Source organism: Leptosomus discolor, chromosome 4 (assembly GCF_034619465.1).
Source record: "Leptosomus discolor isolate bLepDis1 chromosome 4, bLepDis1.hap2, whole genome shotgun sequence".
NCBI classification, from domain to species: domain Eukaryota; kingdom Metazoa; phylum Chordata; class Aves; order Leptosomiformes; family Leptosomidae; genus Leptosomus; species Leptosomus discolor.
Genome location: NC_141394.1, coordinates 50,085,892 through 50,230,070, shown reverse-complemented (window position 1 = coordinate 50,230,070; position 144,179 = coordinate 50,085,892). Strand labels below are relative to the sequence as shown.

Below are 144,179 nucleotides of genomic sequence, written 5' to 3'. Positions count from 1 at the left end.
CTGGGTACTTGAAATAGCAGTATCCTTAAAAGATGTACACTGGAGTACATGATGGAGGTGTCTTGCCTATTGTCAACAGCTGTGCTCTGCACTAAGTAATATAAAAAAAATGTTACTCCATTCTCTTCTGGAAATGTCAGACAAATAATTTGATCAAGTTGTTTAAAGTCTGACTGCTGAATTCAAGAGCCTAAGTTCTCTTCTTTTTTCTTTTTTCTTTTTTTTTTTTCCTGAGCTTGGGTAATATAAACACTTTCAATGCATAAAGATTTACTGCTAAAATTGTAGAAGACTGAAAATTATAGCAGTGAAATCCTGATTGTAGTTTCAGCTCTTAACCATACAAAAATATTTGGGTGCATTGGACGAATTATCACCTTTACATTTAGTTTCTTTATGGTGAATGGCAGTGGCAATTGTAAACCCAAACTTTTTCATACATTAAAATTGTTTCCTTCTATCTTTGAAGGTTACAGAAAACAGATCAGACCTTGAAGATTTACACCTTTATGCAACTCCTCGGGAGCAACGGTTTCGTAGATTTGCAAGTTTAGAATTTGAAGGACAGCTATATATGACTCCATATGACTTCATTCAGGCTGTCACGAGTGATGAACCCAAATGTAAGCATGAGTTTTATATTGATAAAATTGCTAGGGAAAATGGCAGTGATGCATGTTATTTTTCGATTTGCTTTTGATTACTACTTCTGTTTCTGATTGTGGTGAAAAGGTACTACATTTTCCAGAATTTTATTTTTAATGGTATGTAAGTGCGTACAATCAGTATCCTGATTGTTATTACATTGTAAACATCTGTGTACTAGTTATTCTTGTCTTCGAGGTCACAGACAGCTCAACAGGCATGAAAGACACGAAGTTCATTTGTACTGTTTGCATTGACACAGATACAGTTATGGTTTCTTTCTGAGCAGGCCAATATTGCTGTAAAACTCCCCTTCCTCCTCTGTATACTTTCTGTGTAAATAGGCAGGCAAGATATGAGTTCTCTAAATAATTAAGGATAACATTGTTTTGCAGTTTTTGCCATCTTAAATTGTCATTTGCTATCATGTTGGGTTTTTTATGCCCTACAGAGATTTTATGACCATATCACAGTTTTCTAAATAACATGCTTTGAGCAGGAGTTTCAGTCCCCCAGGGGATGCACTTTCTACACTTAAAAGTTGCCAGAGTTAGCAGTTTGTGTTAATTAAATTAATGAAAAATAAACTATCAACTTTAGTTCACTTACTGTAAAATTTTTACTCTTAAGTATCAAAGAGTTATTAAATAGTAAGATGATCTATTTCTCATCTAGTTTGGTTTCCTGGCCCTCAGGCTTGCAGTGCATTGGTAGCAGCACACAACTTCTAGAGAAAGTGAGTATCTTTGCTCAGGTGTGACATGTATAATAACTCACCTTAGCTCTTTCTTCCTAGAGTCTACACCACAAAGCTAGTGTGAAGAACAGTCAAAAGAAGCTACAACAGGCAGAGGAGAGCTTAAAGCTCAGTGCAGATGTTAGATTTTCCTCCTTTGTTCTCTTAACAGTAGTGAAACAAGAGGAAAGAATTCACCCATAGCACATCAGTGATCAAAACTTCTGTATCTTTTGAATAAAGATATAATCTCATTGTAACAGTGAAGACAGAAGATAGAGCTTAGATGGTGAAAACTTGCAAAACTTTGAAACTCTTACCAGAAAGTAAATATTCATTCTCTTTTTTTTTTTTTTTTGCTCTGCAGTTAAAAGAGAGGAAGCAGATCCCTTATCACAGAACTTAATACAAACACACATCAGCACTTTATGTCTACTTCCTCTGCCCAGATCTCCAAGTCATCCTTTTTTTTGTTACTGTGGAATTGGGTTTCATCATGTATGGTCATGAAGTGTATGTGCCATATACTGGACATCAGTTAAACATTTTGTTTTAATTCCATTTTATGACGGTTTGACTACACTGTATGTATGGTTTGCTATTATGATTTTTCCATGCTAATGAAATTTATGCTTCCTCCTCTCTCACAGCAAGTATTCAGATTTTAAAAACCAAACCAAAAAAGCATTAAGCTCACAAGGATGTTCTGTTCATCTCAAAGGAGAAGAGATCTGGAGTTGAACAGTCGGGCACCCTTCTGCGTTCAGTGTAGCAAACCTTGTTTGTATCAAAATCCTTCCTGTGCATCCAGTTCATCTCTAAGACTGAAAGCAAAACTAACTTGGATGTCCTTTGGTTTTATGGAGTAGTATCAGAGATTACATGACTGAGATAATTATTTTAAGGGATACTGTAAGAGGCTGTAACTAAGTAGAATTGGATGACTTCATTATAGTGGAAGTCATAATATCTAGGACACTTGGACAGAAGGCTGACAAGAATGAGGTAGATGACCTGCAGATTACCACTTGCAGCTTCTGATCTCTGAGTATGTAAATCTTGTACTGCAGCTTTGTCAAATACCGCTTTGTTTGAGCGCGTCTTAATTTTTCTGTCTTGCTCTATTGAAGGTAGTAAGTTTAAGTAAAGTATTTTTTGGAATAATGTAATACATTCTAAACACCTTATTTTGTATTTTTGGATCATTTTGTAGATAAGTTATAAGTCGTAAATAGTTGAGTCCTTTCAGGCTGACATACTAGAGCATCTGTATTTTGCAGAAAAAACCAAAACCAAACCTATTTTTTTATGGATGAAGACTAGAAAGGTCTTGAGTTTTGTCAAAAAGCAAAAATGCCCTTTGAAAAGTAATAATAGTAGCTCTTTGTCTGCTTTGTAGAAAAGCTAATAATACTAGACCTCAATGAGATTTGTGATGGAGTGAATGCGTCTATTGTGATTGATTTACTTTGCAAGTCTTGTAAACCCTACAAAAGTCAAGAGGGTGTTCACTTCCTTTTTGATTAAACACTAACTAATATGGTAAGAGTGTATTTTCTTTTATAAAATGTAACTTTGACTCCGGGCAGTTATTATAAAAAATATAAAATAAATGCTATAATTAGTTTGCTACTGCTGCCTTTATGGTGCAGGCTTTCATTTGGGAAAAGAAAATATTTTTAACAGCCGTGCTTGATACATTTTTATCATCTGAATATATGTTTATATACTTAGCCAATTAAGAGAAGACGAAATATGTTTTGTTCCCTTTTACTATAGTAATTTTAGCCCAATACCGAGCTGTAAGAAGTATGTATATACACAAAATCTTCACTTGCTTGTCTAGAAAGAAAATCTAGATATACTGTATGAGACTGGGAAATTATCTGATTGGAAAGTTAGAGATATTTATTCCCCAATTTTTTTATGGTAGGCATAAACGTATATGAATTTGTATGGCAAATGAGATTGGTTTGGGGGTACAATATTATTGTACTTAGTATTTACAATGCTTTAATTGACATTAAAAAATTAAACTGAAAACTATATGCAAATCTGTTAGCTTATGGTATGAAGTTGCTTGATATAACTCCACCATAGTTAAGAGTGGGATTTGCTGACAATCTCGGTGCTACCTTTTAACCAAGATGTAAACCCAAAATTTCAGTGAGTTTCTAACCGTGAACTAGTGAAAGACCATACTGAGGAGCTTCTGTATCATGATAATTAGTTAACAGAACATGGAGTTCTTCATGAGGAAGGGATTTCTAATACCACAGAATGTTTTGCTCTATAAAAATGAGCCTTTACCAACCAAAAAGTCACAGATTTGACTATATACTATGCTGCTACTTCTATCTTTGTGAATTCTGGTATTCACAGTGCTTTATCTTAACATTGAATCTGTGCCGATATTTGTCTTGAGAGGGTGGTGATGAACGTCAAATTCATCTTGATTGGTTCTTGGATGGACAACTATTGTCAAATGCAAAGATCTCTCTCTGTTCCTGGAGTCTGTCATATAAGGCGTTAGGAAGAAAGTATCTGCTCAGTCTTGCTTACCAGTTTTCAGTGTGAACGAGCAGTTCCAGTTCTGAGCTGGAGGCCCTCCTCAGCTCCTTGGTTAAAACGACGTACAAAAAAATTGAGCCTGATACAGGCTGTAAAAGGAAGCATGAATCTGAGTTACTATGAATGGCTGAAGGGAGGCTTAGCACCTGGTGTAGTTTCAAGGATATTTTTTCTGTATTTACTTTAAAAGGTGTGAGTAGTCCCTGAAGCAAGGGTCAGAATCCATGTCTCCCTACAATCTACACTGTAATACTACTGCTACTAAATAATCATTTTGGTATCATATTGATAACTACAGATTAATGTGAATGCCCTCTGGTTTTTTTCGATGTTTTAATGGTGTATTTTGGAGGTAGAAAGCCGTTTCACTCACTGAAGCAGTGTTGGATTAAAAACTATACATCTGAATTGGTTCTTTAAAGTTAGGAGTTTAGGCTTGTATTAAGCCAATTATTTTTTTTATAACATAAAGAGAATTTTTTGGAACCAGGTTGAAGATTAGCCTCATAAAGTAGGGACAATACCTTTTATTTGGCTAGAAAACACAGTATAGATGCAGTTTAATTTTTATGACTAACTTCTGTGCATTCATAACTTTGTCTTTTGTTGCAGGTGCTAAAAAGTGGCGATCTCTTTCAAAGCAGGTGGGCAATAGTTTCTGTGCTGTCTTATAGCCATAGATTTTGATACAGTTACTTTCTTTCATTAAGTCAACTTAGAATCACAGGAGAAATCAGGGAGGTTTTTAATCTTTATTTTTAAAAAAAAAAAGATACTTTAATTTCTTCATTTTTGTCACTTCAGACTCAGCTGAGTCCAGAATTTCAAAGATACTTGAGCAGCTGTGCCTGTTACGCTGGATTTACTGACTTTTCCAAGCCTTTGTCAGTTCCTTCCTCAGCCTGTGTCTGACTGTATTTCTTTAGTGTAACAGGTGTATCCAAAGCTGCCTGAAATACTTACCTTCATCATACCTTTTGTGATGTTTAAGTGCCTCTTACTTTTTTTTTTTTTTGACATTCGTACAATTGCAAAAAGACTCTTGTCTGTATCCCTGTATTTTAAGGGAAGTACATTCATATTCATGGGTGAAGTTTGCCTTAGTTCAGGTTGAGTGTTTTAAAATAACAGTTTATTGGAGCTTGTATGAAAACCTTTCTGAAATCCAGGGGGACCTATCCTTGGCTTCAGTGAATATGAGCAGTGGTAATTTCAGCAACAAATATGTTACATGTCTCTCTCCAACTCTGCAAACAGTATTCTCGCAGATGAGCAATTCATAGAATAATCATGCGTGCAAAATGTATATATGTGCTTGAGTACTTCGAAAGTCATTGTGGTAAACTGAAGTTAAATTAACTGTTAGATTTGCATGCAGATCTTTGTCTTTTATATTGATTTCCTAGCGTTTATTCACAATCTGTTAACTACTTCTTTAAATATTTAAATACATACTTTTTTAAAATACTACTTTTTAGGAACTGAATCAGATCCTTATGGAGACACCACCAGTTTGGAAAGGATCATCCAAACTTTTCCGAAATCTTAATGAGAAAGGTGAGAAATAAAAATCTATTTTCCTGAATGAAATTATCACTTGTGTTAATTCATTGTGGCTAAAGTGATGTCATACTTTACTCTGAGTCACATGTTCAAAAAGATAAAAAGTGTTTGTTGCTTTCTACATTTTACAGCATGGAAAAGTTCCCTTTAATCTCTACAGTGTTTTAATCATGACATCTTACAGCTAGCCATAGATAGAATATTCTAATAAAGACACAATATCGCTTTAATTTTTTTAATATAGTCAATGATGTGATTATTTTTAAAGACAGTAGAGACAGTTTCAGAAATGCTATATATCCCTTTAAATTCTTCAGTTGAGGGCTTTGATAGCTTTTAAAACTTACACAGTTGGTAAAGGAAGAGCCAAGAGCCACTCCTGGTCTCCTTTTTTTTTTTTTTTTCCCCATTCTTAATAAGCTCTATCACTTCAAAACCAGAAAAAAAACACAGGGGAAAAAAAATCATGATGGCTTGCATACAGACATTTAAAAGCTATTTATGATAAATAATTCATGCATACTTTTGCTTATATTAAGAATGGTGAAGATCTGGTGGAATGTTCTAAAAATTTTTATAAGCAGCTGCAAGTACGTGCTATAAAATAAAGACACTTTATGAATGTTTAAAATAAGCATACCAGCAACAAAATTCCAATCAAATGTATGCATTTAAATGATTAATCTAATTCAAATGCAGCTCAAATTTATTAAAGGAGTAAGTATGCACCTACTTTCAGAGGAGAGTCCTGGGCTCAAATCTCTGGTGCATGGAGACACTCACTTTTTTCCCTGAGTCTGCAGCAGAAGTCCAGAGAGGCAGAAACTGGCATGTCTTTGCGCTGTATTTCCTTGTATTTCCTTGCTCTAGGCTGCTCTCTGTATAGTCAGAACAGCTGACTTTCGAAATATTAATTACATAAAAATTCAGCTTCAGAATCTGTTAAATGAATACATTGTCAGTTTAAAAACACATACCTGGATGTTGCTTATTAAGTCTGTAATAGAGTGTCTGCAACGTGTGCAGGCTTGATTCAACAGTATCTTACTCCAATTTTCTGCTAGTGAAATTCTGCAGAAGTTGATGGAGCTAAGAGGTTTCAAACCTGGCATAATGAGCTGGTAAAGTTAGTAATAAACCATAGCACTTACGTAGCTTTTCATCATGCTTTATGAAAAAGTGAGTTCTGTTATCCCATTCTGTCAATAATACAGGAAAAGGTGATGGGTCTTATGACTGGTAGGGTCATTCAGTAAGACAGTGAAAGGAACGGGAATAGAATTCAGGTCTCCTTAATTCTAATTGAATGTTTATTTAGTACATGACATGAAAACTCCAAGATTAATTTAATAATTTTCTTTAAAACATGCACATTTTAATATGAAGCAGGTCGCAAAAGCCTATGTCCATTTATTTTGCCATAGATTCATTTAAATCAGATGAGCCACATAGATTTATGCCAGTTGTCCTTAAGTTTTGTTTTTATGTTTTACCCTTGAGTGACCTCCCTCTCTTCTCTCTGGTCTTAGTGTGAGCTTTTCTTTCCATTCAGTCATCATTTCAGAGTCTCTCTCCCGTGACACTCAGAGCAATCAAGTAGAACCATCTGTCTACGGCTACAATATACCAGTACAAACAAAAGGAGAGAGTGCTTTCATGGCCTTTTATATTGCTCTCTTCATACCTGTGATCGACTACTTGACAATTGCACTTTCTTCCTCTGTTTTACAATAAAGAAGGTGTCATCAAACAAACAAAAATACATATTTACATTTATTGACTGGCTATTAAAGAACGTTTTACGTCACTGAATGAGAACCTTTGAGGTATCTAATTTCTTGATAGCTGCTTGTCCGAACAGATTCAAGCAAGCTTTTGAAAACTAATTTCTGCAAGCTGCTGTATAAAATCAAGAAGATAAAGCATAGAGCATGCATTACTTAAATGCCTGCATTTAATCTTTGCTAATCTTCAGTGTGGAGCTATGTGTAAATTGAGGAAAAGAGTAGATGGTATTAAAAATACTTAATAGCCTTCCTAACTAGATCTACTAGCAGTAGTAAAATCTTGGTTCTGAAGACTTCAATTTGCTCTTGAATCAAAAGGTGGGAAATTCCTTTTTTTCTATGAATGGAATGAAATTTGTGAGGGCAGTGTTTCAGCTGGTAAACATTGAGGGGTTTAGAGATTCCTTCTAGTATGTGTTTTGGTTCCAAAGACAATTTAGTTAACTGTCTTTTGTATTGCCTTTATAGTCCAGTCTCTCTGATATCTGTGGAGATCTCTGTGACTGGTTATTTTTCCTTTTATGTTTGAGGATAGGAGGCCTGATTCTCTTGAAGGTCTCCACTTTCAGGACAATTGGCTTTTAAGGAGGAGTATTGTATGATTGAAGGTTTGAGGAGGCATTTGGACAGATCCAAGAGAAATATAGCTGAGATTTTTGTATCTCACCTGTTCAAGAGGACAGAAAGTCCCTCCTGAGTATTAGTTCAGGACAGAATTAATTTAGAATTTTTTGTATTGCAAATATTAGAAGAAAATGCCCAAATTTCTTACTTTGGCAGTGTTGGAAGTGCTGATGTTAAATGTGTTCAGTAGTTGTAAAATCCACATGAATGATACAGTGTTTTGAGTTTTAATTGTACAGGTTTTTCGGTGAAAAAAGTCAGATGACTGTTTACATAGTTTGTTGCATACTCAGTTAAGTGATATTTTAAAAGATACTTGAATATCCAAAGATGTGGCTGTTTTTCTAAAAACTTTTGCACCTGACTTGGATTGAAATCAAGGAGACAACCAGCAACTTTTGAAAATCCCAGCTGATAGACATCTTTACTCTCAGGCATCTTTTTTTTTTTTTTAGTTCTTTTGAAATAGTCTAATATTGTGGACTGACTTAACACTTTGGTTTTGGAGGACAGACAAAATCAGTTGGTTAGAAATCAGGAAACAGTTTTTCTAGTTCAGCCTCGAAGATTATTAGAGCCAAAGGGTTTTGGGAGAGCTGCAAGTCATTGTTTTCAGTTCTTACTGAACTGTGAAGTGCTTCTTTTCGTTGATACCATGAGCATTCTGCAAGTTTTTTTCTCTATATGCGAGCTAGAAAAGCAGAAGTACAGCTTGTGGTACCAGACATGCTATTTGGACATTGGCTTCAGCTCTAATTTAAATTTTCGCGTAGCCACTTCTGAAAAGAAAAGGAAGTGCCATTCCATACTGTGATTGTCTTTTGACATCTAATCAAAGATTAAAAGCTTAGAATGTATTCCTTACAGATCTTCTGAATGTGGAAGAAGAGATAGTACAAATATTTCTAACAGGCTTTAAAAATGTTTTAAAAAATTACACACTCATTTAGTAAGAGTTTTAATATAAATTTCAGGTGATGATTATGAAAATGTGTGTATAAAGACAACTCAAAAGCCTAAATCTGTGCTTTCATCAGTAACATAAGGCTAAGTTTTCAATTAATGTAGGACATATACTTACAAAGTACATATTAAAGTCAAGAACAGTATTCAAATGGTACTTATCAGGAGGGAGCACTATTAATGTTCTCAGAGTAAATGTTCTTATATGTTAGAGAGTTTTGTCATGAATTATTGGTGGAGTTTTCAGAAAGAAAATCAAATAAATTGTTCATATTAGCTTCTAAAAATCTAGCCACCTTCTGTTTAATAAGCCGTTGTCCACTGACTGTAGTTGTTTATTTGCCGTATTTAATGTATTCGTCCCCTAAAATACTCAAAAACAAACCCAGACAAAAAAAACCCCACCCCATAGATCAATATTTTAGACAAATAGCTCATTGACGATGTTGAATACAGTGACATGCACACAAGTATGAATATGCATATGCACATGTACAAAAATTCTCCTTCTGATACATAGATTTAATATTTTCAAGTTTAGGATGTGCAGACAAGGTGAAACTAATATGGCATAACTTTTTTTTTTATCTTCAGGTGTGATATCTTACACAGAATATTTATTCCTCTTATGTATTTTAACAAGTAAGTATGTTTGGAGGAAAAAAACGCCAAAACTTCCTTACAAATGTCTAAACTCTGAATGTATTGCTGTAAGTTAAAATACTTCCCCCCCCCGCATATCCCAATATGGGAGAAAACCTCTTGTTGTTATGTTTTATTTAAGTGCTTTATTATATAGAACAACCTTTTACTGCCTGTGGAGAAAGTTAAGCCATACACTTCAGCTAAACCTCAGTTAAGAGGTTAAATTTGTTTTCTTGTCTGGAATTTATACAAAATTTCTAGCTGACTTTACTGAAGTTCATAAAGGACACTGAATATAGGGAGAAGAGAAGAATATATATTATTACTGGTTTGTTTCACCTGTTAGTGCATAAGGGGTGACACCAATGGATAGTGACAAAATATAAAATACAAAATCTGTCAAATTAAAGTAAATATTTATTTATGTTAGAAAACACGAACAAAATTGAATACTGACTCTTCTACCGCCCATAAAAACAAAGTAGAATAACTTAGAGTAAACTAATCCTGATACAGACTTTCTTCTGATATTTTAAGAGGTGTTATTTGGGAAGGAGAGAAGTGTTTTACTTGTCTTTTGTATGTAATTAAAACATTTCTATTGGATTCATTAGGCTTTTTTCCAGAGATAATCTAGTTTCTTATTATGAATCAGAGCAGGAACTTGAGCCTGAACTCTTACAATCCATAACTGGTGGATCAATGGATATTCTTCCATCATTTCTTTGTTTTCTGGACTGATATTTGACCATAATTCATCCATATTGCAAATCACTGAGTATCACCACAATGTTGCCTAAAGACTTCATTTACAATTACCTCCAAAGTCCCCATGTTTCAGAAATAATTTAAAATTCTAACCTGATTTCAAATTTAAATTAATCTGAGCATGTAAACAAGAAAATTATGCATCTCTTTCAACACATAACTTGTTTTGACCAGAAGTTGCATCCTGTACTTTTTTTGCAAAACTTTAAAATGTCTTTTAGAACACCTTTAGAACAATTTATTTTCTAGAAATTTGTGTTTTGTAACATAGAATGGACTCTAGGTATGAACTACTAACAACCTTAACTACCCAACCAGCCATTACTGTGATATATTTTTCTTGGATATTTCATGCTGTATTTCTACTGTCTGTTTCCCCTAATCTATGAATTTGTGAGCATGCCTTCTGTTTTCATAACATGGATAATAACTGTTTTACAGATGTTATGATTTACATTTACTATGTGCACAAGTGTACTAATTTAAATTAGTCGAGGCTACGGCTTTTACAAACAGACATCAAATAACAGAGTTTTATGTTTGCTTTTTTTCCAAGCAAATAAATAATTGAATGGGGTTTTTTTGGCAGAGCCACATGCAGGTTTTAGAATCGCTTTCAACATGTTTGATACTGATGGCAATGAGATGGTGGACAAAAAGGAGTTCTTAGTGGTATGTATATTTTCAGTCTTTGAATATTTTGATTTAATCTTGAAATTCATTTTTTTGTCTGGATTGAGACTCATAAGGATGTCAATAATCACGAGAACACAAGCTGTTCTTCACTGAATGTAATTTTTTGTTTGCCTTATTTAATGTAAAAAGTAAATGTAGTGTAAATAGTAGCTCCATATTACAGTGTAAGGGTGTGTTGTATATAATGATTTTATAAGCTTAATTCCAGTTTTTATTCTGACTCTTTTTAATTGCTACTACATTCACAGATAATTAGGCTATTAAAGTAATATTGCTATATCAATGGGCAGCAGAATTATTTAATTGCCATAATGATGGAGGGACTTGCAAAAGAATCTTTTCCTGGGATACCGCTTCACCTTGTCATTCATTCTGCTTGCATCCAAGGTTTTGTTACATTAAAAATCTGCATTACAGTGTTTTTCAAACTAAAGCTGTACTCAGTTTATTGCTTGGAAGAAGCAGTTCTTACTAGTTATTTAAGCAGAGACTTTATTTTTCTCCTGGTTAGAAATTTAAACAGTTCTAAAAGGTCCAGACTTTGAAAGAATAATTAGCTTATTTCATATGAAATTGAGATTTGTGCTTTAAGAATAGTTTGGCACTTGAGAAAAAATCTTCAAAAAATCTTAAATCATGCACTGTATTTTGCTTTTGATCATGATAAATTGATAATAGCATCTTAAAATTTGAATATTTTGTAACTTTTCAGTTGGTAGGATCCAGTAAGTATAGGAGAATGATGTTTGCATTGACAAGTGTAAAATTAAGAAGCCTTGGAACAAGAGGGCTATTTCAGATTGATGTGCATTTCATTTATTTTCTGATTTTATAAGAAATTGGAGGAATAATTAGTGCTATTCTAAGTGAATGTCAGTGATGAAGTAAAAAATTGATTTTTTTTTTAAAAAATCATGAAATACAGAAGATTTCCCACTCTTAGGGCTTCTGATTTTACAATGACTACATGGCTTTACATTAACAAGCTGCACAATACAGTATAAATCAGAGTTCTCTAAATCGGTAATGTCCATACGCAGCAGATGTCTGGGATTACACTGAAACACTTGGTTATGGCAAACATAGTTTTTGACATTTCTTTAGAAACTAATGTTTACAATTTTGTGTTTAGTGGTTTAGACAAGCTTTCTGAAGACTGCACAAGGCCTTTATTTTCTACTGAACAAGAACAGGCAATTAATAGAATAAAAATATTTGTAAGAATTGAATCATGTTTGCAAAAAAAGGTATTTGTAGAAGACATCAATTCTTAACTTCATATGTTTTTTGTGTAGTTGAGTTTATAAAAAATACAGTAAATATGTATGAGAAAAATCCCACTGCCTTACTGAAGAAGATGGAACAAAATAAAAAGAATGAAACAGACACATTGAATAGATTTAAGTGTCAGACCATGATTTATTTAAAACTAAGACACCCTAATTTCCTGTGTGCTGTTTCTTAATTGTTTTCAAGTCAAGTTACAAGGCTTGATTCAGATAAACTGTGCTAAACTAAAGAAAACAGAAATGTGAAAGAAACTGTCCTCAATACACTGAACTTCCCTCAATTCTCCTTTTCAAGGAAGTGAGATCTGACATCTAGGGGCTTGTTTTCTGGTGGCATAGCTTAAGCAGAACAGGTCTTATTTATTTTGGAAGCTGTCACCACATGTAAATTGTGGCTTGCTAATAATTTTTTGTATTCTAATATTAAATGTACCCATCCTTATATTTGCTAATTCCTAATAACCATCTCCTCCAGTCTGGGGAAAAAGACAGCAAACATTGGATTAATTTGCCAAAGGCAAAATAGAGGAAGAAGAAGAAAAATAAAACAGTGTGGTGGAATAGATTGACAACTTTCTTTTTTAAAAAAAAAGGTTTCTATTACAACAGCTATGTGGGAGGAAATTGAAGCAGGAGGCTTTGTCTTTCAGAAAGTGATGCTGAAAATGAAATCAGTATATAAGCCAGGAAGCAAGGACGACATTGAACCATGGATATTGCATCTTTCTTTGTAACTTACTTTTATAGTTCTTTTCATATCCTGCTTTTTATTTGTTCTCTGTCATGGTCCCTGATAAAAATTTCTCCTTCTTACTCTTTTTCTGTAACCAGACATGGTGGACAGAAGAAATAAAGGGAGAATTTTCAAGCGTTAGATATACTGTTCTCCACCTATTATTGTAGTTAACAAATTTGACCCTAACTCTGCTTGGTTACCATGTCAGTGACCCTTCAAAAATTAGATCAAAACTGTAAGTCAGAATGTTAGATCTGAAGTGAGAAAGACTAAAATAGATAGATAGGTAGATAGATAATGTCTGTGTAAATAAAAGTAAATATGAAAATAAAAGTTGAATCAGTGATGCTGCAGTTGTCATAGACCTTGCCCCAGAACATACATTTGACATCTGTACTCACCTTGCTTGGGTATGCATCACCTCCTGTGTGCCTGGATGCAGGAGATTGTAAGTGTTTCCATTTGAACTATATCCACCATTTGCACGGTACTTCTCCATTGATTACAGTCAGCTATCATAAAACTGGAAGTATAGTTAATATTATTCAATTTTGCAAATAAAGAGACTTTGAAGAGATTGGTGTAGGGATCACATGTTATGTGATTCTTTGAAGAGTGTGGTGAAGAGCTGAAAAATACTTAATTATTCTGATAATAGCTTTAGTGGTTTTGTAAACTAATTCCATGGTGTTTGTGCTTTCCTCTTGGCTTATGTCATAGGGCTGAGGTCAGGGAACAGAAGGATTGTGTTGCCTTGTTACAGGAGATCTTGTTTTTGCTGCTTTCAGCAGTCAAATCTCATTATGCTGTTTCAAACAATGTTCCTATGAAAGTACTAGATCCTTTTTGCATTCACTTTTCTACTTGCTGGTATCCTATAGCACTCCTTCTGAACAAAAGATCCATTTCCAGAAGTTTAGTAAGTGGTTTAATGATGAATGCAACAGAATCCTGTTCCCTTTGCCTCTGTGGCAGGGGAAATACATACAAGGGTGCATTGCTTTTTTACTGATCTTTTTTGGTTTTTCAATTACTGCCACTTTTCTCTCCTACTTGATGACTTGTCACTTCACAAGTTATTTTCTTTCTACTTCTCTCTCTTCATTTACCTTTCTTCTTTCCACAGTTTTGGGCTGCAAACTGTGTAATACTCTAGGCCATCCAGCTAAATCTCCTATCGTGACTCTTCACTTGTCAGCGTAGGTTACAGTAATTTGTGCCTCTAGGTTTGCAAAAGATGAGAAAAAACATACCAAGGTCTGTAAATTGATCCCATACTCAAAAATAGATACAGTGACACGCACAATATTCTGGTCTGTATTTGTTTGCTTTATAGGCAATTCCAGAACACCGTATCAATTTTGGAAATTCATAACACGTTATTTATAAATGTGTTTGCTATTTAATCACTAAACACTGTATTCATTTATTTCAGTGTTGTCATGGCCCTGCAGTAGAGCTTGCTGATCCCTTTGTCTTAGCCATCTGCCTTCTCTGAAACGTGGTATTCTGAAATTAAATTTGGAAAATGTGTTTGCAAAATTTATCACACACACTTTGTCTTTCACATTCTGATCCCTGAGGAGCTCTGTGTGCGTGTCGTTGGAGTATCAGGTTTTTATCATACTTCTTGTAGGTAGAATCAGGTCTTTGAAACAACTGCCACAGTTGTGTCTGTATGCCATGATGTTTGGTTCTGAAAATACCATATTCTAGATAAGACAAATTTGTCAGCCACAGCGTTTTTTCTTTTTCAGCCCACTTTGAGATTAGCAAATGCTGCAAGTGGCAGTATAATATTTTCACATGCAGTTTTTGAAAAGCTGAAGTTTACTGGTAGAGATATAGATGGCATCATAGTTAATACTGTTCTTTCTTTCTGTGAAGAGTAAACACCGTGACACGCTTTTCTAATGATTTGGGAATATTAATAAATATTACTATGAATAAAAATATTTAAATAAAACAGATACTTACAAAGAAAGATAAGTACAGACCAATCCTTACTCTGAAGACTTTGTAATTTTGAAAAATAAATATGCTGAAGAATCTATATGTTTTAAATCTTGTATTTGAGGTTTTCTCAGAAGTCATGTTTAAAGCTCTTAATGTAGAGAAAGTTGTGAAAAGGGTATTTTACAAGACCTGAAGGTATTCTTTGAACAGACTTGAAAAAAAAAGGGTACTTGATAAATTACTCTTGAGTAGTAGTTTGTTGCTGCTGAAGGGGAAAGTTTCACCCCCACCAGGTGTTTCCACCCCTCCCTTGTGCCAGCGGGAGTAAGAACTGATCTGGTTGGAAACTAGCAATATGAAAAAAAGATTATTCAGCTGACTACATAGCCACACAGATACTAATTATTACCCGACCAAAAAGGATGTGCCTAGAGGTGGTGAAAAAGGCTGGAACTCCCCCTTTTTGTGTAGGTTGGATTGGCTAAAATGTAAAGCTAAATAGGATGTTCTTAGTATTGTGATCCCAAATAGAATTATTAGCCTTACTTTGTGGAAGAATACTTCCTTTTTTTCTCTCTGTGTGATGGTTAAAGTCACAGAAGGAACATGAAGGCATGAATATGAACAATAAAGTGTCATTGAAACACTGATATTTTAGTAAAGCACTATATTTTAATACTGTCTGCAGTGTTTCTCATGATGAATGATTGTCATGCATGTGAAATAGCCTGAAAACTAAGTAAGAACAAAATGGTTTGTTTTTTAGCTACAAGAGATTTTCAGGAAAAAAAACGAGAAGAGAGAAAGAAAAGGAGATGAAGAAAAACGTGCAATGCTGGTAAGTAAAATTAGAAGTTGCAGCTGGTAAGTTGGATTGTTTTCTTCAATGTAGGACAAAATTGTGTGTGTATGTATTTCACTAATCACTTTCCATTTTTTTTAAAATAAATTCATATCATAAAAAGGATATGCATAACTTTATATATAGAATAAAGCATATTTAGCCTAAACTGCAGTTATTGAAAAAAGAAATTTAAGTGATCTATAGAAAAGAAAAATTAGTGTTTAAATACTGCATTACATGTTATGACAGTAGCATTGATTCCATTTGGAGCTATAAACTAGGAAAAAGTGACTGTGTCATTACACAGTCTTATTGTCTGTAAGAGTGAGAGATCTCAGTGGCAAGACCAAACTATTCTCCTGCTCTCATAACTAACTGAAGCTGTTCATGTTGACATACTGATTCTGAAGCTTGTTACTAATAGTCATTTTAAAATAGCTGATGAAATGTTACAGGTGAACTTAGATTTTTATATTCAGATTTAATTTTTGTATTAAATATTGCTTATGACCAATGCAAAATGGTTTTAGTTGTTTATACTATCTGAACAGATTTTCTTGGAATATATATATAATTCTTATATAATGTCAATTTTGCATTTCTTATGTGCATGAGAAAGGTACGTCAGAAATAGACAAGTCTGTGGTGGTTTGTCTGGAGGATGGCAGCAGTAGCAGGAACTTATTCTACTGTTGGACGAGTGAAAATCTGGGACAAGTTTCTGCCAAGCCCACAAAAGAAAAAAACATGTTCATTTGCGATTTGCATATTTATGGCAAAAATTCCTTATTATCAGAAAGGTTTTGACATATATGCAAAGCTTCTTATAGTGCCCATTATCCTTTTGGGACCATAGGTGCTTGATCTCAGATATTTGTCCCTGAAACCACAGAAAGTTTGAATTTCAAGAACTAATACTTCTTAAACCTTCCCTCAGCATAAAAAGGGATCTTTTCTTCCCACCCAGAGAGACCTAACCTCCTCAACTTTTCAAAGCTGTAGGTCAATTGTTGAATCTCTTACATGCTGTTTATTCTGAACAAAGGAAACTTATACCCAAAGGAAGAGCTTTTGGGAAAAGTAAAGATTGCAAAATGAAACATTTTTCCTGAGAGTAGTCACTACAACTCTATACTTCTCTCTTGAAAAATTTAAAGAATGAGGTTGAAGTTAAGCCTATTTTCTTCACTGTCATTTTAAAAGCAAAGAAATAAAAAAATTTCTAATATTATGGAAAATAAAGATTTGCTTATCCTAACCTATTCTGTTGTCTTTTTTCCCTCCCCTTCTTTTGGCTTCATTCTGACATGTGATACTTGGCTTGGCCCGTTTTTACTGTGTGTCAGCGTCTTCAACTTTATGGATATCATACTTCTACTAACAGTGTATGTACTCTAATTATTTTTAATTTACGCAGTCTTCACCAGTGAGGTGAAATAATATGCTATAAGAAAATTTGTTCTATTTATCTTTTTCATCAAGGAAATTGCTTCTGCTAATCAGTAAAAATGTGATGTATCTTTACTTGCATAAAAGATTGTGCATGTTCGTTGCACTCATTCTGAAATAGGCAACCCTACCAGGAGGAATGATTGCGCTTTCTATTTCTATAAAATGAAGGAAACAATATTTTTAAGAGAAAGGACAAATAAATCTTAAGAAATTATAGACTTCGTTTTAATTAATATATGTAATTTAAGTCCTATGCATGAGTCATTTGATCCAGGTCTGTCTTGCCTTCTTGTGTATAATGTGCAGTAATAATTAGTCAAATGAATCCTTCACCTCTTTGTTTCCCCCCACCCCCAAATAAAAGAAACCAGAAGAGAGCTTTTCTATTTTTATGCTTCACTTACAAAACAAATAAATAAGAACTTCTAGTGCTGAACTAGAATAGGATTTTGCAGAAAATAGTCCCTGTGTTATGTAGGTGACAGTAAACTTATTTGCAGTCATTTTTGAGGAGTGGGAGAGAGAGTTAGTAAGAGAGAGATGATCTGGTTTTTTTAATGTCTTCATCATGACAGAATTAATTTTTGGATCACAGCAGAAGTTAAACTGTTGTAAAAAAGAAGAGATAGACTTGATGTTAAAATAGAATTAAACTTGTTTTGGTATGATTCTTGTCATATTGTCTCTTCAAAGTGAGAGGAGGGAACCTACAAGAATTAGATGACTAGTGAAATTCCAGTTTTAAAGTCTGTTTCTTTATATAATCATTCACAGGAATGCACAGATTTATTTCCTGTGAAGTTAGCACAAACGATTTGGGCAATATGCAGGAAAGAGGTCTGTTGAACGAAAAGGTGTAGTAACATGATGTAGATGCTGCAATGTTGTGAGAATAATGTAGTAAGAAACGTGATTCAACAGATTTTAGATCAGGCTTTACTGCAGTGAAGGATGTGGTGGTTGCCATATTGCTGTGCTGCCTCCTATTTTAAACCGAAACCAAACTAGGCTTTCCTACTCATATAGCAATTTTCCGCTTTAGTTAAAAGAATCTCCTTCCAGCTGCTTCCAAACTCTTTATCAAGATGATGCCCAGGTGTGCACCATCCTTTTCTGCCCTGCTGCTACCTGAATGAAGATCTCCATGCAAAGGAGGCTCACATGTATAGGCATTCATAGAATCTGACGAATTTCCTCACCTGAGGAAATAGATATTTTGGGTTTCTATTTATCCTACTGAAACAAGAAGGGTAGCAGCCTTTTCAGTTTCCCTTGATGTCCTGGGGAGTTGAAGATACTCAGGACCAAGGAGATGCAGCCCTAGAATGTCTGGGATAGTCCAGAGTGCTGTATTGGGCCTTTCTCCTCAATTCATCCTTCAAAACAGTTATAATTTTTTGACAAATGTCGAGGTCTATAAGCCATAGAGTGCGTACAGTGACGTTTTACACGGGTTATGTATTTTTGTATTTTCATTTGCGTAGGTTAATTCTTTCAAGTCATGTTCTGGTGCATACTGCAGTTGTGTGTTATGGCTACTACAGCATGTATTGCATGAGTGCTCTTACTAGCCAAATGCCAACTGGAACATGATAATTACGATGAGATGCATGTAAGGAAAATAAAAAGTGCATGCCCAGAAGTACTAATTCCATTGGCTAAAATAAATCTCCAGTAGGAGATAATTACAGAATTGTATGCATGAAATAACGAGGTGTTGTTCATTCGTATGACCCAGTAAACATCAAAGGGATAGATAAGTGTAAGAGAGAAACTGCTAAGGACCTAATCCTGTACACACGGAAGTAAATAAATTCGTTTGAGTTTAGCAATTTAAGACCGAATGGAGTTGTATATGAGAATGCTGTGGCCATGACACAGGAGTAACAGGAACTGTTACTCCGTAGTAAGAGAAAGATAAAACCAGATTTTTTCAAAAAGGAAACAAAAGTACAATATATGTTAAGCAAGGGTATAATTCTTGATAGTTTGTTATTTTTCTTTGATGACAATTTACAGAAGGAGCTGAGTTGAACTGGTTAGTGGAGGAAGTACGTAATAGAACTTGTAGAAGCAGTGTTGACATATTGTAGAATACGTAGAGACAATAAACCTTCAAATAGGTACAGAATTCTTTATGATAACAATGTGGCTTTACACATCACACAGCAGCATAAATCTTCTAAGAGAACAGTATGTGCTGAGTCAAAAAAAATGGTTTTAATTTGTAGTTAGAAGTTTAAACTCATTCTGTCTTTGTCTTGCCTGTCCAGATGGACACAAGTGGGGAGCCTTGAAAGCAGGAGACCTAGTTTAGATTAACTTATGGAGAGAAAGGGGAAAATTTGTTCAGTTGCAATAAGCCTAACAAAGTTCAAATAGCCTTCTGCCGTCTTTAGGATCACCTGCCCTAGATGCTTTGGGGAGAAAAAAAAAAAAGTACATGCATAGATCTTCCAAGACTAACTGCAAGATAAAGGAAGGCCTGTTTTAATAAGGGAGGACTTTTCAGGCTTCCAAAAATAAAACATTTCAGAGCAAAAAGGTAAACGTATTTTCCTGGGAGAGATTAAACACTTATTTTCAGTTTAAACAAGGTAAGTTTGATCATCAGATGTGCATAGTGCTTTCTTGATAAGTATGTTACAGTTGAAGTTGGACTTAGGCTTGGGTTTTGGATTTCCTTATTGTTGCAAGTTTCTCATCCTGATTATTGAATGAAATTAATTTTATGTAACTAGTTATATGGTGATATTTATATTTTGACTAATGGAAAACAAGTTTCATAAGTATATAAATTACTATTTTTTTGGCAAAACAGATTTGTTAGAAAAAACAGCAAAATACTGAGTTTAGATGGACTTGTTCACATATACTTGTAATAAATATTTTCACTTTACACTTTCTCTAATTTATTTTGTCTGGGAAAGTGGAGTCTGGTGATACTTTTGGCATGGCCAAGGTATGAGTAATAAGGAAATAGCTGTCATAGACCAGTGTTCCTTTTGTTTACATGTACTGGGTAGAAATTTCTCTGTATAGAAGCAAAAGAATCAAACCATGCTTTTGAAGATCAGTTGGAAAAGATTTTAAAGTCTGTAAGCGGTTGTTTATTGTTCTTTGCTTCTCAAACAATTCTGCTTCTTGAAACTTCTGCAGGTTCTTAAAACAGAAGGAGAGGACCTTGTCCCCAGAAGCTATTGGGATACTTTGAGACGTAGCACAAGCCAAGCACTCTTTTCGGACCTTGCGGAGGTATAAGACAACCTCTGTCTCTGGTCCATAAACAGATTGCTATTTTATTTATTTCAGTACTGGTTACTTTCCTATTTTATGTACTTTGTTTGTACTCTCTTCCTTTTAATTACTTTTTTTTTAAAAAAACCTGAAATTTCTCAGATTAAATGGATTTGGTTCTATGCAGTGCAATAATTGAAAGTTGTCATTTCCAAGTAAAAACAAGGTTACCTTTTGAAAGAGTTGGAATATCAAGTCCTCTTCAGTCCTTACTATAAGAAACATTTTCTAACACTAATGTTGACAATATTTCACAGTTAAGAGAAGTATTTCAGGGAACCTTTGTCATTTAGGCTTGGTCCAGTGATATTACAGCTTTAATGAGAGTTGCAGCTCTTTAAGCTTTTAAACTTTACGTCCTTAATGTGGTTTTTATGTATGTTATTAGAGCTTTCTTCTCAAAAACAGTATCATGCAAAGATTGCATTAGTTATGGATTAAACCAGGAATGTGTTAGGGTAACCAAAACATTAGTCAATCTTTTTTAGTCTTACACGATCACTATGGAGGACTAGCAATATCACTGAGCTGTCAAATTAATTTCCATAGTGCTTTAAATTCTAACAAGATTCTTGTTTCATGATCTGCTTTCAGATAATTAAGACATTTATTTGTATTGATCATTTAAGAGGATCAGAAAACTAGATCATTTAGGCTTTTCTGTGCCCCATACAGTAAGGGTGATTGTTCTGCTGTTGAGGCATTAAAGGACATACAGCAACTCCACACTGACGCTGGTCTCAAGTCCCATGCTTCATAAGCAGAATCATAATGAGAAAAGAGCATGGAACTGAAATGGACCTCTGGGACAAAACAGTCTTTTTCTTTGCTTCATAAGCAATGTGTGCTCTATATTAAAAATAATTAGTGTTTTGTCCCTGCTGGTCCTCTGCAGAAGTTATTGAATTACCTGAGTACTTGGATGGACTTTTTCTAATGTCAAGGCTAAATTTACTCATAGTCCCTTTGTACCAGTCTGTTGTCCCTTAACTTTCATAGGGCTTTTTCTTCTTTAGTATTAATCTTCTTACTCTTGGTTGTGTTTATAAACTCAGTCATAGCCCTTAGTTTTAATTATCATAGGCTAAACATGACAAGGTCTTTCATTTTCCTCTGAAGGTAGAACCTACATTTCCCAAGTATCAAATAGGCCTTCTCTGTACCTCTCTCAGCTTGAGTTCATTTGCCGTTGAAAAAACCAAGATGTAGTGTTAGAGAATTGAGTTTTATACCAAACCAATATTTATAGCAATATTCATAGTAATAATACATTCATAGTAATCTTGCAATAAAGCAGTACACCCAGCTTTTCTTTCCTTTCTTTTAAATTTATGAGCTCTTGAATTATTAGTCCAGTTATTAGTCGTCCTTTATTGCACCAAATTTTAAACCTTGTCTAGTCAGCTAAGAGAGACACAGAGGCAAGAGAGGGTTGCTCTTTTCATTGGCTATTTAAGGAGCTTGGGGCAAAGAGTTTTCTGAATTAACTTGTCTTCTTAGTCTACAGTTAGCTGACATGAATTCAGTCTGAAGTATAGATGGACACACGTTTGGTAATCTCTCCACACCTTTAATTTGAAGAAAGGTTTTTTATGTCTGAATCCTCAGACTAATATCTGTAACTACAGTGTAATTGAAGCTTAACAGCAGCTATACTAAACATCGATTTACTTTGTCTGTAAAATGTATAAAAAGTCTCTCTGCTCACTTGTAAATTATTTTATGAAGAAAAATCGTGTCCTGCATTTGCTCCACTGACAAATTCCCACTTCTTACTGTAATCATTTTTATCTTGCTTGGATTAAGTTTGAGATGGCTGGCTTTCATCCATATTCTTATCTCTCCCAGGTACTCTCACATCTGAATAATAATATAGCCAACTGTACTAAGAAAGTGGTACAAAGCTAGGTGACACTGAAGTCTGTGTTGTTTCATAGCCTTTTGAGAAGGCCTTGTGTAAGTTGAAAAGGAGAGTAAATAAGGTTTGTTGTTGTGGGAATCAACTTACAAGGTCTCTCTGGGGGAAAAAGAAGTTATTCATTCACATCCAGTTTCTTTCTAGGACAATTTACAGTACTGTTTCTGCTATTCCTAATTTAGCAACTGCACCATCCTGTTGGAATATGCCAGTTATCACTGAATTCAGATTGTGGGTTTATTCTTAAATTACTAAATGAATGGAAATCAGTAGATTTATTATCACTATTGAAAAATCAAGGACTTGCAGTAAGAAAGCTCTTATTAATTCAAAGCATACTATGCATACTTCATTCTCAGAATATGTTGCTACAAGTGGACCATCGCTTATAAGTGTAACTTACTTTGTCAATACTCTCAAATCAAAAGCTTGAAATTAATTTTGCAGAATATTAAAAAAAATAGATTTACTGCTCTTCAGGGTAGGAAATTGAGAAGAAAAGATGTTGCCATTATGCAGCAAGCCAGTAACGTGACTGAAACACTTGTCTCTCTTGTTTCTCTCTTTACTTGTATTTGTATTACAGTTAGTGTAAAGGTGAAGAGAAACGAGGCAGGGGTTTATTCTCATTTAAATATATCAGATCACAATAGAGGCTGTATATTTGTATATATGGAAACAGGTGTTGTCATTTCATTTTCACTGATCTAAAATACAAAATTCTTTTTATTATGAATGGTTTTAAATTATTAAGGCTTTTGTTTTTATCCTTACCCCTTGAGAGAATTTATTTAATGCTATGAATGCAGAGGGAGCAGGAATAGTTTTCAGTTGCCTGCAATTCTGCAGAGAAGCATACTGGGTTGAGTTTCTGGGGTGGGGTTTTTTGTTTGAGGTTTTTTCATTTAGTGAGGCTGACCAAATGGGAATTGTGAAAAGACTTACAGGTTGTATTTTTTTTAAATGGTTCTTTAGATATGGGTGGATGCAACCTAAGCCTGAGGTTTTGAAATGATTTTGCAAGATGAAAGGCTGTAATTTAACATTTGATATCTTTTCAGTGTACTTGAGGGAAATTGTTTGAATGTGCTTAGGGATTTAATTGCTTAAAAGACATAAGAAATAAGGGTATCTGCGTTTCAGTATATTGTGTCCTATAGTGGAGGGTAACACTGTTAAAACACAAATAGTGATTACTTTTCTGAATTAGTTTGCTCTCTTGAAGAGCAGAGCTGTCTTAATTGAAGGACATGAAATATCTCTCTACCTATATATACACTATGTCGTCTTATTTTTCCCTGGAGAAGAATATGAGAATAAAGAGGAAGCTGGAGTACATGAAATAGAATCTTGAGAATCCTAAACTGATTATACTAAAGCACAGAAAAGTCTGTCTCATTACTTTACTTCTTGGATGTTGAAAGGAAAGGATTCATGGTGTTAGTGCCTCATGTTTTTCCTTGTTGATGGTACACAAATACTCTTAATGGATATCACATTTTACATTTTTTACAAATCAGTATGTAAATTTGAAATTACATTTCAGAGAATGTAGATATGAAATTATTTTTCATGGTACATGATGTTGAACTACTGCATGCTGTTCAAAATTTCTTCCAAGTTTTTTCATGTAGAGTTTCTCCGTCTGTTATAAATTTATAGCCTCTTCAGTTAGGAAATAAAGTCAGACTTAAAGGACTCTGAGTGCAGCTTGCAGCTTTGTATACGCAGATCTTTATAGATCTGTATAAACAGCTTTCTATGCTTACAGTAAATCCTGTAGGTTTAGGAGGGCTACCAAAATGGTCAGAGTGTTGGAACACCTCTCCTATGAGGACAGGCTGAGAGAGTCAGGCTTGTGCAGCCTGGAAAAGAGAAGGCTCCGGGGAGACCTTATAGCGACCTTCCAGAACCCAAAGGGGGCCTACAAGAAGGCTGGGGAGAGACTTTTTACAAGGGTATGTAGTGATACGATGAGGGGTAATGGTTGGAAGCTGGGAGAGGGCAGGTTTAGACAAGATATAAGGAGGAAGTTCTTCAGCCTGAGGGTGGTGAGACACTGGAACAGGTTGCCTGAGGAAGTTGTGGAAGCTCAATTCCTGGAAGTGTCCAGGGCCAGGTTGGATGGGACTTTGAGCAACCTGTTCTAGTGGGAGGTGTCTCTGCCCATGGCAGCAGGGTTGGAACTAGATGATCTTTGAGGTCCCTTCCAACCCAAACCATTCTATGATTCTATGATTATGGTGATAAATTAGTAGTTACATCTCCCAAATGTTTTATAGGTTTCTGTACTGTGTATTCTGTTATGTACTTTAACAGTAGAGTCGGCAAGCACACTTCCACAAAAATATGGTGTTGCTAATGAGTGGCAGCTTGTCTAGGAAAAGCAGAGACTACTGGCTCCCACTCTTTTCATAAAATCTTGTCTTTGTAAGAAAAATGAGAGCTTGGACAGGCGGTTCTCCCTAGGCAGGTGCAGCAAGGTGACTAAATATATTACTTTTTGAATTTCAAATGTTGTTATATGCACATTAATGCCAGAAGGACATTGCAATGGTGGTTGGAGGGTGGACTTTGACCTTTTCAGGGGCCTGCTTGGTAGAGTAGCGTGGGATACAGCCCTAGAAGGAACAGGGGCCCAAGAAAGCTGGTTAAAATTCAAGGATCACCTCTTGCAAGCTCAGGATGCTTCTCGACAAAGAAGGCTGGCCAGAATGCCAGGATGCCTGCATGGATGAACAAGGAGCTCCTGGACAAACTCAAACACAAAAAGGAAGCCTACAGAGGGTGGAAGTAAGGACACGTAGTCTGGGAGGAATACAGCGAAATTGTCCAAGCAGCCAGGGATCAGGTTAGGAAAGCCAAAGCCCTGATAGAGTTAAATCTGGCCAGGGACTTCAAGGGCAACAAGAAAAACTTCTGTAGGTACGTTGGTGATAAAAGGAGCATTGGGAAAAATGTGGGCCATCTCCAGAAGGTTACAAGGATGTGAAGAAGGCTGAGATACTGAACAACTTTTTCATCTCAGTGTTCACCAGCAAGTGCTCCAGCCACACCACCCAAGTCACAGAAGGCAAAGGCAGGGATTGGCAGAATTAAAAACTGGCACTGTAAGAGAAGATCAGGTAAGAGAAGATCAGGTTTGAGATCATCTAAGGAACCTGAAGGTGCACAAGTCTGTGGGACCTGGTAAGATGCATCTGCGGGTCCTGAGGGAACTGGCGGATGAAGTGGCTAAGCCACTATCCATCATATTTGAGAAGCTGTGGCAGTCCAGTAAAGTTCCTGCTGACTGGAAATGGGGAAACATAAACCCCATTTTTAAAAAAGGAGAAAAGTAAGACCTGGAGATCCACAGGCCAGTCAGTGTCACCTTTATGTCCAGAAAGATCATGGAGCAAGTTCTCCTGGAAAACATGCTAGGGCACATGGAAAGTAGGAGTTGATTGGTGACAGCCAACATGGCTTCACTAAGGGCAAATTGTGCCTGGCAAACTTGGTGGCCTTCTACAATGGGGTAACAGTGTTGGTGGATAAGAGAAGAGCAACTGATGTTTATTTACCTGGACTTGTGCAAAGCATTTGACACTATCACACGACACCCTGGTCTCTAAACTGGAGAGACATGGATTTGATGGATGAACCACTTGGTGGATAAGGAATTGGCTGGATGGTTGCACTCAAAGTCACGATCAATGGCTCAATGTCCAAGTGGAGACCAGTGACAAGTGGCATTCCTCAGGGTCGGTATTGGGACCGGTGCTGTTTAATATCTTTGTTGGTGACACGGACAGTGAGATCGAGTTGCCCCCTCAGCGAGTTTGCTGACAACAGCGTGTGATCAACATGCTGCAGGGAAGGGAGGCCATCCAGAGGGACCCTGACAGGCTGGAGAGGTGGGCCCATCCAAACCTCACAAAGTTCAGCAAGGCCAAGTGCAAGGTCCTGCACCTGGGTTGGGGCAATCCCCAGCACAGATACAGGCTGGATGATGAGTGGATCAGGAGCAGCCCTGTGGAGAAGGACTTGGGGTTACAGGTGGACGAAAAACTGAAATGAGCCAGCAATGTGCACTAAGACCCCACCTGCAGTGCTGCATTCAGTTCTGGGGCCCCCAGCATGAGAAAGACATGGACCTGCTAGAGCAGGTCCGGGAAGATGATCAGAGGGCTGGAGCATGTCCCCTATGAGGACAGGCTGAGAGAGTTGGGGTTGTTCAGCCTGGAGAAGAGAAGGCTCTGGGGAGACCTTCTAGCAGCCTTCCAGTGCTCCAAGGGGGCCTGCAGGAAAGGTGGGGAGGGACTCTTTACCGGGGAGGGTAGTGATAGGCTGAAGGGTAACAGTTTCACACTGAAAGAGAGTAGTTTTAGATTAGATATCAGGAAGAAGTTCTTCACTCTGAGGATGATGAGACATGGGAACTAGTTGCCCAGAGAAGCTGTGGCTGCCCCCTCCCTGGCAGAGATCAAGGCCAGTTGGATGGGGCTTTGAGCAGCCTGGTATAGTGGAAGGTGACCCTGGCCGTGGCAGGAGGGTTGGATCTAGATGATCTTTAAGGTCCCTTCCAACCTAAACCATTCTATGATTCTAATACCATGGCTTATTTAAAAGCCTTATATTACTCAACTATTTTTCTTGCTGTCCAGTATATTGAGTTTCTTTGTAAAAGATGTACATGCATGATAGTTAAGGGTAGTGAATATGTAGTAAAAAAGTGGAATGTTGCACAATCACTATATGCACATTATAGTTATTTCTGTTTATATGCATGTCTTCCTGTTTACAACTCTTGCTGTTACATATAGTAAAAATTAGTTTATTTTACTATTCTAATTCTGTGCCTTCAAAGTTGATAGTTATTTATAAAAGCAAAAGTATTAGTACATGTTCAAAGATTCCTGTCTCATGCAGGGACCACACACTCAGTAGATGAGGAACATTCTTAAGAGAATGAGTCAAAATATTACTTCATGATTTCAAAATTTCTTACAATTCTGTTGTTTTAAATATATTTGGGCAATAAAACTTAAGCTGTAGTCATCTGCTGCTTATAGAAAAGTATCATATAAAGTACACGTGACTGATGCGAGTGGTTTTGGAATACAATCCCATACTTAATAATTTTGAAATATAAGAGTATATGAAGTAACATCCTTTAATTTCTTTGTAGTTGCATAGTAGAAGGGAAAGGAGATTGTGTACAAAGGGAGTTATTTTTATGGTTTACCTCAACTGTCTAGAACATTTTTTTTTCCTCAAGAGTTTCTGGTTTTGTTTTTCATGCTTTTTCCCCCTTCATTGTAGCTTCGATTATACTATATTGTTGTTTTAAGTGTTTTCTGCTAAATACAATTAACAGCCTAATGCTATTTTGTGTGAAAATTGCATGACTAAATTAATTTAATGGATTTTAATACTAAACTCTTTTAAGACTATGAAGATAAAACACAAACTCTTTTAATAGAGAGGTCTATTGTGATGATAGGCATTCTCAGATTGTACTTCTGTAACAGATCCAGTCATGGCCTTTAATTTTTTTTATTCTAATATTTAAGCGAGCTGATGATATTTCAAGTTCACTGTCAGATACTACACTGCTTGTACACTTCTTCGGCAAGAAAGGAAAAGCTGAACTAAACTTTGAAGATTTTTATAGGTGAGTCTCAACTTTATTAATTCCTTGTAAAAAAATACTTGCATCCTTGTTCTAATTAGTATGTATTACATTACTATACAGATAGTTTATGCAGACATGTATATAAAGTTTATATTCCTTTTGTGTGTATTATATATACAAAGAGCAAAATAAAACGATAAGTGAGCTAACAATAAAATGTCCTGTACTAATGCTGCTGCATATGCACTTGTGTGCGTAGTTGTTGTGGGGTGGAGAGGTTATACCACAACCCTGTCCTTATTGGTATGTTGGAATGTTTTTCTTGGTTTTGAATTATTTTTATTTTTTCCCCCTGTTTTTCAGTGCTTTAAAAAAACTTTGTGTACATCTCTGCTCTTAGGGACTTTTAAATGTAAAGAATTTTCTGCAGATATCATGTAGGCAACTTAGAACAATCTTCTTCAGGAAAAAGTGAAAACACAGTGGAAGCTATTGGCTTAATTGTTACACCAGTTTAAATAGAATTTAAAAATATAGGGAGAGTGCCATAAAAACAGAGCCATAAAACTGTATGTTTCTATGTGATTGACAGAGATACAATGTTTATTTATTGTTTCCTCAGTAAATACTCCCAATACCTGTTATCTTTATAGTTATCACTTAACTGTGCATTCTAATCAATCAGATTGCAGTATTTTGCCTTAATATTATGTGTGTCATGGAAAGTATTCAGTATTTCACATAGTATAAAAACTGTGTTGTCAAGCGAAATCATGATGTGAGTACAAAACAAGAACCAGAAAAGAAGATACTTTTTCAAAAAACATCTAGTTAAAATCTATTGCTGCAAGATGTTGTGAACACTAAAGAAGTCAAAATCTAGTAGATGTATTAATGAAAGAAGGATGCATCAAGTTCTATTCAACACTACTTTAGCAGCTCAAACCCCCATAAAACTATGGACTATTATATATTAGAAAGAAGTGTTGCAGACAATGTCTACAGGATGCAAACTCTTGGGAACCTGTAACAGGGAAGTGTTACAGGTTGCGGTTGACAATCAGACAAACATGTGCCCCCAGTGCAATACTGTGACCAGAGACCTAATTTCATCCTTGCTTGAATAACTTAGGACATCAAGCAGAATCAGGGAAATTATATTTCCTTTTTTTAATGTATAGCTGGTTTTATACTTTATTCAGTTTTGGTGTCAAGAATATACAAAATGTTGTTAAGTTGGAAAGAATTTATAGAAATGGCTGGGTGATGAGTGAATAAAGTGCAGCCCTATGGAGAAGGTCTTGGCGGTGCTGGTGGATGAAAAACTGAACATGAGCCTGTAATGTGCAATTGCAGCCCAGAAGGCCAACTGTATCGTGGGCTGCATCAAGAGAAGTGTTGCCAGCAGGTCGAGGGAGATTATTCTACCCCTCTATTCTGCTCTCGTGAGACCCCGCCTGCAGTACTGCGTTCAGTTCTGGGGCCCCCATCATAAGAATGACATGGACCTGCTAGAGCAGGTCCAGAGGAAGTCCAGGAAGATGATCAGAGGGCTGGAGCATGTCCCCTATGAGGACAGGCTGAGAGAGTTGGGGTTGTTCAGCCTGGAGAAGAGAAGGCTCTGGGGAGACCTTCTAGCGGCCTTCCAGTACTCCCAAGGGGGCCTGCAGGAAAGGTGGGGAGACTCTTTACCAGGGAGGGCAGTGATAGGATGAGGGGTAACGGTTCCATACTGAAAGAGGGTAGATATAGATTAGATATCAGGAAGAAGTTCTTCACTGTGAGGATGGTGAGACATGGGAACTAGTTGCCCAGAGAAGCTGTGGCTGCCCCCTCCCTGGCAGAGATCAAGGCCAGGTTGGATGGGGCTTTGAGCAACCTGGTGTAGTGGAAGGTGTCTCTGCCCATGGCAGGGGGGTTGGAACTGGATGATCTTTAAGGTCTCTTCCAACCTAAACCATTCTGTGATATGATTCTATGAAATATAATCATAGTGAAGTAGTAAAAAAAAGTTTAGATTGGAAGGCTGCAAGACCTCATCATACTTAGCTTGTTAAAAAGAGAGAAGTAAGGTTTAATAGCAATCTGTGAGTGTTTATATGGGGAATAAATTTGGGGAATTCATTTAGTACCATGATGGAATTTCCAGACTAGTGTGTAAAAACAAAGATCAGTGACCCACTGAAGAAGAAAAGTAAGCAAACACAAACTAGAAGTAAATTAGAAATGTAAGTATTAAGTCATTTTAGTCTTTACTAAAACACTTAATCTTTGAGTTAAGATTGTTGTATTCATTAGAAAATATGCCAGCGTAGATAAGGGATTTACCAAATTTACTGTCATTGCTATGAAAAGGGAACTGATTTGTATAATGGTATTTGGCTTTATATTGTATGAGTCTTTTAAGGACATGAATAATAGAAACATAAAGTATTACTATTTGTTTTTCATTTATGTTTGTGCTTTAGATTTATGGATAACCTGCAAACTGAGGTTCTAGAGATAGAGTTCCTTTCCTACTCTAATGGAATGAACACCATCAGTGAGGAAGACTTTGCCCATATTCTTTTGAGGTATACAAATGTGGAAAATACATCAAGTTACCTGGAAAACATGCGCTGCAGGATTCCTGAAGAAAAGGTAATTGTTTAGCTAGGACAGCAGTGGGCCACAGCATCCAGTCCCAGTGTTACCAAGATGAAAACATAGCCTTGTTGGACTGAATGAGGTTCTGTCACTGAATTAAATAGCACCAGGATTTTGTTCTGATCATAAGATGTGTGTATCATGTTTTTCAGATTACATGCTGAATAAAAAGTAGAAGAGTAAATAGCATAGAATTATGCTAGTAATATTTTTGAAGTTTAGATAACAAAGCTTTGTATTACATGAAAATTCAGTTTATACAGCAAAAAAAATAAGACTTGAAAAAGAACAATTTTCTAGCAATGAGGTATTAAAAAACCTTTTTTTCCTCTCTTTTGCACTGCCACTGGAATAGCATCTCTTCAAAGATAATATTGACACCCTTCATCTAGTTGTTTTATAGTCGTAGTAATGGATCACTTTTATATAATTATTGGTGGGTTGTTATTAATGGCTGAAGAGGTAGCAAAGATAATAAAAACAGTAAAGGTCATGAGGTAGGTAGTCCTTCATTTGTTTAACAACAAAGGTGTTGTCAGAAGTGTATCTGAGAGAAATGTGGTGGCAACTATGCATCAATGTTAGTCAATAGAATAATGTTAAAAGTAGTCCTTCAAATAAGGGTTGTTTTGGATATACTTATTCTGTTTGTTTTTACAGAAAGAGATCAGATTAATCTGTCCTAGAAATCTAACTCTTTCAATAGCTATATATTTTAATAGCATTGACAGCAGAGCTTTTGAAGAAAAGTAATAAATGGGTTTGGACAGTTCACGGTTTTTTTGTTTGAGAAATTACATTGTAGTATCAGTCTACAGAGTAAGTAAGGTCAGCTGACCTGACAGAAACACTCTCCAAAAATCAGGTTTCTGTTCAAATATCTGGGTTATCTGATTCTTCCTGTGGTTGTACAGCAGTTAGGTACACTGAGAGATAAATATAGCTGGGGAATGGAAAGAGGAGAGAGGGCGCTCTCTTTTGCACGAGATTAGGTGTAAGATGAAGCGGTAAGATTGGGATCAGAGTTCCTACTCGCCGACCCTTTCTGAGTTCCTGGTCTAGCCACTGAGGTGTTCAGTTCTAATGGTAAAAGGTCTATGCACCTTTCAGTATTCAAAGCGAAGACAGTGCAGCAGAAGTGGTATAAAGCTCTTTTTGCGTGGTTCCCAGATTTTTTGTTTAGGGTGAAATATTTCCATATATATGGAAATCTAAAAAAAAAATAAATTTGGGCTCGTATAACAGCAATTACATAAGTATCACTTGGGAAAAATTATGACAGTCATAGTTACAGAGAAATACTTCTTTGAATGGCAAAGGTGAAGTTGATTAAGTAAATATAAATACAGACACTTTCTTCTAAACTCAAGGAAGAATTCTTTGAAGTTCATCTCTTAAGTCTTCCAGTGCCACTGTGCTGATAACAAGTGTTCCATGCTATTTTTCTCTTCTTGATGTCTGGTGAGACCATCAGCTGAGAAAAATGTCCATGTAGAAAACTGTTAGTCAGTTACAGGTTTGTTTATGCTACGTGCTGGGAATATCCTGGCACTTGGCCAGTGCCATATTATCTGTATGTCATATACTATGCCTTCACTAAGTAAAACAAGACACTGCCATTTTCCGTAGCTCCATTATCATTGGCTTGGTAAATGTGCTGTCAGTACAGTAAAAAAAGTAAATTCTTGTGACATCTCTTGTCAGACATCTGGCCACAGACTTTTGAGAATGGGACTTTGCCTTTTATTGCCATGGAGGTGTTGTTCGTGTGTTTGCACATTTTTACGCTTGTAATAACAATATCGTAGAGTCATAGAATGGTTTGGGTTGGAAGGGACCTCAAAGATCATCTAGTTCCAACCCCCCTGCCATGGCAGGGACACTTCCCACCTATTTTATTACAGTGGTACGCTGCAGTACTAGTACGAACGAGAGTATTCCATTTAGAAGAAAAATTAGTCTAGCCTGTGAAGTAACAGGCAGCTACTCTCACACTTGGCAATGTTAATCTTTCGTGGCAATGTATGTAGAAGCCTCTAAAGCAACATGATGATCATTTGGCGTACTGTAGTCATTTTAAAATGTTCAGCTGGCATGCTGCCTGCTCACAGGATGTTTTCCTTCTTTTACTAACTAGATGCCAAGCAGTGATTCATTTAAGCTGGCATCTTGACTTACTACAAATATGAGCTCCTAAAGAAAGTCTGTACTTTTTTAACAGTATTGGTGCATTAATATAACAGTTTTCTTTGCTGTAGTAAAATGTAATCTGTCAAAATAAATAAAAAAGTTAATTTCCTTTTATATAGAAAATAAATAGTTTCCAGTAGGAAACTCCTAGCATAACTTCCTATGTCAAAACGTGAAATGGCACATAGGAAATGTTACTACGGCTACTAGTTGAACAAAATATGGTCTTAGGAAAGGAGAGAGACAGTAGAATGCTGTATGCCCAACTCTCTTTGAGTGTCATTTTGCCTGCCCTTCTGCCTCTTTTGTGTCCTTTGCTGTTTTTCCTTGAGAGGAAAAATGCATGTATGATTGCAGATGATTACAGCAGAAATTGTAGAACTCCTAAATGAAGCTAAATATTTTTCTCATTGCTAAGATGTTGTGGAGTATGTACAGTTTAGCTGTGGACTGCAGGTGTGGCTCCTTTATCTCCGTGCTTCATCTCCAGTGTCAAATCATGGCAGCAGCTTTCAACACCACTGGAAACAACAGAAGCTGCAAAAATGCTTGTTTGTAGACCAGTGGTTCTCAGTCTTACCTATGCAAGGGCTACTTCTCATCTAGACTGTTCATGTCCTCTTCAGTTACATGGAAATAGGCAGGATTTTTGCAGTAGCCTGACCTTTTATGATATCTCCCGCATTCAGAATCGTTACAGATATATCGGTGCAAGTTGAAGATTTTTAAAAATCATTGTGAACCTAAAAATATCAGCTCAAGACTTTGATGGCCATTTTCTATTGTTTCTATTTTGTCATAGTACCTGAGGGTCCTAGTTGGGGACTGAAGTTTCACTAGTCTAGGAATTTCACAAATATGTGACAAAATTATTCCAATCCCAGAGTTTTCAGTCTAAAGAGAGTGCAAGAAACAGAACTTGGACATAAACCGTTAGATGTGAAACACGATAAAACAAGAAGTCAGTATTGGTTAGTATTGGTAAATTAAGCTTTTAAGATAAAAATTTAAAGGAGAATAAGGAGGTGGTTCTGCTTGTGTCCATGAGAGTTTCCTCCCAATTGCAAAGGATGAAACAGAGGACAAAATGTGCTTGTTGAGAAGGATCAATTCTTGATGGAGATGGGTCAAGCTCTCCAATGAAACAGTTTATAAATCTTAGCTAGGGCTTAGGTGGGATCACTTAAGCAGTGGTTTACATCTCAGGTGGGTGGAGGCCTATTCATGTCTTTTATTCTAACAATATTATGTTGCTCTCCATATTTACCACATTACTTGCTGTCTCATATGGGTTTACATCCAACCTCTGCCATTTTCTCCTCTGCCACAAACCTACTTCAGTATGTTTTCTGTGTTCCACCATACCATAATGACTATGTATACCTTTGAGGAGAGAGGCTCACAGGTCTTTATTTTCAGGGAGTAGTTAAATAGGATAAAAGGATAAAAGCAGACAGAAGAATAGCCAGGAATGATTGGCCAAGTGCTGGGTCCTGCAGTTTGGTCACAACAACCCCATGCAACACTACAGGCTTGGGGATAAGTGGCCAGAAAGCTGCCTGGCGGAAAAGGACCTGTGAGCCAGCAGTGTACCCAGGTGACCAAGAAGGTCCATAGTATCCTAGCCTGTGTCAGAAATAGTGTGGCCAGCAGGAGTAGGGAAGGGATTGTCGTACTCGGCACTGGTGAGGCCACACCTTGAATACTGTGTGCAGTTTTGGGCCACTCACTACAAGAAAGACATTGAGGTGCTGGAACGTGTCCAGAGAAGGGCAGTGGAGCTGGCGAAGGGTCTGGAGAACAGGTCTTATGAGGAGCAACTAAGGGAACTGGGGTTGTTCAGCCTGGAGAAGAGGAGGCTGAGGGGAGACCTTATTGCTCTCTGTAACTAGCTGAAAGGAGGTTGTAGTGAGGTGGGGGTCAGCCTCTTCTCCCAAGTAGCAAGTGATAAGACAAAAGGGAATGGTCTCAAGTTGCCCCAGGGGAGGTTTAGATTGGACATTAGGAAAAATTTCTCAACCAGAAGAGTTATCGAGCACTGGAACAAGCTGTGGTTGAGTCACCATCCCTGAGGGTATTTAAAAGATGTGTGTGTAGGTGTGGCGCTTAGGGACATAGTTTACTGGTGGACTTGGCAGTGCTAGGTTAACGGTTGGACTTGATGATCTTAAAGGTCTTTTCCAACTTAAAACGATTCTATGATAGTTAAAGGAGGCCAGGGAGATCAAAGTTTGGTGAAGAATGCCATCCCATGTTCAGAATGGCTGACAGACCATGGAGGATGAGGTATATAGGCAATGGTCCTGGCTTAATTCAGAGTCTCTGTTTAAGGTCTCTTTCAAAATTAATTTAGAGATAGTTTATTGAGTCTTTAGATTTGCGGTTAAGGACACTTTTAAGACTTAGCTGGGCAGGGTGCTGGGCCATCTTGTCTGGACTGTGCTTTTGACAAGAAAGGTTGGACCAGATGATCCTTGAGGTCCCTTCCAACCTGGTATTCTGTGATTCTGTGATAAGAGAAATGCAGAACATTAAAAGGAAAGAAATAAAAATAAGCTCATTTAACAACAACACTTTCAGAGAAACTTTCACCAAAGATATTCTGAAGTCTGGTCAAAATGCAAAAGGTTTTTTAAAAAGCTGGACAAACCGTGCAATACTTGATACTTGGAGTATCAGCTGAAGAGACTTGGATCATAAATCTGGATATGTACAAACTTCACCTTAAAGTACAGAGCTTAAGTTAGATCATAACATGTGTTCATGAATTCATTCAGTGTATTTATGTGAGCATACACACTCACATATATATAATAGTGGTTTGCGGGTTTTCAGTAGTAAACATATCCCAATATTCATACAAACCTAAACACCGACTCTCAATGTTAACTGCCGTATCGTAATAATCCTGGAATTCTTAAAGATTGTCTTAAGCAATGGAACAATATTTTTGACTACTTTTTGGTGAGAATTGCTATCCGTTGCAGTGGCAAAGAGGAAAGACATCTTGGATTCCTCAGGAGACTCCAATTCTTTATTTTATTGACTTTCCTTACAAATCGCTATTTTTTCAATGGGTGTAGTATCAATTCTTAAAGTAGACATGTGTAACTGCAAGGTTTATTTATTCAGTTGTCATCACTACTGATGATTCTTACGGTGCATGTTGTTCTTTTATTTTTTAGGGTATCACATTTGATGAGTTTAGATCATTTTTCCAGTTCCTGAACAACCTAGAAGACTTTACAATTGCAATGCAAATGTATAATTTTGCAAGTCGTTCCATAGGTCAGGGTAAGTGTTTATATTTTTGTAACAATCTGATAATAAAGATACAGAACTGTTGACAGAAATACAAAAATGTTTTGTAATTCCTAGTTTGTAGTTTTAATGCCTCAGATAAAAGACTAAAAAGGCTTAGACTCCAGCTGTGAGAGAAGGCTCAGTCACATCATATGATAAAGCTTTACAAAGTCATATAAGTGGTGGATGAGCTGAATGCAGAATAGTTGGTCACCAAATCTTACAATACAAGAGTTAAGAGTCACTTGATGACACCAGTAAGAGATCACTTTAAAGCAAACAAAAGCATTTCTTTACACAGTGGGTGTCTGGAATCTGGCATTCTGGAAAGGTTGTAGGAGGAAACAGTGTCAGAAGGTCCGAAGAGGGCTTAGACAGATTTTTGAACAAATCAGTAAGTGGGTGCTGAAAGAACTAGGCAGGTATGTACTGACTAAAATGCTTAATACAACAGTTAAGATGCTTGCAGATTGCAAGGTGAAGAATATGAGAAGTGGTCAGACTTGTGTGCTCTCCCCAAGTAGCATCTTTGTGAGCCTGACACATTAACATCAGCATAGCGCTACCTCCTGTGACCTTACCAAAGGAGTACATTCTTTTCTCTGTGCTCTGTTTTTTAGGTTCTGTTTTGTGTCAGTTAAGTAGATGCCATCAGTATGTATGTAACATGGGTTTAATTATAATATGATTTTCTAATTTTGTTATTACACATAGTATAGTATATGGACTGTTACTTTTTGTGTAAAATAATTGATACCAATTAAGCAGTATCATTTTATATCAGTTGAGAACTACTTGATTTAGAACTGTGAAATTCATCCTAATTTTCACGTTTTCTTATTTTTTGAGTGTTTAAATGTGAAAACTCAAGTTAAAACTTTACTTGTATTTCATAATATGTTGTTCACAAAGTAGGATTAAATTCATGTATTTTATTTTTTCTTCTGATGTTCTCTTTATGCAGATGAATTCAAACGTGCTGTGTATGTAGCCACAGGTGTGAAGCTTTCACCACATTTGGTGAACACAGTGTTCAAGATTTTTGATGTCGACAGAGATGACCAGTTGAGTTATAAAGAATTTATTGGCATTATGAAAGACAGACTCAATCGAGGGTTTAGGGTAAGGATTCTAATCTTTACAGTTGTATTAGTTGACCTTACTACTTAGCACTACTTACTTTAGCACCTGTAGCACCAGTAGGTTGCAAATCAACAGTGCTTATGTTTAAAAACATGTGTTTTATAGAAATCCTGAAGCAGTCTGCAGGATAAATTCCTTCTTAAATTCTTGGGGTTTTTTATTAGAAAGCAATATATAGAGGACATAATATATCTTTACAGTAAACAAACAAAATTGGAGATGAGAAATCCTCTGCATACTGTCATTTCTTCTGTATTGTGTGATTGATAGATTGGCATGAAGAATTTTAACAAGGGTAGCAGTTATGTCTGGGTTGTTTGCAGGGAAAAAAGAGTTTGTCTCTCTCAAACTCGGGCTGTTTAGTTAAAGATCAACCACTGGCTCTTCTAAAACGTTTAAAATACCAAGTGTTGACAATGACTATTGGAAAGAATTGCAGCAGAAGATAGTTTTAATTTTCAAATAAAGAATTAGTGAAGTAGTGCTGAACAATGCTATATTCTAGTTCAAAGTTGCTTTTGATAATTTAGCCCTGTCTCTAATATATTAAATTACAAGAAGCTAGAGGGCAGGAAATTACTTGCAAAAAAATTTCATAGGGAACAAGCTTGTAAATCATGCTTTGCCTTTTAGTGAATGTGTAGGCCTTGCTGCCCTCTTTAGGTTCTGTGTAGTACAGGGGAATTTTATAGTAGCAGAAAAATTTTAATGATCAATAAAAGACACATTTTTTTCTTCATATGAAAGGTGTTAGATTTTTAACTAAATGTAAAATGGTGTTCTTACTGACAACCTAATCCCTTAGACATAAATCTTAAACTGTATTATGGTTCCTAAATTCACATTTCAGTATGTTATTTCTATAATGTAATTTTAGTAATTTTTAGTTAGCTTCCTAAGTATAATTTTAGAAGTTTATGTGAAGTGGTGTTGAGTCTAATAGTTTACTTGTTATTTTTGTAATATTATGATTGAATGTAAAATGTGGATACCAACCACTGCATTTGTACAAACTCATTTCCTTGCTAGTCCTCAATTCCTTTTATTATGATGTGGCAATGATGATTGTTTCATAACCATTTCAAGATGTTCAGCTATATGTTTTAATTGTTTACTAATTGTAAGTGTGCAGTGTATGTTAATTTAACCAGAAAACAGTCTGCTTACTAAGTAATTCTTGTAAATGTATTACATGTTTCTGTTTCACAAAATGCATGACAGAAGTCACATATAATTCTTAAGAATCTATATCATCCAGCACTATTCAGTCTTATGCATGTATCTTTCTTTTGCGTAGGCCACTATAAAATATTCCAGTGGACTGGGTATATAATATATACTATATATAATACTATACCATAGTACTATAAAGAATAGCCAAGAATGTTCAGAAGAATAGCACCGTCTTTCATAAGTGATAGTCTAATTTTAATTAGATATGAAATACCTCCTGGATTGCATAGGAGATGATCATGATTTGGTCCTATAATTCAGTTATATTCAGATATGCCTACATGCAGATTTGTTAGATTATTCAGAAAAATGCATTCTTTTCACTAATCAGTAGTATTCCAAGAAAATTACACTACCAAACTTAGGAATTACAATTTGCAATAAGTTTTTGTAAGTGTCACAAAACCTGATTTTTCCAAGAGTGGGTAGTAGTAAAAACTCTACAAAAATTTTCCTTTTCAGTTTAATAAGCACCCTCATGAACTCCAGTCTTGGTTTAGAATGGAAAGAATAAAGCGCGTAAGAATCTTTTGCCCAGAACAAATTGGCAGAAAGTGTCATTAAGTGCTTCCTATTGTTTGTACATTAAAAGTTCCACAGTATTTAGCGTGGCCAGAAAAAATAAGTTTACCCTCTTGCTCCTACAATGTGAAGGGCTCAAATGTTGTCTTGTGCAAAATTAGAACTAACAAATCACTAACCTTTTCGTTGTTAATAACTGTGTTTCGAATCCATATTCATGGATATGGTCAGTTCCATTATACACGTAAAAGAACAGTATAGCTTCTGCTTATGCAGTATTTTGTACAAACATGGAAATTTTTGCCATGAGAAATGTCAACCTGTTTATAAAGTGTAAATGCCTGATTTTAATGTTAAATATCCTACAATTAATGTCTGCCCAAATCGGTGTAGTCTCTTATTATTGTTCTAAAAACATCTAAAAGGAACAGCTTGAAATAGGCCTGTGATTTGAAGCATGATTTTACAATTAACATCCTTCCTATACTTAGTAATTCAACTTTTTGAGAAGTTGTTTTACTAAAATGTGTGCCCAGGAGAATCTTGAGGGCATCAGACAGCTTGGTACTACAACCATGTATTTTAGAAAAGGGCATACATAGTTGTATAGTCTGACTAAAGCAAACGTATTTAAGAGCAAAGACTTACAGAAGTCCAATGAAACCGGAGTTCTGAAACGTCAGTCAGTACCTACCAGCTTTGTCCTATTTAAAAGCTTAGCCATAAACTTAAAAACTTGAGGAAGGTCAGATACTACCCCTTATAAGAACATAATAAATATTCATTTTAACATCTATTTTTGAAAAAGTAAATATCTTAAAGAATTTATAAAATGAAATTTCTCTCTTTCTGGAATGTAGTGTTATAATCTGAAACCTTTTTGGGTTTTAGTAGTTTGAAACAAACTGGTATATTAAGCTGCCATCAAGTGGTCAGTTAGGGTATTGCCATAAACTTAAGATGTTCAGACATGAAAAGCTTTATTTTTGCTTGCTGTTTGGTTTAAAATAGTTATTTCCTTTTAAAAAAAATATGTAAGAAGATTCCCTTAACTTTATAAATTCCATTTTTAAACTGAAAGATTTGGAACTTAGTGAGTAAACGATAAACATTTTACCTAGCACATACTATACTGGATCTTATAGCTATTTGTCACTTAAAGCCATTTTTTTGTATTTTCATGATACTGTTGTCTTATGCTTACCTCTGGCTGTCTTCACATGTTGTCTGCATCTGCGCACTTCTCCATCTTCTGCTCCACAGGGCTACAAACCTATACAGAGGTATACTACTTTCAAATCCTGCGTGAGGAAGGAACTCTATAGCAGATAAACGACGGTATGTGTTAGCTGCCCAGTCTGAGTGTGCTGGCATGCTTGCAGGAATGGCTGAATGTTAAACTGTCACTGCTGTGTTTCCTGTTCCAAAATTCAGGAATAGGTTATCTGGCTGTAAGCAATGTAGTAGCGCAAAGCATCACGTTGTGTTTTGACTGAAGCGATAAAATTTTATTCTGGAGTTGGCAATGACTGACTCATGCTCACACTGTTTTGTAAGTCAGCTGCGATTTTGTACTATGTTTGCAATAAGGAAAAGTACTCTTTTGTAATTTCTGTTTCTGTTTTCTGTCTGTCTTGTGACCACTTTTCAGTAATTTCTCAGATACCCATAGCTGTTAAGTATTTAAGATTGTAAAGGGAGATTTTTATTTCTGAGAGACTGTTAGTGACTTGATGCTACTTTGATTTATAGTTACGCTTTTGAAATCAATGATGTGGTTTTCACACTATTAATGCTATACCATCAGTTTTCAAAAATAAGCACTAACTACCATGCCTGTTTCTGTGTATCCACCACATGAATATTCATTCTTACAGTTAGACTGTACTATGTGTAAAAACTGGTGTGGATATACTGGAGCCATATTGTGAAACTGTTTGTCACACGGTGGACACAGCAGAAATGGGTTAGCAGAGATTTCTCTTACATAAAGTGGGAGTTTGCTCCTTTGTAATTTACGGTTTTGGTGCAGCACTTTTTTCCTGTTCATATTTATAGACTTTGCGGTAGTTGCTATGAAGACTGTTAATGGTTAATGTAGTTTCTAGGTGTATTGTTCTGCAGCGGCAAGGAACAAAGAGATGTACGCTGTGACAAACAAGGCCTCATAGCCGGTGGTCTGTTGTGAGTGGACCCTGTGGAGTAGCCAGCACATCTCATGTGCTCCTGAGCCAGGAGCTTTTGACTGTCATTCCCCGCTGTTTTTAATTGTGAGGCATAATATTAACCTGAGTTTCTTGTTGAATAACCATCTTCAGATGCCTCCATACATCAGCCTGTTGGCATCTGACTTTCTGAATCATCCCCTTCCGTATCATATGCCTCTCTGAGCACTTGTATGCTACTGAGTGTGCTGGGCCTCTCATTTAGATCGTTCTTCCTTAACTCTGAAACAGCGTGGCAGGAAAGCGAGGAATGTAGATACACTAAGCAGAAATTTCTTGGATCCTGTTTATCTGGGGTGATGACTGTCTTCCAGCACAGTAGAAAAGCTAAGTCTGTAAGGATGAGAGGTGGGGTCTGTTTACTCAGACTGGTAGCCCACCAGCTCACCAGTCCCACTGATGTTTTCCTTTTGTAGACCCCTGTGCAAGATAGGTAAGGGAGAGGGAATATATTTAAACTATTGGCCTATTCCCCTGGCACAACATGTCATGTACCCCAAACTGTGCTCTTTAGGACTCTTCATGCCATTTTTTTTTCAATGAGGTGTCACATCTTTTGAACAGGCTGGTTCTTTAAAATTCAGCAGTAAAGGTGGCTTGGGGCACGTCCAGGCTTGTGTAGCTGATCTGTTCTCCTAGAAAGGTGTTCCATTTGATCTGCGTACAGTCGTCTTGTACGTGTAACATTTAGCATCCATAGGATTATGTTTTTATGATTTTGATTAACCTTTAACATTTTTTAAATTATATTTCCTCTTTATGAATATAACCCAAATACTGAAGCATTGTTCTAATATGTGAGGAACAGAAAAGGAAATTTGATCTTAACAAACAAAGCGTCAGCTTTCTGGGAAGTAGGAATGCCTACTGGGAAGTGTAAAAGACTAACAGCATACTTAAACCAACATTTTAGTAATCCAGCTCGCCAGTCACGTAAGAGGGAATTCATGGCCTTAGATTAATTTTATGTAACTTCATCTCTCTGAAACTTTTGACTCTCAAAACTTCCTTTCTTCTTTTCCAATGTCTTTTTAAAAATCATTTTTAGGAGTGCTTGGTCTTTTTGTCACCACTAATTCTGCTGCAACTTGCATTGTGGTTGCATGTCAAGTATTGTTTAAACTCTGAACTTTTCAAGATGTGCAACAGCTCTTAGAGGAAACTGGCAAAATGCTCTGCAGTCATGATGCTGTCCTAATAATTTCAGTGAAGGTTATGTGACGAAGTGGAAAAAAATGCAGTGACACAAAAGATTCCGATATCTAATCAAGCTTAATAAAATTAGCTTGGTGACAAAAACAGAGGCTGTGGTGAAAGCATCAAGTTTACATACATGGACACCTTGACAGAGAAATTAATTTAGGCAATAAATTAATTCTTTAATCTATTGAGATGGAGTAAACTGGGAGAAAAATATACAGTGGAGATTTATAAAGGGAGATTTTGTTCACTCTGTATAAAGTCATTCTCAAGAAAAAAAATTTGAAGTTGAATAATGGTAGGTCTGCACTACGCACTGGGAGACAGACAGAGAAACCAGGTTAGTTCTCAGTGCACTGGCCACAGGCAGCCTCACTGACATAGTGTAGAGGTTGCTGGTTATTTACGCTGCTCTTCTTCCCACCTGGAGCTCCTGGATGCTCTAACAAGAATGCTTCTGGTTCCTAAGTTTGTCTATGTAGGTCTGTATCAGATATCTCTTCCCTGTGCAGTCAAGAATGCAGTGTAAACCTCAAATACATAAAATTGCCTCTTCCCTGCAAACACATTAGTCAGCTATTGCTCTTCACTTGAGCAAGTGCTTCATGTCTCTTGTGATGAATTATAGTAACGTATCCAGTTGTTAGCTATTCTGAGTTCCTTTTTGTGCAAAGTGTTACTTAACTGACAGTATTTCTTCAGATTTGATGTAAATATTTATTAAAGCTTGATGCAAGTATCAGTTAATGGAAATGGAAACTTCAGTTGAAACACATGTGAAGTAGTTCAGAGTTAGTTACTGTGGAGGAGAATGGAACTAATTCTGTCTTTGCTGTACAGTGTGGAGTGAAAGTGAATTTATATAATTCTAAAAATAATTATTTTCTATTTAGATTATAAACTGAAAAGATAATAAAGATGAAATCATTGAAGATTTGAAATTGAAAATTTCAATTGGGAATTACATTTCAGCCTGATGTACCAAAAATACGTAAATGTATGTGAAATACAAAAATCTGCTGCAGTTACATCCCAAAGTTAGATGCAATACAATGACTCTTAATTTTACTTCGTTCCAAATATAAATCTACAGATCATTGTCTGTGCTTTGATGTACTTTCTGTGATAAATGTAGAACTCTGATGAAAGAGATTAAGATGCTTGGCGTAGGTACAGTAGATTATACCATACTTTGAATCTGCACCCTGAAAAGGGATAAACAGCACGTTGTGCTGTACGTTATGTATCTCTGAATTGCAGTAATTCAATTTACTGAACAGTGTAAAGAATGTTATACCTTTATAATAAATAATGAAAATCTCTCCTTGGGAAACAACTGTGCAAGCTCTGTGTGGCCCAGACAGCTGGAAATGTTCTTTTTGCATTGCTCTCCCTGCAGGGCACACAGCCCGACTTGGCATCTGCAGGTATTCCTTTGAGTACACTGCAGGGAGAACAGAAAAGCCATGTTAGTAGGGAACTGCCCAGCAGAGCTGAGGGGAGAGCTGTACTTCGACTGCCTTATGGAAGGGTTATCTAGGAAATCTCTACAAAGCCCTTTCAGATTTAATTTCCAAAGAAGGATGCTAGAGGCCAGCTTCAGGAGGGATTCAAGTCCACCTGAAAGTACCATTCGCTGAACTATTTGTATGCTCAGAAACTGTAATAGATACTTAAGCCGTAATTCCAATTTTGTTCACTCCTAAAGTATTGAAAATAACATACTATATGTCACAACTGTAAATCTAGAAAATAAGTTGTCTCAGTAATTTCTTGAAAATCTTACAAATTCTGCATTAAAAGAACTGTTTTCTAGATGTTCAGAATGTTGTGAGGCATCTAAATTTCTGATGAAAGTTTTTTAGAAAGTAATAGTTAATGGCTACAAACAGGGTCTTGGGACTGATGGGGGAAGGAAATTGCATTTTGAGAAAGACATGAAAGACACTGATTCAGAACCTCATTGCTAGTCATGTTTCAACAGTAAATACCTGTCCTCTATAAATAGTTCATTCAGTCAACCAACATTATGATGTGTCATGTAGTTAATATTTTGAAAGCTTCTAATTTCCATTCTTCCCTAATGCCCAGCAGTTGAATATATCTATAGTAAGAGAGAGCTTTAAAAAAAACCTGAAGAGACTGTTGTTACCTCTTCTCTAAAGCAAATAAAGAGGGAAGAGTGTGGTAAGCACACCTGACTCATCTTACAAAAGTAACTGGAAATTACAGGACTCAGACTTCTGATCCTAAAACTGACTAGAACCTTAAGAATGAACCTGGGTACAGTGGGAAGAAAATATTCCAGAGAAATGTGAAAGCATTGCAGAGTATGTGGACAAAAGGTTCTTTTTATGGATTTGGTACACTGAGAGTAGATAGAACGATAGTGCAATCATTAGAAATAAGTAGATGAACAGTTGATGTATTTCAGTGTTTCTTTTACTGATTCTCATGAACATTTCTCTGAACCTGTTTCGTAAAATAAACAACAAATGCATATCTCAAAACACTGGTTAATCAACTGAATGTGCTTTTCTTAAACAATGCAATGCATTTTGCAAGTAATGCATGTTTTTTTTCATATGATTGACCATAAAAGTCAGCTAAATTATGCATTCATGTAAGTACTGCTGCTAATATTTCATTTAAAGCCTGGATTATACACTGCTGTAGATTAGATTGTTTTCTGAATATTTACAACTTCTGCATAATGTTCTGTGCTTTCTAATTATAGGTTGGTTTTAATATACTGCAATGTCACAGTATTTTTAACTTCTTCACTCAGTTCAACCAAAACAAGCTATCAGACAATCTCACCTTGACACTGTAACCATTTACCTCCAGATACTGGATTTAAGTTGTAATCCACTTTAGAAATCAAAGTTACTTGTAAATGCTTCTGACTTCTCTACAAATACAATTCCTGTTCCTTAGCCTCTTTCCCTAGTTGATGTAATATTTAGCCCCTCTCCATCTTTTTGTACTTACTATCAAAACAGGCTTGTGAAGTTAGGAGTAGCAGAAGAAATAAGGAGATCCAGTGATAACTACAGACAGCAGAGAGTCTAGTGAATATCCCAGGTCAGCCTTTGGCCAGTACTCCTCTCCATTCAGTGGGCACTTACTAATGTCAATGAACTGCAATGCAGTGCAGGATTAAGGTAACCCGGTGTAAAGAAGCTTTCATATCATCTGCCTAATTTGTATTTGGCTTTTGCTAATGCCTCAGGTTCATGAACAGCAGTTTTCTATGCTTTTTATTTGGTGTTAGAGGTGAATTTTTTAGTACAGCATCGACATGAAGAAGTAAGAAACAAAACTAGAGAGAAAGACATACCTGAATAAAGAAGAAATCCTTTCTTACAGCATTTAATATACATAGGCTGTTTGTTGAATGCTAACTGTGTGCTGTGAGGTGAGGGTGCATTCTGAATACTTAACCTGTGTATGGATTTATAACCCTCATTTTATAGAAGTACTTCTGAGCCATAGAAGTATTTTATTTTTCATTATTTTAATATTAAAACATATATCTAGTTTGTATGAGTCTGAGTCAAATGTAATGTAATATTAAGGAATTTAGTGAACAGTATCTTTTTCCAATTGTATGTTTCTCACCTTTCACAGGAGGCTCCAAAGTATGGTTGGAAGGAATATTACTCTTGTGTGATGACTGTAACCAGTGAACATCTCAGAGATCTATGGAAGCAATTTCGGAGACGAGATATGCTGAGATGAAGAAAGAAGGAGGATCTGCACTGGTTAGAACTATTTCTTCCTGTGAATTCCTAATGAAGAGCAAACTAACCCAGGTGAATCGTCAATCTTCCAGCTGCAGTAGGAAACACGGGACTTCTTTTCCACTTACTGTAGTGATCATCAACTCTTACAGCTGCTTTTCAGTATGTATTCTATTTAAATGACCAACTGTCACCCGATTAAGCAGAAGCCTTTTTTTTAAGAACACATTTTCAAAATATTTTTTTTTTGAGGTATGTTTGTCGTTAAAAAGAGAACAAAAATAAATTTTACACCTGGGTAGGCAAATGTTTGGCAATGAAGAAAAACTGCCCACATCAGCTTAAATTGTGAATTTGCTTTCAGGAGAGCACTATTAAAAGTTTGCGCTAAATTGATAATGAGAATACATTAAGTAGCATAACAATTATATACGAGTTGAATGTACAAATTAAACTCTTAGAAGCTAACAAAGCTGTTGTTTTAAAAAGAGTAAAGCTGTTATGGTTATAATGTGAATGATAGGTATTTACCTAGGAACGGTACTGTATGGACTATAACATTCAGACTTTCGAAGTCTTACTATTACGTTTATTAATTTATCCTCTAAAAAAATAGTACAGATTTTAAGATGTCTTACGAGCAGTATGTTGAAGAAAAGTCAAAATGTTTAAATTTACGTTAAGTAACACACACTTTGTAATATTTATTATAAATTTTATTGCCGTACGTATAAATTCACTGGTATATTTCTGGTAGAGTAAAACGTCTGTGTTTCTTGTGAACAGTGCACTTTTATATGAAATTAAGATGTGGCGCTGAATCGAAATCATAGTTGTCTAATTTGCTACTCTGGAATGCAGTATCTGAAAACAAAGTATAAATAACTTGTGTTTGTGTCAAAAAAAGCAAAACAAAACATGAATGCATGCAGCAGTACAGAGCAACACTCACTAAGTAATATTATTGGAATACTACACATCAAATATTAGATACAAATTAGGCCTTACAAAGGTTATGGAGACTATAGGCAATCAGTAGCCACCATGACCTTTCATGCCCTGTGGGTTTGGATGTTACTGAAACCGTGGTAAGGCCACTGTTACATTTGGCTTTCATATTCTCTAAATTTTTTCTTTGCTATTCAGCAGCAGCGTTTTCCTTACTCCCTTTCAAGATGATCGTTAGGTGGTGTGAATTCAACACAAACGAACATGAACACCTATTTCTTATATCCTTCTTGAAAAGGTTCACTGGACATTAAATAACTCCTATCTATTTAGGAACAATCTGTACCTTGAAATATTTCTAGCTGAATATACACACACTAAAACTAATGTCAATAAATTGTTATCAGAAAGGCAAATATTTGATGGAGTCTAACAATTAAAGTAGAACTAAAAGAATGGTTTTAAATCTTTTATTACTCCAAATACCTGTAAGCAAACTTTTCAAAATTGTATTTAGTGCACGTTGCTCAAATACCATCTTACATCATATGTGAAAAGTTGCATAGCATCTGTGTAAGTAAATCTAAGTTTAGAAATGTTTAATTTATAATAAGATTTATCTCTGCTAAAAAATCAGAACAAAATGAAAAGGAAGATATTTTTTGAGAAATTCCACTCTGGGACTCTTAGGAAAAAAAAATATGCCAGGTGTGGCTTTTATCTGAGAAAAAGCCAGTTCAGAAAGGTTTTGAAGGATGCTACTTTAGTTAATATTTCATCATAAATATTTATCAAATTTCCACCTTGGCGTCCTTAAACTACCGACAAGAAAAATCAAATCAATTGAGGTAAAGACACAACAGAACATGGATAAGCTGCAATCCCTGTGTGATCATTTAGGGAATTGATTGTGTTCAATGTATCTTCTTGGTACGCAGAACTGTCTCACTGCTTTTTGTCAGCATATGCAAACCCAATTTGCTACTTCAGTGATGAAGGACAAAAAATGGGAAGAAAGGATAGGGAGTTATTGAAGGGGTTCCCCTCCTTCCTCTTCATTCATTACTGCCCACTCACAGTGATCCTCTCTGTGCAGGAAGCAGCAGCACCATCATCATTTTGCTCCTCCACTGCCCCAGGCAGTAGTGCACTTTGCTTTTATGGCTGGCTTGAGACAATTTTATCTTTTTTCTATATATTTCCTAACTGTAGTCACTTAATGTAAAATAAAATGTGAAAGTGTCAGATTAGTTTTTAACAGTATTTTTTCTCATGTTTAATAATAAGTTATTTAATATAAATATGAATATATGCATATAATATTATTGTTTATTTCAAAATAAATTAACTTGAAACTCATTTTCTTTGCAGTGTCTATCATTCAAATTATTTTGTCATAAAAATTCTTTTTTGCATAACATGAATCATATGTACAGGTGCTTTGAATTAGAGCATCACAAAAAATAGACTTTTTTGCTTCTTTCAGATGTTTCTTTAGATAGCTTTGCTTCTCTGCCGCGGAATTCTCTGTAAAAGAGCTGGAAGTACAAGGACAGACAGGTGAAAACAAAGCAAGGTAATGGGACATGCCATCTGCTACAGAGGCACCCCTCGGATAGGCAGCAGTCAGTGTGCTCAATAAAACCTTGTGCAAGATCTGCCCAATTCCTGGCAGCAGAGAAAACACGTACACTGCAACTAAATTATGTGACAGTTGCGTGGCTGAAGGCTTTTTGTAAAACCAGCTCTTGTTCTCTTCTGTAAGCTAAGAAAACTGTAATAATACAAGAAGATACTCAGTGGATGCTTAGGAACTGCCCACGGATGCCCAGACCAGCTGTAAATGGTGATAAAATGGTACCTATTAAACCTGCAGCTTTGGGTGGCTTTGTGATACTAACTTCTGTCTGAGCTCTGATGAATTCCTAGTTCCCAGCAGAATATCCTGTACTGCAGGCTGCTCCCTGCTAATTTGATGTTTAAAATCACACCAGCTGTTTCCCTCCTTGCAGGTTTTGACAGTAAGTGGATACAAATTACTTGCACTGCATATGCATGTATTGTATGCCATGGAAGAATGTTATCAGCCTGAAGAAAAAGAAATACTATTTAGTGGTGACTTGCAGCATATTGTTGGTCATGCTGTCTGGTTTTCTATAGTTATCTGATCTCCTCTTTTACACCTAAATATCAGGGTAAGGGTGTTTTGTAACAAAATGAGGAAAAAAAATTATAGAGGAATTTTTTGCTTTGCTTTGGTTCAACATTGTGTAATAGTCTTTATGTAATGATGTGTCTTGCTCTCTTGTCTCACTGAGGACACTTTCAAGACAGTTTCTAGCAAAAGAACTCCAGACTTAGTTGCAGAAGGAAAAGAATCAGACCAAAAGCTCACTATTCAAAAAATGAATCTCAAACAAAACTAATGTGTAGCCATACCAAGTCTGAACTCCCCTTAAAATCAAGCCAAAACTCATACGAATATTTTCTAATACATGTGAGGTCTTAATGTACGGCATTTTTCCCCATATCTGAAAATTCATGAAAGCATTTGGCACCCTGAACCTGTCAGCAGATGGTGCCCTTGGATATATTCTGTTCCTGTTCTTACACACACAATTAAATGCATGGGGGTGTGATTTAATCTTGAATGGGTAATGTTAATTTTTACCACTAGTTTGACTTACAAATTCCTCCCACAGAGCAACATTATTATAGCTAGGAGTGTTCCATAAAAATCTTAGTACCCACTTGAAAATCTTAACATAAAATATCTAAGTTTATATATATAAACATGCACAGAAACAGCAACATACTAACCATATTTAAGTTTTAGTAATATTTATTCAATGTAAGCAAATAAACTATTTTTTAAAAGTACAAAGAGCTGAGTTACCTATTTATATGTCCACCTTAGTTTAGAAAGAAATCAGTATCATTACACAGGAACTTTTCCAGCTCCTGTTTCATAGCTATCCATTGCAAGTAACTTTTCATTTACAGTTTTCTGGCAATAAATTTATAATCCTTCTCCTTTTTAAGCAGCCATACCCATAAGTCATACTTTTTTCATAAATGGTTTTGCTGTTAAGTAGTTTTAGGTGATTTGCCTGAGGTTGTAAGTTCTAGTTTGAAACAATGAACTCTGACTCACTCTAACCCTGATTCAGAGGCACCAACCTAGGTTCAAAAGAGTGTAGTGCTATAAAAATACACTTTCAGGTATTCAGATCTCTGCAGTAAAATACCGAGCCTTAAGTTAGTCAGCTAGGCTCCCTAAGAATGCATGCAGAGAATTGCATGGGATCCAGAAATACCACAAACTGTTTAAAATCAGCAAACTAGCTAACCTAGTTAACCAGGCAGTGCTGAGGCATTTCAGAGCATTGGCTGTGTAAAAGCGGGTTTAAATTGCCTGAGCTAAAAAAAAAAAAAAAAAAAAGGCTGTCAGACTGATAGTTTTACATTTACATGCCTGCTTTTGGAGACAACTATTAAGCCACAGATCTTCTACTCCAAAGGGCAGAAGCCACTGAATCAGTGCATACAGCATGGGATGTCACTAGATGAGATAAGGTTTCTTATATACAGCTCTTCGGGGGCTTTCCACCCCAGGGGTCATGATTTTTGCCTAAGTAGAGACATGTACAGTAGAACTGGTTTAAATTTTTCCCATTTTTCTTATCTTAAGTGGCAAAAGGGGAAGCAGCAGGGGAATAAAAACTCAAGATGAATACGTCTAGGAAAAAACAATGCAATAAAAAAAATTACTGCTGAAAGTGACAGAAGAGTGGGTGGGTAATAAGCCCAAATATGACTTAAAACAACTTCCCTGAAGGCAGACTCTGACAAATATAGTATTGTATCAATACAGGGGTAGCAATCAAGAAATTCCAGGAAGGATTCATCACTTGAAAAGGAGCTAAATGAGCCTCTCCTACGGAGAACCAGGCAAATTTCCACAATGTGGAGAAGTAAACAAAAATAAATAAATAAATTAATTAATTAATATGACAACAGTTAGGTTTGGGTATCCAAACAGTGGCAAATAATTAAGTACCTAACTAGGACAAAGGGAGAGCAACAGGTTGAATACGTCTGAGCCAGCCCTTCCATTAAAATACATCTGACAGCTAGACTGAGACTGGAGAGGCTACTAAGCTGCTTGTTTTCATGTAACTGGGAGCCACAAACTATACACAGATGGTACTTGACTCCAGCTGGGATGGAACATACATTTTCTAAGCAGTATCTTATGCCAGAGACATTGCAGAGAGATTTCTTTTTCTATGTGTGGTAAGTGTGGTTCAACACACAAACATTCTGGAGAGAAGCAAGCAGCACAGTTGCTGTCATGAAGGTCAGAGAGCATCTCCGTAGAGCCACGGGTTCGCCTAATTCCTGCCGTGTGCCAGTATGTGTGTGTCTAGGTGTATTCCTGCATCTAGCTGCTGCTCTATGTATTGCACTGCGTGAAGGCAAATATTTGTACTCCTGTCCTATTGTCCCTCCTCCTCTTGCTGCTCCCCTGAATATGTGGTGGGAGAGAAAGTATTGCACCGTATCAGATTGCTTACATAGAGGAGGAGATGTTCAGAGTCTATAAGCCTTAAATTCCCAGTCAGATTCTCTGAAAAATACTCCTTAAATTAAAAGCATTTTGCTTGTGCATTTATTTATCATTGACTGTATTCTGCCTATATTTAGTTTGGGATTTTTTTTAATTAATGAAAAATACTATGCTTAAAATAATCAGAAAGTTATTATGAGCTTATAAAATTAATCATGCTATATCATTTTCAAACTGTTCTAGCACAGTAAATCTGTGACATCTTAAAATAATCCAATAACATGAAGTCTTATTTTTCCACACTCAATTGTTCTAATGGTAGTCTTAAGAGTTCAGTGTAATTTTATAGCTGAAATGTAATGAGCTAGATACACATGGTATTTCCAGATACTCATCATAACCTATGAATGGACAGTAAATGTGAACATCTATGGCCAGCCTTGGATATTAAATCCACAGGAGCCTAAATGAATGCTAAAGTAATTCCTTGACAAATGCTTTCTTACTGCAGTACTGTGGCATTCAAATCACAACCATCAGGAACACTTAATTTACATAATCCCTTTTCTTTTGTTTCTTTTCTTTTGTGGTTCGTTTTACTTTTTTATTCTTACTGTTTTGAAATTTTATGACCTTTCAAACTGGTACAAAACTGAGCTGTGAAGAGACTGGTAAACTATCCATGACAGATAATTTTTTCTCTGCCATATATTAAACAACCTCCCTTGCTTGAGATTTCTTTCTATTTTGCTGCCATTACTTTATGAGGTTATCAGGAATGGTTTATCACATCTTAATAAAATTCATTCAAGCCACCTGCATAACTTCATTAGACGTTCTAATACTGTTTCCTCTAGATGGACGACTTACTAAGATCAGAATTCCTGGTAAGAAGTTTCTTCCTTCTTAAATGCACTGAAATGTTCTTAACAGCTATCCATACATAGTGAGCATTGTAGACATGAAGCATGATGTGATGATAATTTAAGTATTAATGAACTTTTAATGTCAGCAATTAGAACCCCAATGTAATTCTTTATCTGAAGTTGGTTCAACAAAGCAGAGCCCTGCAGACTTGCACAGGAGTAGTTTTTAATCAGGACTGCACGCCAGGGTACCAAGATGACTTCCTTTGGAACGCGGCACTGTCTGCACTCTCTGCTTCTGTATCTGAACCCAGCTGGAATCTACCTGTTAGCGCAGGAGAGAGCGCCTGCTTCATTAACGTCGTCTGACCAAGGACCTTGTCAAGTGGGATGACAAGGAGAAGGGGAGGGAAGCCAAACATACAGAGGCACAAACCCAACGGAACGACGCTCACAGAGACAACAGCAGGGACCAGCCCTGGTCAGCCAGACTGATCGGTAAGGGTACGTGGAGCGGGAGGGTGCTCGTTGCAGCAAGATGAGCTGGATGAGGACCTTGTCAAAACGCAGTGCGCACCAAGCTGGACCAGCTGGTGAGTCAGGGACCGTGGGGCAGGTAAGAGGGCCTAGGATCTGGGCAGGGGTGTCAGCCAGCCAGCCAGGGAGGTGTGTGAGCATAGAGAACGGGGGGGGTGGGGGGGTGGGGTGCTTTCTCTAGTGAGCCTCAGCCCTGACAGCTGAAGGGGAGAAGGGAACTTGGCTGTCGGTACTTGTGAGAGTCCTACGCAACTGTTGAAGTTGCTGCTGACTCAGCAGGAAAGCAGCAGCCACATCCACCGGCCTGGGTCAGAGACGCCAGGCCCTGGGCTGAGCTCCAGCAGGTGGGCAGGAGGATGCCCGGCCCTGGAGCTGCGGGTGGCAGCCCTTCTTGTAACATCCCTTCACGCTACCTAGGCCACACAACCTGATACAGAGAATAGTCAGATGTGGTGATGTTAGAAATGTATTCCAGAGAGACACTTTTTTTAAAAATCCACCAGTATTACCTTGCCTATACCTTGCCTGAGGGGGAAAGCTCAGTGGTACCACTTGTGAAAAGAACATTTTGTTTCGATTTGCCAGATGCTCAAGCCTCCTGCTCAAACCCCAGCGACCTTCAATCCAGCCCAACAAGAAGAAAAGCCAGTAAATTACCTTTGTTTCCTCTTCTTTCCTGTGAACATTTCATACAAGTGTCAATAAACTGTGCCACAAGTAACCTCTCTCTCTGCAGAGTGAGGCTGCCCAACTACAGTCATTTGGCAAATCCGTTCATGAATACCTAATGGTTTAGATTATCCCAGGATTTACTTTTGCCATAACGCAATGCTCCCTTGAGTATGCTCACTCTGGAGTTGTTCTGCTCCTACCTAAAATTTCTGCAGGTCGTACCACAAAGGCAGGATGAGGAAGAAAAGAACAGAAGAAAGGGTCTCTCCTGACCCATCTGGACAGTGATGAGTTGTGGAGGGAAGAGAAAAGAACTGTGAGCATGGAGGGGAGCAAGAGAGGCTGCATCCACAGGGAGAAGTCACAAGCACAAGGGCAAGAGAGAGGAATTCTTTACAGCTGTCTGACCAAAAGATGCTCCAAGGTAATCAGGAATATCAGCCAAGGCAGGCTTTTTTGTCGAAGCAAAACTAAAGTCAGGTTTGCCTGTTTATTTCACTAGACAGGCTAGTTTTGAACCAGAATGGCCACAATTTTGGAGCTCTAATAAAGGGTACGCTATAATAATTATTAATGTAATTATTAACACACTAAATAACAAAATTCTGATTATTGTGGAATCTGAGGAGGTTGGCACTGGCCATGGAAAAGTTAGAAAGATGGACTACAGAAACCCATTTCCATGAAGGAGTAATAAAAAACCTCTGACCAGAAATTGTATGATACAATTTGAGGTCTTTGTAACACATCATCTTTTTATTCCCGCACCTCTGGCAAACTGCCATCTCTCTGTATACATAATTTTGTGTAATAAGTATTATCTCAAGGATTAATTACTGTGTTAAAGTCTTCTCTGCTGTTTACCATCTTTCCCTGGCATGTGTTATTGTTAATAAGCCCTGTACCACATGCAGTGTTTTAAAATGGCTTACAGGAGAAAGCTTTTCATAGCCCCAAGTATGATGCAAAAACTAGTTCACCCTTATACATACAGTTCCCAGCTGCTGACTTCTCATGGTATGGCCATGTGTCCCCGGAAGTGCACAACACATTTGATGTGTTACGCTTTTTTATCTGAGAGAGGTCACTGTTGGGTATTTCCATCAAATGAATTAAATTACCTTCATTTCTTTTAACTTTTGCCAGTAAAGCAAGGGGTATGCCTTCAGGTGGTGGTAATTTTTTTCCTTTTACTTCTGAAATCTGTTTTGAATAACCATGGATGTTTTTATTAAACATACTAAAGTCAAATCCTAACTAACTACAGGTAAAATAAAATGGCTTTATTGTCTATGTCACATTGGTTTCCGTCCCTTTCCTCTTGTTTTGTGACATACATTATGTACAAATATCAAATCCAGTTTTTCTGTATCATTCACTGTAACTCCACCTTTTTAATGTATAATGCATAATTCCCCATCATGCAGAATCTTTTCTTAAGTTATTATATTCCAGTCTTTCGATGGCATCATTGTATTTGATCATTCCTCTTCCACAATGACTATACCTTGCAGAGATAGTTTCACTGAGCCGTTCACAATGATATACCAGTCTTTTTCTTGACTAGGTAAAGCAATTTACTGCCACGGGTTATGTGATATTCCTCTTAATACATCATTCCGTATTGCTGTTGTGGTTTAGCTCATTCACCCGATTCGCTGTGGCTAACTGAAATTCCTCAGCCTAATCTTACAGTAACGGGGGGCACACAACTTTGCATTACATAAAAACACTGCAGCCATATGGTCAACTTCTTTTTCTGTCTCTTCAACAAACACGCTAACAACTCTGTTTCAACCTGTCAGCACACCTACTATTGGTTTTGCCTTATTGTCTCCATTTTTTTCCTCTCTTGCAGCCCGTTTTTAATCAATGACACCCATATGCCTTCCAGGTTGTGATCACTTAGCTTCGTGCACAGCCTCCTGCGTGTGACATCACACAAGCCTTTTTTCCGAGTCCAAACAGATTTTAATCAACCAGCTCTCTCCTACCTACCGCCCCGCTGACGCCGTGAGAGGCTCTAGCAGATTGCAGAAATACTACGGGCCGTGCTCGGCATTTCTAATTCGGGAACAATTTGGGAGCACATACTGCAACGCAGTTTGGGTTTACTATGACATTTCACAAGCGGTTCATTATGATGGCCGTAACGTAAAGCCCTTTCGGGAAAGAGTGAGTCAGCACAACCCTACGCCACCTTCCCTTGGCCGAACGTCTGCCAAGAGGAGGGCCGGCCACCGCGGCCTCCCGCCGCCTCCTGCTCGCTGTCACATGGCGGCCTGCAACACTTGGTGTTCCTTCAACGTCACCCTGGAACACCACTTGCAAAGGAGGCAGCGCTTCTCTTAACCAAGTGTTTTGAAGTATTTCCGAGGGCAGTTAAGCACCACCATCCCTATTTTGGAGACGGAGAAGCCAGAGGAAGCTGCTCTGGGCACCGGGCATAAGCGGCGACAGACGTCATCGGCGCCTCCAGCCGCGTAACACCCTAACGCTCCCGCACGTGCCGGATGTCCGAGGCGCGTAACTAATTTTGTAGTGAGCGGAGCTGCTCCGGGGCCCGGCCCCAAACTTTTGAGCGCTGCCCGCTACCGCCCACGGGAGACGGCAGGAACGTCCCGGTCCCCGCCAGGCCCGGGACGGCCGGACCCCGAGGCGACACCGCGGCGTCCCCGGCGGCCCTTCCCCCGCCTCTGCTCTGCCCTGCCCGGCCCAGGAGGGGGGAGAAGTGGGCGGGCGGTAGGAGGAGCGGCCCTGCCGGAGAGCTCTGTCAGCGCGGGAGGAAGGGACTGGGGCGGGCTCCGGCGGGGTGCGCGGCCGGGATGCGGTGCGGGAAGATGGCGGCACCGCCGCCGCCACCGCCGCCGGCCGGGGCGGCGGGCGCTTGGGGTGGCGTGCGGCGGCGCTGCCAGCGGCTGCTCTACTGGGTGCCGGTGCTCTTTATCTCCAGCATCCTCTGCTGGTCCTACTACGCCTATGTCACCCAGCTCTGCCTGCGTGAGTGCCGCCGCGGCGGGCGAGGGGCGCGGCGGGCTCCCGCGGGACGGGACGGGGACGGGGGGGGGGGGGGTGGGCGCCGTCGCCGCCCCTGCCCCTGCTGGGAGAGCGCAGCCGGGCTCCCGCCGCACGCGCCTGCCGGGACGGGGCTGGCGGGGCGGGGGGCGGCGGCGCTGTCTGTTGTTTATCGGCAAGCCGGCGGGCCGGGGCGGGGGCCGCGCCGCAGCATGTAGCCGGCGGCGGGCTGGGTTGGGCTGGCGGAGCCATTCCCTGCCCCCACCGCGGCCCGGTCCCCCCCAGGCGGCCGGGGTCGCTCTGGCCTCCGCGCTGCCTTGTCTCCCCTCCCCACGCGAGCAGGGACCCGATCGCACGGGGCTTTTCGCGGCGTGAGTGCTGCTCCGTGGCGTGCGCAGGGGGTGATACCCAGCCCCGAGGATGAGACCTGGAGGCTCCCTGTGCAGCGGCGTGAGCAAAGTTAGCGGTCCCTTTGTTTTCCTCCCTCTGCGTGACAGCGCGTAGACATACGTACATACATATATGTGTATATAAATGGGGTCTTCTGTCAGCTATCATGGAAGTGGGGAGACGTAACAAGAGTCCCCGAGTCTCCCCGTGCCACTCTTCAGTCGCCTGGAAAATGCCCGGCTGTCACAACTTGGTGCGCCTTTGGCACCGGCAGCCTGCAGTTCGTTCGGATGTCGTCCTGACCGTGCACCTTGGCTCTTCCTTAGCGTTAGGCACATAGTTAATCGCATACTGGAGACGTGGTTTGAGTATTTCTGTGAATTTGAGTAGTCGAGCCAGAAGGATTTATTAAATGACCAGCTCGCTAGGCTCCCTGGTTAATTTCAGTTTCTGTTGCAGTGTATCTTGTAGAAAACAATTCAGTCTTTGAATTTTAGAGGCTAATGTGTGGTGTGCTGATGTTTCATGAACAGTATTGTAATGATGGCAGAAAGGAATACAAATCAGCTATTGTCTCCCCTTTCCCCTCTACCATAGGTGAGGGTCATAGTGACCACTGGTTATTTAGCATCTGCTTAAGGAACAGTGGTGAGGGGAAAATACCCAACACAAGCTGAGTACATTTATATGCCTGTATAACTTTGCCAGACTTCAGCTGTTCATGTTGAAAATCTCAGCAGTATGGTACCTAATTTTGGATTTTTATTTTTTTTTTAACAGAAGACTGTGATAAAATTTTTGTCCCACAGATGCTTGGCTGAGCAGTTGAGACGTTAAGAAAAAATGATTGCCAGGCCTAGCACCTCTGTTTTGCAGGGAGGTATCAAGACTTGGTGTGGTTTCTATCTCAGAGATGGGCAGTTTACATCTTTTTTCCACTAACAGCATTCAAATCTGTAGTTTCAAATGGTCCTTTTCAGCTAGAAATTGGAACTTGAGTTGCTGTGCCCTCACAAGAGGAGCACCAAAGTGTCTACCTCCAGCAGAAGGAAGCGAATTGTCTGGAAGATTGTGGGAGAAGTTGACTGAGCCTGGAAAGGCTATCTGTAAGCTGATATGAGGACAGCAAGGATATTTTGGGGGAAAGTGACCCTCTAGTTAACATCTATCCTAATCCACACAGCCCTGTGATGCTTATACAGCAAAATAGGCTTGATTTGGGCACTACTGGTTGAGTAATAGACTGTATTCTTTCTTCTGAGTAATTCTGTATAACAGTTTTTATCTTACCTGACAGCAGGTACCTCTTAGGGCAGTGGCATGCTTAAAACTTACTTCAAACTATTAACTGTAGTACCATAATTCCTGGAGAACCACTCAAAAGAAAAGGCCTGCGATGGGAGGGGAGGAAGAAGGGATCCTGGGGCTCTGCTAAAACCCCTTTTACTGAAGTCCTTTCTATGGACAAAGGTGATTTTTTTATTTATTTTTATTTTTATTTTTATTTTTATTTTTTTTTGTTCCTTGCACACACACACACACCCCACTCCTTCCCCATTCTGCCTGGCTCACCAGTTTTTGAATTCAGCATAATGGTTGTCCGTGACTTCCGCTAACTCCATGTTTTATCTGTATCTGGATGTTTTCTCTTGGTTTTGGCATATTAAGATAAAATAAACTTATGTCTTGTCTTACTAATGAATATTTAGTGTAAACAACAGAAGGAATAGCTAACAACTCTGAGAACGAAAGCCAACGGCAGGAATAGACTGTAAACATTTCAGCACTTTGAAGCCAGCCTGTCTACTCAGTGCGTCTTTTATTCCTGCAGCACTGACTGCTGAAGAGGACGTATATAGCTGCTTATTTTACTGCAGCTTACTGTCATTGATGCTAATGACAGCGTACAGGGAACAGTGTTAACCATTGCACAGTAGCACTTGGCAAGGACATTGCACAGTTGTAATGTAGGTGGTTTCTTTGAGCTTTTGGTAATGAGAAAGTGTTTCAAATGTAGTATTTTGAATTGGTTTTTTTCGATTTCAACTGAGTGTTGCATGAGTGACATTTTTTTTAAAAAGAGAAAGTCTACTAAGATGATTCCTTTCATCCCTAGAGCTGAGTAGTTACAGTATTGAGTAGCATTTTAGGAACAAAAAAGGGTTTTAGAAACAGAAAAAGGAATCCACAACTTTTAACTGTAGTACTTCCATGTCTAGAGTTCTGTCTCTTATTTGTAGATTCAGTTAAGTGGTTGTGCTGCTTTAACCTTTAAGAAAAAGGAGAAAGTTATTGAGCACTAGTAAACAGTTATCTTCTTCCTGCTGGTTATGGAATACTGGAATGAAATGTGTAAATTAATTGGTTTTAAAGCACCTGACTAAAAATTGCTTCTCTCTAATCCAGTTCCATTCTCTTGATTTTGGCGATACTGTCATCTCACAACCCCCGTCTGGCAGTAGTAGTTGTCTTTTTCCCCCAAATAGCTTCCTTTGTTAATGGGCCTTTAAGTATTCCCTCCCTTAAAGAAATTTGTCTGTTTATGAAAACCTGAGGGTTACAGATTCATTGCTCTTCCTCTAAAAAAGGTGAGGAAATACAGGTGCTGTCCAATGAGTACACTGAACGTCAATAGCTGAAGCTACTGAAATTTCAAACGAGAGTATATGGAACAACAGTAGCATGAAGGTCAGACGGAATTCTTTCCCCCAGCTCCTGCATCTATGTGTCTGTACTCAGAAAATACATATTGGATTCAGTAAACTGTATGCAAAGGAAATAATTATTATTACATCTTCCTTCTTAGGTGTATCTCTAACTCGGGTTAGTAGAACTGTAAGGGACCTAAGAGTAGTTATCCACTCCATCTTTGGGTAAGGCAGGACCAGTAGTTATTTGCAGTTTCTGACTTTTGTTTGTCGGGAATGTGCCTGACAAACTCAGATGTTGAGATTCTTTTTGGGGTTTTTTTTTGTTCTTTTTTTGTTTTGCTTTTCTCCCAGTTCATGATTTGGAGTTGTGTATAAGAAGGAAAATGTGAAAATTTGACAGTGCTGTGGCAGGTGTTTTTAGTGGAAGTATCAACTATGCTGGCAAAATGTTATCCAATAAATAGAAATTAGTTGTATATATTCAGTTTTGATCTATTGTTACCTGTCACTGATTTTAATTCTACGGATAATGTGCTTGCTCAGGGAATCCTGTCTGAAAATGCAGCTTGAATTTGTGATTTTGAAGAAGGAGAATAGATTTGCTGTGGAACATAGAAATGACCAACAAGCATTTCTTGACTACTTCAGTGAAGGGAAAAGGAGGAAATATTGTCACCTGGTGAGTGATTTGCCTAATTTGGAAAAGAATAAAGTGACTTCAGCACAGTTGAAGATGGGGACAACAAGGCATTCACAATACAGTCAGGAGAGCTCATAAGCCACATCTTTGTTTTTTCAATAGAATATGTGACTGGGATCTGTCCACAGCTACCTTCATCATGGAACAGAAAAATGTGGAATGAGATCCAGCTGCTAAAGATGTTAATGATCATGAAAGATTTTTGCTGGAGAATCATATTGATTGGTGCTGAATTGAGGTTTTTGACTCTGTGTAACGTCAGTGGAAGGGAATTATAGCAGGATAAAAAGCTGATTAATTCATCATAGTTTAGAGGCAGAATTAATGTGTGCCCTGTAGGCATGGCACAGTGTCATCAGGGGATCAGAAATGGCAGAAAATATGGAGGTAGAAAATGACACAGGAAAAAAGAAAAAAGGTGAGGCCCAAGATTTGGTCAGTTGATTTGAGCTCTTCACTCACTATGTTCTCCAAATGGATCAAGGGATTTGTGGTATTTGCTGCTCATGCCTTGTAATAATCTACAGCTTAGGCTTGGCTATGGAAATACAAGTACATTGTAACACCGGAGTTGGCCTTGTCAAATACCAGTTAAATACCCTGTCTGTACGTTGGCTGCTAAGGTAGCAAAGGACTTTGGTCAAAGCAACTTTGTATTTTTTAGAATGTATTTTGCAAACACCACATTTTTAGCTCTTCTCAGACCCCCTTCTGAAGTTTAGCCAGCGGTGCTCCTGTGTGTTTCTCAAATTTCATTTGATTTCTTTCTCAGACTTTCAGAGACAGCTGCCATTCTCCACCTCTGAGATGGAACCGAAGTCTGTGTTAAGTATGACTGGTTATCTCTCTGTGTAGTGCCTAATGTACTGCCTATAGGTTTTGTGCCTTGAAATTTAAACCATGACTTTAAGTTGAAAATCTAAGGTCTATGGTGAAGATATAATTATTAGATGAGATTGTGTTTTCAGTCAAAGATTTAACACTATATAACATAGCAGCCTGAATAGATGTACTTGTCCACGTGTACCCCTTGTTTGCTAAAAGGGATCTGGTCATACAACTTCTCTAGAAGTAGTCCTCACTCTTCAGGTAGTCCTGACTTGGAAAGTAAATGGGAAGTTTGTGAAGATGAAAGTTAGATCAGTTCTTGGGCATACGCAATTCAAAAGCAATGCTTTTGTGACTTTACCTAAAAAGCTATCAAATAGCAGTGTTGATATATTTTGATGGATGCAGCATTAGGAGTTAAAATTAATTTACCAACACATTCACAAATACTCTTAAGTCCAAATGTATGGATTGTTGATGACTATTTATGCCAACCTTAAATCTCCCAGAAATTTCTGTTACTTTTGTCCTGAAGCGAAGCAGTGGTGGCAGAGTCTCCACTTTGTCACTCTGAATCAATGCATATCACTGCTCTGTCTAGCAAAGAGGTAGTTTATATTGCAAGCACTGACTTTTTTTTCTAAAGGACTATGGCAGACAAAGATAGAACACTTGTCACAACTATAAAACACTTTCATATGTACAGAGAGCTGAGTTAAACTGCATCTATAGATCAGTGTTTTACGGCTTCAAATATGCTATAAAGATAAAATACATACTTAGTTTTGTGAATCAGATGCAAGTCATTAAACTGTATAAAAGTTGGAGAGAAACAGCTATTTATAGATGTGGCTGCGGAGTCTCTGAATCAGATGTATCTTATGTTCCCATTCCAAAGTATTAAATATTTTAAAAATGTACATAAAATATGAAAGCAAGATTTTGTATATCCACTTCCATCAAAGCTTTAAAAAATTAATTGCTTTCTCCAGTCTTTTTTTTTTTTTTTTTTTTCAAATGTAACCATTACATTTACTATTCAGGAAATTTGATTTGGGGTTTAGAAGTCAAGCAAAATTTAATGTTAGAAAACCAATGCAAGTTTTTTACATTAATTTTATCTTCCAAAATCTTCTGGGTTTTGTGGTAGCATTGTGTCTTGCCATGTCTCTAGTACATGGAGACGGATGCCTACTTAACTTTTCTGTGGGTGAGTGAGAATAAAGACCTATAAAGTGAGATGTATTCAAGAAACAGGAAATCTATTTCTGTCACTGAATTAAGGTCTGACCCAGTGCAAGGTGCCTAGCAATGTGGTTTCTCTCCTTAGCGAACTAATTTGGTGATGGAGTTGTAGCAGGCAGTTTTGAGACACCGTCATGCCTCTTTGCTTGCCAAGACAGCATTCCTGATGCTGTATGGCTTTCTCCCAGTGAGGAAGGCTAGCAGTAAATGTGGGATGAATTCCCCAGGCTTCTCTGGGTGTCCTTTCCATCCTGGACTTTTTCCTGTCTTTTGTTACACAACTTTCTGTCCTCAGTCACTGTTGTTTTGTGCAAGCGCAGGCTGTTCAGCATTGACTACTGAATGTGCTGTTCCTGTTTCTGGCTTCCTGTGGCTCAGGGCAAGCAGGGAACGATGTTTCTGGCTCAGGAAATTGGCGTCTACGTTGACTGAAGTCTTGCATATGTCCCAGCCTGATCCCTGTTTCTGATGAGCACTGTCTGCGAGCTGTGTAATGAAACTGAGAAGCTCTAATTATGTGATAGTCCGCTAGTACTGAACTGTAAATGGCATCCTGACACTTTAGCAATGGAAGGCTGATTCTTTACGAAATTGGCTCCTGCAGTATCTCAGGCAAACAGAGCTGTAACTTTTTAATGACTTCTTGAAGACAGGTCATGGTTTTCTAATTATCTCAGTCTCTGAATATATGTAAGTATCATTCCATTCCTCTTTCAAAAGGTTTTACCCTGCGTTCTCCCGTATTGTAGAAACTGCTTAACGGTTCGGATTGGTGTGTCCTTGGCGTTTGTTTTAGTCATTGTAGACATAAATGATTTTTTACCCTTATTATTTGTATGCTATTTGACTACCAATAAATGAATTTGCAGCATTTCAGGTGGTATTTATTCATGACAGGATGCACAGTCTGACCTACTTTTCTGTGTGCTACCAGCAGTGAATATAACCCCTTGGAAGAGAAATGAGAAAACTGCCAGAAAGACTGTTATAAATGATTCACAGAAGACTGTATGATCGAATACTACTATTGAATAATACAGCAAAGCTGTATCAATGAATCTACTAAAAAATATAAAATTTGGTTTAAATAAATATATTGTGTGCTGTTCAGGAGGTGTGGAAAATATGAAATGTTTCTTTGATCAAATCCAAAATTAGAGGGGTTTTTGGTGTTACAAAATTATTTTCCATGCACTTAAATAGTGTGATTTTTAAAGTTATAAGCATCTTGTGGTTACCCTAAGAAGTCTTTGTATCGTGGCCATTCTACAAATAGAGAAAGTTTAATTTTTAAGAGAAATTTAAGAGAGAGTTTGATTTGTAAGGGCTTGCCTTTTTTTTTTTTTTGCCTTTTTTTTTTTTTTTTCCCCTTCTCTGATGGTCAATTCTGCCACATTTGTGCAAAAAAACCCCAAACCAGATAAAAAAAATCCCCTTTGTTTCCTCTCTGGTCCTGTAATACTGCAGATGCCTGTTCATTACTTTCTCACGCATTATACTTCCTTCAGGGAGCCTTCATCAAAGGTAATTTAAAAAGGCGTAAGCAGGAGGAGTAGTACTTTACTTTGTGAAAAGCTGCAGATTATTGGATATCTTGTGTATTCCTCTGTGTCACCATCTGAGAGGATGTTTGTTAAGCAGCGCGGCCAGTCTCCTTGTAAACACTAGTTGAGTATGTGTGGAGAAAAAAGATGGTAAGATTGAAGATACTGGCATCTCTCTTCAGCCTTGCCCCTTCTACTTCAGTCTCTTACAGTGCTTGCAACTCAGGAACGTATGAAATAACTCATGAGTTATACTCAGGTGGTAAAAGAGACTGAAAAGACAAATATATCCAAAAAAACCCTGTTTCTCACTCTTCTGGAATTAACTAGACGACATCTTTGGGCACTTACGTTTTAGCCTTCATGATCTGCAGCTCCTGACTATCAGGAACATTTGACTTCCAAGCTGGATACCACAAAAGCTGAAAAAAGATCATCCACCAAGCAGGTGTAGACTCTGAAGAGTGCATTTCATCCTGGAGATGGACAGAAATGTTGAAAAGCTGTAGGCTTGCAGTCAGGTAGAAATTATTAAATTTTTATTTATTAGTTGTATTGGTCCTTTACTTACAGACGTGTGGAAATGTTAGAAGTCTCAAACACATTAGTTAATACATTTTATCCAAGGTTAAGGGGGGAAAAAGATGACAACTGCTTTCACAGCAATGTTCTATACCGTTCCCTTGTTACGAGAGAAAAATACCACAAATCATTGTGAAAGGTTGGTTAAGTAGATTGCAGTTTGAAACTGGTGATTCTGCAATATGTGCTTGGCTATGGCTTTTTAATTAGCTTGGCTATGGCTTTTTAATTAGCAAGAAGACTGGCAAAATTTCTGCTTACCTTGCTGACCATACCAAGTGGAGAAAGAAGAACAGAATTTGAGTAGTGGCTACTTTGTCCTAATCTGAGAGCTCCAGAACTTTTAAATTACATGTCAGCTCTACAGATGTCTTTGCTCTCTTCTGGTGGATAATTGTTTGCTTAGTTTTACAGTTCTTGTGCATTATTGTACTGGAGCATCACTGCTCCTCAGAGTCAAATGTGTACATGTTCCCTCAGCTTTAGATGGATATTTAGTTTATCAAGTTCTAAAGATTTCTCTTAGGTGAACTAGAAAACTGAGGGCAGAATAGAATTTTATTTATAATGGCTAATGCAACTTCTGTGGTGTCTTTCCGATCTTTGCGAAGAACTTTATAAACATGGTTATTTACTGTTTTCCCTCAGGTAAGGTAGATGCTCATTTTGGTAGAGCTAAAGTCAAATTTCCGTTTTAATAGACCTATTTATAATTACAGAGTTATGTAATAATTCATGTTTGAGAGGACCTCAGCTTACCTAGTCCAACTTACTGATCAAAGCAGGGTTAGGTGTAAAGTCAGGCCACGTTGTTTATCTGGTTGAGTCTTTAAAAGCTCCAGAGATGGAAACCGTACAACATGTCTGGGCACCTTGCTCCACTGGTGGACTGTTCTCAATGGTGGAAAAGTTTTTCCTTGTATCAAATCTGATCCTCTCATTTCAACTTAAACCCATTGGCTCTTGTCCTCCCATCCTGCGCCGTTATGAAGAGTCCAGCTCCACCTCCTCGATGCCTCCCTGTAGGTTCTGTTAGGTCCTCCCAAAGCCATGTCTTCTCCAGGCTGAACAAGCCCTGGCTGTGCAGCCTCTGCTCGGAGGATGAGTGATCCGGTCCCTGCCAGCTTGGTTGCTCTCACCTGAACTTGCGTCTTTGTTGTATTGGGGAGCCCAAAGCCCCACAATATTCTGAATGTGGTCTAATGAGGGCTGCTTAGAGGGGGATGATCCCTTCCCTTGACCGACTGGCCATGCCCCTGCTAATGCAGCCCAGGAGGCTGGTAGTCCTCTCTGCTGCCCTTCCGCAGAGCCGCTCTAGCCCGGCAGTCCCCAGGCTGTGTCGTTGCAGGGGGGTTGTTTCGTTACAGGTGCAGGACTTTTCCCTCACTGAATTTCGTAAGGGTCCTGTTGGCCCAGCCTGCCTGGGTCCCTCTGGATGGCAGTCCTACACATGAGCATACCAGCTGGTGTCCCCAGAGTGGTGTAATCTGTGAACTTCATGAGTGTTCACTACTCCAGAGCATTAGTTAAGGCATTGAGCAGCACTGGTCCTGTGGTACGTCTTTGGATTGTGCAAGATCTATTTAAATAGTGACTTTCACTCTATCAACAAGGCTAAGTTTAATACATCAAAGTAGGATGGCCTGGCTGCTTGGCCTTTTCATCGGGAATTTCCTTGTGCCTGCTCTCTGAAGACCAGCCTTGTCCAGACATTTTTATTAGGAAAACCAAAGCGGGTGAGAGATCCATATAGCTACTGTCTCTCACTTGAAATTGTAGGTGCCAGTATATTACAGTTTGTAGAATGCTTCATTGGGATGGATAAATGTGTGGTGGAGTGGTTTGGGTGGAAAACAAAGAGCACCATGAGGTTTTGATTACATCGGAGTTCCTGATCTCTCAGAGATGCCTCTTGTGGGGTGTTTTGGTGTTTTTAAATAGTGTGACCAAGAGTACGATACAGGTGTAAGAAGAAGATTTATTCTTTTCATAAATGAGATGACTGATACACGATACCTGTGTACTCCACTCCATGTCTGAAATACTTGCGCCTTTCTCCTGTAATCTGTGAGCAATTTCTTAAAGGAGATGCAACTTTTGTCTACTTTTAGTTTTTATGCCTTCAAGTTCTAAGGTATCACTGAGTATTGCTGGCAAAACCAGTTCCAGAGTCTGACACCTCCACCTCAAGAACAGAACATATGTAAACAGTAAAACCTGTGCAACCACGGTTAAAGAAATAGCTGTTCAGAGGTGGCTTTTCTTGGGTTAAACTTGGGCAATTTCAGACGGATGGAGGTGCTAGTTCTCAGGAACTGAGCCTGGGAATGGGAGCCAAAAATCCTTATAAGCAGTTGGCATTGTCTACCTGCTCTTGCGATGAATGTACACAGCATAACAGCTTGATATTGTGTGGCCTTAAGCTTGTATTGTTTGATGATTATCCTTCCCTCTTTGGTTGAAAAACAAGTTTAAAACATTCAGTTACATCATTTGCTATTTAAATGTAATTTTTACTCTTTTTTTTTTTTTTTTCCATTTTCCAGTGACAATGACAAATATTGGAGAAAAAGGTAAGATTTTTATTAGCTGTTTGTAAGTGGAATTCATATATCAGGGTAGTGTAGTGGTTTACTAGTAGAATTGAGATACAGATTTAACCTCTTTTAAATAAATACAATTTTTTGTGTTCCTCAGCTCCTTTTATTCTTCTGCCATTCCTGAATGTTGCTTCAGCCATTCCAAACAGAGATGAGAAAAATTAGAACTTTTTACCATTCTTACTGGCTTTCTGAAGTGTCAACTAAAATAACGCTTATATTCTGGTTTTTAAACTTTTTTATTCATAACAAGGAAAGCTCTTGTAAAACTAGGACTTCTAAAGATGAGCAAGGTGTTTGTGTGGAGTGCAACATACTTAAATGGAAGGTGAACTTTTTCTGCAGTTTCTTTTTAGCCAGTGTCTTTCAAGAAACAGAATCCTTCGGATATGTAACCTTTTCAGAAGATAATAAAACTGCCTGATTAACTGTCGTTAGAGTTTCTACTCCGAGGCTGTAGCAAGTTTAGATTGCTTTTCCAGATGCTATTTTAATACTGCAGCACAACATGGAAGTGTAAAGTGTGGGGCTGCAGAGCTTTTGAAGGAAGGGGTTGGGGGTTAGGAGACAAACTGTATGCTTTTTATATTTGTGTAATTAATTCCAGCAGGTTTTTAAGTCCTTGGCAACTGCCTTACTTAGAAAAAGTGTTTACCAATTAAGAAACATTTGCTTGAAAAATTTTTTTACCGTTTGTGATCTCTCCCCTTCTGTGAGTGCATAAGAATATCTGCAAACTTCAGCACCTGCGGACTTTGAAGTAATTCCAGTTTCCTGCTGCTCCAAAGTGTGTGCAGGGGAGACGAGTGCGTTGTTAAGCATTGCTCACAAAGCACCTTAGAATTATCAGCAAAATGCATTGGGGAACATTACATTTCCTTATTTTTAGCTGCTCAAAGCCTTGGTGAGTTTCAGCCAGTTAGGAGAAATTTACCCTGGCTGCACTTCTGCCCTGAGTGTTTTGAGGGGTGAAAAGTGGACAAATGGGGCTCAGCCCTGCTACAGATTGCTGCAGATTTCCAGGCAGCTCTAGCTATGCTAGCTATTTCTTCATGGGTTGCCTTCAAGCAAGGGATATGCCATTTGGTTTGGTTTTTTTTTTTCCAGAAAAAGTGTAAAATAGAAGGATTTCTGCCCAGGAAGCTGCGGAGAGCTCTTCTTTTTGTCTGAAGGGAACTGAGGTTCTTATGTTGGACTCTCAACACCCACAGACACAGTGGAGAGCTGGGTAGCCTGGAGTCTCCATTGTGGTGCAGGGAAACCGATGGGTGGGTAACCGGGAGAAGTGACCAGTCAGGACCTGGACCAGATTGGAGAATGGAGGTGCAAGAGCAAACAAGAAGAGCTTATGTCTGATGCAGACTTGACTTGAAAGGGGAAACATAGGATAATGCCTTTAGGGCAAAATTTTGTCTTCCTCTAGTAGTCTTTTTTTTTTTTTTTTTTTTTTTTTAATATATGAAAAACGAATTTTGCTTATCAATCACAGTTACCATTTGTCTTACAACAGGAAAAATTAGGTGCAGATTAGTAAATACAGAGTGTACAGAACTGATGTAACGTGCCCTACCTTACCCTCACTATGCCATGAATATGCTGTTTAAGGAAATACTGGTTTTGTTTGAGTAAATCAGGAGTTTTCTAGAATTAATAGAAATGTTGTGATAACAATTAACAATGTGTGCTGTTCCTGCCAGATGCTTGTGCAATAACAAGATGGTCATTTAGTGTATTGTGCTTGATGTGGAGTCCAGTTCTATCACTTACTTATACTGATGAGATTTTTTTCAGTTTATAGGCATGGCATATGGCTCTTTTCCCCTGTCATCCCAAAGCTTTGTACAGTGTTGCTTCTCAGATTTTGTTAGCTTTTGTTTATTATTTTTTAACTGCCTAGTGCATAAGAATTGTGTTGCTGCTTTTTTGAGTAAACAAACTTTGACACCAGAAACAGTTATTCAGCATTACTTTTGAGGCAAAATGACAAAAAAACTAGAACGTGCTGCACTACTGTTCCTGCATTTATACACACCGTCTTGCATGTGTTACGGAAAATTCTCTAGCACTGAATAGCAATATATATATAAAAACATGGGCTAACCATACTGTGGCAGTATTTCAGTTTGTGTAGTGAAAGTACACAAGTTTCCCTTTAGGATGTTTTTTGATAGTCTTATGAATTTATAGAAGTTGTATAAAGACTATTTGACTGTGTAGCTTCCATATAACCTTGAACGCTCTATGATCTGAGTTCATCTGTACAGCAGGGAAATAATATTTTTCACTATTGCTGTCCTAGCTCTCCTTTATTTGCTGCTTCTCTGCATGAGAAAGAAAAATCCAAGGAGATACTCTTTCTTGTGCATTTGAGCAAGTTAATCATGGGATACAAGTTTTTGATTTACTGTTTACTGTAGTGAATTGCTTAGCACAGTGAGAGCTTTTAAATGGAAACACCTATCCGTTCATGGCAGGCTCTTTGGAAGAGTTAATATTACCTTTTGTATTCTAGGAAAGCAACTCAGCATGGTAAACATTGGCTGGCCTCTATTAAAACAATCTAAGAATAAATCACTATCTGTGAAGAATATAAAGTAGTGAATGAACATTTGAATTTAAAGAACCTGCAGGGTTTTAAAATCCACCCTACATCCTCCCTCCTAAAAATCTAGCAAAACAAATTAACTGGTTATGGTTACTACTCAAGTATCATATGCATATCCCCTTACTTTAGACATTGTTTAGGTAGCTATACTTGCTTTTGGGGGGTTTTGGGTTTTTTTGTTTGGGGTTTTTTTTTTTTTTTTGTATGGCTAGCAGTCTCCCTACATGGTTTATAAAGCTAGAAAGCAGAAATGCATCAGTTATTTAAAGGATTTAACAAATACATAAAGAGAGGGTGCTTGCTAAATAATTATGGGGCTCTATTAGGCTGTTAACCATTCCCCTCAAACTTTTTTAATATATGTAGCCTGTATTGTAACTTTCCCCACACAGTCTGTATTTGTCTCATGTAAAGTTGCAGTGCAATGTTCTTGTTGCAAAGCTTTTGCAGAGCCTCTGTATTTGCATCTGTTAGAGTAACTAACTGTGATACGTACAGCATCCGTTTGTAAGTACTATAATACCACTGGTCTGTATGTATTAATTCTGTTCCTTTTTGATTTTAGTTGTGTGCCTGGTTGCTTACCACATATTTTTCATGCTGTTCGTCTGGTCATATTGGAAAACAATCTTTACGCTACCAATGAATCCTTCAAAAGAAGTAAGATAAACTTAACTTTTGTTTCTGAAATAGCCTAGTCAAATGCCTGATTTTGTAGTATTTGAATAACTTAGACTCTGATCTCGTGTAGTTTTACACTGTGTAGAAAAATACACCTGGTAGTTACAGCTTCTTAATAGGAGTAAGTCAGATTGCAAACAGCATAATGACCAAGATAAAAAAAAATTACACCTTCTCTAAGTTGTAAAGGTTATTTAATAGATTTTCAAATTTAGATAATTATGAAATTAAGAAGAAAAAAACCTCTCCACTTGAAAAATATTAGTTGTTTGTACTAGCAGCTTAAATCTTTGCATGGGAATATAATACTTTTATGTGGGCAAAAAAATTACTTCCCTGTGTTTAAGATTTCTATTGCATGTCAGCATCTATCTGTTGTCCTCTGAATTAAAGCTTCTTCCCCATCTGTTTTGATATGAAGGAACTTGGGAGTTGTGGCATGTGCACACAACAGATAAGCTGATGTTGGGAAGCCAGGGCTGGCTGAGCAGGAAGGGAGCTAGTACAGAAGAGCTGCATGGAAAAGAAGTCTGAGTACTCCATGTCTAAGTCCAGCTAGTACACTAGTGTTAAAGAAGAGGGATCCACTTGTCTTGGAGAATATTAAGATACAAAACCATGTTCATTATGATGTAGCCTCAAGATGATTGCTTTTAGTACTGTAATGGGGTTTTTTTAATTAATTTCACATTCTTTCCAACATGTTAAAAAAAAAAAAAAAAAGAGAGAAAACTGTCAGTAGCCTTGATGAAAATCCTCCCTTCCTCCCTATGCAGCTTGGTACCACCAGCACAACATTTGACCTCTTCCATCCTGTCTTTATACAGAAACCCCACAGTCCTCAGTAGGTGCTATGTTACACAACCTCTGAGGTCAAGGGGAGTCGTGCTATGGCTGCTCTGGAGTTTGAAATGTCCACAGAGCCAATACTTGTTTCGGCATAGACTCATAACTCTAGCTCATATAACTAGCATGCCAACACAAAATAAATAGCTTGTGATTTCTGCTGTCTGTTGTGCAGAGGTTCTTTTCTGAATAGTTTTCATTCACTAATGAGAGATGTAATTGTGGAAACAAGTAGATAATTCGAAGTAATTGGCATTTTCCTTGAATTTCACACTGCAGTCTTTACTACAGCTTGGGATGGAGAAGAGCGAAATAAATTAAGAACCTATTTCATTTGGTAATTACATAGCAAAATATATGCGTGTATATGGTGACTGTAGCGATAATTAGAAGGGTTTTCAAATCACTGGGCTGATGCCAATAAAAGACTTAGAAAACATTTTGACAAATCCTTAGTAATTATAGTGGAATTCCAAAGCCATCATACAATGCTACTGGAGAGCTTCAAACGGGATATTAAAATACTGAAGTCAGGTAATAGATAGCAATGTGTGGTGTTTCTGTGTTCTTTGAATTTATATAATGTTGCTGGTAGTGACATCTTTGTTGTTCCATGTCTTTCTCCTATTCTACTAGAGCAGTATTTTTAAAATTTAATTAGGGTATTGTGTAATGTTAAGTTACTGCTTGTCTTCTAGTTTTTAGGATGAAGTCTGTAAATGTAAAAGGATGTATTTTCAACATAACTGGACTGACTTATCAACTATAGCAAGCAGTTGTTTGAAGACTGAAAAACAGATAAAGCTTTTGTGGTTTTTTTTCCTCATAAATACTGCCGCTGGTGCAAACCACACAGCCTGTGTATTTATTTTTAAGCTTATTTCAACTTCTTAGACTATGAAAATCACTAAAGTTCTGCTTCAGTTTCTCTTTAAGAGACTGAGGGACTTCACTTTAGTGTGTGCCAATCTACCTGCGTGTACCAGCTATATACCTGCATGAAGGTGGGAGAAGATGGTTTTCCAGGCAGGATGGTTTTTTAGACATAGGACTACTCTGAGAAGCAATACAAAATGATGGAGCAATAGCTCTGTGTACATCAAACAGGAAGCATTAAAAATAAAAGTATTCTGAACCAAGTTTCTGCAGTGAGAAATCCTATGTATCCCAATGTAAATCAATTCGGGTGTTGTCAACAGTGTATTCTTGCTGGGGAAGAAGTGAAAGGTGACTTGAGAAACTCATGCTAAACATGAACCTCCAGGTTCTGCTGGAAGATTGTGAGCTTTATCAGGAAGGTAGAGTGGTGCCTTCTCTGTGGAGGTGAGAATAGGCTCTTAACTGTATATTTCTGTCTGCTTTCTTAGTTGTACATGCATCACTTCCATTCAGGAAAAGAGTTAATGTTGTTGCAATGACTAGCCTTTCTGTAGACGTAAATGCTATGCAGAGGGCTTCTGTTTCTAGTACAGGTTAGAGACAGCCACTCTTCCTGCCAAATACGGACTTCTTTTCAGGGGTGATTTTGTACCCTGTTTCTCTGATAGAGACGCCAAAGACATTGGCATCTGCCAATTTCTAGAAGCTACAGCGACAAAGTTGACTATGTTGCTGTTTTGCAGAGGGCTTTCAAGTATAAGAAATTTGGATAAGAGATTCTGCTATTACTAGTACCTTATTTTCTTTTGGTTAAAGACTGACATCCCTAGCTTATTTGTAGTCACTAGCTAATATTAGTGTTACAGAAGAAAATTAACTGACCTTTTAAAGGGATGGTAAGCTCTTGGTCCTCCTCTTGAAGAGTGTCACTTAGTAGTTCTGGAAGCATTCAGCATTGCATCAATACCAAATCAGAAATAATTTTAATTTTGTCTTCAGTTGCCATGACTAATTTAGTGGTCTTCGGAACACTGGGTTGTTTGCTGTAATACCTTGTACGTGCTGCTAATCCATCTTTATATAATGAGTATTTATACATCTCTACAGATACTTATTTCACTTGATGGTAACGTATCTTTGATTTTAAAAATCATTCCAGTTTCATCTGTCATATTCAGACAAGGAATCCCTAGAGAGAGAGCCTAGAGGTGAATCCCAGCAAGAAGTCTTACGACGGGCAGCCAAGGATCTTCCTATCTATACACGGACAATGTCTGGAGGTAAATAGGTGTTCAGGAGACCACTGAAGGCAGGTGTCTTGATGTACTACCTAAACTAATTAAAAAATTCCAAAGGTTTGGATTGTAGGGAAGAACTGCTTTTCATACTTCATAAAGTATCAGTGACCCAAGAACTTAACTTTAATGTAGCTTTATGCAGCTACATTTATTCAGTGGAAAGGAAATTTAGGATTTTAAAGTGGATTGGCAATGCCTTGCTAAATGTTTGCAAACTGACATCAACAAATAGCTTGGATAACAAACTGCAGAAGAAGCTGTAGCAGTCTTTAACTGCATAGAGTTCTTCCATAGGTTAAAAATAATAATAAATTAATCACTGTCTGCATGTCATGTATAGCTAGATAGATCACAGCAAGAAACTGTTACTGTTTTACTTGCTGGTTGTTCAGTTGCAAGAACAAAAGTTCTTCCAAACTAAGAGTTAACCTTAACCTACTGATGTTGTAACTTTGTGAATGCTGGCTAGCTAAGCAAATCCAAGAGATAATCTCATATAGTAAATCAAAGCTGTTAGAATAATAGCTTAAAATAGCTATATTGTTGAACAGTCTTTAAAGGTTTTCCAGTCTAGTTGAGGGCTTTGTGAGTTTTGTTGGTTCATTGGTTGTTTTGCAGAGCTGAGAGGTTTGGAAGAAAAAGCCCTGATTAGCATGATTAGCAGAGATTGCAAAAACCGAGCTTTTTGGATTCACTCTGCTAGATTCAGCATTGCAAGTACTTAAAGAATGCTTAAATATTTGCACCTGCTTCTGATCATGCTGAAATGCTTTCCTGGGGGTTCTGCTGGGCTGAACTGCTAGTATTTACTTTTGCGCAGACTTCAGGAATCAAAATGTGTAACTGTACATTGAGATCTAATCTTGGAACTTTTTTCTTTAGCAATCAGGTACTGTGACAGATGCCATCTTGTAAAACCAGATCGTTGCCATCACTGTTCTGTATGCGACAAGTAAGAAAAATTTTTAAAAAGCAGTTTTCTGAATTAATGGATCTTTTTTTTGACACAGAAGCTTTTGTTTTTTCATGCGTAGATTTTTCAGGTTTAATGTTTTGGGATTTTTTCAGATTTATTTTTTGTTTACTTGTTTTTAAGGAAGTCTGTAACTTACTCTAATTCATTTGAGGGCTTTCTTGATGCCAACATGGATCACGTGGTGTTATACATTCTTTACATAACGGTTAAAAATTATTAATATTAATAAAGAACTTTCCTTAAGAATGTAACCAAAAATAGCTGATAAACAAAAATTTGCTTCTTTTGTTAGAATCTGAATAAAGATCACTACCCTTCTCAATCTAATCATGATGTCACTTACATCTTATCCGAGGTAATAAACTTAATATCCTATTTTTCAATGGATAACTTGCAGGTTATTTTTGTTTTTAAAAAACCAACCCCTAGCATCCCTTATTTCTAACTGAAGCCATAAAATAAAGTTTTTGTTTGTCTAACACAAAAGGAAGTTCACCTCTCTATTCCCCAGAAATCTAACTGCTTTCTAATTTAATCTTTCTTTTGGCTATTCTCTCTGACCTTTCTCCCTTTAGCCTGGATGTCTGTGTGTTTCCCCACTCTTGCCCCTAGTGATTTGAATTTCTGACTTTAAGAGAAGGGGCTTCCTCAAAGGTTGATTTATTCTTAGCTTTAAGGCTGTTCCAAATACTCTTCAGCTGATAATGCATCAAACCTTCCAATGTAATTGTGAGGCAGAGAAGACTTTCCATTTTGTCCAGCAAAACATCAGAGGCACTGAAAGAGTAACTGAGTTGAGGCAGGAAGAGGATCTTGGTTGTGTTGTATGGGATGGTGGTTGCCATGTGAGATAGGAACATTCTTGTATCTGAGCAGAGTGGATCAAAAGGTGACCTGTGTTATCCTATGAAATGTGAGTGAAATTTGCAGAATGCTGTTAGTTAATAATATTTTGCAGAATACCTTAATTTTGTTCTTACCTTGTCAAAATTCACTTGCTTCAACTACATCTGATTTCTTGTGCATGCTTTATTAATGGAGAGTGATTAATTGCAAAAATATTTGGGATTTTTCATGCAAGGTGAGTTCTTGAAAACCTTGTATATATTTCTATAAAAGCAGATCAAATACTTTGAAACATATTTAGTTTTATCATTAAGTATGTAATAGTTGAATGAGCCCAGTTTCTAAGGCTCTGTCAGAGAATAAACAATAGTTGAAAAACCGATTCAGAACGAGGACCGAATCCTAAAGTTGAAGTTGTATCTTGGATTTTCTTAAATCATGAAGCTCTTGACAGAACAAGTGTTTTGAGCTTGGGTTACCTACTGTTTACTTGTAGGTAAACTGTATTATGTGAACTTAAATAGATATCTTTGTTAAATAGATTAGATAAACGATAGTACATATGGGTAATTCTTAACCTGTATGTGAATAATTTAAATCTGACACGTAACTGTGTTTCTGACTTATTTTTTCTTTTGCCTTTTGCGATTCTTGGAATTCTGTTGGGGTTTTTTTAAGATGCATTTTGAAAATGGATCATCATTGCCCTTGGTGAGTGTACTGTTGGCTTTATTTTCTTACTTTCTGATTTGGTAAAATAAACTCTTGAGGGACCTGCTATGAAGGTGATGCTTCACTATTCTAGAGTTAGCTGCTTATGTGAAGTTAGTGGTTTTGCAGGAACATTGGAGTTATTTACTGTATGTCATCTTTTCCTGGTTGCGAGGTGAGGAAAGAAGTTCATACATCATTTTTCTTAGACCTTTGTGTTAGGTAACTCCATGTTTTTACAGTTAGGAGTAGGTAGGCTCTTCTAGTCAGTAAGAAAACTTCTTTTAAGAATTGCATCTTTTCTTTGTGGACTTTGAGTATTACTGTGGCTTGGTTGCATTGAATGATTAAATACTAACCTAGCTTAAAACCCAAAGGGAAGGGCTGTGCCTTGTTCCCCTTATGGAAGCTCCCAGGACAGCTTGAGTGGGCTTGCCAGAAACAGCAAGATAGCTTTTCTGGTTTTATTGGTTCTTTGTTCCTTTTCATTTTTTCTCGCCTCTCCCTCCCACCCTCCCTCCTTTTGCTGCCATGTCGGCCTGCACAGTAGTTTTTCCTCTTTTCTCAGCAGCCCTTGGAACCAGTGGGGAGGCAGGATGTGTAATTAATTTTATGTCAGTTTGGCAGGTATCTCATGGAAATAATTAAAGATAATTGTTTAGTAAGATCCAAGTTCAGAGTGGTAGATGGCAGTTCTTCGCCATATGAAACCGAAGAAACAGAAAAGAATCTCCTGCATTGGACAAACTGAATGGTAGATGGTTATAAGCAGCTCGTTTGACCTTCTAAAATCAAATTCCTGGGTAGAGGAGACTCCGTCCTGGGGGAGGAAGGGGTGCTGGGCTCCTGCTGTTTGTCTTGATCGTGATTACAGCCTCTGACATAATGCAATATGATTTAAGAATCCCCCCTTATTTTGCAGCTGTGTGTAGATACAATTGAAAGAAATATTTAACAATATATGGTAGAGTTACTTCCTACATATTTTGTTGCTGTAGGGGTGTCAGTATGTGAAACGTGATGATGCTTAGTCTTAGTAGTGTGCTTCTTAAAAAACAAACAAACAAACCATAAACAGATAAAACCATTGAGTTTGGAACAAATTTCTTGTAAGAAAGAAGGCTATTTCCTTTTTTCAGCCTTCTTATAGCTGTCTTGTAGAAAGCTATAAGAAAAATAGCTGTCAGGCTATTCTTGACAAAGTATCAGTGAAAAGTCTCAATATTACTGTTATTATTCAGTATTATACACACTTCTCATAAGCTTTATGGTCTATTGGGGATTGTTTGAGTTGTCCTGCCTTGGGGTAGTACATGAAAATGTCCTTTATGTAAACTTCAATTTCAGAATAAAAATCCATTGCATCAAATAGCAAATCATAAACTGAGTACTTAAGGGTTGTATAACAGGGCAGCAAAGTTGTATTTCACTAGGGCATAGACTTCTAGAAAAATAAACTATTTTCCTCTCAGTAGCATTTGCTTATTTTACCTGTTTGCAAACTCTTCATATCCAAACAACATAAACATACTCAGTTTGAGAGAGTATTTACATTGCTTGTTGTTTTTAATTTAATAAACAATGGGTGCAAAAAGAAAAAATAGAAATGGAGAAGGTACTTGAAAGACATGTAATGCTTCTTGATGGAGAATTGTTCCTTTTGTACTCCAAGTAACAGAAATACACTAGAAAAAGAGGTATTGTCTTGCTTCTTTTTTTCCTAATTTGAGTAGATGTTCACAGTTCCTTGCTCACCCTGGAAAAAAAAATAACTATGTGGAAGTGATAAGAGAGTTTGGAAATACTGCGCAGGTGCTGATCGACTTTATAGCCTCCTTTAAAGACCCATGTTCAAGGGTTCCTTGGGAAATACCATATGGCTATTTTGCCAACAAAAGTAAGGGTGCAAAACAATATAATGGGTGGGGTTTAGTCCCCCTGCACATATCATTAGGTCCTGCTTTGCGTTGGGGTTTTTTGGTGGGAAAGAAGGAGAAAGAACCGATGTGATGGTTTAGGAAGAGCAGGGAAACAGCAATGGGAATTACTACTGTTTTAATATTCTGCTAGGAGAAGGGTTTCTGGAGAGAGGACAGGTAAAAATAACCTAGGGAAAGTAAGATGAAGCGTTTGGAAGGCAGAGGTAGTAAGATGGTAGTCGTATCCTAGCCCCAGGTCAGCTGTCTTCTGCTTTGGGGGAGGCTTTGTTTTGGCTGTCACTCCTGGGCTAATGGAAGTGCTGTGATAAACGGAAGTATTTAGTGCTAATTGTTCTCCAGCTCCTCTAAAAGGTTTAAGTGATGCAGAAATAAAAGCAAAGTGGTGCAGAAATACCAGCATTGTGATTTCTATGCTAGTGCTTCTGCTACTCGTACTATATATAGGTGGAGCTGCAGGGAGGAATGTGATGGCTTGAGGCATCACCGAACATGTAGTTTGTATATAACTACTCCAATACTAACAAGGCGCATTAGGAACACCTTAGGAATCATTTGAAACACCTCCCTTTGTCTTTTGAGTCATCTGAAAAGAATTTAGCATCTCCTTAATTCTGTGATGCTTTTTGTTAACTGGGTTGCATCACCTTCAGTGCCTTGTGAGTTATTTCTTTGCTTGGCATTTTCAGTAAACTAACTCTTAAGACAGAAAGGATGTACCTTCTTTTTGTACTTAAGTGTTTTAAATGTTACCCGTAATCCAGATTGTTACCCTGGGCTGTTCTGTGTGAATGTTTCACTGCAATAGCACACTATTATTTAGCCAGTTGTCGGTACATTTATGAGTTTTCCTCAAAAATGTTAGACTTCAAAACCAACCACCGTTCTTGGGTTTTATGATTTGATACTACGTGTTCAAACAGTACAATTAGAAATCCTTGGTGTTTACTTTGTCTTCAATCTTCTGATGAACAATTCTCTTCCAGTCAGAACTCCTCACTCTGGGGCTTTGTCAAAAATTGAAGGGAGTGGAATAATTTATGAAAGTTTATTTTAATGTGTCTACCATGTGCAGTAGTGGAAAAGAAAGAGAAAGAAATCTGTCTTTGGTTCAAGAAATTTCATCTTTGGGGAATAGCATTTCACTCGATATTTCTTTTCTCACAGTAAACAGTGTCATAAAGTGAAAACTGTCCTAAAATAAATACCATGAAAGGAAAACAGGGTTATCATAGAAACCTTGAATCTGAATTGCTTGTGGTTTGTCATGGAATTGCTTACTTTGATATATTTAATGAAAAAGAACATTTCACTGTGGAGAACTGTAAATTTACTTTCCAATAAGAATCATTATGAGCTTAGAAACAAATCTTCTGTTTTTTTTTAATTAGAACAATCTGTTCTGAGTCCTTCTTAACTGTAGTTCATACAGACGCTTAGCTATTGCTGCATGTTTAAACAGTGATGCTAAATATAATGTTTGGCCAAGGTGTTGTTTTGTACATGAAACAAACCCTCCATCCACCCTGAGGATGGATAACTAGTGTACAGTGAAAGTTTATTTGGTATTTTAAGATTTTACCCTATTCTGAAGACCATGTGTCCTGCCATTACCCTCACTGTCTCCCTAAAGAATAGAATAGTTGCAATAACTTGTCCTGTACTTCTAGAAGCTAAAGTTGAGGCTTTCCATGTGTTCTTATTTTTTGAGAATTCTTTTTCAGCATACAAGTGCTTTCATGGATGTAGCGTTCTCTTAATTAGCTGATCTTTCTGACAGCAATATAGATTAGTTAAAGAAGGTATGGAACTTTTTTTTTTTAAACTCATGGTGGAGAGTTATGTCAAAGTTAGTGCAATGATAACTTACTTTGGTTATCTTCCTAATGCAACCAAATAAAAGAAAGAGGAAGATGTTTGCCAATAAACTGTCTGTGGGCAGCACTCCAATATTTTTCATTTGGTGGATATAATATTATTACATGTTTAGTAGAGCTCTAAAATTTGTAATAGTTAACGTATTACCTCTAATAGGAAGCTGCAGTACTCTCGTCGTGTCTCCCTGATGATAGTCTATACTACTGCTCATTATGTATAAATTCCTTACAAATGGGAAACAGGTGAACTTGAAGCCCATAAATAAAAATTATAAAATGAGGTTTATTTTAACATTTGGATGTGTATTTACATGTTCCTGATCTCTCTTATTTGCTGTCGTGTTGTCACTGATTTGGAACATTTTCTGTTTATTCAACAGTAGTATTTCTCTTGTTATTTTATATGAATGTAAATATTTTTAGGAATCTCCTATGAATACTCTTAAGTTTGAGAATCTTAACTAAGAAGTTTTGGTATGTAGTATGATTAACGAAGGAGGATGTGGATTAAATGAGACTGCTTTTATTCTCACAAAATTCAGTTGAGATTCAAATTCTTGGCTTGTAACTGTCCCAGCTGTTATGTGCAGTGTGCGTAATGGTAAAACACGGATACTTAAACTTACCTACAGACTAAAAAAGTAGCTGTAACTGCAGTCACATTTACATCAGATGTGCTGGGAACAGATTTCATAGCATAAGTGAAAATTCAGTTTCAGTACACTGTTGAAAGTGATTATTAGCTGGTAAAGTTCTTTGGGTTTTTTGTGGTGGTTTGGTTTTGATTTTGGTTAGAATTACTACACTGATTTGGGAGTTGAAGCTAAATACATTGCAGTAGCTTGAGGCACCAGAGATAGGAAGCAAAACTTGGTTTACATGCTGATACTAACTTTTTTAGAGTAAGTTCATTTAATTTTAAATTGGATTAAAACAAAGAAAATAACTTTCATTAAATGCCATTTTTACTTTTACTTTTTTTGTTATCAGGGTGAACAACTGTGTAGGATTCTCCAATTACAAGTTTTTTCTTCTCTTCTTGGCTTACTCGCTACTGTATTGCCTTTTCATTGCTGCAACGGATTTACAGTATTTTATCAAGTTTTGGACAGTGAGTACCCTAATCTACATACTGGCTTTAAGTGTGTGAAGTTACCACTATGTGAGAAGTTTAAGATTCTGAAGCATTACATTGTGATCTAATATGAAGTACAAAAGTTTATCTGATAATCATAGCCCTCTGTTTTTTCTGTTTATTATAGTTTATGAAATTTCACATATTTCTTCATTATTTTGAAGCTGCATAGAACAACTATGCAATTATTTAGAAAACATTTTACAAAGGAATTTATATTATAGATAGACTTTTGTTCACTTCCTTTAATGCTGTGCTATGAAAACGCTTCAGAGAAATTTTCTAGTATTTTAGTTATGATTATCTGGATTTACAACTTAGGATATTACCTTCTTAGATTTGCAATATTTATGCTGTAATGTAAGTATTCTGAAAAGGCTAATTAAACAAGATAATTTTTGTAAAGATAAATTATTCTTCACTAAAAGACACTTCAAAGTTCAGATCCGAATTTCAGGTTCTTCTCAGCTTTTATGCTTTTTCAAGAAAGGGCCTGTTTCTTTAACTTGAATGCTGTCAGCAACCTAATTGCATGGCCGTCTGTACATAGAAGGCATGTAATTCATTTATTCAGACTCTTGTTGTGTGGTATGTTTGTGTCTGCACTGAATTTAATTTGGCTGAATAGAGGATTATTAATAATCAAATTAAACAGCTATTTCTGCAATTCTAACAGCATAATTTTTTTAAATTTATTTTTAGAATGGCCTTCCTGATACTCAAGCGAAGTTCCACATCATGTTTTTGTTCTTTGCCGCAGCTATGTTTTCTGTCAGCCTGTCTTCTCTCTTTGGGTATCACTGTTGGCTTGTGAGCAAGAATAAGTCTACATTAGGTAAGTAGATGTAATGCTTCTGTGTTTGACAGAAAAAAAAAAAAATAAATATTTTATGTATGGGGTTAACAGAAAAAGCAGGCAATCCTACACAGGTTCCTTGGGTCCTGGTTAGAAGTGCCCAGATCTGGCAGTGTCCAGTACTGACTCCCCGCTACTGCTCCCTGGAAATTCTGACTCTTTTCCTCTTGCCCCAAGGGGCCAGGCTATTAATGAACTTATCTTCCTCCTGCCGCTTCCTGCCATCCACAGCTTGTTAACTGAAACTGAATAAACTAAAAAAAAAAAAAACCCCCAAAAAATTAAAAAACTGAGATCACTTTCCAGTAAATGCTTGACACACTGATGCGTGCTTGTGTAAGTGCTTCTCGTTTGGCATTCCCAGCCCCCAGGTAAGAGTCCTCTGATGTGGTGTCTCAATCAGGACAGTGGCTTCAGCGCTTGGTTCCCACCCTTGCCCCCTGCAGAACCAAAGTTCCTCCATTCAGTTCAGCTACAATTTTGTTTAAAAGCTCTGAAAGATGTAGTTATTCATTCCAAAACTTTGCCTGTACTGGAGGTGAGGAAAAAAAAATCTGGAAGGCAGGCAGATTGTGGCCCTACTGTTGTTAGTTTTGATCAACATGAATGAGCGCAAAGAGCTAATGTCAGAGAATGGTCTGATAGAGAATAACAGCCTTTAAGGTAGTGCTTCTATATTGAGTAGTAAGTGAACAGGGAAATGTGAAGGGCAGTTTCACAGTTGAGAGTCCTGCCTACCACATAATTTTAGATGCATAGAAGGGGCTCTGTGTTATGAATTAATTTTTACAACCTCAAAGAAGATGGCCTGTGCCTCTGCTGTGGGACAGTATATATAACTACATTGAATATCAGCATTAAACCAGGATTTCCTACCACTTGGATGCATGTTTGTCTGGTTACAGGTCTTAATGAACAAATAAATGAACAAATAAATGAATAAATAAATGAATAAATAAATGGAGGTGCAGAAGATTTGTCTGCCTGTTCTATACTAGATCCTGGACTGTAATAATACCAATTTGCAATATATTCATTAAAGTTTCTAAATTTCTAAATGCTTTTCCGTTGATATAAACTGAATTAGAGTAAGCCAATGAGTTGATCTGTTTTTTCCAGTTCTCTTGGGATTTACAATTAATGGAAAACTTTGAATACATATCAGTGGAAGAAAGCTTATTTATTTCAAGATTCTCTAGGGTTTATGGGTTTCTTCAGTATTCTGAAAAATCACCTACTTAGAAATTAGTATTGGAAAAAATTTGTTAGCTCTAGTTATAAGTGGAAAAAAGCTTTATTAATGATGCTTAAATGAACAGAAATAATTATGTATTCTGTTCATAAACTGTTCTTAGTATTGTAGTGGAATAAAAAATTGCTAAAAATTTGTTCAAAGGTAACCATAATGCAGTACACTTCTAATTCAACATTTCATGGTTTTGAAACAAATTGAATTCCACGCAGATAATATACCATGTTTTCTGTACACTTAAGCTACTCTTTGTCTCTTCTTCCCATTTTACTTTGGGAAATTGCTCAGTCTGTGAAACTGAACATGCAATAGTTCGGTAATGAAGCCATGACAGCTTTAAGTGTCACTGTGCTTAAATCATTCTGGGAGCTGTTTTCCTGGCCTAACATGGGCATCTAAAAAGTTATCTCGCTTTTCCCTTCCCCCTTCTTTAAAACACCTTGCAACTAATGCATACTGTGTGTTGAAGGTCATTTCCAGCAGTTCATAGCTAAGGATTTACTGCAGAAGGATGATTTCTGCATGGTTTGTGTGAGCTGTGCTGTCAGGACATCAGGACATGGTTTGCCTACTATATATAGCCAATTAAGGAAATTAAATGGCTATCAGTCACTTGGTGGAAAGTGAATGAGTTTTCTGCTTCAGGCACTTTGCAACACTTCAAGCTATATATAGCTCTCTTCTCTAGAAATTTAGGTTGGATGTCCATGGGGAATAATCTGGAGCTACGAGTAAAGCTCTTTCTTTATGCAGCTGTAAAAACACATAATATTTTCATACCCCAGGGTGTGAAAGGCTAGTTTTACTACTAAAGTAGGTTGAGCTTTTCTTCTTTTCCATTACTCTTTCCATAGTAAACCCTTGTTTATATTTTTCTTTCTTGAATACTCTCTGTGGTATAGTCAGGTGCTGAAATCTTCATATAACTTCTCAAGCCTTCTTAAAAAATTAGTTCCTTACTCTTGCTTGCCTTGATTAGGGGGGAGGGTGAAGGAGATTTCCACCCTTCCTCAGCCATAGGGCTTCTGCTGCACACCCAGTGACTCTGTAGCACTGACTTGGACCCCCTTCATGAGTGGACTAGCTTTCTCAGTACAGCCTTTCCTCTTGGATGATGGGGTCATCAGTGCAGTTGCCTAAATACCAGTGTGAAACTTAAACATGCTATGTTGTGAAGAGATCTAATTATTTTTTTTCTTTTAAGAGGTATTCAGAGCTCCCATATTTCGTCATAGAACAGACAAGAATGGCTTTAGCTTGGGCTTCAGCAAAAACCTAAGGCAGGTGTTTGGTGATGAGAAGAAATACTGGTTGCTGCCTGTGTTTTCAAGGTATGCTCAGTTTTTATTGTTTCATTTGTTGAAATTGTTGAATAATCAGGATCCACAGGGTTTGGGGGGTGGTTAGTTTTTTGAAATAACATATAGTAACATTGACTTTAGAAAAAAATGTTCTTTGAAGGGTTTTTTTGTACGTATGACACTAATTCTGAGTTTTTCAGTCTAGGGGATGGTTGCTCCTTCCCAACTTGCCTTGTTAATCAGGATCCTGAACAAGCTTCCACACCTGGTGGTCTTAATTCAACATCCAAAAAGTAATCTGTTTTTTGTTACTCATTTCAAATAGTTGATATGCCGTATTTTCCTGTACATGTACAAATAGAACGATGTTTAAGATACTTAAAAGTGGTAAGCAAATGAAGAGTGTCCTGTTAATAAATACAAGTAAGATTTTAAACAGCTAAGCTGTAATTCAGCTAATCCTCAGATTTATATTTAAATTTATGGAAATAAGGTGGGTTTTTTTCCACCCGATATGCTTTGTCTCGATTCGGTGGCATCTCAGGACCTGATTTTTCCACACCTGCCTAATAGTTGGTATCAGCAACATTCAGTTCTGCATACATACAAGATGGTTAGTCTGCCTGTGATATGGATGCGTTGCCTTGCAAGACTTTTGTGGGAGGCCTGCTTCTTCATATCTGGTGAAAGATACTTCGCATAAGGGAATCCCACCTTCAGCACTTGTGCCAAAGCACAGGAAGCTACATATTCGTAGAGTTATAGAACTGTTTAGGTTGGAAAAGATCTTTATGATCATTGAGTCCAACTGTTAACCTAGCACTGCCAAGTCCACCCTTAAAGCATGTCCCTAAGCACCACATCTACACATCTTTTAAACACCTCCAGGGTTGGTGACTCCACCATCTCCCTGGGCAGCCTGTCCAATGCTCGATAACTCTTTCAGTGAAGAAGTTATTCCTAATGTCCAATCTAAACCTCCCCTGGTGCAATGTGAGGCCATTTCCTATTGTCCTATCACTTATTACTTGCGAGAAGAGACCAAACCTCACCTCACTACAACCTCCTTTCAGGTAGTTACAGAGAGCAATAAGGTCTCCCCTCAGCCTCCTCTTCTCCAGACTAAACAGCCCCAGTTCCCTCAGCCGCTCCTCGTAAGACTTGTGCTCCAGACCCTTCACCAGTTTCATTGCCTTTCATTGCCCTTCATTGAACACGCTCCAGCACCTCAACGCCTTTCTTGTAGTGAGGGGCCCAAAACAGCGTTCAAGGTTTGGCCTCGTCAGTGCTGAGTACAAGAGGACAATCCCTTCCCTACTCCTGCTGGCCACACTGTTTCTGAGACAGGCCAGGATGCTGTTGGCCTTCTTGGCCACCTGGGCACACTGCTGCACATTTAAATGCACACGTTTTGTTTCTGCTGATAATAGGACATATTTTCTTAATTCTTGTCCTTCATGGACATGACATCTTTAAAGTGTGAAAAGTATGCAGATGCTTCTTAAACTAAATATAATAGTTCAATATTTCATATTGTAACTTTTTTGCAACTTTTATGTAATGAAGAGTGTGGTAAGTATAGTAGACTTTAATAGTGACCAAGACATTATAATGGAATTACACTGACAATCTTTTCTTCATAAAAGAAATAATTGTTTCAGCTAGCTGTTTATTGACGTTTTAAATCTTACCCCAGTGATCCATAGCTTCTATTAGGCCAGAGATTTTGGAGATGTTCTGTTTATCATGTCAGGCTTGTTGTAGTGGGAGAGAGAGTGCATTTGGAGCTGAAGTACATGTATTAATATATAGTAACTGTCAAAAAATCAGAATATTTCCCTGTTCTGTGCTAGGCAGTTGCTTTTTACATTGCTATTGCATCTTTGACAACTATAGTAGTGTAATGTATGTAATGATAAAAGTGTAGTGATTCATCAGAAAAGAAGGAAAGTAAGGTGGTGAAAGTACTGAGTACGACAAACTGTTTCTAATGTGTGGTAAGATAATGAAAAATTACTACAGTTTACTAATGTTCTTTTTACTGGCATTACAGTGAGAACCACGTGTTCCCTGCAAAGCCATTGCGTGATTCCCAGAGCCACCTTCTTACGGATACACCGTCTTGGTCAGAAACTAGTGCAAAGGCTGAAAAGGGCAAAGTCGGTAAGGAATTGATTTGTGCTGCAATGGTTCATTTTGTAATAAACTAATTTTGGAGGATATAGTGTAAAATTACCAAGGTCACCTGGTTTGTATTCATGAACCGAAATTCATGAAGCTTATCTTAAATCCATGTTTGTAGGAAGTTCTGTGTATCAAGCTGCTGTGCCCTTCCCAGTTAAACCTGACCAAGAGATACTGGGAACACTAACCACCAGTAGGTGCTAATTATCTTTTAGGCTGAGCCTGATAACTCTTTTGTCAACAAATTGGTTATACCAGAATATGATGACACCTTGTTGCAACTGTTGAAAAGCCGTGTAATGGACACAGGGCAGGAATAGACTTGGTAATAGTGGAATGACATTAAGATGGATTGTTAATTAAAGGTTTTATTATTTGCTGAAATAGATGAGAGCTTTTCTTGTGGAAGTACCATTTTTTTGTCTTTAAAGGTATGAGCAATCCTGCATTAACCATGGAAAATGAAACCTAATTTCCCTTAAAAGAAACATCTGAATATGTAAGGAAAGGTATGTTAATATTCTCTGTACTTAATATGTTATTTCATGGTTCCTTACCGCTTGAAGAATGCACAAAAGAAGATTACTAAGGCAATTCCTATCTGTTTTCTTCAATTTTTTTTTTTTTTTTTTTAGCATGAGTAGAATCATAGAATAGTTTGGGTTGGAAGGGACCTTTAAAGGTCCAAACCCCTTGCAGTGAGCAGGGACATCTTTAGCTGGATCAGGTTGCTCAGAGCCCTGTCCAGCCTGACCTTGAACGTTGCTCTCGGTCACTCCTGGCGTGGAAAGCCATCAGAGAACTGCAGTGATTGTTACTAGACCCATCAGGCATGGTATTGCACTGTCAAGACAGACTATAAAAATGGTAGATGTGCAAATACCAACAAGTGGCCTGTAGCTTGTACCAAAAAGGTCCCAAAAGTTCAGTTGGATTCATCAGAGAAACTAAAAAATTCCCAACCCTTACATTCTGGTTTTGTGTTACGTGGTGAATGAAGACACAGTTCCAGATATAGGAACATATACAAACTTGATGATGGTGTGAAGTGTTAAAGTGTTGAAAATGTGAGTGTCAAATGAGCAGAATTGAAGAGATGAGTGAATGAAACTCAGCCGGTGTCTGCAATGTTGACTGCTCTGTGTAGTTTTGGTTTTTTTTTAACAGAATCTAAAAATCTCATTTCTAACCCTTTGTTCAAAATGTAAAATGTCATGTTTCTGCCATGTTTAATCCATCAGTTATTTCAACAAAACAACAGCTTCTGGAAAAGAATTAATTATTCAGCTTCAGTTAGTTTAATGTCTTACATGTCATCACTGCTCAAGAGTAAAGCATTGGAGACAGTCTTTAAAGCTTTGGATTATGTTACAACGGTATCATTAATTGCAACCAGTTCTGTCAGGTTGGAGTTCTACTTTCTGAAGTCCTAACGCTTCTGAACATGAGGAAAAACTTTTTGACTTTGAGGGTGACAGAGCACTGGAACGGGCTGCCCAGGGAGGTTGTGGAGTCTCTTTCTCTGGAGATATTCAAAACCTGCCTGGACGCTGTTGTGTGCGACCTGCTGTAGGTGAGCCTGCTTTAGTACAGGGGTTGGACTAGATGATCTCCAGAGGTCCCTGCCAACCTCTACCATTTTGTGTGATTCTGTGACTTTATTTACTTCAGTAATTACTTTTAGACTTTAATCTTTCTTTGAAAAGTGTGTACATTTTATTGGAACTTTGGCATTCAGATTATTCTGAATATCAAACATGGTCTGTGATTGTTCTCAAGATGCTGAAAGTGGGTTTTTTCAAGCTGTTTAGTTTGATAAACATCTCATGCTCTTTTTTTGATTGTTTTTTTTCTTTCAGTCCTGTCTGAGAAAGTAACAATTAGATTTGCAGTCTGATTACCCCACCCCCTGGGTTTTGGGAGAGTTTGTTTGGGGTTTTTTTTTGTTTGTTTCTCCTTTTTGTGAGCATCCATTTGAAGTGCAGCTTTTAAAAAAGAGACTACGTTCAGAGAAGGTTATGTTCCGAAGACTAAGTGTAAAGCCACGTAAAGGGACTCTTGAAAGTTAGTTTTGCCTCCGACCAATGCATGCGCATCTGAAAAGGGCAGTAGCCAAGGACTGATAATTTCTCTGGCACGAGTGTAAGTGCCAGTTTGGTTGTACCTTGAGGTCTGTGTGAGATATTTCTACATGGCGCTTAAAAGACTTTCTGGAGATGTAACAAAAAAGCTAGATTACTGTCTAGCTATCTATGTATATATACGCATATATACCTTTCTCTGACATACAGTTGCTGAAATAAGAGCCCTCATTCAAAACCAAAACATTTTTGCTTCCCTTTTTTTTTTTTTTTTTTTTCTTTTTTTGGCTTCTTTGAGTTTAACTTCATTCCTTTATTGTCAGTAGTTTGAGTTATATTTGTTCCTGGGGAATGAATAGAGTAATAAAGATGCTGAAGTCACAACAACAAAACCAAGTAATTTAATCTTTGGCATGAAAAATACAGCTGTCAGCCCCTGCCAGTGTGTTAGTAATCTGAATTTCTGTCCCAACTAAGGATATGTTCAATATCCTGTATCCTGCAACCCTTTATAGTTAACCAGAGGACTAATTACTGAGGCTGCCAGATGCAGGTTACACTAATGTAATAGAGAATTGATTTTTAACAATATTGCTACCTGCAAGTACTGTAAAAATAGCTCACTTCATTTTATAAACTGGTGGCCTGCTTGCTGTGTAGTCAGTTCTTAATCACTGTCATCCTGAAGTAACTGATGACAAGACAAGAGGAAATGGCCTCAAGTTGCACGAGGGGAGATTTAGATTGGACATTAGGAAAAATTTCTTTACTGAAACAGGCTGCCCAGGGAGGTGGTAGAGTCACTATCCCTGGGGGTGTTCAGAAGACGTATAGATGTGGTGCCTAGGGACATGGTTAAGCGGTGGGCTTGGTATGTTAGGTTAGTGGTTGGATCTGATGATCTTAAGGGTCTTTTCCAACCAAAATGATTCTGTGATTCTTAGTGGATTAATAATGTAACTGTGAACAGTCTTACTGTGTTCCTTCCTCTTCGCGGTGAGAGTTTCATTCAGCTGTTGTTCACTTTTCCCTTTGAGTTAATGAGACTTGTTGCAGTAACTTAATTTTTAAGTATTCTTCAATTCTAATACTGTGGTTTGTGATTAATGTTCTGTTCCAGTTGAAGAAAAAGCTGTCGTTGGAAGGAAGAGGCATTCTTCCAAGTATCAGCCCTGTTGGCCAGCTGCTCCTGTCTGCTCCTGTGTGGATGTGCTCAGAAAACAAACTGACAGATGATTAGCTGTCTCCATGTCACTGCTTGAAACATGAAACTAAATATACTACTTCTGAACCATATAAAGAATGTTTCAACTTAAAATTACTGGTTTTGAATGGTCAAGGATGATTATGAGTATGAGGGAACGAAAAAAAAAAAAAGGAGTCTGAGTTTACAATTATAAAAAGTCAATGGCTGAGTTTACTTTGATATTCAGCACAAGAAAAATGTGACCTCCTTACATATCAGTCCATGTTCTTGCCTTGGTTTTGAAAACTCACCTGTTAATTCAAATTGCTCTAAGTAGTTGACCTTAAAATCAAACTTTTGCATTATTTGCTTTACGAATTGGGAGAACAGCCAGTGTTGATTATGAATAATTTAGTGGCTTGGTGGACTGTATTTTGAGTGCTTGATAAGCAATTTTTGAAGATAAGGAGACCCAAGTGAAGTGTCTGACTATTTTTGAAACATTTTTGGAAAACATTATTGCAGAAGCTCTGTTTTCCCTCGGATCTGCGCTACCAATAGTTTGAAAAGTTGCAGAGGGGGAAAACAACTCCTTCATTAAGTGAATGCTACAGTGGGTCACTGGTAAGTGGAGCGATAAAAAGCCTGCGTTCAGATGGGTAGTACCTAAATTAAACTGGCTGGCTGGGGGTTTTGATGGGAGCTGCTATGAAATGAGGATTTTATTGTCCCAATTGGAGCCGTTAACCCCTTCAGGAAATGAACGTTGGCACTTCATTTTGATCCAAAAGGCTTTTCACCAAACTGTGTTCCTGAGGGCCACTGTCTTTCCAAATCCTAGTTTCTTATTAATCAATAGTTGTCTCAGATTTCTTTTTTCACTTGTTCTTTAAGACACTGCCTTTCTTACTGCATAACTTAACAAATATCATGTACAATCAGGGAGACTTACTGTTGCTACTTGTGATATTTGCATTTACAGGACAACAGACGTTTGATTGCAATACCAAAAAGCCAAGCTGCTGCACATAGGAAACTCCCTGTAGTTATTAGGAGCTAGCAGCTTGCTTAGGATCAGAGTTTACTGGCCAGATAATAAAAGACGCATTACCAACTTTCAAAGTCAAGGAAGTTTCAGAAAAAAAATACCTAATTGTCTTGTGCCTTTTGTATACACTACATTTACGGTATCAGTGTTTACATTTAAATGCAAATTGTTACTCTGAAAACAACTTTAGGAGGAACTTAGTTATGCATTCTGGGTGGCTTGGTGAAAAGACTAGTCCAAAAAAAGAAAAAGTGAAAACCTCTCAGACTAAGCTCAGTTCAGTTGAAGCAGAAGAGCATTTCTGTTGTCAAACCTGAGTCACTTAGCAGGTTGGTTCACAGTGTAAAGATGCCAATTGTTTGTTTACAAAACTGGCAGCAGGACTAAGTGACAGATTTCTGAAAGCAAAAATCTTATCATTAACTCTTCTACAGGCAGGTAACTTTAAAATTTGTCTTTCCTGGGTTTACAACTACAGCTGTTGGAGCACAAATGTGGCTTTTTTTCTAGCGAGGGAAAATGTATTTATTTTACTTTTTTTTTTTTAAAGTCTCAAAATTTTACCAGCCTGAAAACATCTGTTTCTTGCCAGAAGTGCCAGAGTGTGGATCCCTTGATGTAAAACACCTTTTTTAAACTAGCATGAAGGTAGCATACAGTTTACATGATGCCTGCAGACATCTAGCAACCAAAAGTCTTTTGCAGCTATTTACTGAGTGTTGTTGTATCAGCTTACCTCGTATTAGTGTTTGTTTAAAGGCTAACTTGTCAAGGGATAAGGGGGAGAGGGAAAATATATTTTTTAACACTTCAGGTTCTCTATCTGTATAGTCTTGTTTTTTACGCAGTTCATCACAGGGTGGTTTGTTATGGAGCATGCGTTAGAAAATACTGAGTAAAAAGTTGAAATTCAGCTTCAGTGTAACTTGCTCCATATTTTTACATAAAAAAGACAAAGTAGAGATTTCTTCCCCAGCAAAACTCATAATGGAAGTGGATCTCTCTAATACAGATGTCAGCCTTTCTGACTATGTCCAGGGCTCTGAGGGCTCCTGAAGGCTGGGGATCAATGTAGAGAAAGGACAGGGATAAGGGATCAAGGAATGCCTGACTTCTGCATGTCTCAGAAGTCACGCTTAGAAAGCACAATAGACCTAAATAATCTGTGGCTTTGATGTAGCCGGAGCTGTCCCTCTAGCAGAAAACTGATGGAAACACGGAAAACATACACTGATGAAGGGAGGAGAAGAGGAAAGAGCAGTGCCGGTAGCTCAGAGGTAGAAGTTCAGCAGATCTCAGCCAGAGGGCTGTAGCTACATCTGCTCTCAGGATGGGTATGAGCTGTGCCTCTGTGAAGAGCGCTGTCAGCAGGCTCTTGAGGGGTCCTGCCTGGCAGTTTTCACTGCAAAGAGTATGGACAAAAGTGAGCTGATCATGCTCCAAAGTATAATTTGTGAAATGGCTATATTCTTGGCTTTAAGCTCTCTAATATTTTATATTAGCAAAGTGAAAATGGTCTTTTTGATGTACTGTCATCAAGCATCAATGCTGTTACAATGCACGTGGGAGAATTTGTGAAGAGGTGAGGGGAGCAGGGATGCAATGTTGTTTGTCCGCTTACACTGATTCTCCTGTTCTTTATATTCTTGCTAGGCACTTTACTACAGCCTTTTGTGTAATTTCTGTATTTTTTTTAAAGACTGCTTTTTACCTACTGTACAGTTACTAATCTACTTTTTTGCTAAAAAGAAAATAATAGCCCTGATATTTGTCTAGCAGTATGACTGCATTTCAAGCTTCAGTAGAACTTGAACGAGTTCTACAGACTCCTCAGATGGGCCTGAGTCCCTAATGACAACAGAGTTAGATTTATTTTGTATATATGTACACAGGCATATGAATTGTAGCACCCCACATGCGTAAGAAGCTTCCTTAATTTGTAGGTTAGAACAAATCCATGTCTGCACCAGAAGTGGTCTGCACCTATTCTATGTCAGTTGATGTACTGGTGATGGAGTGCTCAAAGTCTTCACAGAGAACTATTTTTATTAAGAAGATGGAGCGCCTAGATGTTGGTGAGCTCCTCCCACTGAGCAATTAGACACAGCAGCCACTATGCACTTTAATTCTTTGACTTGAGAGAAAAAACACTGTCCAGTTTAAGTTGCAGATTGAAAGTTCTTTAGCAGCCTACCACTGCTAATTATTTTTACCTGTTTGTGTACTTAAAATCAGGGTCTTCAAGCAAGACTTCAGAAAGGTTGCAGGAAGCAAGTCTGGTTTCGTGCATGGAATGCTGTAGCTGTTGTTAGTCAGTACTTGGACTGAGAGTTCTTGCCCTGATTCAGTTGACTGGTGAGCTGGAGTGGGGGTGGGAATATATTTAGTGTATAACTTGTTAATGTATTGCTCACATAAATAAATGCTTCATGTTCAGCAAGCCATGTACGTAGTAGTCACTGACACACTACCTTCAGTTTTACTGAGAGTGTACCTGGGCAGCAGAACATCGTCTCTGCTATGGCTTCATTAACAACATAGGTGCTGTAACTGCCCCCCCCCCCCCCCAAGCAATCTTTGACTTTTATAGGTAAGTTTTCTCTCCCCAGTTAATTGCTAGATCCCTAGCACCTCACAAAGTGCCTACACTGTGGAATGGGTTAAGAGGGAACCAAATCCCTTTTGGTCTTTCTGGGTGAAACACTCCATGCCTTCATGCTGTCAGAGCAGACACAGCTGCGCTCCTTTGGATACTGTTGAAGGTCCAAAGGGGTACTTTGGTCCCAAAGAAGAGGGAGCTCTTAAACCCACCTTACTGTATAGAACTGAGAAGGTGCAAGGAAGGGAAATACATTACCAGGGTTGTCACCCACAGCAGCTTTGCTTCATGAGGGCTCTCCACTCCCTCCCATGCCAGATTATTCTGATCTGCCTGACTTTCCACTCCTTGGTCTTTGCTAAGTCTCCCCTAGGAAAGCATTGGATCCACCTCTGGTGCAGGGAGGCATGAGGCTGTCTGCTCAGGAACTTCTAAAAATGCAGGAACAGTTATGTAGAAATGAAAGTGGCTTTCACCTGTTCTAGTTCAGACATAACCTGCAGTCTATGCTCCGAGGTTTTTCCATCCTTTATTTAAAACCCTTCTATAAATATTTGTATTGAACTATATACAAACATGCTCATCCAAAACAAGCAGATTAAAAAAAGAACATGCTGTATGGGTGGTGGGGTGTCTCTGTTGCCACTTCACTTGCAGCTATTGTTCATCAGTGACCTGGTAAGAGGACAGGAAAAGCAGCAGCATTCTGGGGTGACATTTTGAGCAAGTGACATCTGATGTAACAACCGAAGGAAAGCCTTGCCTAATTTCCCTTTGCAGTTTTTCAGTTGTTCCCTTTTTACATTTTTGATCCTCGTTCTTGTCCCTTTCTTCCCCTTCCCTTCCAAGGAGTCTGGATTGAAAAGTCTTTCATTTGAAATGTACAATCAATATCTACATCCTCTTTATTCCTCTCCCTCCCAAGGTTCATTCTAGATAATTCCGTCATATCTGCAAGTGTTCCTAATGGCACCCATCACTGAAATACAGTGACTCAGTCATCCTGAAATCTGGCTGTGTAGGTTCCAGTATTTGGGGCAATGATTACATGCGTCATCCTAGATCACTGTAATCTTCTGAAGCAGATGGGCCCAACAGTTTGATTGCAGCAGTTGGAGGAGTGTGCTGAGCCGTGTCCCCTTTCTCACCTCCTGCATGCTCACAGTTTAACTGATTGGCATAACTGGAACAGACCCAACACTTCCTGACAGTCATCATTTTATGAAGTAATTTTCCCTTTTTTCTTCTGAAAAGAGTAATTCTCAATTCACCTAAGAAGGACCCCCAGTTACAAAGATAAAATACACAAAATATACAAACTGTGTGTTACAGCCTGAACAACAGGAACCTATTTCCAGTTATTTTCTCTATCATATCAGAGATTAAACTGGCCAGTAGTTCAGATACAGAGAAGATCAGTAGCTTAGTGACGCTATAAGCACACTAGCAATTAACCTTCATATAAAACCCTACCATAGATACTACAGCTATACTCCTGAGCATGCAGAGGGACAAGAATGAAGGAGAACAGGGAGCTTGCAAAGCTCAGCTACTATATGATGAAAGGTAACTAAAAGATCCTGCCAACTGCAACCATAGCTCCGATTTGCTACCCTATAAAAAATAAAGCATGTTCTCTGTAATGCAGCTCAAAGCTTTCAGCTGTTGCCAGTTTCTACCTGATGCACAAAGGGAAGCCTTCCCCCCTCCTCATTCCCTAACATTATCCAACTCAGTTAATTGAGGCAAGTGTTTCATGAGCACAGGAAAGAGCACTCTCGGGCAAGACAATCCTCCCACTTCAGCAGAGGCAGGAAAAAAAAAAAAAATCTCATCTGTGCTGACATAAAAAGGACGAGACAAGCCTCTGCAGAAATCAGATCTTCACAGTTGGCATTGATGAGCACCTTTCATTCCCAACCCGAGACTGATAAAATAATACTGGAGAACCCTCATTTCTCTACTATACCTAGTCAGGCAAGAGGGAAAAGAAAACCAGAACCATCTTCTATAAACCAACCAAGGTACACTAAAGTCCAGATGTACCAGAAAAAGAACTTAATGGTATGAATATGAAAGTACACTGAGGCAAGTGATGTGGTTCACTCTATATAAAACATGGGTTGTACTGTTTGTGAGATTTTGTTCAAACTCTACATATAATTTGTGGTAGTCAAACAAATACCAACAGCTCTGCTGGAGGCTTTTGGCTTTCTTTGCCATCACTGACTTGGTGGTGTTAAATAAAAAACTCAAGGAATCTATTTTATTTTGAAAAATCACTTCCCAGAATAATTATTTAACAAGTTAATAAACTGCAATGAACCCACACCATCCTAGTGTTCCTAATATGTGAAGGGCAAGTGTCAGGAGGACAGAGCCAGGCTCTTCTCAGTGATGTCCAAAGGGGCAACGGGTGCAAACTGGAGCACAGGAGGTTCCATGTTAACATAAGGAAAAAGTTTTTCATTGTGAGGGTGGCAGAGCACTGGAACAGGCTGCCCAGAAAGGCTGTGGAGTCTCCTTCTCTGGAGACACTCAAAACCTGCCTGGATGCGATCCTGTAGGTGAACCTGCTTTAGCAGGAGGGTTGGCCCAGATAATCTCCAGAGGTCCCTTCCAACTCCTACCGTTCTGTGATACCACTGGGAAGCCTAAGTGAAGATGCTGGGGCTTAAGTCTCATTTTTTCCTTTCTTTGAATGGCACTTTCGTTAATATGTAGCACATTAAAAATAAATAAAATCAGCAACATTTGCCTTACAAAGTCATGCTTTGATTTTGTGACTGGTCAATGAACCCCTTCAATGGAAGAAGGCTCAGAGAAGATAGGCAAGGATGGTGTGCTCGTGGAGCTCAGAAAAGAACGTAGGAAGCGAGCACATCTGTCACCAAAGAAGCTGAACTGATCTCAGCACGAAGAAGACCAGAGATGGCCTTTGCTGTCAACAAACAGCTGTATCAGTTGGGTGGGTCAACTGGTTGTGTAAATGGCCTTCCCTAAAATAATCCAAGTATTGTCTTCCTGAGCCAGCCACACCAACACAGGGATGTGTGCATGTGGCTCAGCCCAACAGAGTATAAAAACGGAACACCCAGCAAAATCAGCTTTGAGGAGAGTAATGGGCTTGAGCTGACTTCAACCAACGTGTTCCTTCCTGGCAAGTGGGATCACCCAGCACCATGACAGTGAGCATGCTAGAGAGATCAGTAAAGGGAATGATGTTCCCGTCATGATTCAACTGTATATACAATTGCTATATTGTGTTTGTGTGGTGATTTAAGTATAACCCTGTAGCACTTCTCTAAATCAAAATCCCGCATAACAGCAAATACCTTCAACTAAGTAAGTTTGGTACTAAAGCATTAAGCCCTCCTCATGGGGAATATCTCAAACCACCTGGTCAGAGAGTATTGGACTAACACACTCACTTTGCCAGCTGATTTAGTTAGCCCTTCACCTATTTTTCCAAGCAACTGCAAAAGGAGGATTACACAAAAGTTTTATAGAGCTAACAAGTACCACCACTCAAGAACATCCAGCCAATACAATTAAGTGCAAGATTTCTTAAGCTCTAATACTTTTAAGCTTGGAAATTTTACTTGGAACTATTAAATGAAAATATTATAAAATTATACTGTCTGCCATGTGGCTGTCTATGACAAGGACGCCTCAAAAACCAGGTTTGTTCCTGTAACTTTGGTTCTGAAGTACACCCTGTTACTTAAGGCAGTGTTTAAGGTTACTCCCCTGGCATGAAAATTAATACCATCAGTGCTGTGCAATTGACAGAAACACAACTTGTAACCCAGCAGAAATAATTCTGGACTGGATTTATGTATAGCAAAACATACTTGTTATCAAACAGCTTCTCCCACTGTGAGTAATCATCCTCTGAAGACATCACTCAGACCCACTGTTTGCTCTCTGCAATCGTTTAGGCTCCCACAGTTCAAGCACTACTAGTGGAATTATCTTTGATACAGGGACTTTAAACTAAAGAAAAGCAGATGAGCAGTAACTGATTCCCCAAGGCACACTGTCTCCGTCTGCTTCAAGAGCTTAACATGCCCCATTACCTGAAACTGGAACCAATCACAGCTCTACTTTCAGCAAAATGCAACATTGCAAGAGCAAAAGCTTACACAAGGAGGTAGAGCATGGACCTTAAACAAAACAGGCTGTCTGCACAAGTTACGTTTTCCGGTCCGTGCCATACAACATGAAGTAACCACTCGACTGTCCTCTGGGTAACCAAGCAAACATACCCTTTGGGTGCAGAACACTCATACTCACGCCTCACCTATTTCAGGCACAAGGATCCAGTGCAGGCTACCTAAGTGTGCTCTAGTATCGTGGCAGTAACCACTGGAAGGGACCTGTGGCGACCATGTAGTCCAATATACCTGCTCAAAGGAGCGTAAAATACAGCGAGCTGGTCAGAAACTATTTCCCCTTCATAAATCCAGGCTGCCTACTTCCAACCACCTTCTCATCCATTCTGTTTGGAAATGGTTTCTAGGATTACCTGCTCCATCACCTTCCCAGGGATTGCGGTGAGGCTGACCAGCCTGCAGCTCCCTGTATCCTCCTTGCCCTTCTTGAAGGTAGGAGAGTCATCTGTTCTCTTCCACTCCCCAGGAAACGACCCTTATCACCATGACCTCTCAAAGATAACAAGGACAGCCTCGTAATGACGTCAGCTCCCTCAGCACTTGTGGGTGCATCCTCTCAACTTCTTTATGTCCAATTTGTTTGTATATTCCCAACCTGATCCTCCTCCACCAAGGTTATGTCCTTCTTGTTCCAAGTGTCTCAGGCACCTGGGATTCCTGAAAGTAACTATTAGGAGCAAAACCAAAGCAAAGGTTGCATTGAGTACCTTGGCCTTTTCCATGTCCTTTGTCACTAGGTCTCCTGCCCCCATTCAGCAGTGGTCTTACATTTTCTGTGAACTTCCTTTACTTCTGATGTCTCTGTAGGAGCTTTTCTTGTCCCTCACCCGATACAACTCCAGATAGACTTTAGCTTTCTTAACCCAACCGCTATACACTTCAGACAGTGACACCTGTCCCTGCTTCCACCTTTCGTACACCTCCTTTCTATGTGTGAGTTTAATCAGAAGCGCCTTGTGCATCAATGCGGGCTTCCTGCTGCATTTGTTTGATTCCCTGCATGAGGGAATGAACCGTTCTTGAGCATGGAGTAGTGAGCGTGATTCGAGAAAGTTCTTGGATGTCAGAGGTTATATGCCATCCCCAAATTCATACGGGAAAAAGCCTCAAATACTCTGAATATGTTCCAGACCTATTTTCAATGAGCAAAGATCCTTCTTGTCTAGTTTCAATGAGCAAAGGGATTAAATGCTTAAAAAAAAGTTACATAAAAAAAGAGAAGCGACAGAGAACATAACGATCCTGGAACACACATCTGACTCCAGAAGTCAAAACCACAAGTGAATAAAAAAAGAAAAAAAATTAAATGTAGCAGGTTTTTATATCGCATTTCTTCTGCTAAACCTACACAAACAACAATATTATTTTAAATGGATTGGGAAGAGCAGAGGCTTGGAAAGAGAATTCTTGTCACTGTACAAAAAGGTGCATGTCTAGACAGCTGGAACTGTGCCCGCACATTTATTTTTGCAAAAGCAATTAGAACTGTCCACTTTGGAAACAGATTCAGATTTCAGGCTCTGCAGTTTACAAGTAACAGTCGTACACAGAAGAAGAAATTACTTTTTTCATAATCTCTACAATTCACCATTTAAATCACTCCTTAATGGAAACTAAATCTAATTTTGCCATGGAAACTGAATGATGCACAGATGTCTCTCCCCAGCTGTAATCAACTCTCAACAGACAGATCACATTGATCAGACCAAGAGTTTTCACAGAGAATAAAGCCTAATCTTATGTTTCATACTGAGCAGTGGCTCTTGAGAAAAGCTTTTCTTACAGGAAGGAAACTAAAGAGTGGAATTGGTTGAAGACAAATGCCCCATGAGAATTTTAGGCTGGGGCTTAAGCAAATTCAGCCTGGTCCTGCAGGTTGCGTGCTCATTAACAGCTGGGACACGAGATGCACACCTATCGTGCATCTTTGGGTTTAGCTTCTTCCAAAGAGTCCAAGCTCCAACAGGTTCATGACAGGAAGCACAGCACAGCATGTGGGATACTCAACAGTCGCTTCAAAACCACATTCCAGTCTGAACTAAAACTTCTACTGTAGGCACACATTAAGAAGCCTCTAAAACGTTCCTTTGATCCACAACTAAAATGTTACTTCAGAACAAAACCCCTGAAGTTCTTTGAAGAGTCATTCCTTTCAAAAGCTAACCACAGATAGCTCTATCAGTGTGCTTTTGGCAAAGTTACTAAACTTTAAATGCATCAGACTTCAGGCATTCTTCATTCCATATATATGCAAATTTTCCACGTCAGCCCACCCTTCCAGCATGAAAACACAGAGATCGATGCCACAGTAAGAATCCACCCCCTTTTCCTGTTAGATAGTCCCTACCTTACAACAGCCACAGACAACCAAAGTTAAAATTAAGTCACCATAATCTAATGCGTAATGGTATTCAAGCAAATTACTAGCGGGCTTTGGGTGCCGCAGCAGTGAATTGTGATCGCCACTCCTGCAACTCAGGTCAGCAGGAACGAAGTGACTGGAAACCCAAGAACAGAATTCTGCTCTGGAAGTGGAATCAGTCAGGGAGCAGCGAGTTAGACCGTTTTATAAGCTTGTGGAAGAGAACTCTCATGCCTAAACAAAACAGAATTGAACTGACTAAATACACACATTCCAGAAAAATTTTGCAACAAAATCACCAGTCTGTTGTTATGTAAGAAAACATTTCTTAGGCCTTTATTTACAAAAGCTTTAAAAACAAATACCCTCTGTTATGCAAATTATTTGTTGTTTAAAAAGGACCACCCGGTTACATCATTGTAACTCAATGAAAAAAAGGTGTTTGGGTTTTTGTTTGTAAGTACAAGGTAAAACAGAATAATTTGGCAAACATGTGGAGATTGTTCTGCTCTTGATTTCCCTGTCGAACACGCACACACACGCGCGCGCACACACAGGCACACAATGCCGCACATTCCATCATTTCAGGCTAGTATTTAGCTATTCAATACCAAAAATCCTTCCTGCACAACTGCTCTGTACACATGCTATGCAGACTTAAGAACGTACTTTAGGGTCCTTTAAAACAATATATCTAAAATATATTGCTAAGATATACTCAAAAATAAACTAGCATTACACTCCTCAGGTAACTTTATTAGCTATAAGTTATTTATATTTTGTTGTTTTACAACAAATATCTGTAACATCTGTCTTTGTAGCAACTACAAAAAAGCACGATTTAATTGTCCTTCTAATTCAATATTCCATTAAATAGTATTTTTTCAGATCTTTGGGTTTTATCTTCAACTAAACTGACTTTCAAAAATCATCAAATCAAGTACATAATAAATACGACTTAATAAAAAAATATCTGAGGTGTACATTGCTAGAATAAAAGCTAGGAAGCTAATCAAGGGAAGTGTGCCATTACAGAACTCCTACTATTCCAATATCCTTCAACTCTCAGCTTAATTGCAAAAACGCTGAAGTCATAGCAGTTCTTTTCCTGAAGGGTGTAAAGCTGGTTTTTTTCAAGCTTCTTTCCCCCCCTCACAGAGCGGTTTTAAAGCAGCAGGCCAACCAGCAGTTGACATGTGCAGGAACACCGGTAAAGTAACAGCAGTTACCGTGATTTCAGTAGTTAGTTTGGCTTGAACGAACAGAAGTTATGCAGCAAGTAAGTCACGTTCTGTGGGTTGAGCTATCAAAGAAATACAGCACAAAGCTGCTGAACTTGGCAGATGACTGTTTTCTAGCTGAGGGCAAAAGGAAAAAACCCAACTTGGAGTAAAACAGAGGATCTGAGTCAGAGTCGCTCTCTAAAGTGCAAATTTGATGGTCCATAATCTTGAATAGCTAAAACGCCTGCATACCGGAAGGAACAGACATGACTGGGGAAGTTAGTTACAATCAGTGCCAGTTAATTTGCAGAAGGGAGGGGAAAGAGACAAAAACCTACAAGATCAATATAGGTAAGTTTACCAGACTATTCAATTACGATTTAACTTTCCCCTTCTCTCTGCCACAGGGATCCTACACATGCTTCTTCACAAATGGGCTAGTTACGAGGTCAAAATGTAACCCAGAAAATTTTACATATTGATATTAAGATCAAAATCTGTGATAGGAACAGTCAAGTTTAGTACATAGAAAGGCAGAAAAGAAAGTGTGCTGAGAAAGGGGGAAAAAAAGCCTTATTGTCCAAGGGGTTCAACTGGAGATAAAACCTATATACAAGCATGTGGAGGTCAAAAAGATGGCCTTTCATTTCATGTCATGACTGTTTGTTGGCTTCTTCTTCATATGCATTTCCTGTGCCATTCTGTACATAAGATGACCCCGAACCAAGGCCATATAAGTGGCCACAATATTTAGCATCGTCAATGTGATCTTCAAAGAACATCTGTAGAGTTAAGAGAGACACAAATTATTGCCAAAGAAAAAGCTTAGTTTAAATAGAAGTATAGAAAGGCTTTAAAATGTTACATTCTTTTCAGCATAAAATAGCAAATCCCAAGGTGCAAAAGATGACATAATTAACATACTAACACACTCAATCTCAACACATCATCAAGACGTGCTGTATGACATGATTCTTTAAAGTAAATCTCTCAAGGAATACAATCAGTTTTCCTGTGCATCTTTCCGGATGAAGAAATGGCCAAATGCGATATTTTGATAATTTTGTATTATCGGTTATCACTCACTTTTCTGCAAGTGTAACGAAGACATCTCTCCAACTGATATCTGTGGAGTTTCTGACATCAGGCACTTGCTTAGCGTCCATCATCAGTGCCCATACTCTACCTGCTCCTAATGTGGGGGTTTTCATCATACTTTGTCTTGAAATGGAGGTACGTCCTGATTTATATTATAAAGGTTTGGGGGTGGGGAGAACATTTAGGCATAAAACCCATTAAAGGGTTCAGCGAAATGCAGAAAGATGCATTTCCAGCTAGCTCCTCACAGAGGGGGACTTCATTTAATAAGGAACAGCAAAATTGAAGTACATTTCATACTAGGACTGCATTTACACCTTACAAGTCTTAACTGCAAACAGAACCTCTCAGTGGAAGACATGAAACCCCACAATATTCTGATATTCTACCTTTCAGACTTGGGTTTTCAAGCAAAGCAACAAACTGCCCCACAAAAATAAAGACGCACACACACAAATTTTTCACACCAAAACCTTCACAGCAACCCTGGATATCCCAGTGGTTGACATTCTGAGCCACCATCAACATCAGAACCAGCCAGAACCATGCAGAAGCAGGGTGGACACAACGAACAATCTAAACACAGAGCACTGCATACACCACACGGGCTGAAAACATCTCCCACCGAGCTTTGCACAGCCTGGATGGCAAGTTCTGTACTGCAGGAACTTGAGACCTCAAAAGTTTTAAAGCTCCCAGCAGTTCTTAAAGAAATAAATGGACAGGAAAACCCCAAACCAACAGCTCTACTGTTGTAGTATCTATATTTAAGTATTTCTGATGGGAAGAAAAAGATCAGTAACTTTTTTGGCTGGCACTCCAAAACACAGCAGGAAGTTGCAGCTCCTTCACAGCTATTAGTAACAAAATTCTGTACCCCTAAAAGCATTGTAAAATGAAGTTTTTTCACTCAGAAATATATTGTTAAACAATGAACTCTACTGAAAAGGTGTTTAAAATGCACATTAAATATACTTCTTTGCTGATTACTGTGTCTGTATTTAGAAATGCTGTATTTGCAGAGGATCTCTGAAAGTATTAGAAAACCCCCCACCATAATCTATCCATCTCTGTTGGCTTAACTAAGCAAGTGTTTTGCACTAAAAAAACCTCAAAGATTTCTACTTCTCCTAATAAGAGCTTTTGGTAAATGAATTCAAGAAGCTAATTTGCCATGTAACACAACTGCATCTCATTAGAGAAACTATCATGGGTTTGAACCTTTTCCTCTAGAAAACTAACCTGAAAGGCAGTATCTTAGGCGTGATTACCATGTACTACCCCTTTCCCTTTATTTGCTTTGGATTTTGTTTCAGATGCAGGAGTGACAGATGAACGATACGGGGCAGGCGGCAGTTAGCCGCACCAGGCTTGGATGGTACCAGAAGCACGATCCTCTCTATTGCATCTGGAGCCCACGACCTGCTTGACAACTGCAACAGCTCCAGCGGAGGCAGAGCTGAGTGTTATTAGCAGCAAATGAGCTTCTATCACAGCATTGATTTTTCACCTGCTGTCTCACCAGTGTTTGTCAGAAACTCATGGTCATTTTCTCCTTTATACAAAAGGCTGGATTACAGAAGGTAGACACCTCAGCACACGATACTAACCTTATCAAAGATGACGTTTGCTATTGCCATCTGTTTTGACATGGTAAGTGACACTGTATTGCTGGCAGAATGCCAGGTTCAGATGCACTGGCGTTTGTCCAGTTCAACATTTGTTTGTTCTACTAATGCAAAATATCCTAGTGTCGTCCTGTTGTATGCAGACAAGTAGCAAGGAAATGCGAAGCTTGCAAGACCCCATCTCCCTTGCTGCAAACCCTGAATTAATTGACTGATTTAACCTTTTAGAACCTGAGTTGATCTGTGCTTTACTCAATGGTAAGGAACAAATGCATGGACATTCTGCACAGTGACCTGGAAGTCATTATGTAATATACCTATAGCCTGCAAGTTTAGCCAGAAGTGGCTCTTTGACACTCTTTCCCCCCTCTAGGCCTAGCAGCAGTGCATGCCAGCTGGGTATTACACTGAGCAGAAGCTCCAAAAAAATTAGCTTGAGTATTGTCACCCAGAAAGGAGTCTGGCTCCAGCGGCTTGCAACTTACTGCAGCAGCCACCTAAAATAAAAGGTACCCTGCAAAACAGGGAAGGAAAAATAAAAAAAGAGACCAACTCAAAACCAAAACCCACAAAAAAATCCAAAATCCACCCACAGGCTGGAAACCGGAAGCAATACTCACTCACAGCAGCTAAGCAGGGAATCACTAGGGCTGGTTCACACTTACTCTGGGGAAAATACGAGTAGTCTTTTTTGTCAAGAAAGGAATGATGCCCTGAAGCCCTTCAGAGACCTCCTTAAAATATGGCAGACTTATCAGAATCAGCAATTCCATCTGACTCAGCATGTTACTATCATGGAGATAAAACCAGTATGTCCACCTACTTCTCTCATTTTGAAAAATGCCATTCCTGTGAGTAAAGAATCAGATCCTGCCTGATGCTGTGGTCCTATCCTTTCCAGCTCTAACTGCTCAGCCACTTCTTGTAATCCACCCTGAAAAAGAAAACACTTTTGTTAACTGCAGAAAAAAAATTAAATCAGAAAACTGAATAGCTATATTTGGGAAAAATCTGTAACACAAGTTGTACAACCTCAGGTGTATTTTAACATTTGCACAGTAGCTGAAAGTCATCATACAATATAAATACACACCTGGAGAATCAAACTTTCAGTATCAATAGCAGCATTAGAATTTTGCTTCAGTATCGATTAAATAAAGCAGTATCTGTGATGAACAAAACTACTACTCCTTCATGTTCCAGCTTGCCCAGTAACCAGATGTCATCACTTAAAACAATTCCTTCAAGGCATCGAAAGGACTGGCAATGCTGAAGAACAAAACCAGGTGTTCCTTCCATTTGAGTGAAAGTTTAAAAGGTAAAAACATTGTTATACAAACACAAGAATTCAAGTGCTTACAAATGAGGTGCCCATATGCCTTCATGCGTTAAAGTATCTAGGTTTCCTTTGAAACAGACCTTTTTCTTTCCACTTACCTTTCAACAATTAAGTTGAGGGTTTTTCCACTTCCCTTCACAAAAATCTGAGAGTATCCTTAAGTATCTAGAACACTACAGGGAATCCAGGAAAATGTTACACAGCAGACATTTAGAAACCAGGTGGTAAAGTCAAAACAGGAAGAAAGTGCCCACTCCATCTCTACAAGTCATTCTACCCTTCTTTAAAGTTTGTTTCATTAGCTGCCACAGGAGGATAGGAGAAAAAGAAAAACATGCAAAAAAATCCATCATCTTACAACTAGTTTTCTAAGACACTAAAATACAATGGTATAGCCAGCTTTTCAGTTAGAGATGTATATTTAATATAGTCACATATCTAACAAAACCTACTTTTTAAAAAAAAGTATATAAACATCTCATATACAAAAAAGGAACAATTTAAAACAGTAATTGTCTGCTTTGAGTGCTGATACATGGTTCAAGAGGACAGACTGTGAAGCTGTAGACGTCACTTCAAAGCTGCAAATCTTTCTGCTCTTAAAGGTAAAACTTCTCCAGTTTTGAAGCAAGTTTTCTTCTCAAAAGCTTATATGAAAAACCACCCCCTTAACTGCAGAGTTACCCCAAAATGGTAATAACCACTACATGTGGAAGCAAACCCATGAGAAGCCGGTTTGGTTTTACACGGATCAGTTAAAGGACAGACACGTTACACTGTAACCGCAAGCTTTTAATGCCGTAAGCTACACTGTGAGCACATAATTTTGTACATCAATTCTTTTTTTTTAATCGTTAAGCCATAAAGCTACTGGAAACAGGCTAAAGCACATGCACATTCTTTAAGGTCTAGAAAGAACAAAAAAAACACCACCCCCCCCCCCCCCCAAAAAAAAATCAATCTTTAGTGCTGCCATAAGCTTTGCAAGGCAAAAGTGTTGCACAGAAGCAGTACTTTTAAAAAAAGAGTGCCTAGTATCTGAGTTCATCTCTCCTCACACTCTTTACCTGTTTCAAGCACAGGAGGGAAGTAATAAGAAGCAAAAGCATAACAGTCAAAGTTAAAACTCACATAGCAATAAAAATAGTCTGACCTGAAAATCAGATCAAATATGAAAATTCCCCGTGAACCTTATGGCAACAGGTTTGTGTCCAGGTTTTTGTTTTGTTTAAAAGATGGAAGCTTCAATAATAACATTCCAAGGTAACACCTATAAACCAACATGAAAACCTAGTACTGGTAAGGCTAGTTTTATTCTAGCTTGAGCAGCAGGAATATAGTTTACAGAAGTTTAAGGTAAGAGTAAGTCTATACACCATACAGTTAAGCACTGAAACTAGCTTGTTTTCTTTACATGCTTGGATACAACATCTGAACACCGCAAACACGCTCTGCTATTTAACTCACACTCTCAAAAAACAGGCTGAGGGTTGGTGGGCAGGGGAAAAAAGTGCATCTCTGATCCAAGCATGTTCTCCACTTTCTAACTCCAACAATGAGCTGTTAAGAGTCAGCAACAGCAGTCAGGCCCAAAACCTTTCAAGGCACCATTTTCTGCTACTAAACCCTCTATTTCCTCAACCTGTGAATCAGCAGTGCCTAATCATCAGGTTCTGCTAGCTGTAAGACTCACCTCTTCTAGCTTCAAGTAACTGACGAAAAAACACTCAAGAATAAAAATCAGTAATATTTACACAGCAGCTGCAAGCTCTGAAATGTAGACTTAGTAACTCAAACTTTACAGCAACAGCAGCCTACAGAAGAATGCTTTGAAAACAGTGCTTTTAATGGTATATATCTATTTGTAAATATATCACACACCACTTCTGCATGGAACTTCTTGGTCTATAACTGCAATAATTACAGAAAAAAATTTGGCTGTCTCTGAAAATTAATAGGCTATTTAAATTCTCTTTTAGGGAAGACTTTTGCACTCTTTCTTTTAGGGAAGACTTTTGCACTCTTTCTTTTAGGGAAGACTTTTGCACTCTTTCTTTTAGGGAAGACTTTTGCACTCTTTCTTTTAGGGAAGACTTTTGCACTCTTTCTTTTAGGGAAGACTTTTGCACTCTTTCTTTTAGGGAAGACTTTTGCACTCTTTCTTTTAGGGAAGACTTTTGCACTCTTTCTTTTAGGGAAGACTTTTGCACTCTTTCTTTTAGGGAAGACTATTTTACTCTTGGAGAAGGACAAATTCTTCCCAAATTTTCAGAGCACCAGTCTTTCAAGAAAAAGGCCACAGAATGATTTACATAATCACACAACCATAGTCAACAGCAAATCTAGTTCAAACTCTCATTTCATGGCACTGGCACCAGAGCTCACTGTTCTGTACAAACCCCCATATTAAAAGTAAGTTTCCAACAAGGTCTGTAAGTCTACATTACTTAAGAGTTGCATCACTATCAACAGGTCTGGAATTGTCTACATAGAAAGATTTTGAGAGAAGAAGCATGAGTTTAACCTATACTACATTAAGATCTCGAGTCAACTCCCAATCTGCATGCCAGTGAAGTACATCCACGTCCATTTAAGTTAGAGCAACATACTGTAGACTCACAGACTACTTAATTCCACAAAAGAGTTAACAGCTTTCCAATCTTTTCAATGTCAAAAATTCTTTTTTGGGTGTGTGGGGGCAGGGAACTGGGGACTTACAGGAAATCAGTGACTTCTCATATGAAAAGTAATTTAGACAAGTCAATAAAGGACGACTGCACAGCAGTTCAATTCATTGCTATTTAATAGAGATTGAAAGTGACACACATTAGGAGACAGCACATGCATTTTTAGAGTCACAACACTGAATGTTTAGCAATTTGTTTCAGACAGCTGCTCTCTTTACAGTACAAGTCCACCATCACTTCATTGCTGGTAGATTTGGAGGGGTAGGGTAGTCCACATCCCTTCCTCTGCTGTCATTACCAACCTGCAGGTTAGTGACAGGATCAAGATTTACTGCAGCAAACCTGACCTACATATTCAGCTCTGAAAAATAATCACCCTTTTTCTTAAGGTTTGCTGAAACAAGACCTGTGGAGTTTTTTCTTGTCTTCCAAAAAACATTAGTGTCTCTAAACAACGCAGGTTACACACAACTATGTCTTAATGAAATGACAAGAAATCCAATCCCCTCCTCCCCAAACCCACTGGGAACATCACCTCTGGAATGGTGACATGGAAGAGGATTCTGTCACCTTTCCTACATCACTAAAGTTGGATTATATGTTCTGTTCTTGGCAAGTGTGTTGCCATCTCTAAGACACCAGATACTTCACCCTGCTTCACAAGAAGTGAGAAAGTGAGGGCATTTCTTGTTTGGGGTTCCCCTCTGCCCCTCCTTTAAGATTCCTGAAGTTGATGAACATTTGATTTTTAGTTCTGGCCACTGTGGAAAAAACCCGTTTCTAAGATGTTCTCTAATACTTGCCCAATGTTGTTATTTACCAACAACAACTCTAGATGAACACAGGTAGGTATACTTTTCTTACTAACTGGAAGGGAAGTCTCCATTTTCAACATTAATTTGATTAACCAAAGAATTCACATAATTTACTTCCCACCCAAGAAGGCTACTACTTAAAGTGACACACCATTAGTTTATCTCAAAAAGAAACAGAGGACTATAAACCCCACGCAGATCACTAGTTCAGCGTGACGTGGCAAGCCATCCCTTAGTTAGGATTTGGTTGTACTACAGTCAGTGTTCTCTTCTTCCTGCAGGTTCCCATTAAGAAAGCCTAGAGAATCAAGTTACTCTCCACAAAAGCAGCAAGTCATTAATTGCCTCAGATGAGCGATGCACCTCATTCCAGCAGCAGTCCAGACTCTTACAGTTCTTTGGCAAGTAAAGCTGTTAACAATCCCTGTAGCATCTTCCCTTCACTTGCTGTCTTCCCCTTCACACACTTAGTTCCAGTTTCCATTCATTCTCCAGTCCAAATAAGTATCCAAATCTTATGCCTGATAGAGTAAGCCAACTAGTAGCCCCGCTGGCCTGACACAAGAGATTAGTTTATAGTATTACATTTTTTTGCTAGAAGTCACATGGTGTCCCTGAACATATGCTGTTGTTTATCTTTCCTTATGGGACCATCTGAAACATCCTTCGCTCCATTCCTCTTCCCAAGACACCTCCACAGCATCATCGTTGTAATTACGTTTGCCAAGACGACGGCAGTCCTTTAGTGGACTGCACAGTGAGGAAATAAGAGTACGCGAAACCCATCAATTCTTATGGCTCAAGTAGTGAAGGATTAATTCCAAACATGGGTTCATCATCTGTCAACAAAGACTGGGCACTGTAAATACAGTATCAAACACGCTAGTTCTAACTGACAAGCAGTTATAAAAACCGATGTGTGCTCTTGTCTGCTTTTATCAATATCCTTTAATATTAAATATATAAAGCTTGAGACAACAGTGCTTAATAGGTATTATCAAAGTAACACCAGAAAATAAAAATATGGAAAATAAGTATTTTTAAGCAGAAAGTATTCTTTCTCCAAACCCAAAATTTGTTCTGAGCCATAAATAGATTACTTACCTTCAGATTTTTGCAACTCTTCATGAGATATTTTACATCATAGATGACAGGGAAAAACAGTCGCAGTATCTCAAAGAAGTCCAGCTCTTCTTCAGGTAAATTAGAGTTTGTCAGGATTTTGATTAGATAGCCAAAGTCATATCCACTGCAAATTAATAATAAAAACAATACCAGCAAATAACTCAGAAGCATCCTTCTCACTTCCAACATCAAGACTTTATTACACATTAACAGGACATTTTGATTAATTTTGATGCAGTTAAGACTGACTCTTGCAAAAGACTAAGAATCAGTATAAATGGCGCCATAGTAGATTCCAGAGAAAACATTTAAATTTAGTCTGAATGAGGCCAAGTGATGAAGCAAAAAGATCTGCCTACAGGAGTTTCTCTAAATCCTGACACAAAGTAGTGCTGCTGGGGCTTCATCCAATAACAATAACTTATACCAGAAAGACTCCTAACTGGTCCCTTTCACGCAGACTAGAGTTTGTCACCACAAAATCAGTGGGACAGAGAGACTCCTACAGTTTCTGAAATCCAAAAGATATATGAGTTTCCAGAGCCAACACATGTTTATGCCTGGATGCAAGTTTCACCCTCTTTTCAAAAACAAGAGCTGACTGTCTTTCAACTTTCCCAATTAAATCAGCACACAGACAACTGAAAAATTTCAGAGCTTGTAGATCATTACTCTTTTTGGAGGCAAGGACAAAGTTGGAAAAATTTTTGCGTGAACATGTAAGTCAGCAGGAGGCAGCAAGATAACTGAGCAGTACAGGCTTGGTAGAAGAAACAGAGGTATTATAGTGTGTGTGGTAGAGACAAGAGTTTGGAGAAGACTTTCTTCTCAACAGCTTGACAGAAGACAGAGGACACAGGAATGAGGTATGGCAAGGTGAAACCATGGCTTACAAGAAGAAACAGGGTCTAAAGCACAGGAAAGACAGATGTCAGATACTAAGCAGGACTGAACATCACAACAAAAAGCAGCAATGACTAGTTAACCTCTTCCCTAGGAAGGCAGAGATTACAAACCAGATTATTCATGATCTGATCTGTTCTGATCCCTTGTACTTGCAGGATTGCTCATACACATATGCACTGAACTAGATAAGGCACTGATACGTCCTCTTTGTTATGAGGTTCGCATTGAATCAATCAGTTCCTAGATTTTTATTGACGTGCAATTTTAAAAGTGCCTGTACTAACAAAGAAAATAAAAAACACACAGCGAGGCTGCCTCTACTAAAGGCTGCCTCAGTTTTGCTGCTTAAGGAACCTTGGCGTATAGCTGAGAGACAATGCAGGTTAATGGGTGGCCACCACAGACTCCAAATTCCCAGTCTAAGATGTTGTGTTCATTCTTGGTTACACAAGGATCATACTCAAAACCCAAGAATTTTGCAGCATGGTAAATACTGACTGAGAGCTTTAACTGTGAGATGAGCCATACAGACGACAAACCAGTTAAGAGCACTGCAGTACTCCTGTGGCTACCTAGCACCCACAAAGACTGGTGACTTGTGACATAGGCTCAAGGCTTTAGCTTGCATACTCAATGTAAAGAGGATTGCTTTTTCTACCTTTTGTATATGATAGAGTTCTCTTCATCATCTTTATCTTATGAATTTCTAGACAGAGGGTAGAAAATCTTGAACATACTATGAATGAATGGATTGGTTGCTAAAAGTCCGTTAATACAAGATATACAAGAGGTACAGATATTGCAGCTCTCCCACAGGGGTTTCCAGTGCTCTAAACAGGAATTTCATGTTGAATGAATCCTGCACTGCATCTGGTGCTTTGAAGCTGTGCTGGCAGCACTCCAATCTCCACAGCAGCAGCCACTGGCCAGGGAGCAAAGAAGCTAAAGAAGGATTTCAGCCGAGTCTTACAAAGTAAAAACCTGTGGTATACTTGGCAAAACAGTAGCTTGGAAGCTCAATTTTATTAGATCACCTATGGGGGGGCAGGGGGAACTGGTGGGAAAGCCTGTATCAGCATGAATCCCTCTATTAAAAAAAAAAAAGACAGGAAAAAAGCCACATTAGCAAAAAAGACTATTCAGAAAGATGCAAAAAAAGACTGTTCAGGATTAAGGAGATTTACTTCTCTAGAGATTAGAGACCTTATTAACTCACTGAATTTTGACTCCCCTCCTCTTCCAAAAAAAAAAAAAATACATACATGACTGAATTACTAGAAAACAGATGCTCTCAAACACTTGCAATTTCTATTAAGGAGGAAGCACTGTAAGAAAAGTCAAGATTCATTTACTGTTCGTATTGAGACGGAGCAGTCGATCATAAATCTGCAATTTTGCTAGAGAGTTATATATTCTTTTTTTCCCCTTGGAGATTGTAGATTCTTTCATTCTGGGATCCTCATGCAGAAAAAGGGAACAGGGTATCTGAGCAGTGGATTTAACAGACATGATTACCCTTCTACTGCATGACAGCATTCCGTCAGGTATCTGTTCTTAGATCTTAAGCATGGGTTAGTTTTAGTCAGCTCAACAAAATGATGTCTCTCATTCCTTAATTTCCAGCCACTTACTTTTAGTCCCATCGAGCTGGTAACAACCATCACAAACCACGCTTTACTAATAGCAATGCAGTATCAAGGCATTTACATAATCTTTTTAGAACACTTTTCGGGGGTAATACGCTCCAGTCGTCCAAGCTTACCCAGATATAAGAACCGTCACTATAATTCAAGACTAAGATACATCTAGTTCAAAAATTTTTGAGTGGCCACTGCTGAATGCTAACAGGAGGGGAAGAAAGTCTACAGTGAACAATTATGTAATTACCTGCTCATTGAAGAAGTTTTCTTCTAATCCTGTAACAGGTAATTAGTGGTTGGTTTATACCCTAAAGCACATAGGCTTCCTTTCCTTAAAAAGCTTTCACCTTTTCCAACATAATCACCTGAAGTTACCTAGCGCAGCTAGGTAACAATCCCCGGAGCTATGCAGCAACATAAGCGCTCTTACAACCTCTTTTTTTTTTTTCCTTATTTGTCACTGAACATGGACAGCTGTAGGCAACGAGGACATGGAAAAGATCAAGCATGCCTGTATTTCTTTCCCTTACCATCCAGAAAGAATTCAGATTGCAAATTAACAACTAATTCTACTCAAACACCAACAGTCTGAAACAAACGAAAACCTGACAGACCTGAGAAAGCTTTACTTCATTTTATAACTGGCTAACAGAAATGAGCCAACGGATTAAATTTTACTCAAATCAGTTAAGACACAAATGATTATTGAAATACAACAGCTTGGAACTGTCCAGCTTCCCAAAAACATCTGGGTTAAGAGGCATGTTTGCACAGAGCCTCCAAAGGCAGACTGAGAAGGTTGCACACAGGTGAACACTCCAAGCTTCAGCAGATCAGTCAGCTGAACATCCACAAAAACAGTGTTTCAGCTGTTCTGTTAGACTACCAGGCACTCACAGCTCCCTCGACTGTGACAAGAGCCAGAAATTCAGGGCTTCCCCCTCCTCTCTCATCGACTCAAATACGTTTTAACACACACAAGAGTTGATGGAGTCACTTATGAAGCTGCAGTATACAAGAACCGGTGATTGTGCAAATGTTTCTTTGCTCATGCCTGGCAGAACTGCAGAACCACAGATTTGCCAATAGGTCAGGTGCCAAGGCAGCTAGATCAAATGCAGAGATAAAAAGCACACAAAGAAAACTATTTGAGAAGCCAAGGGCTTAGAAATAAACTACGAAAGAGTTCAAGGAAATCAAAGACTGGGAAATGAAAACGAAAACATAACCTCACACTCCTAGAAAGGAGTAATTCCCCTCTGCCCACTTCCTCATAAATTTTGAGGGTTCATAGTGATGAAAGCATTGTAAGGAAACAGAAGCAACAGCATAGTCAGCAACTATCAAGCACAGTTTTTCAGTAGTCAAAGAACTACTGCATGGAATACCTACACGGAACAAATTTTCTACTGAGCTGTCCCCCTGTTTAAGTTTCCACTGATAGAACATAATCACAATCAACCCAAGATATATTTAGAAAGAGCTGTTCACTGTTCTTTGTGGCATATTTTATGTGACCCATGCTCATTTATAGCTTTGTACAGTCTTAGCTTCCTCAGAACTTAAACACACTACTCCAGGGTTTTGTGCTCTAGATGATAACATGCTCTGTCAAGCACAAAAGCCTTTAAACACTCTCCAACTTCAAGCAGAGTTGTGGATAATCAGTGTTTGACAAACATTTGCTGAAATAGTTGTCTTAAGAGGATTTCTAAAGACATTTTTAGTGAAGTCCACAACAGAAACCCATTTTAGCACGGATGAAACTGGACTTTAATAAAGCCATTCCAAAACCTCTTCATAAGCTGCACTAATAAAAATGGCATCATTGCACATAGCTTGCACTACACTTTGACCAGCATATCAGTCAGGAATCACGTACAATCAAACTAGCTATACTGTAAAAAGAATCCCTAGCATAGAAATGGATCAGGTATTCTTTTGCTAGGACAGCTTACACTAGATCTTTCAAGTCATTAGGTGACAACGAAAAACCACCGTTTTGTAGGTGAAGCTGTTTCTAACAGCACCGTCTGTTAACATACCAGTTACATATGTAACATGACTCCCCTCCCCTTCTTCTGAACTATCCAAGTTACTTTACTGTAGTCAAGTGTAAATCACAAACACGCAACATAAGAGCCCATAATAATGGGTTTAAGAAGCTGAAAGAAAGTTAATTCACTAATTTAGCCCTTGTAGTTGTTTTGACACAGTTCATGGCATTCTTGTTCCAGTATTTTTCCCTGGGTGCACAGCAAGATAGAAAGCCTAAGATTAGTTTGGAGTCATATTGTGAGTCCAGACAGCTTCAAGTGGAAAATGTAGGCAGAGTAGGTGACAAGCATACTTAAAGAGGATCCTCCTCTTCTTTTTTTGCTAACTGTCTTCCCTCCCCCTTTTGGAAAGTCAGTCTAACAATTACTTTCTATAAAGCACGTCAAAATGATGACTTCTGCAACAGGCTGTTGTATATACCTTTCTACTACTGTTTTACATTCCTTGCTGAAGTAATCCTTATATTTCAGTTGGTTAATAATGTAAATACTTCTCTAATTCCCTATGACACTCTCTCCTCCAACCTCCCCTCCAAGATTTAATACTCAAGGCTAAAGAATTTTTTTTAATTTCTCATTTTGTCATCTACATATTACCACCCACCAACACAGCATGTGCGATAAACAAGAATAAGGCTATAAGGAAAGCACTAGTCTCAGCTAAAACATTTGCTTTACCTTTGTTGACTTGCCTAGCAGCCAGCATTTAAGATGTCAACTTGAGGGCATTACGCAGCAATAAGCCTTTAAAGCCACTGTTGCTTGCAAAAAGTGCAAATTATCTCTGGCACATAGTTGACTATACCATGACTATTTGTCCTGTTTTCAGCTGGAAGAGAGTCAATTTTCTTCCTAGTAGCTGGTATAGTCTTTGGATTTCGTATGAGAACCATGTTGAAAACACACTGATGTTTTTGGTTGTTGCTAAATAGCGTTTATCCCAAGTTAAAGATTTTTTCAGTTTCCAATGCTCCACCAGCGAGGAGGTGCACGAGAAGCTGGGAGGGAGCACAGCCAGGACAGCTGACCCGAACTAGCCAAAGGGATATTCCATACCACAGAACGTCATGCTCAGTTTATCAACTGAGGGGAGTAGGCCGGGAGGATCGATCGCTGCTTGGGGACTGACTGAGCATCCATCAGCGGGTGGTGAGCAATTACATTGTTCAGCACTTGTCCGTCTGGGGTTTTATTTCACTCTTTGTTATCTTCCTTTTCATTATAATAATTATTACTACTATTATTGTTGTTATAATATTTTATTTTTATTTTATTTCAATTATTAAACTGTTCTTTTCTCAACCCACAAGTTCTACTTGTTTTCCATTGTCTTCCCCATTCCACCAGGGTGGGGGGAGGAGTAAGCAAGTGGTTGCGTGGCACTTAGTTGCTCGCTGGGGTTAAAGCATGACACTATTGCTTAATTTTTAAAGTGTTAAATCTTATTAACACCCAAAGATCTTTTGTATCTTCACAGATTCATAGAGATTTAGCATTCACATTTTATTTCTATTTGGAAGATGAGTTCCTGTGATGGAATAAACAGTAAAATATATGCATTATTGCAGATAGAATTAAGGCTTATCAGGGCTCTCCTTCCAAACTGAGTAACTTCCAGCTGCCTAGACTACCAGGAGATTTGAATCACAGAGCGTTAGGGGTTGGAAGGGACCTCGAAAGATCATCTAGTCCAACTCCCCTGCCAGAGCAGGACCACCTAGAGTAGGTCACACAGGAACGTGTCCAGGCAGGTTTTGAATATCTCCAGAGGAGACTGCACAACCTCTCTGGGCAGCCTGTCCCAGTGCTCTGCAACCCTCAACATAAATACTTTTTTCCTCATGTTCAGGTGGAACCTCCTATGCTCCAGCTTGCACCCGTTGCCCCTTGTCCTATCATTGGCCATCACTGAGAAAAGCCTGGCTCCATCCTCCTGACACTTGCCCTTTATGTATTTATAAGCACGAATAAGGTCACCCCTCAGTCTCCTCCCAGCCAAAGAGACCCAGCTCCCTCAGCCTTTCATCATAAGGGAGATGTTCCACCCCCTCAATCATCTTTGTGGCTCTGCGCTGGACTCTTTCAAGCAGTTCCCTGTCCTTCTTGAACTGAGGGGCCCAGAACTGGACACAACATTCCAGATACAGAAACAAATTTAAAAGCGCTTTATAAAACTCTTCACTGAGAATTCTGTGGTCTCTCCCATAAGACAAACAATATTTCTCAAGAATTGCTTAAGAATAGTTTGTTTTCATCATTGTTACTATTATTACTTGCACGTGTGATATTAAAAGCTACAATGCCACCTGCTGGCTTAGGAGTTTCATAGTTCTCTGGTTTACAGTTTTCCGGTTACAGTGCAACACCAAAAATAACACACCAGTACCACCCTGTATGCTCTATTCTAATACAGAATGGTGCTACGGGTATTACAGCAGAAATACAGGTATTACAGCACAAAGTCCTACCAACCAATATATGCGTTGCATACACTACCAGATGTATACCACTTAACACCAGATGTGAAGTTCAAGCTCTAGAATTCAATAATCAATTCAAATATTTAACATGCAAAATTTACCTATGAAAGGAAAGCCACTTGACTCCTTCACACAGCACAACTCCTGATGTCATAAGCAGTTCTGCAAAGTACTGTGTCTCGATTCCTTCTTCTTCATGCTTTTTGAACTGGATACCAGATGTTGTCAACAGTTCAATAGAGTCCTGGGCATACATATCTTCTCTAAAAACAGAGAGAAAAAGTAAATTTCAAAAATCTCCAAATGAGTTGTTATAAACCTGGTAACATTTCTTCTGTTAATTCCACAGACTTCACTAGCATAGAACAGGAATAACTTTACTTCTGTGTTAATTACAAAACCAACCATTTTTCAGAGCTTTTGTTAAACTTCACTAGCATTTCACCGCTCTGGGCACCTTCATTCTCACCTTCATAAAAAACTAGTTCCTGCTCCTCCTCTGGTTACCTAGATACCCCCTTTTGCAAATCTGCAGAGGAAAGCAAGTGTATCAATACAGATATTTTACCAAATAAGATCCATTACTTGAACTGTGACAAAGTAAACGCAACAGTTGAAGCACTAACATGTTGCATTATAGAACTAGGAACAGTACACTCCAGATCCCAGTGTATTATATTTGGCTGCATTAGTTCTGTGGATAGTATTTCCCACATATTTCTCGTGATTTAAGCTGAAGTAAATGTTTAGACACATGCTCATCAAAACCTTCTCACTACAACTGGAAATTCAGTACTTGCTCCATCTAGTCAATCCTTAAAATTCAGGTAGCCTAATGTTTTCTTTCTAAATGACCAACTTCAACTTTAATAGTCATATTTTGGACCTAAAATTTAACAGGATGGAAAAAAAATTCCTCTATGCCTTGTTTGATTGCCTCTTATCCATGTATTTATTGCTTTTACCACTAACAGTTTTGTAAAGTCTTAACGATTTTGTTATGAAATGGATGGGTTTGGGTTTTCTCCCCAAAGTTTAATCTATATCATCATAACAAAAGACATAGAATGGTTAACTGAAAACAAAAAAAAAACAACCCAGAAATGTGGCTCTACTTAAAAGATGATACTCATATTACTGTCTACAACATACTATTCTACTATTCTTCAGTGTATAGTTTTCAACTTTAATAAAAACCACCAAAACAATGCCCAACAAATAAAACAGACAAGATAACCAATATATCAAACTTGACTAGTAGATTCAATCATAGACTTATACTCCTTATTCCTAATAGATCATTCACCAGAACAGAGATACATTCTCAAGATGTGTTGTACCTCTTTTCCTCCCTTGTACACAGCTGCTCATTAGTTCTCCAGCTTTAAGGCACCAGCTTCCCAACACCTGTCCATCTCCATAACACATTCAAGAACCCATCCAAAACAGACATGCCTATTCTACAAAAAGAAGTTTTAATTCTAGTTTGTTGCTCTGCACTAATCAGGTGGATAGTTAGTTCAGCAAAATATTTATGCCTTTTAAAAGCACACTGTAACAAGACCCAGCTGGAACCACACATACCAAAAAATCACCTTCTAGGAACAGCCAACAGCTGTTTTGCTTTAGGAGCAGAACACCTGTCACGTGCCACTTCCCAAAAGGAAGTTAGAAACATACAAAACCAAATAACTTCTCCATCCATGTTAAAAAAACTATTCACACTTCATGCAGGACTTTCCTAGCTTACCTTTCTGCATAAAATCCACCCAGAGAACTAGTAAGAGGTTAGCTGGGTGACTGCCTATATCTTGCCTTTCTAAGCCGTCTTATCTATGCAGCATCTGGCACAAATGGATAGAAAACTACTTTCGTTTTCAGTTGTTTGATATTAACCAGACCTTGGAAGCTCAGAAAGTAAATAAAACATAACACACATTCTTCTTCCCAGATCACAGTCTGGAAGTTATCAATTAATTCCTCCTCTCTCTCCCATACTTAGCAGGATTAGTATATTCTTCCATTAAGACAACTGGCAACTTCCGCCCAGCATTTATGTGGTCAGGTAAGTTTAGAGATACCAGAACATCAAATCTGCACTCCCTTTTCTTTCAAGAGCTGCTTCAAACAAAATTAAAGTGTACATCATTCCTCAGACCAAACTGTTTTGTGACAAGCCACAGCACTGCTTGTTTAGAAAAGTAGAAAGATCAAGACACACAGCAGTAGGTTTTTTTCTTTGTACGAACCCCGATTACTCTGAAAAAAAAAAGTCTTTCTGTCTGCAGAAGACAGGTCTGGTCTCTAAACCTCCTTTGTAGGCTGCATTTTTAACTCATATATATCAAGCTGTCCAGTGATCAGCTTGTAACACAACTGCCAAAAAACCCCAAGCCCTCAAAACATTTAAGTTTAAGCAGCATTGGCGCTGATACTCAACTCAGGCCATTTGAAAACCTATCGGACCAATTAAGTTCACTTCAGGAAAAAATTCACGATACTAGTGACACTGTTGACTACCTGCTAAACATATCAGTAGAAATCCACAGAAGTGTCTCATGCCACTGCAAAAGTTATGTTTACACTTTAAGGTTTATCATTGATAAAAATCACATATTGAAATAAAGTTCACAGTACTATTCCAACAGATGGTAAAAATCAGCTTGCTTTATAACCAACACATTACACAAAATTATCCAGAACAAAAACCTCCACAGGAGTTATGATGGATAATCAATAATCCCTCTCAACCCATTATAGAAGAAAATTAAAATATAGTAGCTTATATAGAATAAGTTACTTTGAAAACACAAGAAAAGCTGCTGCAGTATTAAAAAGTTGACAGTATTTCACCTAGAATATTATCTAGAACTTGTGAGTCTTTTAAGAAGAATAATGTCTTTTAAACAGGACAGAGCTTGCTTGCTTTAGAACTCGCTGATAACATTTGCCATACCACTTTTTTTTTAGTCACTTCAGTAACTTCACATGTTGCTATTTTCCATTTAAAATATGCAAAGAAACAACACGCAACTTCTATAACAACTAGTAAGAGTTGAACTAAGTTAAGGTAGAAGCAGTCTGAAAGGTTAAGTATGAAAATGCAGTGCTAACTCTTACCTCCTTTTAAAACTCTTGTTGAAGTTGCACAGCGTTTTTGACTAAATTACCAACAGTAAGTCAGACTGCACAGAAATGAGGGAAGAAAACACATGCTTGGCTGATACAAGTTTTCCTCATATGAGGTATCTATGATATTCCAGTCATATAGATAAAAGGAGTTGCTCTAGCTTTCACAGCTTGTAACACATTTTCAGTAAGTCAGAAACATATTTAACAGCAGAGACATGTAACACTTACGTTAAATTAAATTTAAAATTAAACTGCCAAGTCGAAGTTCCTGGAGGGTATTCTCCTTGCTCATTCATAAACGTCAGTCCTAGTTGAATTATTTTTAGCAAGTCTACATTGCAGCGTAATAATTGGTACTGATAGTCTGCATTGCTTCTGAATTCTCCAATAGGCCTTGCAACTACTCCTGGAAATTCTGTATCCTGCAAGAACAGAATTAAAACATCAACGAAACACGCACAAAAATTTACATTGCTCATTTTAAATAAAACGTATTTCAAGCATCTAGCAGTTTCATAGCTGAAGAGTACTGTGTGTAAATTGAGCTTTTAAAAAGGTAATAGATTAGGATCCTAATGTTCGTACAACATAAACTCAAGGTGAAGAATCCATTATTCTTTCAGTAAAAATGGATGAACAAGTTTATAGCTTTTACCAACATCAAACGAAGTCATGTTTTTTTGCCATCATTTACTAGATAAACATTAAGTGCCCCCTTACCATAGCTACGTAGTTATACTTCCGTATAACTTGACGAATTTTCTTCATCTCTTCATCCAAGTTACAAGCCCAAACTTCACAGATTCTTTGGCTATGGTCTACGGTAGCTGCTGGCATAGTGGGGGGCTTTAGAGACCATACATCAAAAGTTACACTTGACTGAGGATCAGTTTCATAAAGGAGACTTTATTTAATTTTTTAACCTAAGATACAAAGAAAGCAAAGTATCAAAATATAAGTTTTTATTCTTCATTTGTCTAAAAAAAAAAAAAAAAAGCCACCCACTTAAAAGACCAAGATCAAACTTTATTCTTCAGAATTTCATAAAAGCAGCACAATATCGCCATCAAAACCATGCGAATTTCAGCTATATGAGCTCAGATTATTATCCAAAACTAAAACCCTACCCTCTTGTTCGGAATCTCGTTTCTTGCACAAAGCCAGGCAAACCGGCGAGGCGCACTGCAGTTCAACAGATGAAACACACCTGGGCCCACAAGCGTTATTCCCCCACGGGTTAGAAAAGCACATTCCTGGGGATCCCACGGCCGCGTGCAACACGAAACGAAGCGGAGAAGCGACTCTTAGCGTTACACCGCACTCGGGGACACTATGGACAACGAACAGCCGCCCAGGCAGGCAGGCAGCCTCCCCGGGAAGGGACAGCTCTTTCAGCTCGTACGGGCCATGCTAAACCAGAGAGGGGCGCGACGGGACCGAAACACGGTCCGGCGGACCCGGACTCACGCCCCGGCCGCCTCCTTACGCGTACAAGGCCCCGCGGAGCCGCAAACCCGCCCTGCGCGGCAGCCCCCCTCTGAGGGGTGCGGTTGGGAAGGGGCCACCCCGGCTGACCGCCCGCCCCGGCCCAGCGCAGGGAAAGGCTCCGCTCCCGACCCCGCCTTCAGCCGCGTAGCCCGCGAAAACACCGCCCGCCCCCAGCGGGCCGTCCCGACTGCCGAGAAGGCCGCAGCTGGGCCGACGGCACCGGGGGACCGGGCGGCTCTCAGCTCCCTGCCCCCGCCCGGCTCCCCGCCGCCGCTGCCGCCCCTCGCTCACTCACGCTCTCGGGCGGGCCGGGCCGGGCCGCGGCGGGTCTGGTGAGGCCCCGCGGCGGCCCCCGACGCCCCAGAGCCGCCAGTCGCCGCACGAGACGTAGGAAGCACTGCCCCCACCACCCCGCCGCACAAAGCCATTACATCATCACCGCGCGCCGCGGCCTTTCCCCCCTCACCTCTGACCGACGGCGGGGGCGCCAATCACAAGCCTCACCGGCCGCACCGCCCTTCCTTCCTTCCTTCAGCCCACCCTCCTCCTCCTCCTTCTTCTCCTTCTCCAGCCCAGGCGCGCGCCACTCCTTCCTCCACCCCGTCACAGCTCGGGTCACGGGCGCGCAGCGGTGACGCAGCTGCGTGCTGCCGTGAGGGTGGAGCGCCTCCGCTCGACTCCGGGGTCGGGGTGCTGCTGCTGCCGCCGCGCGCATGCGCGAGGGAGCGAGGCCCGGCCGGGGTGCCGCCGGTGCCCGCGCGCCCGCCGGTGCCCGCCGCGGGGAGGATGAACTGGCTATTTCCCCTCGCCAAGGGCGGCGGCTCATCCTCGCCCGCCGCGCCGCTGCCCGCCCTCACCAGCCTCCAGCAGCAGAAGCAGCGGCAGATCGAGTCCCTGCGCGGCGCCCACGCCTCGTGAGTGGCCGCGGCCGGGCCCGGCGGGGCGGGGGGGCGGCGACGACCGCCGGTGTCGCCCGACCCGGGCCTGGCGCCGCTCGGGGCCCCTGTGAGGCCGCGCCTCGGTGGGGCGGCTCGTGTGTCCCTGTACGCACATACCGGGACGTGGTTTCCACCCGACCCCTCCCGATGAGGCCCGGCTGGGTCCCGCCGGCCCTCGGCCCTGCGCGGCGCCGGCGGGGCGGGTAAACAGGAAAGCGAGCCGCCGCCGCTGCTGCAGCCCCGGCCGGCCGAACCCGGCGGTGCTGCGGGGCGAAGGGTCCCGCCGGGCGGGGGGGTGGGGGGGCGGTGTGCGGCGGGGTCCCGGGGGCGCGGGAGGACGGCGGGCAGCAGGCCTGCGGCGGGAGAGGCCGGGCGGGCTGAAGGTGCGCTTGGAAACCGAGAGCAAGGTTTGCTGCGGGGGGGGTCTGTCGGTGTGGCTTGGCCGGTGATCGGGCGGAGATCGTCGTGCCCAGTTACACGGGCAGCTTGACCGGAAAGTCTGCTAAATGATTTAATGGGTTTTAAAGCCTACGGAGAGGTGCAGGTTGCGTGTGTTGTAATAAAGCCCTCTTTCTGGAACCTGGGTGTAGGAGCGTAGTTCTTCCGAAGTTAAGGCTAAAACCTACAGTGTGAAGGAGCTGTGTGTCCCAGTGGCCTTACCAGCGGGGGCACAGCAGCGCTATTGGCTCTACAAGCTGGTTTTGTGATCTACAATGCGAACTTGCTGGTAACTGACAGCTCCTTAGGAAGTTGTTCCATTTAGATGCTTGCCAGCCAGCGGCAGGTGGTTTTTTTCCCCTGTTCAACAGCCACACTTCTTACAGCAAAACACCTTCCTTTGTCCTGAGGTAGTCCGGCTGGTCAGTATGCTGATAAGTTTTGCCTAAATTTTAGTCCTTTAAAAGTGTTCATCTTTTGGAAGGATATCCACACTTCATCATGCTTCCTAGTATGTCTGTTGAAATGGAATAATAGATGCCTCCAAAACAATCCAGAAAAAAAAGGAGAATGTTTTCTGTTGTGTCAGACTGAGGCTAGGAGTGGAAGAGACACTTGGTGTAATTCCAAGTTTAATAATTGCAGATAACTTACTATCCTAATATTTTTAATTATCACACAGGAAATGTAAGTATGATAGTATTGCTAAATATTGTTGCTTGCTTAAACTTAAATATCTTCAGAGCCAATTTCACAAATATTTTTGGAAGTTCACTTTTCTAAGGAACTGTCTCTGTGGGTATGCGGCAGCTCGCCTAACTAGAAATGTTTGTTGGACTGGCCTCACTTAGCCTTCTATTTCTATCATTTTTTCTCTACCATTTTGATGCGCTCACCTCAAGTTAAGTCCTCCAAAAAGGTGATCAGTTTTTGTCAGAGCCAGCTTGCCGAAATGCTTTACTACCTGTTTGTGCAGGCACCGGTTCAAACATAGGCAAAGAGTGAATGGACCCTGCAGCCAGGAGTGGAGATGAGGGATAGGGAGATGGTATCTGCTCAAATGTAACTTTACAGCCATGTAAACTAGCCTACCTGATCTCTCTTGGTGGTAGATGTAGAAACAAAAAATCCACCAAAAATTAGGCAAGAGAAGGAGTAAATTCTAGCAAAGTGTGCGATTTTCATGAGATACTTACTACTGAATAAATCCGAGTAACAGTGCCACAAATTCTGTGCTTTTAAAAAGGCATGCGGACTTGTGCAAGTTTTCAAAAGTGCGGAGGTTTTTTTTGGGTGGGACTGACGTGCTTGCTTACGGACTCATCAGCAGCACAGGTCTATAGGATAGGAGTATGCATTAAGCACTGCAACAGCGTTGTTTTTTAAGCAACGATTAAATGTCATTCTAGTGGGTTTTTTTATCTGATAAGTATATTTTGTCATTGATTTGTGTGTATCCCAGCTGCTCCTCACTGAAATGCTCAAATTAAAATGATTGGCTTGGTGTAATTACCTAAGTTATATAAGTTTGGTTTGCATTCTCTTAGGTTGTAGATATATGTGATCTTAGGAGCTTGAAATCAAGGTTTTGTGTTTAAAACATGGTTCTCTTACATTTGCTGTTTTTTCTAGCGTTTTTTCAGTATGCCCATTCTCTCTTGGGGAAGGGACAAAGTTTATTGGTTCAAGGTTTTGCTTAAAGGAGGATATAACAGTTTGAACAGCTCAATGAGATTCTGGAATTCTCTCTTTCCCTGTTCTCCTCTTCCTCCCCAGTTCCCATAGGTTGTGCATGTGAGTGGAGCATAATTATATACCCTTCTCAGAAGGATTTGGTGGCAGGCTGTTAAAGTGTGTGACAGATGATTACAGGGCAGGAACCTGCGTGAGAGATTCCACGGCGAATCCTTCAGTTAAGAATGAGGAGGTGGTGATTTCGGTGTGTGGTGCATCACAGTGGAGCCCTAAACTCTGATTTGAATTCTCCTGTGCTGAAGATACCTGATCTTTTCTTCAAACAGCATGTTATTTCACAGGGAAAGAGCAGATACTGAGTTATGTGTGAGAGGTCAGGCTGCGAAAGCAAGGTGCATAGCTGGGTTTGTGTCTTACTCCCATTTATTCCCAAAGCTCTGAAAACTAGAGTTTTAAATTCTGTATGCAAATAATGCTTTGGAGGGATACAAAACACTCCTGGCACTACACTTGCAGGTAATGTGGTTTGGGGTTTTTTAAGAAGTAATAGTATGGAGTGCACCTGGCAGTGGATGGAGGGGCACTTCTGAAGTTGGGTGCAGAGACTTTCTGGGAACACCCAGCTGCCATTATTTCCAATTGGAGCTGTGTTCCCTCCCTTTGTAAGGGAGGCTTAGAGAGGTGAGGGAGAAGAGTATTACTAGCCAGATGCAGGCAGGAAAAATATATGGAAAAGGAATCAGTCTGCTTTTTAAGTTTGTTTTGATTGAGGCATTATGAGATAAAGCTAATTTTCTGCTCTGCTCTCTCTCCCAGTCCCAGCTTAGGTATATTTGCATTGTCTGGAAATTCTGCTTCTGAGCTAAGTCGTCTCCTCCTCCTCCTCCTCCTCCTCCTCCTCCTCCTCCTCCTCCTCCTCCTCCTCCTCCTCCTCCACATTCTTTGGGATGCCATCTTTCAAAGCAGTCTTGCTGTGCATACCAATTGTAGAGTGCTTTGAGTATTGGAATCAACTTCCTGTTAATGAAAATGATGTAAAGTTTTTTCTTAGTAACTTACTGTTACAGGAGAACCAAATTTGATTCGGTCTTAAGGGATGTCATGAGATACCTGTTTCTTTGCTCGGTACTGCATCTGTGTCTTGAGCGTCACTGGATTACAGAGCTTTACATTCTTGCAAGTAGCTCTTCTCCAGATAACTCTTGAAAATATCTGTGCAAGTCCATAGAACTTGGTGCATGTGGGAAAAACTAGTATTAAATAGTAAGCTAATCTATCAAGGAAGAAGGCCTAGTGTGAGGTATGTTCTAAATATTGAATTGTAGACGGTGTTGCAGAGTGATACTTAGTTGTGAACCAAGTGGAATAATGCCTTGGCAAAGTAAATGTTTTATCAGATGAAATTCAATATATAAAAAGTCACTGATGTGATGTCTTAAATTACACCAGTAAATGGAAAAAAATAAGTTGAGATTGTTGTCAGATCAGTGAGTAGTACGATTTCTCCTGCTGTACTTGCGTTGCTTGTGTTCATGTATGAGGTTTAAAAGTTGAATCTACTATTTTTTACTTTAATCTTAATAATCAGTATAGCATTCTGAAGCGTATGAACTTGTTTCAGCATTTTCAATTTCATTCTTGCAGGGCTTTTCAAAACTAAACTAAATACAAAGGTCTGAGGTCATGCCTTTTTTTAGACTTTAGGCTGTTCTATTGACCATGAATTGGATGCTAACAATTTCTTCTTTTGACAGCATTGCAGAAATTCAGAAAGATGTGGAATACCGACTGCCATTCACTGTAAACAACTTGACAATTAATATTAACATGTAAGTAGAGTGAGATGTTCTCAAAAGAAAGTAGTAATAAAACATAAACGTCTCCCATCTCATAACTAATTTTGGCAATTATAATCTGGATTTGCATTAGTAGTTCTAGTGATATGAGTGAAACTAGTTCTGTACAAGATGCAGGTGCTCAGCTCAAAGCAAAACTGTATTTTGCTGTCCTCAGCTCCCAAGATACCTGCATGTTTTTAGTTGAAGGTAAGTAGGAGAAAACACTTGCGGGCTTCTGATGACTTTGAATCCCCTACAACTGAAAATAATCTTAGTTAGTAATTTACTAATCTAGTGTGACTCCTAGCTCATACCCCAGTGAAGCTTCTGGATCATAATGTAAGTGATTTATTGTAACATTTCCTGTAGATTTACTGGGGGAGGGATGCTTTTGCTCTGGCAAATATTGATGTTACTCTGTTCACAAGTTTTTTTACTACTTTAGCCTGGTAACTTGCCTGATACTCTTGCAGGTTACAGTGTATTGTCTTTGTAGTAATAACATTTGTATTAGAAAATATTCTCATTATGTTACAACTTTTTTTTTGTCCATGGACATAATTGGTTCATTGTTGTACTACAGTTTTGCCCAGCAAATGCTCTCTTCAATTCTGTGTAAGTCTGGTATTCTAATCTGTCTGACTTCTAATTTTGTAACTGAATAATCCTTTTGTGTGCTTTATTCACCCTGTATTTCTCCATAACTGTTCTCATAAAAGTAAGTTTATGTAATTAATAGTGCTTTTTCTTTGCATAAGAAGCCTTTATCGTGGGATGTAGCTGTAGTAATGATTATTCTTGTATTTGCAGCTTGCTTCCACCTCAGTTTCCTCAGGAAAAACCAGTCATCAGTGTTTTCCCACCTGTGAGACATCATTTGGTGGACAAGCAGGGAGTGTATGTGACCGGCCCATTAATAAGTAATGTATGTATAATTTGTAGCTTCCAATATGTCTACTGTTAATAGTCCTTTTAATACATCATACTAGATTATTGCTAATACTTCTGGTAAAAAAGACTAGTACAGATCCTAATCCCTCTCAAACTGTTTTTTGAGGGATCTGAAAACAAAAATTCAGTAGTGTTCAGTATACTACTATTTGTTCTTTTACTTCTGCCATTATGGAGATGAATATTCTGTATATCTAAACCTATTTTAAGTTATGATGGCTTAGGAAGTTCCTATCACTTTTCTTGTTAGTACCAATAGCACAGTCCTTGTTTGTACCAATAGCACAGTCCTTGTTTCTCTACAGTGTATTCCAAATAAGGGAGAAGGATGCTTTAAGACTGTTTCGTAACATAGTTCTTTCTACCCTAATCCTATTAGAAAGATGTCAGGGTTTTAGCTCTAATATTCAGGATTTTAATATGCTGGTTTTGTGGTTTTTTTTTTTTTTTTTTCTGCCAACAAGGATGTGGTAGTTTTTTGTGGTGGGAGTAGAGGGCAGGTTATGACTTTTTCAGAATGCAATTAATGCTTCTTGTCTCAAATCTTGGGTAGGTTTTTTTTTTTTTCCCTTTCTTTGTTTTCCCAAATGTAACTTGGTAACTAAGGTGGGGTTTTTTCGGTTGTTCATCAGAAGCGTTGTACTTGATTGGTTCTCCATTGATGGTAGAATATAGAAAAGACTTTTAGTTTCTCTTCAGTTCTGGGTGGCTTTATCACTTTATCTGGAGCTTATGCATACACAGTTTACACTAGCTGATATGTCTCTGAAATAGCTTCCATTACTGCTGTGTGGGTATATTTTGGAACTATTGTATTCCAGGCATATTTTTTCTTCTGTATTGGGTTTTGGTTTTTGTTTTTACCAGTTTACAATGCACTCAGATCTTGGAAAAATTATTCAAAGTTTACTGGATGAGTTTTGGAAGAATCCTCCAGTTCTGGCTCCTAGCTCAACATCATTTCCATAGTAAGTATCTGTCTATGTGTATTAACTTAGATTTTTTTAAAAAGAGATGAAACCAGGTATTAGGAGAGCAGGAGCAGGAATAATGTAGTGGATGTATTGGGAGACATAGATTTGCTGCCCTTGCACAATTTCATGTGCATGCTTGATGGCATGACTGTTTTGAGAAGAAACACTAGATTTCATTTGAGTTATTGTATCAACATGCTGATGTAACTTACCTGCTTCTGTTTTCTTAAAAAAGATAAATGTTTACATTACCAGGTGAAATCTTGAATTTGCTGTAGATCGTGATCTGAGCAGTTGTGTTTCTTCATGTTCTGTTCATAATCTCCCAGGCTTAGAGGCAGCTTCTGTTGCACAAGTGTGCAACAGAAATTGTGCAGTTTAAATAGTTGTATTATATATGCAAAAGTGGTCTGAGAAATTACAGCTTCATCATCACAACTTTGATTCTCGTGGCTGACAATGACACTAGATTTAGATGCAGCTGCAGTTTTGAATATAAAAAAAGTCATTCATGTTATTATGTGTGTGTTGCACAAGCTGTTAAATGTTATACCACAAATAACAACTAATGTACGACACCGATACATTTCTCAGGACTTTCAGATGGAAACAATTTAAATTTATGCTCTCATAAATTTTTTGGAAGTAGTTTTCTTCTAACTGAGAGCGTGAGAGTGTATTTGGCTGCTCAAGAAGAATATAGTTTAATGGAGTTGTCTATTATGCTGCAGTATAAGATATAAAGTAGACTTGCTACATTGGAAGTGACTGAGAACAGAAAATGCAAAGTTTATGGTTATTTAAAAATTCAGTCTTATGTGTTGTATGTAGTCTAGTAATTATAATTCAAATTATAAGAAATGTGCTGTAAGCTCATGGTTGTGGTTTTTTATTTGGTTGGTTTTAGCCTTTTCAACAAACCAGCTGGAATGCCTCCCTATGCTCCTCAGGGGTTTCCATTTCTTCCTCCATACCCACCTCAAGAAACAAGTAGAACAATGTCAGCTGTGCCTGTTGCTGAATCAGTTTCTTCAAGCTACACTACAGACAAGCCCGCTGCTCCCTCTTATGGCTTGATTGCTGATCTGCCCCTACCTGTTCCGACAGCAGAAGCAGTGCTTCAGGTCTGTGCACTGAGTTTTGCTGCTTAAGCTATCAAGACACAGGGTATTCCCTCAAGGCACAGAGGGCCCTGCCACAAAACTTAAGGAAAGAGTCTGAGTGACTGCACTTCATTGTTTTGCTGGTGCTAGGAGAATGAAACTGTCATTCTATCTTTGATGAAAAGTTTTTTAGAACAAACTTGAAGTCAGAGCAAGTATTTATTTCTCATTTTTGTGCTTAAAATACTTAATTTCATGCTTCTCTTCACGGATCTTGTATGTGTACTCACAAATTGCCTCATACTGATGCATGCTGGAAGGATTTTTTTGAAAGTCCTACAAAAACTTTCTGTCTAAATGTTTAATCTTTCATCAATTCTTGTCTTTAGAAACAAAAGCTTTCTTAATCTTGGAAGACATTTTTCTGGCTTTGTAAAATTTAAAATTTCTACACTCTGTGAGGACAGACTTTTTTTTCCTTGTCTAAAAACTTCTTTCCCCAAGGGATTACAGCTTTAAAAACCACACCAAAGAGATCAAAATATCAGTCTCTTTCTCTGTTCTCCCTTCCCTGAGTTATATTCCTCCTGTGTGTTTCCTGGGTCATCCAACTGTTGTCAAATGAACAACATAGCAAGGCAGAAATATTTTCCTCCAAAACTGACTCATCTTTTACAACATGCCACCCCAAACATCCTCAAGTATTTTGTTGCCACGGTTGAGTTGAGACATCTCCTGTTTGGAGATTAGTGCTACTGCTTCTTACTTCTTTTCCTACTTTCCTTGTTGCTGGCAAATATCTGGTTTTGGATTAATCAGGTTAAATATCAAGAAATTGCTCTCCAAAAATCTACTAAGCATTTCTAAACTTCTATTTAGGTTGGCCAGAATGGATTTACTTACAAGATGCCTGACGTTCCTGATACATTTCCAGAACTCTCAGAACTCAGGTAAATTTTCAGAAGTTAGCAAAACTTTCCATTTTGTCCAGAGACAATTACTGCTGGTCTCTATCTGTATCCGATTAAAAGGCAATTACTGCTGGTCTGTATACGTCGCTGAAACTTTTTTGTAGAAATTACGAATAGGAGAACTACCGCTTACCAAAATTGTGGAGTCAAAGTAAGCCAGCCTTGTATTCAAATGTGCTGCTTGTTTAGGGTTTTCTCAGCAGGAACAATACTTTCGGATTCAGCACCAGGAAAAAGAGCATTTATTTTTACTTTTCTTAAATACCAGCTGGGTTCTGGGGCCTTGTCAGGGATTTAATTTCTAGTAAAACAATAAGAGTCCCTTTTGAAGGAGGAAAGGGGACAGGGAAGAGGACTTGAGACCAGTTCACAAATTACATTCTCTTGAATTTGAAAGGACTGTAGCAAGGTAAACAATGGCCTTCTGTGTGAATGGCTCAGCATGTGCAGGGGGGTTGGGTTAGGTAAACCCAGGTGGTAAATATGCCAGCTGTCCCAGTGCAAATCACTTCCACATCTAAATACTTCAGACACGTTACACATATTTTCATCAAAAGCATATCTTGTCTTAATTGGGAAAAAAAATTATATTAGTTATTGTTCTCAGAAGTTTGCTCAGATCTAATGAGACCGCCTCCTAGATCGGTTATCTGGGATTGAATAGATTATAAATTAGCTATTAATTCTCAAAGGGTTTTAGGAGATTGGTTTCTTTCTAATCTCACATCTTTATGGTGGTGTCATAGTTTAGTGATTGAAAACTCTGTCCTTTCGAAAAGGAAAAGACCTTTGGCAAGAAGGACGTCCGCGTTGGTTTTGTTTGTTTGTTTCTCTTCACACCTTCCTGTTTAATTTAGCTAAATCAGCTGTAAATTCTAGCAGCATCCTTATGTAGCAGAAAGCTAGGGGTTTGGAGGGGAAGTGTGATTTGTGTGTTTAAACAAAACATTCTGATCAAGTTTGATCCTTCGAAGAAGACTGGATTAAAATTCCATGATTCTTCTGGTGGTAGTTAAATCACAAGTGGTATTGCAGCTGTTCTGAGAAGCTCTGTTGTGTGTGGCTGGCAAGGTTTTGGTAGCTGGAGGGCTGCATGGGCGGCCTTTGTGAGGAGGGGCTAGGGGCTGCCCCCATGTCAGGCACAGCCATCTTGGCAGCAGCCCCACTGCAGGACAGCTGAGTCGATTAGTGAAGTGGATGGTGCCTCTATGAAAACAGGTTTTAAAAAGAGCAAATGCTGCAGAGGCAGTAAGGGTTGAGGGGAGGAATGGAGAAGTGTGAACACCGAGTCAGAGAAGAAGGGGCAGGAGGTGCTCCAAGTGCCAGAGCAGATACTCATCTGCAGCCCATGGAAGTTTTGGAAAAGACCACAATAGGACAATTACTTCCCTATAACCCATGGAGAGGACTATGCTGGAGCAGATAACCATGTTGCAGTCCATGGAGGACCACACGCTGCAGCCCGTGGGTATGCCCTGAAGGGAACTGCAGCCATGGAGAGCCCACACTAGAGCAAGCTTTCCTGCTAGGAGCTGCAGCCTGTGGAGAGGGACCCATGCTAGGACAGGGGAAAAGTGTGAGGAGGAAGGAGCAGCAGAGACAATCTGTTAGGGACTGACTGCAGTACCTGCAATTCCCCCTGCCCCCCATGCTGCTTGGGGCAGGGGGAGGTGGAGGAGTTGGGAATGAAGGAGTGAAGTTGGCCTGGGGAAGAAGGGGGTGAGGCATTTAGTTTTTGTCTTTCTCACCGTCCAACTCTTACTATAATTTGCAATAAATTAAATTAATTTTTCCCAAGTTGAGTGTGTTTTGCCTGTGATTGTAATGGGTAAGGAATCTCCGTGTTTTTATCTCGACACACAAGGTTTTCCCCTATGTCCTGTTGAGGAGCTGGACTGAGCGAGCAGCTGAGTGGGCATCTGGTAGCTGGCCAAGGTCAACCCTCTATGGTAGCATTAAAAAACACTTTATAGGAATGAAGGCTTGAATTGAGAGATACTTTTTAACACTACTTTTTGAGCTCATTGCTGCAGATAGTAGAGCCCATAGTCCAGGAGAAAGGGGAGAAATAAGTGGTTGTAGCATGTACTTGTAAAGTCCCAATAAATGCCTCAAACTTTTGACATAAATTAGTAACTCTACATGTAAAGTTTGCTGTTAGCTTTAAATCTGCTTTCTTTCTGTTTGAATATAGTATATCGCAGCTGACCAATATGAACGAGCAAGAGGAGGTGTTGCTGGAACAGTTTGTGACTCTACCACAGCTGAAGCAAGTCATTACTGATAGAGATGAGTTAGTGAAAAGCATTGAAGAGCTGGCAAGTAAGATGTCAGAACATTAGCATCTGTGGCTATGTTCTGTGAACTGAATCCTTTAAAAAAAGTAGTAATAGTGACTCTGTTTTACAGAAAAAAACTTGTTGTTGGAGCCTAGTCTTGAGGCAAAAAGGCAGACGGTGTTGGATAAAGTAAGTGAATAAAGTATTTTTCAGAACTATTAGTTTTAATATTCTGATTTTTTTTGAGGGTGAAATGTTCTTTTTCTTCTTCCTTCCAGTATGAGCAACTCACACAGATGAAAGCAGCCTTTGAAAAAAAGATGCAAAGACAGCATGAACTTAGTGAGGTATAATCTCTATATCGTATTATCCTTTAAGAATACTTTAATAAAAATGAAGTTTTGATTTGGGTCTTTATCCATAAAGAATATTCTGGTTAAATTCTTAACTTTATATGAAATAGATTCGCATCAAGTATGAAATAAAATGAGATGAAGTACCAAACAGTTTGAAAGCAAAACAGTGTTATGATTGCGCTACTGGTTTTTTTGGGTCGGGTTTTTTTTTAATGCTACAATAGAAGCAAAGTTGGAAGAAGGGAGGGTGATGAGCATTTAGAGCTGTTCTTAAGTACAATCCTGGGTCAAACCAGTTTTAAGAATAGAATGATTTTTAAAGAAGTCTTGTTTAATTAATGGTGCCCACTGATCATAATGAGCTTGTAAACTGTACCAGATGAAAATGATTAAAACCATTGCTTTTAGAACCTTAAGTTCCATGAGTCATTGGGTATGCTTACTTTGGGCAATGTGTTGCATATGCTGTCAAGCTTTGCAGATCCTAAAGCGCAAATGGGGTGAAGTCATTACTTCAGAAAGCAATTTGGGGAAGGAGAATAATTTCTTACTATGTTTACCAGGATATGCATTAGAAGATGTAACTTCTCGTAAACCAGTTTTTGCACTGAAATCTTCATTATTTGCAACACTTGTCGCCTGAGTTTACAACAGTCCATCAAAATAACGTGTATAGTAACTGAATTTCAAAATGCTCAAAATATAACAGAATAGGAAATAACAAGCAAAAAGTTACGTGCAAGCAAACGGAATGATTTCATAGGTGATGTAAATGAATTAAATGTTTCCTCACTTGAAAAGCAGGGTAGTCTGACTCCTAATGCCTCTTTTCTGTGTGACATAAGTTGGCTTTAAAGTGAGGGGAGGTAGTTGGCATTCGGAAACTTTCCTGTGAGGAACCACTTAAGAGCAGGACAGAATACCCCCTGCTATGTTACCTTTTCTTTTTTCTAAGTTAGATTTGCTGATTCAGTTTAATGATGGTTGAGAGGCTGAGAGTTGGGCAGTTGCAGCTGAATTTTTGTGCTGTTTTTCCACATGCTGTATCTTTGTGTATTGATGTTCACTGTGCACTACCTGGTATCTCCTGTTATCTCTCCTTCAAAGTTCCAGACAAGTCTTTTTACTTGTACTGTGGGTGAATTTTAGTCATCTTTTATTAGAGCAAACTCTCCTTATTTTGCACAAGATTAGTTTAACAGGAAATTTATGATTACATTAGACATTTACAGTACATAAGTAAAATATTCTTCATGGGGTAGATGAAGGCTAGTCCAAGAATCTAAAATCGATAAATATCTTAATTTTGCAGTTCTGGCTCTGTACAGACTCCTGCTGAAGACATGAATCACGTTCTGAATAACTGCCCAAATATATTAGAGGAAAAATAGTGAAATTATATGCAGTAAACAGAAATAAGGTTTGAGATTTGTAAGAACAGAAGAATGAGTATACTGATTTAGATTAGCAGCCCATGTACTTCTTTTTCTTTTCCTGTGTTCCTCTCCGTCGTCATTTCAAGGTTATTTAAAAGCTGAACAGTAAGTGCTTTTTTACCTTTTTATGCTTCTCAGGTTCACTACTGAGTTTCAAAAGTAGACCCTATTTATTGAAGACACTTGAAACACTAGTTCTACTCAGAAATCATGCGCTCGAGAACGTGTCAGATTTCCCACTTGGATGCTTTCTACAGTGTAGGGTAAAAGTTGAAAAGCTTTATACGTTTGTGAGAATGATTGTGAGTCAAGACCTAAACATCACGTTGAACCCTTTCTGGTTCAACAAGCTATGCTGTTTCTTGGAGATGAAGCTTCATCTGGTCACTTAGGCTTTTATGTAATGATAATGATGTATTCACATATTCCATATTTATATAATCATTTATCTTTCTTCTTGGAAATGTAGGTTTAGTGGACAGTTTAATATTACATAGGAGTTTTTATTTTCTTAGAGTTGCAGTCCAAGTGCTCTGCAAGCCAGACTTAAAGTAGCTGCTCATGAAGCTGAAGAGGAATCCGACACTATTGCAGAAGACTTCTTGGAAGGCAAAACAGAAATAGATGATTTTCTTAGTAGTTTCATGGAAAAGAGAACGGTATGTAGTACACAAATCATTCTAAGCTGAGAGATACACAACACATAGTGAATAAATTTAAGACTTAGAGTTTGAGCAGCCCAGTGATGCAGAACAGTGCTTTGGTAGGCTCCAACAGAGGACAAATATATCCCTAAGCAGCTTCAGTCTGTTTGGAATATAATTGCATTCTGAAGGCACAAATTTTTAAGGCGAGAGGGCAAAGGTCTCCTGCATTAGACCCTGGTCATGTGGTGTTGCAGATATTTTTGTGCCACTGTCTTTCATATCCTGTGAAGATAGTCACATGGACAATTTTAAATTTCTTAAGTCGACATACAATGACATGTTATATTAAGCAAGCTTAAAGTTTAATTTATTAAACTAATTATTCTGTGGATGGCCATCACCCAATGTGTAACTGATGTTCAAAAACCACTGTTCTTGCTCATGCTGTGACAAGAGCAGCTTACTGGGTAGTGTCCCTGTCTTTAAAGATGCCAAATAAATACATTTCATGACATAGAAAACAATTCTCTTCTCTCTTAAGTAATTGTGGGTGGAATAATGTTATTAATATAGACAGTTGTTCAGCCTGAAGCTTGGAAGGAATGAGATTCATAGGACTTTCCTTTTTTAAAGAGCCTGCTGCTGTATTTATGGTTTCTAAAAAATTCGTTTCAGAATTCACTCTTCCTATGTCTTGTTTTCTAGCTCTGCCACTGTAGACGAGCCAAAGAGGAAAAACTTCAACAGGCAATAGCAATGCACAGCCAATTTCATGCTCCGCTATAGGTAAACTGCTGATTTAGTATTTATGCAAAATTCTTTTTTTTTTCTTTATTTTTACAATTTACCTCAATGTCACACACATAAAAATTGCTTTACTGCAAATGGATTTGTTGCACTATTAGAACACTAAGCATTGTTTTCTGTGGAAATCAAGTATGTACTGCATCTGTTGTTAGTTGTATTTAAAACATAACTTGTGGAGCAGTTAAAATATCTAATTACAGAAATTTGTCTTTACAGACTTCCTGCAAACTACACCTGCCAAGAGAACGAGTGAAAAACCCAATAAAGCACACTTTTTAATAACTATTATTTGCAAATAAGCATTTCATCTTATATGGTTGTATTTATAGAAGAGATTGTATACAGAGTTGGGGTGGTTTTTGTATAAATTAGAATGTCTCTTTATATTCTCATTGTACTCAAGAATCCTTCTATTGCAATCTTTGCACTAATTTCTTGTATTTATTGTTGATAGTTCTTATTATATTTAAGTTCCTGCTGCTATACTCCATTCTTCAGAGATTAAATATCTAAAAGTGTAATTTTGACTAGCTTTTTACATTTTTATAAAAACATAATTCATATCTTTTGTATTTTGAACTTTAAACATAGATTCGGCTTGATCTGTGGAAGAGTTTGAGATAAGTGGTGATAGGACTTTGGAAACTGAAGAAGTTCATAATTTGAGTTTGTCACTGGATTCACAAGCTGTCTTTTCTTAAAGCCAAAATGTTTAAAACCAAGTTTTTTTACTTGTAAGTAAAATAGAAAACTAAGTGTACCCTGTATGGTGTTTTGGATAAGTGGATTTGGATTAAGCAAAAGATGTGTTGGAACAAATTATATTGGAATCAAAATAGAGTAAATGATCTCTGCATAGATTTGGTATGTTGCTCAGCAGCACTGATGCACTTGATTTCAGGAGTGGCTTGGTACCTACCACTGTAATTAAACACAATTTTCACCTAACAATTTCATTTTCATACTTGTTTTTACTTAAAGGAAAAATAATCAGGTCATCTCCCAGTTTCTGTTTTATGCAGTATGAATATGCTCATCATATAAGGAACTCAAAAGCACTTTACAAAACTAGTTCTGAAGTTCTTTTGTGAAATAGCAGTTATTTTTTCCTAATTTTAAGAAACAAAGAAACTAATTTGGCTAGAGTTGCATAATGTGTTATGTTAAGGCCAGTGATAGAATTTGGAAGTGAGACTTAATTCTGCGCTTGAATCACTGAATCTTGCCTCTGATGAGCTGACTTTTTTTTTTAGGATGGGGGTATCTCTAGTGGGAATGGAGAGGACCAAGTGCGGTATTCTATAGGAGAAAAATAAACCCCTAAATACATGCACCTATGTTCTCTCTTGGGAAAAGACACATTGTTTTTCTGAACCTTGCCACTGCATTAGGTTTTCATGGAGACAGTTGGGTTCCAGAAGAACAGAAGGAATTGTACAGTGCCAAGAGGTAAATAAGATAAAGCACTGATTAAGTAATGTATTGGGAATCCTGCTTTTTTCTAGCTGGGAAGCAGTCTGGAGATAAACCTCTTAGCCAAGCCACTGCCTCTGTATTACCTAGATAGGGTCACAGAACATCACAGGTTCGAGTCTGAAACTAAAGCACGTCAGTCCAAGTGAGTACTTTCCTGTATCGCTAATCTTCAGTCAGTCCTAAACTCTGCGCTCTTCTAGCAAAGTGCGATATTCTGAACTGGAGAAAAGTGAGTAAATCTGGGGTTATGAAAACCACATAAGTGCAAAAAGTCTGTTCCACATGCTAATGAATCTTCAAACTGGACTTTAGTCTCAGCCCTCTCCTACTTCGCAGTACTTTGGTTGTCTGCCTTAAGATACTTCCTTTCAGGGTGAGTAAACTATTCACTGGTATTTGATGGGATTTTTCTTTGTAAAGCTGGTCCAAATTTTGAGATTAGGTCTCCCAAGAAAATACGACTACGGTCCAAATCAAAGATGATACTCAGGTGCCTGAAAAAATAAACAGGTTGTAAGTGCCATGGTTAAGCAATTATTTTAGAGTATCTTTCAAAAAAACATTTCTACCGACTGTGCATAATACTGCTTGTATATTGACTTTACACTTCTGCTAATATGCTAACAAAAGGCCTAATTAAAAATGAGATTGCATAGGTTTCCAAGTGGTTCTGGACTTAGGTCTCTGAGTAGTGCAATTTCTGCAGCTCTGGAGAAGAGTTAGAAAATCTAAGTCATCACTGTTACCTTCTTGGCAAACTCCATCTATTTTTGTGCTGAGTGTCCCAAGTTGGTTTGGATCTTTTGCTGTGTATCTAGTTAACAATCTTAAAGACTAGACACAATTCTGTACAGGGCTGGGTTTTTTGTGGTTGTTTCTTCCTTGTAAACAGGGAAAGGAAGAGATGGTCAAACATTTGGTGCTCTTCCTGAGTTGGGTTAGTATCTTCTCTATACATTTTATGATGGGATGGAATGCCAGACTTTTGTACTCATCTGCCTCCTCCTGTTGAATGTTATGTGCTGTATTATGGTGCTCTACTGTGACAACTCACTAGCCAGGTCACCTTCAGGGGATTTGCTTCCTAAACTAGTACAAGTTCTCAACCCTTGAGCTTTTCCTCTTATGTTACTTGTGTGAGTGAGTGTACAAATTCAGGACTTCTCCGTGGAGTCCTTCTGATGGTAGTGGAGGAGAGTCTAGAAGAAAATGTCACTGTTCAATGCAAGTTCTTAGTACAGTGTTTCTTGTTCAGGGCTATGAAAGTTTGAGGTCTTCTCTTTTCTCCCTTTCCGTTCTCTGGTACCGTTGTTCCTATTAGGATTTTTTTTCCCCGTATTTTTTAGCCCCTTCTGCAGTCGCAAACCCATCCAACAATGGTGTACTGGGTTAGCTAGAGGTGTCCTCTCTCATGCAGGGATGACCAGCCTGTTTCTGGCCTTTAAAGGCCAAGCCAACCTGCTGGTGGTGTGTGTGGTGGTTTTTTAATTTTTGTCCTACACTGGTTGTGCCAATGGGAACATTTTTCCTTATAGGTAATCTCCATATTCACCAGAGGACTTAGTAGAACACTGATTACACTCTGTCAGAGTTAGTTAGGTTTTTTTGGCTTGTAGCACGCTGGTAATTCACTGTTAAACACCTTCCTTACCTTATTTTGCCAAAATATGGCGTGTAGTTGTAAATCCAGCTTTAAACAATTCCCTATGAAATGTAAGAGAATGGCAGCTGCTGTTAGATACATATTCTAAAATCCTTTGAAATGTGTCAAGTGAACTCTTAAGCAATCTGGCATAATAGGCTACATACAGTGACTCCTTTCTGGAGAGCTGTGCACTATGTCATGCTCATGCTGAGGTGTTCTGCCAAGTGGAACAGTGAAATAAATGAGCAAAAAAAATACAAGAGTAAGGACATGGCTTGTCTCTGGTGTTGCAGTAGTTTGGGGTGGGGGTGAAGGTACATTCTGTGTTGTAACTGCTAATTGAGTCTGGGTTTTGCCTAATATCTGGTCTGAAGTGCTAAATGTATTCTATAGCTGAGTTTAGGCCTCTTATTCCTCCCTGAGTCAAGTGACTTCTTAAATCCAGAACTGAGCTCTCCGTATAGGCATTGTAACTGATGCTATTGCAGACCAGAGAAATTTTAAAATCTAAGGCTGAAATCAGGTAGGTTTCATTTTAGGGTGATCTTGCATGCAACTGGTGTTAATGGTACGTTCTGCTGGGGCTTATGGAAGAAAGTTTTCTGAGATTTCACAGTGCATTTGACATGCTAACCTTTCTGAAAGACAAGGTTTGTCAGCTACGTACAGCTATGCTAGGCACCACTACAAGCAAGAGACTGTGACAAAGTTAGTTGTAAGCAGTATCTAGTGATCCACTATAGTTCTGTTGTTTGCTCTGTACATCCTCCCGCAGCTTTGCCGCTTTGGACCTTGACTAAATACAAAAGTTAGAAATCTTTTAGTCTTGTTTCTGTCCACATTGTTACTGCTCCCTTCAAAGACTAGGATAAATCTTTCTGAAAGAGAGATTTAAGAGACCTTCAGGTAAAACTGAATTAAAACTCCGGCAACAAAGTTGAGTTGCTTATCGCAGCCTTATTGTGTACATTATTCTGAACAGCAAATACTTTAATGTATTAAACTCAAAAATAAAGGCTTTGGGATTTTTAATCTATCTTGTAATTGTCTAACTTACAGATTGAGTTGGGCATTGCAGGACTTTGGGTGGATACAGAATTGTGTTGGAAACAGATGCAGTAAGCTACTCAAGGACAAACTGTTAATCTTTCTTTGTGTGTAGTGATTTGAGCTTTTTCTGTTTCACCCTTTCAGCAGCAGCAGTAATTCTTGGGGCCACCTTCACTACGAAAATGGGCTTTGAAAACCCATGTTGCATCTTTGGCTACTGCTTCTGTAAATGCCTTGTTTTGGTCAGATACTTGTAGAGATTAAATTTATATGTAGTAATAAGCTACAAAGAAAGCTTGTGGATCAATAATAGGGGAACACCTTAACATAAAGAACTGTGCTCTTTACTCTTCGGAAACAGAATAAATTAATCTGAATAACCTTGGCAAACAGCAGACTTAAAAATGAGTGCTTGCCTGAATTCAGTCACAGCAATTCTGGTGGACCTATGATGTTTCATTAGCTTATTTTCAGAATGATTTATATTAAAAGATCACTGAATTTTTTAGTTATTTTACCTTCCCTTCTCATCACTCCACACTCTGGCAATGTTTCTGGCCTCTCTGAATTGGGGGTTTGCTTTACACTTGGCCCTAGATCTCTTCACTAGCCTTAGTACTGCAGTAAGTTGACCTACTCTTAACTTGCCCCACCACACGTTCCTCACTTCCCAAATGAATTGTCGGTGACTTAACCTGACCCTAGAGGACTTTTCAGTGACTGTGGTGTTTACTGGTCTCTGCACTACAGTGTGTAAGGGTGACGAGCCAATCTAAAAGCTGCACTCAACCTTCAGCCTATGTGCAGAAGCAGCCCATTGCCTCAACTGAGATGTTTGTGATAAACTTGAGGACTCCATGTGCAGATCAGGGCAGTGTCTACATAAAAGCATCAAGTTACCTGGCCAACAGTGCTGAGATGCCTATCTTCATTGCAAAGGCTACCTCTTTGTTGTTGCTGGGGTTTAATTGTTTGTATCATCCAACCTCTTTCATGCTGTGTAAATTGGTGCTCTGGCTTGCCCCTGTCTTCAAAGAATGTGACTCCCTGCAGAGAGCTTTCCTTCCCTGCCTCCCTCCTTTTACCTAGTTTTTCTTTTTCTCTCATTACTTCTAATGATAACTTTCAGTCTGAGTTGTGCCCTCCAACTTCTTAATTTTATTTCTCAGCTTTTCAGAATCTCTTACCAGTCTTTACCTTTGTCTATATCTTGTATAGAGCTACCAATAAAAGCAGTTAGTGAATATGTTTTCTTTCTGTTCTTCAGATGGTGATCTTTTGTAGAGAAAACTTCAGCTGTTTGAGCCTATTGCCTTCAGTGTCCTTTAGGTGCACATTTTCATGCTAGAGAACAGCATGAACCTAGTGAGGCTAAAATTACACCGCAGAAATCTATAATGCTCTTTTAATCCTTTCTTTCTAGCAGTTTAGTTACATTCATGTGTGTCTTATTTCAAATTAAAGTGCGCTTCTGCCAAATTTGCAAGAATTTGCAGCACAGGGGCGATCCGCACAAAGAACCAATGTAGTTCATAGTGTAGTTTTCTCATCCTTTTTGTTTTGCATTCCCCCCCAAAAAAATAAATGCTGGGACGTAACACACTCCCGTATACTTAACTCGATTGGCAGGAGCCTCAGTTTTCTTAGTTACCAGTTCTAGATTCCTCCACAGCTCAAACTACTGGATTCAAGTATCCAAGTACGGAAGATAGAAAAATCCCTTGATCTCAGTGACAAGTGACTCTGGACTAAATGAAGAACTCTTATTACAAAAACTGGGAAAGGAAACTTTTGTTTCATTCACTGGTGTGAAATAACATAACACTAGATGACCTAAGTGTTTATTTGGAAGTGTTTCTCAGCAGTCTAATAATGCCACAAATACACGTGTTACAATGCAAATGGTAGTAGCTAATGCAAAATTCAAGTGACTGAAAGACACATCACAGAGGACTGTTAAGTAAAGGCTTAATATAAAATGGTAATTTGTTAATACTTTAGCTGTAAAGCTAGTTACAAGGAGTTGCATAAGCGACATGAAAACAGTGCTTTGAATTTGCATATATTGCTGTTCTGCATTTATTTCTAGACATGTCTAATAGGACACAATACCATCATACATGATTTTACATTTTAAAGATGTGCAATAATGTTGCCGATTTTCAAACTCATTTTTAGGCAGAATGTTTGTGTGTTTTGTTTTCATTGCTGACTTGGCAGCATGTTTCTTTAGTTTGAGAAAACCCATTAAAAATCTTTAATACCATAGAAGGCTATGTTCAAAATATGAAACGTTTTTAAAAGTACAATTAAAATCAGGGCTTTATTTTATTAAAAAATCATAAAGATTAAAAACCAGAAGGCTAGATTCTCAACGGAGTATAAATTATAGCTTTATTTTTTTCAGTTGAGCTACAGTGATTTATCAAATTGAGGATCTGGCCTTTCCAGTATAACATCAAGATAAATCTTGCTGTTAAGAATTGAATTATTTGTTCAAAGACAGCAGCTCCCTTAAGAGGATATTAATAATCCTGAAGTTTACCTATTTATTTTTAATAACATAAGTTCATAGAGCAGAATGAAAAGCCATTCCATAAAAGCAGACTGAATAATAAAATCTAAAGCTTCTAAATTGAGGTATGTTTATATAATTTAATTTGGCCCGTAAGTCTGTATTTGAAGGAATAGTATGAAATGCAATCAAAGTAAACTTTACATTACTACAGTTTTGCTTTACTGGAGTTCAATACTACATTGTCTCCAAGCAGGTAAGAGCAGCCATATGAATTATACTTTTAACCGCTTGCTTGAATGAAAAAAAAACAAACAACAAACCAACCAAAAAAACCTGGAAGAATTATCCTGATACAGAAGCCTGTTTAGTGAGTTTCAAATCATCCCAAATTTTAAACATTTGTCAGTGGTTTACTTCTCTACCTATGATTATGAAAGCTATTATTCCTACTCTTAAAAACGATGAATGTTCTTAAACCAAACAAGATTAAACTTTCTGTTGTGGGCAATCAGTCTTTTTCGTAAGTTATCATTGCCATGCTCTGTTCAGGTTGGCAAATGCTAAAAGGGAAATTTTATGTGAAGATAAAAAAAAAATGCTTTGTTGTGGTTAGTTTATTTTGAACAATACAATTTGGAAGAAATATTCCTTATAACAGTTCCTTTATAACCTTCCTTTAATTTTGAATTTGGAGTGATGCTTTCGTAAGTGATTTTTGTAAGTGATTTTGGATTCCCAATTCTCTCCGTATATGTACCACTCCCACTCAAATAAAATATTTTCTAGTAGGCATTTAAATAGGCTGGAAAACTTGGGGGGTTTATGACCTTAAAATTTTACCTTTATATCTTATGTAGGTGGTTTGGAACACACGGGTAAGATGCAAACAACCAAACCTGAGAACAAAACATAGGCTAGAGTATACTGCCTATCGTACCTTTCATTGTAAAGGGGTGCTTTACCACAAAAGCTGTGTGAGTATTGTTATATTCCTTGAAGTTTTGCTCATAGAAACTACTGAACTTTCAATGCAGGTTGAGAGTTGAGTACAAATGGGATACATTCACCTGCTGCAGCAGCAGCTGCTTACTGAAGGATATATTTGCAGGATCAAAGCTTCATTTGTCCCCTAAGCAAGCATGTC

General features: G+C 38.5%; 4 protein-coding genes across 7 annotated transcripts in view; 3 read left to right on the top strand and 1 right to left on the bottom strand.

The window, feature by feature from the left end:
- The window catches only part of MICU3 (mitochondrial calcium uptake 3), a 58,653-nt gene extending 12,343 nt beyond the window's left edge, over positions 1-46,310 (top strand). Inside the window, exons 2-14 of one of the 2 annotated variants that reach the window (XM_086464141.1) lie at positions 470-623; positions 4,565-4,596; positions 5,431-5,509; positions 9,484-9,531; positions 10,892-10,974; positions 15,746-15,817; positions 17,170-17,208; positions 20,435-20,530; positions 28,046-28,146; positions 30,576-30,747; positions 36,129-36,237; positions 37,211-37,368; positions 46,200-46,310. In XM_086464141.1, coding sequence (XP_086320267.1) covers positions 470-623; positions 4,565-4,596; positions 5,431-5,509; positions 9,484-9,531; positions 10,892-10,974; positions 15,746-15,817; positions 17,170-17,208; positions 20,435-20,530; positions 28,046-28,146; positions 30,576-30,747; positions 36,129-36,237; positions 37,211-37,368; positions 46,200-46,310 — 1,254 coding nt within the window. Of the gene's footprint in view, positions 1-469; positions 624-4,564; positions 4,597-5,430; positions 5,510-9,483; positions 9,532-10,891; positions 10,975-15,745; positions 15,818-17,169; positions 17,209-20,434; positions 20,531-28,045; positions 28,147-30,575; positions 30,748-36,128; positions 36,238-37,210; positions 37,369-40,407; positions 40,477-46,199 lie in introns of those variants that run through there. The other variant, XM_086464142.1, reaches the window with a different exon arrangement.
- A 10,420-nt stretch (positions 46,311-56,730) lies between these two features.
- ZDHHC2 (zDHHC palmitoyltransferase 2) lies at positions 56,731-87,316 on the top strand. Of its 2 annotated transcripts, XM_086463992.1 has the most exons (13): positions 56,812-56,905; positions 67,407-67,433; positions 70,631-70,725; positions 73,631-73,751; positions 74,652-74,721; positions 76,270-76,302; positions 81,107-81,227; positions 81,954-82,086; positions 84,564-84,690; positions 84,861-84,953; positions 85,579-85,581; positions 86,714-86,823; positions 87,276-87,316. In XM_086463992.1, the coding sequence occupies exons 2-13, from the start codon at positions 67,412-67,414 to the stop codon at positions 87,314-87,316; spliced, it is 969 nt and encodes a 322-aa protein (XP_086320118.1). In that variant the 5' UTR covers positions 56,812-56,905; positions 67,407-67,411. The 2 variants fall into 2 exon arrangements, with proteins under 2 accessions (XP_086320116.1, XP_086320118.1); XM_086463990.1 differs by lacking the exon at positions 85,579-85,581 and having other exon boundaries at positions 56,731-56,905.
- A 13,285-nt stretch (positions 87,317-100,601) lies between these two features.
- Positions 100,602-122,491, bottom strand: CNOT7 (CCR4-NOT transcription complex subunit 7). The gene is made up of 7 exons (XM_086463691.1): positions 122,380-122,491; positions 121,146-121,348; positions 120,654-120,847; positions 117,395-117,556; positions 110,190-110,334; positions 105,068-105,178; positions 100,602-102,300 (listed from the first exon to the last, which is right to left on the bottom strand). Exons 2-7 carry the CDS (start codon positions 121,260-121,262, stop codon positions 102,172-102,174), a joined length of 858 nt encoding a protein of 285 aa, XP_086319817.1. The 5' UTR covers positions 121,263-121,348; positions 122,380-122,491; the 3' UTR covers positions 100,602-102,171.
- A 208-nt stretch (positions 122,492-122,699) lies between these two features.
- Positions 122,700-137,297, top strand: VPS37A (VPS37A subunit of ESCRT-I). 2 transcript variants are annotated; one of them, XM_086463948.1, is made up of 12 exons: positions 122,700-122,827; positions 126,739-126,813; positions 127,633-127,747; positions 128,641-128,741; positions 129,655-129,871; positions 130,730-130,800; positions 133,016-133,143; positions 133,231-133,289; positions 133,379-133,447; positions 135,408-135,551; positions 136,245-136,325; positions 136,563-137,297. In XM_086463948.1, the coding sequence occupies exons 1-11, from the start codon at positions 122,700-122,702 to the stop codon at positions 136,323-136,325; spliced, it is 1,188 nt and encodes a 395-aa protein (XP_086320074.1). In that variant the 3' UTR covers positions 136,563-137,297. The 2 variants fall into 2 exon arrangements, with proteins under 2 accessions (XP_086320074.1, XP_086320075.1); XM_086463949.1 differs by having other exon boundaries at positions 136,547-137,297.
- The last annotated feature ends 6,882 nt before the right edge of the window (positions 137,298-144,179 follow it).

Excerpts from the sequence above, each read along its gene's own strand:
- ZDHHC2 (XM_086463990.1), top strand. The coding sequence starts at position 56,731 with ATGCGGTGCGGGAAGATGGCGGCACCGCCGCCGCCACCGCCGCCGGCC. Across the intron at positions 67,434-70,630 it reads GACAAATATTGGAGAAAAAG|TTGTGTGCCTGGTTGCTTAC; the intron begins GTAAGATTTTTA and ends TTTTGATTTTAG. Across the intron at positions 82,087-84,563 it reads CAAGAATAAGTCTACATTAG|AGGTATTCAGAGCTCCCATA; the intron begins GTAAGTAGATGT and ends TTTTCTTTTAAG.
- CNOT7 (XM_086463691.1), bottom strand. The coding sequence starts at position 121,262 with ATGCCAGCAGCTACCGTAGACCATAGCCAAAGAATCTGTGAAGTTTGG. Across the intron at positions 110,335-117,394 it reads AAGTGGCTTTCCTTTCATAG|TGGATATGACTTTGGCTATC; the intron begins GTAAATTTTGCA and ends ATTAATTTGCAG. Across the intron at positions 105,179-110,189 it reads AGAGTTGCAAAAATCTGAAG|GGTGGATTACAAGAAGTGGC; the intron begins GTAAGTAATCTA and ends TTTCTTTTTCAG.
- VPS37A (XM_086463948.1), top strand. The coding sequence starts at position 122,700 with ATGAACTGGCTATTTCCCCTCGCCAAGGGCGGCGGCTCATCCTCGCCC. Across the intron at positions 127,748-128,640 it reads CCGGCCCATTAATAAGTAAT|TTTACAATGCACTCAGATCT; the intron begins GTATGTATAATT and ends TGTTTTTACCAG. Across the intron at positions 130,801-133,015 it reads CCAGAACTCTCAGAACTCAG|TATATCGCAGCTGACCAATA; the intron begins GTAAATTTTCAG and ends GTTTGAATATAG.